The sequence below is a fragment of the Bos indicus genome, chromosome 21 (assembly GCF_029378745.1).
Source record: "Bos indicus isolate NIAB-ARS_2022 breed Sahiwal x Tharparkar chromosome 21, NIAB-ARS_B.indTharparkar_mat_pri_1.0, whole genome shotgun sequence".
NCBI classification, from domain to species: Eukaryota; Metazoa; Chordata; class Mammalia; order Artiodactyla; family Bovidae; genus Bos; species Bos indicus.
Window position 1 is genome coordinate 21,359,500 of NC_091780.1, and position 109,925 is coordinate 21,469,424.

The 109,925-nt window shown below is 46.9% G+C and overlaps 4 protein-coding genes, 1 long non-coding RNA gene and 1 other non-coding gene across 14 annotated transcripts; 2 read left to right on the plus strand and 4 right to left on the minus strand.

Annotated features, from left to right (window-relative positions):
* Positions 1–940: 940 nt before the first annotated feature.
* On the minus strand, positions 941–28,856 carry PLIN1 (perilipin 1). 5 transcript variants are annotated; one of them, XM_070775119.1, is made up of 12 exons: positions 28,724–28,856; positions 16,896–20,334; positions 15,361–15,569; positions 14,845–14,948; positions 14,135–14,193; positions 11,252–11,456; positions 9,350–9,432; positions 7,218–7,482; positions 6,505–6,677; positions 4,581–4,772; positions 3,946–4,191; positions 941–2,929 (listed from the first exon to the last, which is right to left on the minus strand). In XM_070775119.1, the coding sequence occupies exons 5-12, from the start codon at positions 14,177–14,179 to the stop codon at positions 2,588–2,590; spliced, it is 1,551 nt and encodes a 516-aa protein (XP_070631220.1). In that variant the 5' UTR covers positions 14,180–14,193; positions 14,845–14,948; positions 15,361–15,569; positions 16,896–20,334; positions 28,724–28,856; the 3' UTR covers positions 941–2,587. The 5 variants fall into 5 exon arrangements, with proteins under 5 accessions (XP_070631220.1, XP_070631224.1, XP_070631223.1 ...); XM_070775123.1 differs by having other exon boundaries at positions 14,135–14,299; XM_070775122.1 differs by having other exon boundaries at positions 14,812–14,948.
* Positions 21,794–28,877, minus strand: PEX11A (peroxisomal biogenesis factor 11 alpha). 2 transcript variants are annotated; one of them, XM_019983684.2, is made up of 3 exons: positions 28,724–28,877; positions 26,458–26,573; positions 21,794–24,183 (listed from the first exon to the last, which is right to left on the minus strand). In XM_019983684.2, exons 1-3 carry the CDS (start codon positions 28,777–28,779, stop codon positions 23,612–23,614), a joined length of 744 nt encoding a protein of 247 aa, XP_019839243.1. In that variant the 5' UTR covers positions 28,780–28,877; the 3' UTR covers positions 21,794–23,611. The 2 variants fall into 2 exon arrangements, with proteins under 2 accessions (XP_019839243.1, XP_019839244.1); XM_019983685.2 differs by lacking the exon at positions 26,458–26,573 and having other exon boundaries at positions 28,724–28,862.
* Positions 28,878–28,891: 14 nt separating this feature from the next.
* On the plus strand, positions 28,892–81,269 carry WDR93 (WD repeat domain 93). 4 transcript variants are annotated; one of them, XM_070775116.1, is made up of 18 exons: positions 28,892–28,995; positions 38,543–38,887; positions 40,181–40,373; positions 42,616–42,680; positions 50,530–50,608; positions 52,707–52,825; positions 54,704–54,742; positions 58,882–58,966; positions 65,184–65,355; positions 66,515–66,585; positions 67,548–67,634; positions 68,870–68,989; positions 69,552–69,765; positions 72,415–72,478; positions 72,856–73,012; positions 73,370–73,571; positions 76,620–76,704; positions 80,908–81,269. In XM_070775116.1, exons 2-17 carry the CDS (start codon positions 38,570–38,572, stop codon positions 76,675–76,677), a joined length of 2,043 nt encoding a protein of 680 aa, XP_070631217.1. In that variant the 5' UTR covers positions 28,892–28,995; positions 38,543–38,569; the 3' UTR covers positions 76,678–76,704; positions 80,908–81,269. The 4 variants fall into 4 exon arrangements, with proteins under 4 accessions (XP_070631217.1, XP_070631216.1, XP_070631218.1 ...); XM_070775115.1 differs by lacking the exon at positions 76,620–76,704; XM_070775118.1 differs by lacking the exons at positions 28,892–28,995; positions 76,620–76,704 and adding an exon at positions 39,099–39,181 and having other exon boundaries at positions 38,785–38,887.
* Positions 65,680–65,751, minus strand: TRNAE-UUC (transfer RNA glutamic acid (anticodon UUC)). The gene has a single exon. It is a non-coding gene; the product is annotated as a tRNA-Glu (tRNA).
* Positions 81,270–87,507: 6,238 nt separating the features above from the next.
* Positions 87,508–88,934, minus strand: MESP1 (mesoderm posterior bHLH transcription factor 1). The gene is made up of 2 exons (XM_070775125.1): positions 88,176–88,934; positions 87,508–87,869 (listed from the first exon to the last, which is right to left on the minus strand). Exons 1-2 carry the CDS (start codon positions 88,869–88,871, stop codon positions 87,795–87,797), a joined length of 771 nt encoding a protein of 256 aa, XP_070631226.1. The 5' UTR covers positions 88,872–88,934; the 3' UTR covers positions 87,508–87,794.
* On the plus strand, positions 88,688–89,618 carry LOC139178181 (uncharacterized). The gene is made up of 2 exons (XR_011562568.1): positions 88,688–88,824; positions 89,417–89,618. It is a non-coding gene; the product is annotated as an uncharacterized lncRNA (long non-coding RNA).
* The last annotated feature ends 20,307 nt before the right edge of the window (positions 89,619–109,925 follow it).

Sequence of the window (109,925 nt, forward strand, 5' to 3'; positions counted from 1 at the left end):
TGAGGCCAGGTCTCCAAAAGCTGCCCATGGGGGCCCTGCCAGAGCTAGGCTGGACCCAGGAAACTGCTGAGTGTGGTGTGGATTGTGAGCGTGAGGTAGGGGGAGAGGGTGAGGTGGGGGTTGAGGTGGGTGAGCTTGATCCCAAAGCTAATTCAAGGTTCTGACCATGTCCACCTGTGTATGTCCATCAACACTCCCCTTTTCTCATTCTGGACATCCCCAGGTTCCAAAACCATGGATCAAGGCCAATGACTCATTACACCAAAGATCTGCTAGGGTCTAGAGTCAGTGTCAGGGAGAGTCAGGGAGCTGGACTCTAGGTGTGTGACAGAGTGGAGGCCAAGAGGGCACTCATGGGTGAGGGGATGAGCGCGTGTATACAGATGTCAAAAAGGATGGACAGAAATATCAGAATTACCTGTGCAGGTGCAGATGACAATAACAAGGAAAACCGAGTTAAGTTTGGAAAGCTATTTGGCATTATCTATCAGTATTTTCTCTTATTGAGAATTTATTTATTTTTGGTTGTTTTGGGTCTTTTGCCGCACAGGCTTTCTCTAGTTGCGGTGAGGGGGCTACTCTTTCTTGAGTGCTTGGGGTCCTCACTGTGGTGGCTTCTCTTGTTGTGAAGCAGGGGCTCTAGGGGCACAGGCTTCAGTAGTCGCAGCACTTGGGCGGCAGGGGTTTAGGGCACGAGCTCAGTAATTGTGGCACATGAACTTGTTGGACTAAGTCCATGTGCCACACACATGGCCCACATCCCACGGCATGTGGGATCTTCCCGCACCGGAAATCGAACCCATGTCCCCTGCGTTGGCAGGCAGATTCTTATCCACTGTACCACCTATCAATATCTTTAAGTGAATGTGCTTTCACTCAACATGTCATGGTTTTGAGTTATAAATGTACCCTATAGATATAGGCACACATCTACATGAAACATTGTTGTATAAATATATTTATTGCAGCCCTGTTCCTGGGAGCAAAAAAAAAAAACAACAACTGGAAATAACAGAAAAGTTCATGATTAAGGAACTGGTTTAATCAAATATAGCATGTCTATATTATGAAGCACTTACTATGTGGCTGTTAAAAACAGCAAGGAGGATTTATGATACTGCTTACAAAATACTTCTAAGATGTACTGCTGAGTGAAAAAGCAGTGAGTATAACACCCCACAGCTTGTATGAAGAGTGGGGAGGGTGCACATGTGTGCTTGTGCGCCCTCAGTCTGTAGTGGAAAGGGTACACAAGACTGCTGCCAAGACTGCTCTGGGAAAGGGGAACCAGGGAATGCAGGGAGGAAAGCACACACCCTTTTGCAATGTTTGAATTTTAAATTATATGTATGCATTTCTAAAGGTACCAAATGTTAACGTTTTCAAAAATGGGTTTGGAATGAACTGTGGCTATAGGGTCTATGCTGTTGTTGTTCAGTCCCTCAGTCATGTCTGACTGTTTGCGACCCCATGGACTGTAGCCCACCAGGCTCCTCTGTCTAAGGGATTCCCAAGCAAGAATACTGGAGTGGGTTGCCATTTCCTACTCTAAGGGATTTCCCAACCAAGGACCAAACCTGTATCTCCTGCATTGCAGGTGGATTCCTTATCGCTGAGCCACCAAGGGACGCCCCATGGATTCTATATATATATTGTTTATATAACTAACGTTCTCTATTGTCTCCTAGGACTGGGGGCGCCAGCACTCAAAACGTGGAAGAAAGAGTGAACTTAGGTGTAAAACTGGAACGGTGCAAATGGCAATGTAGCCGGGAACAGAAAGGTGGCGCTACAGAGCGCAGGCGAGGACTCAGCCTGTGAAGAGGGCAGGGTTCTCAGAAAATGATGCTAATATGTATCCCAGGTGGCACTAGTGGTAAAGAACCCGCTTGCCAATGCAGGAGACATAAGGGACACTGGTTCAATCCTGGGTCCGGAAGATTCCCCTGGAGGAGAGGGCATGGCAACCCACTCCAGTATTCTTGCCTGGAGAATCACATGGACAGAGGAGCCTAGCGGGCTACAGACTATGGGGTCCCGAAGAGTCAGACACGACTGAAGCGACTTACGCACGCTGTTCCCTTCAAAGGAGTCAGCTGAGAGCCTGTGTACTCACAGGAATCTCTGCATTCGGGGCTTGAACATGTGTCAGGATCGCCTGCTTGAACCCTTGGCGTGGTGACACGTTACTCGCTGGTAGCAAATATTTGTCTACAGAGGATGGATATAAATATTGGAAACAGTTCAATGTCAGCGGGCCACAAATTTGGTGAAAGAAGTGAGAGATAAGTTAGGCAATTAATCTTGTGGTAAAAAAAAAAAATAATAAAAAAAACCAAGGCCTAGAATCAAAGCAGACTGCTACTCTGATGTTTCTCAAAAATGGGTTCTGATAGCTAAGCCCAAAGAGGATGCTCAAAAGATGTGTGCCTTGGCAGCATCCTTGGAAGGAGGCTCGGGACCCAACGGGACTACTTTGAGGAAGCCAACGCTCACTTCTTCGTAGGTTCTGTCTGTCTGCTCGCGACAGCGGCCCGGCCCGGGGTGGGGGAAAAGCGCCGGGCCGGGAGGGCGGTAGGTAGGCGGCTCAGCTCTTCTTGCGCAGCTGGCTGTACTGCGCTCGGCCCAGGATGGGCTCCATGACGCTGGGCCGGAAGAAGCTGTCGCTGACCCGGCGCGTGGGCTTCTCGCGGGGCACGGCCGGGAAGGCGGCGCGCGGCAAGGCGGTTGCGTCCACGCGTTCCTCCGCGCCCAGGCCCCGAGCGCTCCGCAGGCTGCCGCGGGGAGGCGCAGGGCGCGGGGCGGGCTCTGGGCAAGCGGGCGGTGCCCCGGACCCTCTGCGTTCCGCCTCCCGGCGCTCGGCCTCGGCTGGAGGGTTGTCGATGTCCCGGAATTCGCTCTCGGGTTCCATCAGCGACAGCCTGGGGAGCTGAGGGCCCGGCAGCCACGTTAGGGCCCTCGGCTTGGCCCTTGTCCCTGCACCTCCCACCGCCGCCTTGTCTGCGGCCCGGCGGTCACGCGCGATCCGGAGAGCACAGGCTGGGGTGGGACGGGGATGGAAGATGCAGGGGAACCTGCTGAGGACGGCCACCCCTGCCGGGCCTGCAAGTGCGGACCCACAAGGCAAGGCACGCAGCCACCCTCTAGTTTCCGGACCCTGGGGTCCCCCTCAGAGGTCCCTCAGTGGGAGGTCAGGGGCTTTCCTGACTCTTCCTTGGCCCAATTCCGTGAGCTAAGGACAGCTAAGACAGTCCCTGCCTGGGTCAGAGCACCCACATCTGGCTCCATTTTGGGTCCAAAGTGAAGGGAGCTCTCTGCCAAGACCCCTGTTTAAGTCTCTTGGTGAGAATGAGTGACTAGTAACCCATTCCCCACCCCTACCCTCCCAGCCCTCTCACCCTTAGCTTGAAGGGGCCTCCTGCTCTGACCTGCTCTCTAGTGCCTGCATGACCTGTTAACTTGCTCTGGGAAGGGACCCAGGGACCCCCAAAGTGATAGTAGACACCCCCTGGGGTTTTCCTGCTGGGAACAGGTATTGGAATTGGGATGCGGGCAGCTTCTGTCCCCTGGAACACAGCCCACCCCCCAAGGGGTCCTGGAAGCCTCCCTCCAACACTTCCCCAGGGAGCAGCATGCAAACCTGCCAGGCCCCTCGGTTGGGAGCTGAGGGGTGAGGGCTGATCCAGTGGGGGCCCCAGATGGATGACTGGTGACCTCTCCAGCAGCAGGTAGGAAGGATGGATGTGGGGGAAGGTATCAGGCCAAGGACACCAGTCTCTATATTCTAGGGGCTGCAAAGGCCCCCAGTCAAAGCCACAGTATGTCAGAATGTTTTTGGGGCACCGAGGATCAGAGACTGTGTAAGGGAGAGCCGCTGTCGCCCCTTCAGTCTAATCTGCTTTTTTGGTGGGGTGGGCATTAGCCAGAAGGGTGGGGGGCGCTCACCGGCACGTAGTTCACCACTGTGTCCACCACGTTGTCAGTAACACCCTTCAGGGCGTCGGACAGGGACATGGCCCTGCCCTTGGTTGAGGAGGTGGCCTGGGCTGGCGTGAGGTGCAGCATCCTCCCCGCCGTGCCCAGCACAGCCGCCGGTGCCCACATCACGACTGAGACGGTGCTCTGGAGGGCCTTCTGCAGGGTGTGTGCCACGCTGCCCAGGAGGCCCTGTGAGCCTGGCAAGGCTGCCCCCTGGTGACCAGAGCAGGGTCAGTGGCTCCACAGCAACTCCCCTGACCCGTCCCCTCCTCACCAGCCCCGGAGCTAGAGGCAAAAGAATCTGGACACTAAATCGGAAAAAAAAAAAAGAAACTACAGGCCTGGCTCTTGGGCAGGTCACTTCTGTGCTCTGAACCTCAGTTTCTTCATCTGCAAAATGGGGATGACAGTCTCTGTCCTATTTTATGGGGTTGTTGTGAGGATCTGCTGAGAGAACTATTCTCTGGGTGCTCAGGGGTGGCGGGAAGAGTGCTGCACCCACGTGCACGTCCCTGGGCCTGGGGGCAGAGACCCTTGTGTCACCCTGTGCCTCTGCTCCTCACCCCCTCAGGGGGCCCCCTCGGCTGGCACTCTCCCCTCACCTCGCTGAGCTTGCTCTCCTCGGTCTCTGAGTCCTCCTCCTCCCCGGTCTCCTCCCCGTCAGTGTCCGTGTGCTCCTCGTGGTCCTCCTCCTGGGTGGCCGTGAGGCTGTGCAGCCAGGGCACCCGCACCTCGCTCCGCCGCCGCGACACCACCTGCATGGCCGCCGATGTGCCCCACTGGGCCAGGCTGCTCTGAGGGCGGGAAGGCGGCGGTCCGCTGGCTTAACCGCCCCTGCCAGAGGCCAGGCAGCCCCAGCAGGCAAAGCCCGGCATCCCCAGGGTCAGGGTAGGGAGAGGCAAGCAGGTCCTGGCCCCAGCGGACTGTTCCAACTTTTTATGGACTGATAACTTACACCCACTGAGGTGCTCACGGCTTTAGTGTACAGCTCTGGGAATTTTTAGAAACACATGCAAGTGTGACCAGCACAGATCAAGACAGAGACCATTTTCAATACCCCAGAAAACTCTGTGCCCCTCACCCAGTCAGTACTGGCTAAGGGGACCACATACTGGCCTCTATCACCAAGCATTAATTCTGCCCATTTGTGAATGGGCTCACACGTGTTTTCTTTCATGCATAGCTTTTGTTCAATGGTTATGTTGTAAGATTCACCCACATTACTGAGTAGTTTCTCCTTCTTCATTTCTGTGTCACACTCCACTGAATAAATATACCAAAATTTACCTATTCTACCGCTGATGGACATTTGTGTTGTTCCCATTTCTTAGCTAAGGATAAAGCTGATAGTAACATTTCCAACATGTCTTTGGGGGATATAAGCTCTCCTCTCTGTTGGGTAGAGTTGCTGAGTCATAGATAATGTGTATGTTTAGCTTTCAGAGGTACTCCTTGTCGTTCTTTAAAAAGTGAAAAAAATCAAGTGGGCCAGAGGGTCCCATGGGAGGAAACTGACCTGGGCAGGTGGGCAGGTGTCCGCTGAGGCACAGCCCAGCTCATTTCAAACCCCTAGGGGGCCCCACAAACAGAGTCTCCTTGTTATACAACCTTAGGGGACACCATTATTTTCTATGTAAATGGTGGTATCTGAGGTTGCGCCATAGAGTGGCCTCCATCCGCTATGGGCTAGGCTAGGGCGCAGGAGTTAGCCTAGCCCCCGTGGGGAAGTGACCCCCAGTGCAGGGGACTGTAGTTCCCTACAGGACCAGGCATGTGGTGGGCTCTCAGCAAACATTTGCTTGAATGAATGAGCCAGGTTTGACAGTGCTTTTAAAAGTGCCACCCTCATGATGGCTGAAAAGTGGTTATCTAGTATACTGACCTTTATGCTGTAACATTTTTATTTCCTTTTTTAGTTGGGGCAGGGGGCTTAGTTTCTTATTAAAGTTCCTGTGAGAAAAATCCAGGCTATCCCTGCTAAAATACACAGAGTGTGTGGTGTTGGGGGGAATAAGCCCTATCTGGGGCTAGAAAAGACAACTCTATCAGAGGTGCAGTGGGATGCCAATTAGAAGCCTCTAGAAGGGAAACCAGAAGCCTGGGGGCAGTCAGGGATATGGCCCAGCTAGGGCTCTCTGCCCCAGAGGAGGGGTTTGGTGCCTTGCACCTTGCTTATTCAGGGGTGACACTCCCAAGTGCCTACAGAGAAGATGGGTGGGGGGAGGTCTCTGCTTTCTCCCAAGAAGGTTGGGGATAGAGTAGAACCTAGAGGGAGAGTGGGAGAGACAGAAGGGCGGGGCAGGATGACCCTAACAAGCAGGCCTGCCCTCTTCTCCCCTTGCATCCTAGAGGGTTAGCCCTCCACCCCTTCTAAGGTCTCTTATCCTTAGACCTAATGTTCCACCCCCGACTCCTGGCTGGAAGACAGGAGGTTCTCAGGACAGGAGGTGAAGTTGGATAGGGGATGGGAGGGACCAGGAGGTCCACAGGGTTCCCAGGCCATGGCAACTCAGGGCAGATACTCACCAGAGGTGCCACACCTGGGATCCACATGGCCAAGGCATGGCCCTGTTTCAGTGCCCGGGCTGTGGTCTGGAAGGTGTGTCTAGAGAGAGTGTTGGCCAGGGCCCCAACCCTGCTCACGAGGCTCGGCTTGGCCTTGGGAGGTTTCTGGGCATCCTGGAGTCCTGGGGCAGCGGCTAGGTGGGAGTTGCAGGTGGGGGCGGGAAGGAGAGGAAAGCAGATCAGAGAGGGGCTGGACAAAGCTGGGTTGTGTCTAGAGTTGGAAAGGGATCACCCTACTCCAACACAAGCTCACTGGAGATTTGGGGAAGTCACTTTCTCCACTTAAAAATGGGGAGAGGGGCCAAATGAAAATGGAGCCCTCTGGAAATCTTGCTGGGCCTTCCTTGCTCCACAGCAGTGGCTGTGTGCTCAGTCGCTTCGGTCGTGTCCGACTCTTTGTGACCCTAAGGAGTATACCCAGCCAGGCTCCTCTGTACATGGGATTCTCCAAGCAAGAATACTGTCGTGGGTTGCCATGCCCTCCTCCAGGGGATCTTCCCAACCCAGGAATAGAACCTGTGTCTCCTGCATTGCAGGCAGATTCTTTAACCTCTGAGCCACCAGGGAGAGCACTGGCTAGATGAGCCCTGGCTGCCTCTTCCTAATCCACAAGCAGCAGGACAAGGGTGGGGGTGGGGATCTCCCTTTCCAGCAACCCCCACAATGGCAGATACCTGACTCTTCGTTGGCTGGAGGGAGGAGGAACTCTACCATCTTCTCGACACCACCCAAGGCCAAGTCGGCCCCTCCAGAGGCCAGCCGGCCAGCTCGGGTGTTGGCAGCATACTCGGCAGTGTCTCTCGCCATCCCCCAGGCGAGCTCACAGCCGGCCAGAGCGGCCCCTAGGATTTTGTCTGAAGTGCTGGCAATGGGCACACTGATGCTGTTCCTGGCGCTGCGAAGGCGGGTGGAGATGGTGTCCTTCAGCTCAGAGGCGATCTGGTGAAAGCAAGGATGGGGAGTCAGGCATGAGGCTCTGGCAGGGCCTACATCCCGCTTCAGGAAAGTCTCATTTAAAGGCCCAGGGGACTGGCGCCAGTATTGGGGCACCTTGATTAAGCTGAACTTTAAAGGGAAAGGGCTCCAGTCCTTTCTGCGCCAACCACTTAGATCTCCTGGCTTCTCTGCACCCCATTTCTGCCTGTTGAGATGCTAATCATCCTTCAAGAATCACCCCCAGTGACCACCTTCTTGATAACACTTGTCCTCATCTCCATGCACCTCCTCCACAGTCTCTTCTGTCCTCAGAGCACTTCTTACATTCCCATCTGTGCTTAGGTGATCGTACGGATGTGGCTGGCCTTCACACAGGTTCTGCACTAAAGTAATGTCTTTCTCTCCTTTGACTTTTTGCTTTTTAATACTGTTCCTTGGGTTCCTGAATATTCCTTGGAAGGACAGGTGCTGACGCTAAAGCTCCACTACTTTGGCCACCTGATGCAAAGAACCAACTCATTGGAAAAGACCCTGATGCTGGGAAAGATTGAAGGCAGGAGGAGAAGGGGACGACAGAGGATGAGATGGTTGGATGGCATCAATGACTCATGCCAAACTCATGGACATGAGTTTGAGAAAACTCCAGGAGAAAGTGAAGACAGGGAAGCCTGGTGTGCTACAGTCCATGGGTCTCAAAGAGTCAGACACAACTGAGCTACTGAACAACAACTCCTTTGACTTGGGAGCTTCTTTATGACAAAGGCATTGCCCTTTATCTAGAAAAATAAGTGAAGAGCAAGGCCTCAGAGCTGAACAGCCCTGCTCTCCTGTGTCCTCCACTTCAGGCTGTGTGGTCAGGAGGAAGTCACTAATTTTCTCTGTCAAATGGGGATACCACCCCATCCCAGAAGGTTGAAAGTGTTAGTTGCTCGGTTGTGTCCGATTCTTTGTGACCCCATGGACTGTAGCCTGCCAGGCTCCTCTGTCCGTGGGATCCGCCAGGCAGGAACACTGGGGTGGGGTGCCATTCCCTCCTCCAGGGGGTCTTGCCGACCCAGGGATCAAACCTGGGTCTCCTGTATTACAGGCAGATTCTTTACCATCTGAGCCACCAGGGGGAAAGAGGATTAAAGGAGAGGACTCTATAAATCACGTGTCATGACTCCTGGCATAGGATAGGGCTCACTCAGTAAATGTGAGATGAGTGGTACTTTATCAGTGAGATGGATGAGGTCTGAGAGTGAAATGTATTCCCCTAAAGCACCAGACCTGGCCCTTACCACAGCAAATACCCAATGAATAGGTATCCAGGTGAAACGACTTTTTCAGTCTCATGGTTCATAAGGTGTTGGATTGTGAAGACATGGGACTGCAATCCTGAGATCTGGTTGAGTGTGACCCATGATCTTAGGCATCTGTAGTCACCAAATGGGAGAAGGCGATGGCACCCCACTCCAGTCCTCTTGCCTGGAGAATCCCAGGGATGGGGGAGCCTGTTGGGCTGCTGTCTATGGGGTTGCACAGAGTCAGACATGACTGAAGCGACATAGCAGCAGCAGCAGTCACCAAATGGTATGATGTAGGCCCATGGGGTATCTCATAGAGGGGGGATCAGAAGCAGTGGCCCCCACCCCAAGCTCCTGTCCAGAGTCTGCCTCTGGGCTGTGCCTGCTGGTTTCAGAAAGCCTGCCTTCATCTGGTCCCACAGGGAGAGGAAGAAGCCGGTTATGCAGTTTTAGGGGCAGGCAGTGGCCACCAGCCTGGGAAGGCATATGCCATGCCATCCTGCATCATGGGCTCATGCCTGTTCTTCCACTGAGAGGCAGTGACAACAGAAGGTGGACGTGCGGAGAAGAGGGGAAGGGCTCACCTTTTCAGGAGGATACTGGAGGGCGGGGATCTTTTCCTCCAGGTGGTCCAGGCCTCGGCAGGCCAGCTCATTGGCAGCTACGACTGGAAGCAAAAGGCCGTGGTGGGGTGAGCCCTGCCTTCACTGTGAGGACCTAGCAGGGGCCTCTGTGCCGAGGAAGGCACCTTGGAGCCCTCAAAATCCCCAGCCCTGCCACCTCCAAAGCGCCGGGCAGCCCAAGGCCCTCTGCCACCATTGGCCCCCATCCACTGTGACTCCTTGAGACCGGGATGTCTCCCTTCTGGGTAGCTCTGCAGTCATGCAGACCTGCTCTCAGAGCTCGGCGCCTGCATCTGCGGTGTGACTTCAGGCAGGTCACAACCTGGCTGAGCCTCAAGTTCCTTGTTTGTCAAGTGCAGGGTTGTCAGGAGGAAGTGACAGAACCTATGGGAATCGCCAACGGATCTTGGTCTCTTGACCTCCTATGACCCCCGTCTGGGTGAGCGCTGGGTGAACACAACAGGGGAAAGCAGAAGTGGCAGCGGGGCAGGAAAGGCAGTCAGGCCTTAAGGGAAGACCTTGCTGGGAGCTGGCCTGGCACCGCTTAGGTCCAGAGATGACAGGCTGGTCTAGAGTGCCAGATGGTCCGTGAGCCTTTGTTTTAACCTTGAGGAGTGAGATGGTCAACAGTGGGAAGAGGGTCACAGGGAAGAGAAAGGGGCAAGTGACAGAGGATGCCAATGCTCTTGGAAGACATGGCCCAGGGGCTACTGAGGACGTCAGCTCTGCGCCCATGATCATGGAGATCACAGTTTCAAAGGATACCTACGTCTTCTCTTTCACATATTCTTTCTCCAGATATCTTAGGTTTTCACAAAATTCTCAAGCAGCAGAGAGAGCCCAGATGACTCAGCTGACTTCTGATATTGGGCCAAATGAGACCCAGGGAGATTACTTAAGGAGCTTTCAGGCAGGGAGGTGGGCCCAGGCCCAGGTCTTCTTTGTATCTGTCCTCTCCTATTTGCTATGCCAAATCCACAGGTACCCATAACTCTCTTCAGGATGGTGGAAGGTCCTAGACTTCTGGAATTTCCCTCAGTCCTGTCAAGAGCTGTGCCAGGGAGACCATATTTTCAAATGAGGCAGAACAAATTGAACAGGGGCAGGCCTGGTAAGCTGTCCTCCACCTTCAGGGCCCCGGCTGGCAGCTCTCTTCTGCTGCTGCCTGTTATGGGGCCAGTAGCATCAGCTGCAGGACCCAGAGGGCTTCCCCTCTCCCTCTACTCCCCCCAGTCCTGCCAGGCCAGCCCTCCTGCCCACTGGCTCTGTGCCAGACTCTGCCAGTTTCTGCTGCTGCTGGATCTGGAGCTAAACTGTGTGTCTGGTCTGCCGTATGCCCCACATCCCCCACTGCCCACCCCATAACTCTGTCCACCCTTCTCCTGCCAATTATCATCCTAGGAAAATGCCAACTGGATCAGAGATGAGGCATTATAGATGAGATGAGACCTATGTCTATATCTATCTCTCATCTCTCACTTAGTAACGTACTTGCACACTAGGTCTGTTCAGTCGTGTCCGACTCTTTGCGACCCCATGGACCCCATGGCTCCTCTGGCCATGGGATTCTCCAGGCAAGAATACTGGAGTGGGTTGCCATGCCCTCCTCCAGGGGATCTTCCAGACCGAGGGACTGAACCTGCGTCTCCTGTATTGGCAGGCAGTCTCTTTACCATTAGTGTCATATATCTACATCTAAAGCATCTGTATCTATAAATAAAACAACTATGTAATGGGATGTAGAGAGTTAGGAAGGTAGTCAGATACAAACAAAAAGGCAAACAGACAAGCTGGTATCAGACAGACTGGCAGACAGGTAAAAGACTGGCAGGCAGTCAGCCTCCGAGTGCCACGAGGACTCACACTGGGTGGACAGCCTGCGGACCACGGGCTCCATGCTCCAGGCCGCCAGGCTGCTGGCGCCCTGCACGCCCTTCTCGTAGGCATTGCATACAGAGGCCACCAAGGGGTGGGCTTCCTTGGTGCTGGCGTAGGTCTTCTGGAAGCACTCACAGGTGCCGCTCACCACCGGCAGCTGCAGGACCCGCTGCAGCACATTCTCCTGCTCCTGGCATGGAAGGAAAGCAGCGAAAGAAATCAGCCCAACTCCTTCTCCTACCTCCTGGGGAGGCGGTCTCAGAGCCTCGGTGCTCACTAGGGCTGGCCTGGGTCCAGATGACTCAGGAGGAATCCAGAATAGAGAGGCCTCTACAGGCCTCACAGGAAACATAAGAGCCGGGTGGCCGCGCTCTCCTGGTCACAGTCCTGGCTCTGGAAAGCTCCTGAGGCAGCCTCCATCCTCCAGGGGCCACCCCACCCTTTAGCCACTCAACTTGAACTTCATGGCCAGGAGTGAGTGTGCCGGTGCACCTGTCTAGAGCTTTAGTCCACCGTGGATTGGGAGCTTCACCTGAACATCTTTTGGGTCTTTCTGGGACACACCTCCCTGCCTCCAGTGCTGGTCCCACTGCCCTGGGTGCTCCCCTTCCCTCCCACAGCCCTTTCTGTCTGGCAGAAGACACAGCTTGAGCATCGTTTCTTCTGAGAAACTTCCTGACTCTCCCTCATATCAGAAGTCACCATCTCCCTCCCAGGGATGTGTCCGGACTCACACATGGTGCTGCGCTTGTGCTGGTCACCTGTGTACTTGGCTCCATCCCAGGAGACTCTCACCAATGTATTTCCAGGGCCTCACCTAAAGCCTGCACAGTCATGTTAGCTAATAGGTGACAGGGCTGCACCTAAGGTGTTTAGACCTGGCCAACTGGACAGAATGATAGAATCCTAGGCCTCCAGGGGCCTCTGAAGCAAGAGTGCTTCCCATATCCCTCTGGGAGTCTTGCATTTGGAATTCTCCTCGAATGGATCTCACTCCTCGTAGAGTGGCCTATGCCCCTCGTTGGACAGCGTGGCTGAACTGGAATCCACCTCCACCCACTGCTCCACCCGATGCCCTGTGGAGCACATCTATTTCATCATTCATTGGCTGGCCTTTCACGCACTTGAAGATAAGCATCTCTGCCTTTAGCAGTTCCTTCTGTATTCTAAACAGCTCTAGTTCCTAACTTAGCTTATAAACGACTCAGTGCCCTGATCTACTAATTCCATCCTCTGCACACACTACATTTTGACAGAGCCTTTATAGCACTCAAGCTTAAAGACAGCATTCCAGGTGTGATCTGAATGTGTGGGGTCCAGTGAGACCATCATCTCTCATTACTGGGATGCTGGGCTCTTATTAATGCATTCTAACTTTGGCAGCAGGCACATAATTAAACTTTGGATCACCTAGGAATTTTGGTTAAAATTTAAAAAGTGGTCTTTGAGTGAAAAAAATGCAGATTTTAATTTTGCAGAGACAGACAATATTTACTCAGTGACATTATGCTCCAGGCACTGATTGAGGTGCTTCGGTAACATAACCTCAAGTAACTCTAACAGCAACCCTCTGAGGTCAGCATTGTCACCGGCACTTTGCCAATGAGGAGACAAAGACGCAGCGATATGAAGTGACTTACCCAACAACACACAGCTAGTAAGTGGCAGAGCCAGGCTTCCAACTCAGGCCTGAAGTGGCAAGTTTGTGATTTGCTTCAAAATAACATAAGATTGGTGAAAGGATGGGCGAGGAGAAGGCAGTATGTCCATGGGATTCGGTTGCTGGGGCTAGTGAAGGGTATTGTATTTTCTGTCTATTCTTAGGAATATCAGGAATTCTCCACATAAACATCCCAAGTCTGGCTCAGATGTTCAGGTTCTTTTTGTAGTTTTGAATTTGCACTGCTACATAGTTTTTCTCCAGAGGGGAGGACCTAGCTTCTTCTGTTTGTAGGAGACTTGCATGTACACCAGACCGTAGGCTACAATATTTCAGGTTTTGGTCTTGCAGATGAGTTTGACAATTTGAACTAGAAAAAGGTTATGACTGTAAACAAGAAAATTTTTCTTTAACATTTTGGACAAAGCTTTCGGGAACTGATTTAGGCAAAGCCAAAGAGGAAGAGAGGTCCTGGGATGGAAATACACTACCATGTGTTAGGATGGCTTAATTATGCACGTGACCATTTTATGCCTCTCTGTGTTCTATGATCAAATACAACACATGGCGATTCCTAGTGCAAAGGTTAGTTAAAGCCTAACTCGGGACAAGATGGATATTATTTAGGCTCACAATTTTTCAGTTTCATTATTTGAACTGTGCCTAAGTTGTAGAGGCCTTGCCAGGAGGCATCAATACACCTAAACATGTTAAACCTCTCTGAGTCATACTGAAGACCAGGCTACACAAACAGTACTGGACACACTGCCCCTGTAATCCCTTCTCACATACATAACGTGTGCTGTGTAGCTCCAAGAGGTGCCATTTACATAGACTAACATATCCAAGATGGCTCTGGAGTTACAGAATGCAGTCTCAGTCCTGAGAATTTAGTTTTGCCTGGATGGACAAAGCATGGACTTCTGTGCCAGGCTTTAGAAAACAGTAGTTCCCTTCCTCTCCTTGTCCCCCACCAGCCAATTTTTTCTCCAAGGTGCTCAGTTTTTAATAGGCATCATTCCCCCCTCCCCGCCACCCTTCAGATTCTCTAACAGCCTTCTGCAAAAGCAAGAATAATGAAGATGTAATGCTCAATGAATTATGAATATAACCTAGACATATTTTGCTCTAAGCCCCCTGAGCCCTTCCTCCCAGCTCCTCCCTCCCCCAGAGTTGTCTACTGCTTCATATAAGCCCAAGTTACTTACAGGGAGGTCTCCATCCAGCAAGGTGGGGCCCTTGTTGACTGCCATTGGAGCTCTTCAAGCTGCAAAGCAGAAGGTTTTAGGTCCATGAGAAAGTCCTCAGCCTGAGATCCACAGGGTCAGTCCCTATCCGTCAAGGACATCAAGGGGACCCAGACTTCAAGTTCCCTGAAGAGAAGGCATTTGGAGGATGAATGTCACAGACAAGTGGCTAGTCCTTAGAGTCCTACAAGGATGAGACCTGGCAGTCTACTTGTCGAGACCAAAGTTTCTTATAAGTATTCAGGGTAAGAAACAAAAAATGAAAGTAGCTTCTAAGAGATAAGAGGTTTTAGATGAAGTTTAGGAGCTCTTAGATGAGGGTCCAAGAGACTAAAAGAATGAGTTTCAGGTTTAGTCTTTTTTTTTTTTTAATAAAAAAGTTCTGCATTAATTTCTCTCTTTTTAATCAAGCATAGCAGCCAGTCTTTCCTCTGCTCAGCCAGATAAGAAAGTAGCCATTTGTAAAACCAGCCATTTCAGTTGTGGTCTGGAAAAGCCAGTGGCTGCAGAGTATTTACATTCTTGGTCATTCACCCTCAATAACCTCTCCCTCAGGGGTTTCCCTGCAGGCCTCTTCATCCTCAGTAAAATTCCCAGAAGACCCTCACCCTCAACTTTTTTACTTCTCAGAAACCAACCAGGTAAGGTCGTCTCGGAAGCCCCACACTCACTCCAGCTGATGTTGTCTCAGTGCCACAGAGCCCAGGCTGCCGAATGTCTCGTCCGGAGGAAACAAATCCAATTGCTCTTGAGCAAAGCTATTAACACTTTCCAGCTAGAGGAGGGCAGAGAGGAAGAGAACGTCTGGTCAGCCTGTTGTCATGGTTATTTGACCCAGGGTCCCCTGGGCATATCCTGACTTCTGTAAGGAGATTTAGCCAACTAGGGGGTAGAGAGCAGGGCTGAGGGAAAACCAGACTCAGAGGAGTTATTATTCCTGAGCAATGAAATATCTGCTCTGTGACCCATTTCTGACCCTCACTTCTCAAAAAAGCTGTTTTCCAGAAAGAAGATGTTGGGTTATATGTCATTAAACTCATAACCTCTAAAGTTTTATAATCTTTGACTCCTTTTCCATAGAGGGTCCTGTGGAATGGTTTTCAATCCATTTCCCTCATCCTTATTTTTTACTATCAAGAATGACTTTTGAACAGTAAGATTTAAACCCACACAGGAATACAGTTTACCTGAACGTGTTAGTCTTTTGATTATGAAGATAAATTACTCTCAGTGAAGAAGAGAACCAGAGCTGGGGTAGATTCCTTGACAATCTAGGCTTTAATGGAGTTATTTCAATCTCTGTAAATCCCAGATTTCCAGAAAGTTTATTGAACTCTGCCTGATTTAAGATGCCACCAGAATATGCAGTGAGAAAGCCAACTGGATTTTGTCAAGTCTGGAAAAGACAATGTTGACCAAGATTCAGTTACTGATCAACAGCATCCAGACAGCCACTGATCACCTCTCCTCCCGTCCTTAGTAATGAATCAGACAGGACCCCAAGTGCTAGTTTCTGGCTTCAGAGATGATGGAGGGTTGTGATATAAGCCATAGTTTTCAGATTATCTAAGAAGGGCTTTTTAATTAACATAGGTAATAGGACAAAACTTATTTCCCTTATATTTTGCAAAATCGTACCTACTGTTGGCTCTCTGCTAAGCTGTATACTGTGGGCAATCAGAGAAAGAGGCAGCAAGTGGAGAGGAATGGAGATGTGTAATAGATCCTCTGTAATCAATTGTATGTCTAGGATATGATAAGGCAGGAAACTAGAAGTCAGGAAGGGGAGGAAAGAGTCAAATGGAGTCTCCAAAAAGAATAATAAATATGTGATACCACCTATTTATGATAAAAACTCTTCAGAAAGTGGGCCTAGAAGGAACCTACCTCAACATAATAAAGGATACGACACATAATAAACATATGACACACCTACAGCTAACGTCAAACTCAATGGTGAAAAGGTGAAAGTATTTCCTCTAAGGTAAGGAACAAGATAAGGATGTCCACTCTAGACACTTTTATTCAACACAGTTTTGGAAGTTCTAGCTATGGCTATCAGAGAAGAAAAAGAAACAAAAGGAATCCAAAAGATTCCAAACAAAAGGAATCCAAATTGGAAAAGAAGTAAAACTGATACGATACCTAAGAAATCCTAAAGATGCTGCCAGAAAACTACTAGAGCTCATCAGTGAATCTGGTAAAGTTGAAAGATACAAAATTAATACATAAACATTTCTTGCAATTCTATATACTAACAATGAAAGACCAGAATTATAGATTACAGAAACAATCTCATTTACCATCACATCAAAAAAAATAAAATACCCAAGGAGGCAAAACTATAGGATACTGATGAAAAAAATAAAAGATGACACAAATGGAAAGCTATACCATGTTCTTGGATTGACAGAATCAATATTGTGAAAATTACTATACTACCCAAAGCAATCTACAAATTCAGTGCAATCCCGATCAGATTACCAAGGGCATTTTTCACAGAATTAGAACAAAACATTTTACACCTTGTATGGAAACACAGAAGACCCTGAATAGTAAAAGCAATGTTGAGAAAGAAGAACAGAGCTGCAGGAATGAGGCACCCTGACTTCAGACTATACTGAAAAGTTACAGTAATCAGAACAGTATGGTACAGGCACAAAACCAGAAATATAGATCAGATCAGGAAACAAGATAGAAGTCCAGCGATAAACCCACGTACCTGCACCTATGACCACCTCAGTTCAGTTCAGTTGCTCAGTCATGTCCAACTCTTTGCAGCCCCATGGACTGAAGCATGTCAGGCCTCCCTGTACATCACCAAGTCCTGGAGTTTACTCAAACTCATGTCCATTGAGTCAGTGATGTCATCCAACCATCTCATCCTCTGTCATCCCCTCTCCTCCTGCCTTCAATTTTTCCCAGCATCAGGCTGTTTTCAAATGACTCCATTCTTTGCATCAGGTGGCCAAAATATTGGAGTTTCAGCTTCAGCATCAGTCTTCCAACAAATATTCAGGACTGATTTCCTTTAGGATGGACTGGTTGGATCTCCTTGCAGTTCAAGGGACTCTCAAGAGTCTTCTCCAACACCACAGTTCAAAAGCATCAATTCTTTGGCACTCAGCTTTCTTTTTAAAGTCCAACTCTCACATCCATACATGACTACTGGGAAAACCATACCTTTGACTAGATGGACCTTTGTTGGCAAAGTAATGCCTCTGCTTTTTAATATGCTGTCTAGGTTGGTCATAACTTTTCTTCCAAGGAGCAAGTGTCTTAATTTTATGGCTGCAGTCACCATCTGCAGTGATTTTGGATCAAAAAAATAAAAAAAATATAGTCTCTTACTGTTTACACATCTATTTGCCATGAAGTGATGGGACCAGATGCCATGATCTTTTTCTGAATGTTGAGTTTTAAGCCAACTTTTTCAGTCTCCTCTTTCATCAAGAGGCTCTTTAGTTGCTCTTCACTTTCTGCCATAAGGGTGGTGTCATCTGCATATCTGAGGTTATTGATATTTCTCCCGGCAATCTTGATTCCAGTTTGTGCTTCTTCCAGTCCAGCGTTTCTCATGATGTACTCTGCATATAAGTTAAATAAGCAGGGTGACAATATACAGCCTTGAGATACTCCTTTCCCTATTTGGAACCAGTCTATTGTTCCATATCTAGTTCTAACTGTTGCTTCTTGACCTGCATACAGATTTCTCAGGAGACAGATCAGGTGGTCTGGTATTCCCATCTCTTGAAGAATTTTCCACAGTTTGTTGTGATCCACACAGTCAAAGGTATAGTCAATGAGGCAGATGTTTTTCTGGAACTCTCTTGCTTTTTCAATGTTCCAATGGATGTTGGCAATTTGATCTCTGGTTCCTCTGCCTTTTCTAAATCCAGCTTGAACATCTGGAAGTTCATGGTTCACATACTGTTGAAGCCTGGCTTGGAGAATTTTGAGCATTTTCTATGACAAGGGAGGCAAGAATATACAGTGAAGAAAAGATAGTCTCTTCAATAAGTGGTACTGCAAAAACTGGACAGTTACATGTACAAAAATGAAATCAGAACATTCCCTAACACCATACACAAAAACAAAATAGATTAAAGACCTAAATGTAAGGCTAGGTACTATAAAACTCTTAGAGGAAAATATATGCAGAACATTCTCTGATATAAATCACAGCAAGATCTCTTTCAATCCACTGCTTAGAATAATGAAAATAAAAACAAAAATTAAAAAATGGGACCTAAGCTTAAAAGCTTTTGCACAGCAAAGCAAACCCTAAACAAAACGAAATGACAACTCTCAGAATGGGAGAAAATATTTGTAAATGAAGCAACTAACAAGGGATTAATCTCCAAAACACACAAATAGCTCATGCAGCTCAATATCAAAAACAAACAAATAACCCAATCAAAAAACAGGTGGAAGACCTAAATAGACATTTCTCTAAAGAAGATATAGAAATGGCCAACAAACATCTGAAAATATTCTCAACATTGCTAATTATTAGAGAAATGCAAATCAAAACTACAATGAGATATCACCTCACATCAGTTAGAATGGCCATCATCAAACAGGCTATAAACAAGAAACGCTGGAGAGAGTGTGGAGAAAAGGGAACCCTCTTGTACTGTCAGTGGGAATGTAAACTGTATAATAATTATGGAGAACAGTATGGAGGTTCCTTAAAAAACTAAAAATAGAACTACCATATGACCCAGAAGCCCCACTCCTAAGCATATATCTAGAGAAAACCATAATTCTAAAGAATTCACACACCCTGTTCACTGAAGGACTATTTACAGTAGCCAGGACACAAAAGCAAGGTAAAAGTACATAGAGAGAGGAAAGGATAAAAAAGATGTGGTACATATATATATAATGGAATATTACACAGCCATAAAAAGAAATGACATTTGCAGAGATGTAGATAGACCTAGAGGCTATCATACAAAGTAGAGTTATGTCAGAAAGAGAAAAACATTGTATAATATCATTTATATGTGGAATCTAGAAAAATAGTAGAGATGAACTTGCCTGCAAAGCAAAAATATGTATAGAGTCACAAATGTAGAGAAGAAACTTATGGTTATCAAAGAGGGAGGGGGTAAAATGAGTTGGGAGATTGGGACTGACATATATTTATAATTGATACAATGTATAAAATAAGTAAATAATGAGAGCCTACAGTTTAGCACAGGGAACTCAGTGCTCTGTGGTGATCTAAATAGAAAGAAAATCTAAAAATGAGTGGATATATGTATAACTGATTCACTTTGCTGTACAGCAAGAAACAAATACAGCATTGCAAAGCAACTACATTCCAATAAAAATTACTAAAAAGTTTAAAATATGTGATACATTTAATACTTATTGATCCAACCTGGGCTTTGAAAATATAAGGCAGCAATAGAGAGAAAGGGAAGTACCTAAAGAAGTGGCCTCTGCCTTCACCTCACTTCAATGTTCAGGTCAAATTATCTATGTGTCAAGAGAGCAACCTGGGCCAAAGGGCAGTGTTAAGACTTTGAAGTCATGGCTTTGGGCCAGAGGGAGTACAGGGCTCTGTGGCTGAAAGCTCTGTTGACAAAGCTGGCTCTTTGGCCGTGTCAGCTGGGCATCCAGGATGTGGGTGAGAAGTGAGAAGTGGTGAAAAGGGTCTAACAGAGTCCCATGGGAAGAGTCCACTTTCCAGCAGCAGCTTGAAGGATGTAGTTATTTCCTTTTATTCCCCATCCCTATATGCCCTGCCCCCAACCCTGTCCAACTACCCCATGAGCACAGGGACCCTGGTCATCCGGTATACAAATGGATCCCAGATCTAAGCATGGCACTCAAACATTTGTTGTTGAAATTCAACAAATTCTAGGCAACAATGTTCAGCTGTGAATGTGCTGGTCTATACATCTAAGAAATGTCTTTGGACAAATATTATACGGTATCACTTAGTGGTAAAGAACCTGCCTGCTAATGCAGGAGACATAAATGATGTGGGTTCAATCCCTGGGTTGAGAGGATCCCCTGGAGGGCACAGCAACCCACTCCGTATTCTTGCCTGAAGAATTCCTTGGACAGAGGAGCCTGGCAGGCTACAGTCCATAGAGTCCAAAGTCGGACATGATTGAAGTGACTTAGCACGCACGCACATATGGAATCTAAAAAATAATACAAATGAATTTATATACAAAAGAGAAACAGACTCACAGACATAGAAATCAAACTAATTGTTAGCAAAGGGGAACAGGGGTAGGGATAAATTAGGAGTATGGGATTAACAAACTACTATACATAAAACACATAAATAAGGATTTTTTGTATAGCACAGGGAACTATATTCAATATCTTATAATAACCTATAATGGAAAATAATCTAAAAAATACATATGTATCACTGATTCACTTTGTTGTACGCCTGAAACTAACATTATTGTAAACCAGCTATACTTCAATTTTTTTTAAAAGAAAAAACAGAAATACAGTTATTAAGAATACTTACCATTTGATGTAAGGGTATGGGGTAAAAGAGCAAATAGGTGAGGGAGATTAACAAACTTCTTACAGTTATAAAATAAATGTGTCACAGGTATGGAATGTACAACGTGGAAAATTTAATCAATAAATATATAATACCTTTGTCTGGTGACAGATAACTAGATTTATTGTGGTGATCATTTTGAAATGTGTAGAAATATCAAATTACTATGTTCTGTACCAGGAAATAAGACTGTGCTGTAGGTCACTTTTACTTCAAAACCAAACTCATAGAAAAAAGAAATCAGATTTGTGGTTATCAGAGGCAGGAGATGGGGAGAGGGGTAACTGGAAGAAGGCAGTCAAAAAGTACAAACTTCCAGTTATAAAACAAATAAGTACTAGGGATGTATGCACAACATGATAAATATAATTAATACTGTTGTATGTTATTTATGGAAGTTCTTTAGTGAGTAAACCCTAAGGGTTCTAAATGTAAGGAAAAATTTTTTTTATTTCTTTAATTTTGTATCTATATGAGATGATGGATATTTACTAAGATTACTGTAGTAATCATTTCCTGATGTATGTAAGTCAAATCATTATGCTGTACACCTTATACAGTACTGTGTCAATTATATCTCAGTAAAACTTGAGGAGAAAAAAAATATCTTTGGTTTTCAGAATCCCTCCTGAATGAATATGGTGGATTGAAGGTGGGGATGGTTAGTTAGAAAGGAGAAAAGTGCACAGGGATGGAGATACCATTAAGGTTTTCACAAATTCTAGAAGAGGTGGCTTTTTCCAAGCTCCCCATCACCCACTCTAACTTGCAGAGGACAAAACTACCAAGATGGACACACTGTTAAAATGCCATTAGAGTCAAGCTTTTCCAGGCAGAAGAAACCACCACTGACGGGGATAATATATGGGACCCTCAGCAGTCTGGACAAGATTGTCTTAGAGGTCTCTTTCAACCAGGATGTTCCATATTTAAATCTTTCTTCATCCTTCTCCTGCACTTGGACCTTCCAGCCAAGAGCTTATTTTACCAGAACTCACTCTATCGACTGTGTAGACTGCTTATCTTAGGACCACCTTTAACTCTTGTCCATTCCCAGAACACATTCACAGATACATGCGTAAATTCTGTCTACAGATTTATTAGACATAATTTATTACAGTAGAAGATATGGACAAAGTATAGTTAATATTTTTTATTTGCCCCGATCTAGCAGTTTTCATTTCTCCTCAAATTCCCAAAATGTTCTTTGTCAAATCCTGTATCTTGATTGGTTACTCAGACAGCCAAGTACCTGAATCTATTTTTTAAGAATCTCAATCACATTTATGGAAAATTTACTGAGTGTACGTTTCTCATTGCTCTTCAGATAAATGTGATGGCTTTACTGGTAAGGCTGACCCTGGCCTCTTATCTGATGCTACCCTATTTCTCTACCTCACTTGCCTCAAATTAAGAGGATCCACAATCATAAGAAAGAACCCAGCACCCTGCATGAGCAAGTGGCATCCACTCAGTATTCTGGTGTCTTCCTCACTCATAGCTCACTGCCCTTTTCCACTTTTCCCAACCACTCCACAAATATGAAGTCTGACTTACAGAATGTTATGATCCTTCTACTTTATAGTATTCATGAAGTTTCTTAACTTCATAAATTTCAATGAAAATTAATGTATAAATGCCCATACTGTTATATGGCTTTAAATAAAACAATCCAGTTGGTGGATCTAGGTATCTGTAGAACAGAATATAAACCACTGGCCAACAAATGTTCTTAAAAAAAAAAAAATGCTTTTTGTACGGGATTCTGGAGAGTCTCACACTTCTACCCAATCAGGAAGACAGTGACACATGAAAAGAGCACTGGATTGGGAGTCAGAGAAACGAGGTCTGGCCTTTGTTTTTTGGCTGTGCTAGGTCTTAGTTGTGGCGTGGAGGATCTTAAATTGCAGCATGTGGGATCCAGTTCCCTGACCAGGAATTGAACCCTGGGCCCCCTGCATTGGGAGCACAGAGTCCCAGCCATGGACCACTAGGGAAGTCCCTGTCCTCAGTTTTAACCTCAGTCTCCTCATCCGTCACAAGCTGACCAACAGGCACCAACTGTGACTTTCCACATTATTTTTACTTCATGTCCTTTCTATCTGCTTTTTATTTGTTTTTCCTCAGTGCATTACCTAAAGACACAATTTAAACCATAAAGACACCTGATGCATTTCTGGTTTTACTCCTGGACAGAGGAAGGACAGGAGTGCAGCGACGTGAAAGGTAAGTTAAGAGGCTAGAAGGCCAGCTCTGCTCCATCCTGGCACTGACAGCTATGGAGGAAGTGGGATAAGTGACCGGATCAGGGGCCTCTACTAGATCTGAGAGAGGGCTGTGCATCAGACCTACTGGAGTTCTGCAAAAGTAGCCAGGCACACGGACTCAGTCATGTCCAACTCTGTGCGACCCCATGGACTGTAGCCCACCAGGCTCCTCTGTCCATGGGATTCTCTAGGCAAGAATACTGGAGTGGGTTACCATGCCCTTCTCCAGGGATCGTCCCTACCCAGGGGTCAAACCCAGGTCTCCCGAATTGCAGTCACTATATATTAGTGTCCACTTGTTAGTTTAGATCTTTTCAATTTTTCTCTTTCAATTTTTATTCACTTAGCAAACACTGAGCTCCTAATATGCACATAAGAGATGCTCAATAAATGTGAGATGAAGGAAAAATACACAGAAATTTAGAAGTCACTCCTGCATTCTAGAAAACATAAACCTTCAAGCTCTCCCCTTCACCATCCTTGGCCCCACCTCTGTTCATGTCACAGTCACTAAATGTTCATGTGAATAAGTCCTCAAGCACAGTATGACACGGCTGTGCCTAGTGCAGATGTCCATCTCACTTACAGCTTGTCTTCAAAGCAGATACTTGTCTTCAGCCTGAAACCATGTCACTGGGTCTTCAGTTTCATCTGCGGATACGCCACAGTGATGATGCCTGCTACAGAGGACACGAGGCCTCCGAGGCCTATGATGCCAGGATTGGACTTATAGATCCCCAACTGGTCCAAGGGGTTCAGGATGTCACAGAAGTTCTTCACTGTGTCCAGAAACAAGGGAGGATGCCTCTTCAGAGAGTGGAATAAGAGAAGAAGAAGGGACTGGAGCCACTCTGTCTCCTCGTCAGCCACACTGTACCCGAGGGTATCCTGGGATGGTGACTTCTCCCTCTTTGCCCTGTCGTGTGCAACCTGTTTCATCTGCAGGGAGACTTCGTACAGATCTCTGACCAGGCTCAGCAGAAGAGAATAGTAGTAATAGCGGGCAGCCCACCTTCGCCATTTCTCTTTGTTAACACCAGAGGCGAGCCCTGTACTCCTCACGAAGAGGACGGTGTCACAGATGAAATAAATCACACGGTTCAAGCTGGCTAATGTTAGGCATATGCGGGGCACCAGGTCAGTGGCACGAACGCTCTGCTGTGTCGCCTGGAGAGCATGCACCACATTGCCTAGTCTGAACCCTGCAAGAAGAACCCACAAGAATTAACAGTTATTTAATCAGATGTAACAAGATTTTACAGGCAGAAGCCCTGTATCAGGGTGAGAGGTCAGCACTGCTTTCTTTAACAACTGACTGGCATCTGTGGCTCAGTCTTTGCTCAGGAAAGGAAAAGCACTTTACAGTAGGTTAAGGACACCTAAGATGATCCTGGAAGGCAAAAAAAAGTGACCCTTTAAACTTATTGCCTCCATTTGAATGACCACATTAACAAATGACAACATACTTTAGGCCAGGTCAATCGTAAGTGTGGGTTGTTACAATTTGCATATTACCAGCTATACTTCTTTAGAAGGAAGGTACTGCGGTAACATGAACTCCAGAATACAACATTCTTTTGGAGAGTCTGATGCCTTACATTTTGCTGCTGCTGCTGCTGCTAAGTCGCGTCAGTCGTGTCTGACTCTGTGCGACCCCAGAGACGGCAGCCCACCAGGCTCCCCCGTCCCCGGGATCCTCCAGGCAAGAACACTGGAGTGGGTTGCCATTTCCTTCTCCAATGCATGAAAGTGAAAAGTGAAAGTGAAGTCGCTCAGTTGTGTCCAACTCTTATCGACCCCATGGACTGTAGCCTACCAGGCTCCTCCATCCATGGGATTCTCCAGGCAAGATAACTGGAGTGGGGTGCCATTGCCTTCTCCAGCCTTACACTTTACTTTCCAGTTAAAAGACTTGCAGTTAAAAGACTGCTTTTTAAAAAAACACTTTCCTTGGTGGCTCAGCAGTAAAGAATCCACCTGCCAGTTCAGGAGACATGGGTTTAATCCCTGGATTGGGAAGATCCCCTGGAGAAGGAAATGGCAACTTATGCCAGTATTCTTGCCTGGGAAACCCCATGGACAGAGGAGCCTTGAGGGCTATAGTCCATGAGGTTACAAACAGTTGGACACAACTTAGTGACTTAACAAAATATCATCCTGCAATTTCTCTGGTCCAAAGCCCCTACGGCTCCCTACTGTCAAAAAGCCAAAGTAGAGATAACAGGATTTAGTGGGTAGCACAACTAATAATACTGTCATATGTGACGCCTACTTCAATTAAATCAACCATTGCCAGGGCATTTCCTTTATCAGAGCACATAACTCGATCAGTGATGCACCAATCAATAAATATTTGTATATATTACAATCTGAAACATTATGGAGGATACAAAAGAAGTATTTTCCATACATGAATGTATCTTAGACTCAGTAAATTCTCAGAAGTAGCTATCCTGAGCTCAGAAAAATGTTTGGTATTGTTTTATCAAAAATAACACAAAATATGTAATGAATAATCCAGGTTTCCAGTTCTAGCTATTGCACTAAGTAACTTAGTGACCTTGGGTAAGTCCTTTCTAAACTTCAAAGACCAGTGATTTTTAAAGGGCCTTTGAGCCCCAACATTCCGAAGAGGGAGAACTTCTAATCTTGGCTTTCCAGTCCACCCAGAAGAGCTCCTTCCCATCCCTCTGCGTGACAAAGTAAGTCTTCTGCTCATCAAACTAGTTTCCTCATTGATCTTCCAACACAATGGTTTAATCAGAGCAGTCCTGAGCCTCCACTAGACGAAACTACCCTTCAAGAATGCTCTCCTAATCCTTCTCTCTCTCGCCACACCTCAAGTTCCACCTCCTCAAAACACCTTTCTTTTTCTCAACCAACATATTTGGTACTAAATCTTATATCATTAGACCATGTGATTTTAGTTCTTCCATAAAGCTCAGAACTATACCTACATGAAGCAGATACTCAAAATGAATTAAATGAGTACAAAACACTGACTGCTTTTTTGCCTTTGACATGAAAACAACCCCACAAATGACTTAAGAAAAAGTATCCATCCATTTCCTCTAGCAATCCCTCAAGAAAAAGGAAAAGGGAAGGGGGTCAAGGATATAGCTACTGTATTCTCTCAGGGCTCCCAGGAGCCAGAAGTTCATGTTGGAGATTGCCAGAACATTTTGTGATTCTAAGAACTAAAGGTGAACTAACACACTGTATGTCCCACTGGTTACGATGAAGCAGAAAGACAAGACGCTGCACCAAATGTGAACAGAGGAGAGTGTTTGTGAACCGTCTGCAGCAAAATATTCCGTCTTTAAGGCCTATCATTCCACGAGGGCAGCCCTACTAGTGATCTTCATCAGTAAGCTTGACTGACTAGAAATTCATGACCTAGGAAGTATTTTTGTGAATTACAAGGTCTGAGGATTCTAAACCAGGAGCCACTGTCCCTCAAGGGACAGGGTACTTACATTTACGGCCAGTGCTCACACTGGATTCCAGTTTCTTGAGCTTCATTACAACCTTCTCATTGTCAGCTTTAGGCTCTAACAAATATCTAAGCAACATGCATGTGTACTGAGTGGCTCTGAAATGGAAAAGAAAAATGAGGAGAATGATTTACAAGCCAAATAAAATGTGATTCGTGAAGTAAGGGAAAGAGAAACATGTCTTGCCGAAAACAAAGTTTCCAAAACAATTTCTCATGCAGCAGCTCTCACAAGAGCAAAATTCTGCAACACTCATTTCACAGGGCCAAAGGGTAGAACATGTGATGAAAATGAAACACAAAGGTAATGAAAGAGAAATCTGCAAAAATAGAGTGAACAGTTTCTCAGAACGCCCGTTGCTGGCACAGACAAATGGATATAATCAAAAGAGTAAACTGCAGAAAAGTCTACCTCACGTTAAGTCTGCAAAGATCCATATTCTTTATTTTCTCCAGTGTAAATTTCTAAAAGATTTTCAGGTTTCTAAAAGGAAATTTTTACCAAATACTTAATGTGACAGGTCACACACTCAAACCAGAACCAATGAAAAGTCCACCGCTGGCATACTGTTTAACTTTTTATAAAAGAACCAAATACAGACCAACACATAAATAAGTATAGATTTGTCTTTCAAACTAATTAGCATCTTATATAAAATACAGACTCCTGTTTAATACTACTAAATATTCAATAAAATGATTACTGTTGTGAGTACAAAGAGCAATGCCTTACTGACAGAAACATAACAAATGAAATATTTTATATCATATAACCAAACATCTAAATGCATTTGGCTTCTAGTAAATAAAGTAGGTAGATGCCTGTTTCCTACTCTCCTGTAACTGCATCTGAATCCCCTTGTGCTATAAATATTATTCTCAATAAAAATGTTGAATGTGTTACTATGCCTGAAGTAATAAGAAACAATCTCTCTTTCTCTTGTATGTTTCCTGGCTAAAGGGCTCAAGTTGGTCAGGTCAATGAATCCCTTTTTCTCAGATCTGGCCTAATAATAGGAATACGTCCAAAAACAAGACATTATTTTCTGAATGCCAGTGTATTCACAAAAGCTGTAGACCACCAAGAGGATTAGGAAATGAATACTAGAAATCTCAGATCTTGAGATAAGTATATACTAAGTACATATAATAAGTATATACTAAGCAATTATTTATTAACCAACCTCACCGATAAAATTTGCAGAGTATATTCTAAGCACACTGGAACTGGAGGCTTCTGTTTTAATGAAGTTTGTACATAATGTGACCATTTTGAAAATCTACCAAATTAGTTAGAAAGATAGTATGGCTTGATGGTTAAAGAACTGGGTTCTGAAGTCAACTGTGTGGTTTTCTCAGTTCAGTCACTTAGTCCCTATTAAACTCCTTCTGCTTCAGTTTCCCCATTTCTGTGAAATGGGAATGATTTCAAGAATTTAACCTAATAGGGTTGTGTTGACAGTTAAGTGGGTTGTAACACTGAGAAAGTGGGTTGTAACACTGAGTGTTAGTTGTAACACTGAGAAAACATCTGGCATAAAGCCCGGTTCCAAAAGTCTCATAATTGTTGGGGTTACTATTCATCTGTATGTATCAGCATTGTACACTCAGAAGAAGAAAAACCTGTTAAATAAAACTGCAATTGTGACTAATTTCTTTTTATTAAGCACGACTCAACCAAATCCCTAAAAGAAACGTTAGGAGCTAATATTAAAGCCACAAGCTCTAATATTTTCAGCAGCACGGCGTGTACCTCGAAGGGTGGTCAGTTCTGAGGCTCTCCACACTGCATTTTACGGTTCACAAAACTATTTCACAGGCGGTATCTCGCTGAGATACGGATGACAAACACAGTTCCTCCCCATAAGTATTTCATGGAGCTTTTCAAGATACTAACAAGTGCTCAGATGTCAACCCCGAGTTTGTCTGAAATAATTCCTTGGAGGAATATTGAGCGGAGAAAACCCACTCTTCCTGGGGTCAGGAGAGGAGGGTTCGTTGGCTGGTTTACCGCAGCCGGCGGCCTGGAGGCGCGGGACCGGACGGGAAGGGAAATGTGTTCGGCCCAACCTCATTGAAGTTGGGGTGAGGAGGGGCTCCCGGGCCACGCTACCGCCGGGAGCCGGAAGCGGCTTTCCCGATTTCGTCCACTGGGCTACTACCGCCCTCTCCGGGTGTGGAGAACTGGGAACCGTCGACCCGAGTGAGGACACCCGGGAAGGGGTAGAGGCCGCGGGCACCTAACTCACCTGAAGAGTCGGTCCCGGCCCTGGGTCTGGTTGGTGAAGCGGATGAAGGCGTCCATGGCACCCAGCCCAAGGACACGCGTCACACCAGGCTCTGTCACTAGTCCTCAGGGGCGGCCAACTATTCCCCGCGGGAGCGTCAGTCTCTCCACACCCGAGGGACCAAGTCTCCCCGCCCCCACGGGGGCGTGTACCCCTTCCAAAGAGGACTTAGTAGACGTCCGGTTGGGACCGGAAGTTGTGGTTACTACGGCGACGCCACGCTGCTGGTCCAGGTGAGAGAAATATCGGCTTCTGATCCGGGTGCCGCGGCTCCTCACATGTGCCAGGACTCCCCTCTATCTCTAGGATCTCCGAGCGGGGGATCTGAGGGGACCTGTCCCCTCAACCTCAGGCGTCCCTAGGACGCCCTGCGCCTCCCCGCAGATCCCGGGTACCCAGGGACCTCCACAGCGGAGTCCCGAATGGAGGTTTCCCTGAACTTTTTGCTTGGGGACTGAGGTGCCTAATCATTTCCCAGCTCTGTATCTCTGTTTTCCCTTGAGCAACACCAGTTCCAGATCTGGGGAAGAAAATGGTTAGAGCAGAGATAAGCCAATTCATGGGGTGTATTTTAGCATGAGAGCTAGGTAGAGTGAGAGAATTTTCTGTTAGGATTATTGAATGAACACTGAAAGAAGATTGCTCCTTGAGGGAATTCTGAAAAAGGGTTAATATGAAGGAAGTGGGGGCTAAAAGAGATTACAATAAAACTACACCACTGAACTTTCCTTTTTGAGGCTTGAAGACATGAAGCCCCACTCTTCCATAAACAATAATTTTATAGAATTCTCCAGTATTCTTGGACTTCCCTTGTGGTTCAACTGGTAAAGAATCTGCCTGCAATGCAGGAGACCTGGGTTCAATCCCTGGGTTGGGAAGATCCCTTGGAGAAGGGAACAGCTACCCACTCCAGTATTCTGGCCTGGAGAATTCCGTGGACTGTATAGTCCATGGGGTCACAAAGAGCTGGACACGACTGAGCGACTTACTACTCACTTATTGTCACAAAGTAAGGGCGTCAATTTTTTTAAACTTTATTCCCATGATCAGGTCTGCCCCTCACATTTGTAGGCCCTGGGTAAAAGTACAAATAGAGCCCCACAAACCATGTTTAAATATTTAAATTTTAAATCAAGGTAACAATTGTTGTATAAGACATGTTCTTTTCTCCTACCTTGACAACATACCATCATAATGATCTAGAAGACCAGTTTCACATTCAGGATTCTTGGACTCCTTGGAGTACCTGGAAACCCAGCTAGAATATGGCACTGTGGAGAAAGCTGATCTCTAGTTCTTTACCAGCTGTAACAGAGCAGGATGAGCACAGCCCTTCAGTTCAGCTCAGTTCAGTCGCACAGTCATGTCCAAAGCTTTGTGACACCATGGACTGCAGCACACCAGGCTTCCCTGTCCATCACCAACTCCTGGAGCTTGTTCAACCTCATGTCCATCAAGTCAGTGATCCCATCCAACCATCTCATTCTCTGTCATCCCTTTCTCCTCTGGCCTTCAATCTTTCCCAGCATCAGGGTCTTTTCCAATGAGTCAGTTCTTCACATCTGGTGGCCAAACTATTAGAGTTTCAGCTTCAGCATCAGTCCTTCCAATGAATATTCAGGACTGATCTCCTTCAGAATGGACTGGTTGGATCTCCTTGCAGTCCAAGGGACTCCAAGAGTCTTCTCCAACACCACAGTTCAAAAGCATCAATTCTTTGGTGCTCAGCTTTCTTTATGGTCCAGCTCTCACATCCATACATGACTACTGGAAAAACCATAGCTTTGACTAGACGGATTTTGTTGGCAAAATAATGTCCCTGCTTTTTAATATGCTGTCTAGGTTGGTCATAGCTTTTCTTCCAAGGACCTGCAGTCCTTAATTTCATGGCTACAGTCACCATCCTCAGTGATTTTGGAGCCTAAGAAAATAAAGTTTCTCACTGTTTCCATTGTTTCTCCAATCTATTTCCCATGAAGTGATGGGACCAGATGTCGTGAATGTTGAGTTTTAAGCCAGCTTTTTCACGCTCCTCTTTCACTTTCATCAAGAGGCTCTTTAATTCTTCACTTTCTGCCATAAGGGTGGTGTCATCTGCATATCTGAGGTTATTGATATTTCTCCCGCAATCTTGATTCCAACTTGTGCTTCATCCAGCCAGGCATTTCGCATGATGTACTCTGCATATAAGTTAAATAAGCAGGGTAACAATATACAGCCTTGAGGCACTTATTTCCCAATTGCTGTGCCTCATTTACTCTGTACCCTGTTATTAGGCAACAGGTCTTGCTCAGCCATTGGTCGGTGCCTCAGTGGGCCTTGCCCACAAGCAACCAACTGTCAATGAGCCACAATTAGTGTTCCTGCCCAGCTATTGGTCAGCACTGCAGTGGGCCCTGCCCACTGGTAACTGTCAAGAGGGACCATTGGAGAAGAGATTGAGTCAGGGGTTGGTGGTGTGGTGGTCATCAGGTGGAGAGTGAGGTAAGAGGCAGATTCAGGCTTTCTCTTGGAGGCCCTCCAGCTTACCACCTTGTGCTAGTGGGTGAGCTGGAAGGCCCAGGGAACAGATTGGGGACTGTGTCCTGAGGGCTCCAGAGCCCTCACTAAGGCCCTCCACTAGCACTGGCCCAAGGAGGAGCAGTGAACCTCTCCCCCTTCCCTGTCTCTGTGACCCTCTAGCAGTGGCCATCTGTCTGGCTCACAGTCTATGAGACCTGGCTTCCCCATTTGGGCGGCCTGAGGAGCCTGAGAGCTAGTTGCCTTGGATGCCTGGCTTCCTCGGGGATGACAGCTGGGCAGGATGTGAGAACCTGGCCCCGAAGCAACTGAACTGTACCACCCACTGTGCTAAGCTCTAGGCCTATGGCAATAGAGTTAATGAGGCATACAAGAAAAGAGGAAAGTACAGTGCAGTGATATGTCAGATGATAGAGATGAGCATAGAGTGCTGCTAAACACAGATTTGTATAGTTTGTTTTGCTATACCTACAATTCTGCCTTTTCCACAGTATCATAAATTGAATCATTCAGTATGTAGCCTTTATTTTTTTTTTTTAGGCCACTCTGTGAAGCATGTGGTACATCCAAAATCAAGGATCAAACCCATGCCCCTGCATTGGAAGTGCAGAGTGTTAATCTCTGGACCAAAAAAGTCCAGTATGTAGCTTTTCTATTTGATTTCTTTCACTTAGCATAATGCATTTGAGTTTCACCCATGTTGTCTATATCAGTAGTTTGTAAATTTTTAATCACTGAGTAGTATTCCATTGTATGGATGTGCTATAGTTTATTGTCTCTTTATCCACTGAAGTACATTTGCATTGTTTCCAGTTGGAGGCAGTTATAAATAGAGCTGCTATAAATATTTAAGTACAGATTTTCATATGAAACACTTTAATTTTTCTTGCATACAGATGTAGAGATGGCATTGCTAAATCCTGTTAGTGTGTTTTCAACTTTGTAAGAAACTGCCAAGCTGTTTTCCAAAGAGGCTCTACTATTCCGTGTTCCCACTGATGTGAATGGGATGTGAATGTGTAGGAGTTTGTCTGTTCACCTGTTGATAAACATTTAGGTTGCTTTCAGTTTGAGACTCCCGGAAGTGAAACTGTAATGAATGTTCATTTACAAGTCTGTGTATGGACATATGATTTCAGTTCCCTTATTTCACACCTAGGAGTAGAATGAATGGATATTGTGGTAGATGTAAATTTAACTTTTTAAGAAAATGCTAAACTGTTTTCTAAACTGTAGTGTTTTACTTTCCCAGCAACAACTGGAAGAGTTCCAGTTTTCCTCATCTTCAACAACATTTGTTATGTCTATCTTTCTAACTTCAGGCATTCTAATACATGGGTAGTACTGTCTCACTGTAATTATAATTTGCATTTCCCTAATGATTAACCATGAAGAACATCTTTAATATGCCTGTTTTCCATCTGTATATCTTCTTTTGTTAAGTGTTGATGCAAATCTTTTGCCCATTTGAAAAAAAATGTATCATTTTCTTATTATTGAGTTTTAAGAATTTTCAAAATATTTTGAATACAAACATTTTGCCTACAAGTATTTTCTCCTAGTCTTTGGGCTACCTTTTATTTTCTTAAATGTCTTTTGAGGAGCATAAGTTTGTTTTTGAAAGGTATAAATTATCAGTTTGTTCTTATGGAGTGTGTGCTTTAATGTCATAGCTAAGAAATCTTTGTTTAACTGAAGATTGCATAGATTTTTCCCTATGTTTTCTTCTAGAAGTTTTATAGTTTTACATTTAGGCCTATGGTCTACTTTGAATTCTTGCCTGGGAAATCCAATGGACAGAGGAACCTGGCAGGCTATAGTCCTTGGAGTTGCAAAAGAGTCGGACACGACTTAGTGACTAAACAACAACTACTTTGAATTAATTTTTGTATATAGTGCAAGGTATGGATCAGAGTTCTTTTTTCCCCATATGGATATTTAACCGATGCAACATTATTTATTGAAAGGATTGTACTTTCTTCACTGAATTATCTTTGTCAAAAACAAACTGTCCATATATGTGTGAATCTAATTCTGTCTTCTCTAGTTTCATTGATATATTTGTCTTTTTTTTTTGTACCTCTCCATCTCCCTGACCTATTTTACATATCTCTCCATCCCCTACTGCTTCTGGCAGCCACCTCTTTGTTTTCTGTATCTATGACTATTTTGTTTTGTTTGTTCACTTGTATTTTTTTAAGTATTTTTAATTTAATTTGTTTGGCTGCACCGGGTCTTAGCTGCAGAGTGTGAACTCTTAGTTGTGGCATCTGGGCTCTAGTTCCCTGACCAGGGATCAAACCTAGGCCCCCTGCATTGGGAGCATGGAGTTTTAGCCCCTGAATCACCAGGGAAGTCCCTGTATTATTTTTTTAGATTCCATATATAAGTGAAATCATATGGTACTTGTCTTTCTTGTCTGACTTATTTCACTTAGCATAGTTCACTTTAAGTCTGGTGTTAGTCACTCAGTCGTGCCCAACTCTTTGCGACCCCATGGACTACAACCCACCAGGCTCCTCTGTCCATGGGATTTTCCAGGCAAGGATCCTAGAGTGGGTTGCCATTTCCTTCTCCAGGGTATTTTCCTGACCCAGGGATTGAACCCGAGTCTCCTGCACTGCAGGCAGATTCTTTACTGACTGAGCTACCGGAGAAGCCCCTAGGTCTATCCATGTTGTTGCAAATGCAAGGTTTTATTCTTTTTTACAGCTGAATAATATTCCATTATCTATATCACATCTTCTTTTTCCATTCATCTATCGATAGGATGCTTAGGTTGCTTCCATATTTTGGCTATTGTGAATTATGCTGCAATGAACCTAGGGATACACATATCTTTTCAAAATAGTTTTGTTTGTTTGTTTGTTTTCTTTGGAAAAATGCCCCAAAGTGGAATTGCTGGATCATATGTTAGTTCTTTGGGACTGGACCGAAAACTGACCTTTTCCAGTCCTGTGGCCACTGTTGAGTTTTCAAAATCTGCAGACATATTGAGTGCAGCACTTTAACAGCATCGTCTTTCAGGATTTTAAGTAGCTCAGCTAGAATTGCATCACCTCTACTAGCTTTGTTCCTAGTAATGCTTCCTAAGACCCACTTGACTTCCAGGATGTCTGGCTCTGCGTGAGTGACCTCACCATCCTGTTTATCCAGGTCATTAAGACCTTTTCTGTGTAGTTCTGCAGTCTGTGGTGTTGCAGAGTCAGACTCGACTTAGCAACCGAAAAACAACAACAGTGGTAATTCTACTTTTATTTTTTTGAGGAACTTCCATACTATTTTCTGTAATGACTTCACTAATTTATATTCCCACCAGCAGTGTATGAGGGTTCCCTTTTCTGCACATCCTCACCAACACTTGTTATTTGTTGTCTTTTTGTCTTTTTTTTTTAAGTGCCAATATCATACTGCCTTGATTACTGTGGCTTTTTAAGTCTTGAAGTAGGTAATGTTAATTTTCTAATTCTTTCTTTTTCTAAGTAATTTTGGCTATTCTAGGTACTTTGCATTTCCATATGAAATGTAACATCAACTTCTTAATTTCTAAAAAATAATGCCAACAGGGATTATCATAGGGATTATTTTAATTTTTTATAAATCAATTTGGAGAGAATTGACACCCTAAAAACATTGTCTTCCAGCCCATGAATAAGATCTGTCTCTCTCCATTTATTTAGGTCTTCTTTCAGTGATATTTTATGGGCTTCCCTGGCGGCTCAGACAGTTAAGAATCTGCCTGCAATGCAGGAGACCTGGGTTTGATCCCTGGGTCAGGAAAGTCCCCTAGAGAAGAGAATGGTTACCCACTCCAGTATTCTTACCTGCAGAACTCCATGAATAGAGGAGCTGGGCTGGCTACAGTCCATGGGGTCACAAAGAGTCAGACATGACTGAGCGACTAACACATGCACACTCAGTGGTATTTTATAGCTGTCAGGGCACAGGTCTTGTACATCTTTTGTCAGATTTAACCCTAAGTATTTCATATTTTTATACTATTAACAATAGCATTTTTAATTTTAATTTTTGATTGTTTGTTGTCATTATATAGAAATAGAGTATATTTTTGTATATTGAACTTTTATTCTGCAACCTTGCTAACTTTATTAGCTCTTGTAAAATTTTTTTTAAAAGATTCCATCAGCTTTTCTCCATAGATAATCAGGTTTTCTCTATAGATAATCATATTGTCTCTGCAGAGCTCTTTACAATCTGAATGAAAGAGTCTCACTACCCCCAAAATTCCTTCATGCTCTTCTTTTTAAAATAACATCACCCCCCACCTATAACTCCTGACAACTACTGTTCTGATCCCCATTTTCGTTTTGATTTTCAAGAATGCCTTATAGATGGAGTCACTGCACATAGGTTTTTAGACTGGTTTCTTTCATTCAGCATATTGCCTTTGAGGTTCATCCATGTTTTTGTGTTTATCAGTAGTTTTTTGATTTTTATTACTGAGTAGTAATGCATTGGAGAAGGAAATGGCAACCCACTCCAGTGTTCTTGCCTGGAGAATCCCAGGGACGGGGGAACCTGGTGGGCTGCCGTCTATGGGGTCGCACAGAGTCGGACACGACTGAAGTGACTTAGCAGCAGCAGCAGCAGTATCCCGTAACAAAGAAGGCGATGGCACCCCACTCCAGTACTCTTGCTTGGAAAATCTCATGGGCGGAGGAGCCTGTAGGCTGCAGTCCATGGGGTTGTGAAGAGTCGGACACGACTGAGTGACTTCAGTTTCACTTTTCACTTTCATACATTGGAGAAGGAAATGGCAACCAGTGTTCTTGCCTGGAGAATCCCAGGGACGGGGGAGCCTGGTGGGCTGCCATCTATGGGTTCACACAGAGTTGGACACGACTGAAGCGACTTAGCAGCAGCAGCAGCAGTAGTATCCCATAATGTAGATATACCACAGTCATTTTTTAATTGGATCTTAGACATTGTGAATTTTACTCCATTGGATGCTGATTATTTTTGTAACTGAGCAAGGGCTCATGTGTCCATGACACAGAAAGCCAAATTTTGACAGCAAGTGTTTACAGCAAAGAAAAGCAGAGACAACTTTGCCAACAAAGGTCCGTCTAGTCAAGGCTATGGTTTTTCCGGTGGTCATGTATGGATGTGAGAGTTGGACTGTGAAGAAGGCTGAGCGCTGAAGAATTGATGCTTTTGAACTGTGGTGTTGGAGAAGACTCTTGAGAGTTCCTTGGACTGCAAGGAGATCCAACCAGTCCATTCTGAAGGAGATCAGCCCTGGGATTTCTTTGGAAGGAATGATGCTAAAGCTGAAACTCCAGTACTTTGGCCACCTCATGCGAAGAGTTGACTCATTGGAAAAGACTCTGATGCTGGGAGGGACTGGGGGCAGGAGGAGAAGGGGACAATAGAGGATGTGATGGCTGGATGGCATCACTGACTCAATGGACATGAGTCTGAATGAACTCCAAGAGTTGGTGATGGACAGGGAGGCCTGGTGTGCTGCGATTTATGGGGTCTCAAAGAGTCGGACACGACGGAGCGACTGAACTGAACTGAACTGAAGGGTTTATTGCAGGGCACAAAGCAAGGGAGTGGGAAATGAGTCTTGGATCCACTCCTTCTTGGTTTTTGGGTTAGGGATATTTCAAAGTGGAAAAGAAATTGGGATTATTGTTGTCTTGTGACATTTCTGTGACATGTCTTAGTCATAGTTTTGGGAGCTATGGATGACCCAGTTCGTGATTCTCTGGCCAGGTAGTCCGTGACTTGGGGATCTAAGAGCTTAATCTTGCCCTAGATAAACAACCTGAGTTTGTACGTTAATGATGATGTCTATAACAGCAATCTTAGTACATTTACGATGTTATCGGCAACTGCAATCTTAGTCATCTGATTCTGGTTGACTGGTGTTCAGGATTGAGGTCAGAGGGCAGAAGAAATGGAGTGAAGTCAAAGGAGAGAGGCAAGGGAGTAAAGTTTTAGATAGAGAGATTAATCACAAACTCAGTAAGGGAACTTAGTTTTATCTGGGCTTGGTTTCATATTTGTATTCCTATAAATATTTGTTCTATAAATATTTGTAGTCAAGTTACTTCATTAAGTTTGATCTTCTGACTTCCAAGTTTTGTTGGGCAATACCAGAACAGTATTTGAATAGGATTAATTTTTCCCACTACTTGGCTAGATTCTCCTGAGTACTCTACCTGATGTTTGTAAATAATGAGGTTTTCTGTTCTTGCTGGTGGAAACAGGCATTATTCCTAGCCCTGTGTGAGCTCAGTTTAGTGTTCCTACTGATGATTTCAGATGGTTCTTTCCTTTCAGACTCAGACCCAGATAGTCTCTTCTCACTTTGCACGGAAATATCACAGATGTACTCTCACACGAGAGAAAAGATGATGGTACCAGGGCCTTTATAAGGCTTCCAGGGCCCCAAGGCACTCCAACAGTGCAAGACCCTACTCCACTACCTATTAAACATCTTAAAATGTACCCCGTGTGCCACATTAAATGCCTTTTATTAACTGTAACATTTGAAAACCTTCTTATAAGTGTACAGTTTTGAGTTTTATAAAATACAGATTACTTGTTCTTTTCTTATAGACTTAGATATTATGTACACACAGTGGAGTTGATATGCTGTCAGTGTTTTCATAAGTATTTATTTTGATTTTGTGGGATTTTCTTTTTTAGTCCATTTCTTTTCAGGTCTCAGATATTTCTGTAAGCCCTTGAGAAATCTCATAGGCTCTGGGCACTGTGCCTACAGAGCTGGATGGCAGCAGGGGGAATAGAGAGGAAGGAGTAAACTTGACAGCAAGGAATGGAAGTGTTTGCACTGTACCTGACTGGAGGTGAAAGGAAAACAAGCAGAGAATCATGGCCCCCTACCCAGCTGGCTTCAGCACAGCCATTTGCAGAGATGGAAGAGCCAGGAGAAGGCCTAAGTTGCAGAGAAAGGGTGTATTCAATTTGGGACAGAAAGCCACTCTCTTATCAGGAGGTGAAGAAAGGCAGCAAGAAGTCAAACTCCTTTCCTTTCATCATAGCACATGTCATCTTGGGGTGGCCTGAAAGATATGAATAGTCAAAACCTGTCTCTGCTGATATCCTTATTAAAATGAAGAGCATATATTAATGATGTGGTAATGAGGGAGGTGCCAGGCTCTAGAATAAATAGTGCCCATAACCTAATACTCTAAGGAGGATGATGTGCTGTCTTCTGATAACTTCCCCCTTTTATCTCTAAGTACCTTGGCTTACTTCTTTGACCAGCTTTTCAGAATTTCATAGACATTTCCAATGCTATCTTCTGTGATGGCAAGTCCCAAAGGAAGTCGAAGTCAGAAGATGAAGCTCCCCATCTTTACCCGAAAGGGGACACTGGAGGTGCCGTCCCCGACAGAGAAGGACTGGTCTAAGGACGATGAAGATGATTGGGTCTTCAAGGATCCAGATCAAGAGCAAGATTCCCTACCCCAGCCATATCGAATGATCAACAAGATGGTGAACTCACTGTTTGACCGTTCATGGGAAATTATTGAGGCGAGGGACACCTCAAAGAAAGCTGAGCTCCGCCGGACCCTGCCCACCATCTACCATCCACTTAGAGAAAGTAAGGTATGGAGCAGCTGCCAAGGTGGCCTTGTTTCTCAACTGAGTGGTGGTTTTAACATTTATTTTATTAATTATTTATTTATTTGGCTGTGTTGGGTCTCAGTTGCACCACGTGGGATCTTCATTTTGTCATGTGGGTTCTTTTGTTATAGCACAGGGGCTCAAGAGCACATGGGCTCACTAACTGGGGCATGTGGGCTCTCTCTCTGACCAGGGATCGAACCCGTGTCCCCTGAATTTCAAGGCAGAGTCTTAACCACTGAACCACCAGGGAAGTCTCCTCAACTGAGTGTTAAGGTAATAAATGAAAACACCTGCTCCTGGGAAGGAATTCCTGCCAGGAATCTTCATTTACCTGTAGGACAGGTGCATGTTGGAAAGATTACAGGCATGCTGATGCTGATTAAAACGGATCTAGTCATTGCCTGCGGAGAAGGCGATGGCACCCCACTCCAGTACTCTTGCCTGGAAGATCCCATGGATGGAGGAGCCTGGTGGGCTGCAGTCCATGGGGTCGCGAAGAGTCAGACACGACTGAGCGACTTCACTTTCACTTTTCACTTTCATGCATTGGAGAAGGAAATGGCAACCCACTCCAATGTTCTTGCCTGGAGAATCCCAGGGATGGGGGAGCCTGGTGGGCTGCCATCTATGGGGTCATACAGAGTTGGACACGACTGAAGTGACTTAGCAGCAGCAGCAGTCATTGCCTGGGTAAATGGGTGTTCTGGTTAACTGAAGATTATGCACATCTACCTTTTACATCCTATTGTTATTTGAAAATCTTTTGGAGTGTATCAATCGCTGTCTTGCTTGGTGGTTGAGAATCTGCCCAGGTGTCAGCTACAACTCTTTCCACAGTGTTCTAGAAGAACAAAGTACAGGGAATGGGGCCACTGGTCCACTTATCGCAGGGCTGTGGCCACGCTTGGTGTTGTGAACGAGCATTTCTTCTCAACTTCCTTGCTTTCTCTTGCCCCTTTCCCCTAAATGTAGAATACTATGACTTTCTTGATATCTGGGCAAGATATTTAGATGGGCACTGCATTTGGGTGGGATACCATAACTAGGAAGGACCTGCATCCCTTTTTGAAGAGTTAACTCAGGACTTCCCTAGTGGTCCAGTGGTTAAGGCTCCACACTCCCCTTGCAGGGGGCAGAAGTTCCATTCTGGCTGGAGAACTGAGAATCCTACAAGCTGCACACTGCTGCCAAAAAAAGAAAAGTTAGCTCATATTACTTTCAGATGGCAGTAACTGAAAACTGTTCCCTTTCTCTTTGTTTTGCTTTTTCCAGCTCAACACAATGCCAAACTGCATGGATGTTTCCCAAGACTATGTGTTTATTGGAGGAAGCAAAGGATTCTCTATCTATAATCTGCATAACGCTAAACAATTATATGTTTGGGAGAAACTTAAGGTGGATGTCATTTCCATCTGGGCCACAGATTTGGGGAGTGAAATACTTATTGCTCCTGTGGATGAAATGGGTACATGTTCCTCTCTTTCCTTTTTAGCCTAATTTACAGGTACCTGTAGACTGTTGTTCAGTTTAATCTTCTTTCCAGGCATGGGAGGGACCAGACATGGAGAGTTCTCCCTGGTCATGTAGTAGCAGCCAACATCTGCAGGACAGTGTGGTGTGCCAGGCACTGTTCTAACGTTTCACATAGGTTGGTCCATTTCACCCTCACAATAGCCTAGGAGATAGGTATAGTTTATTATTCTTGTTTTTCAGAAGAGGTAATGCAGAAAGCGGGCTTCCTGGGTGACTCAGTGGTAGAGAATCTGCCTGCCAATATAGGAGATGCGGGTTTGATCCCTGAGTTGGGAAGATCCCCTGGAGGAGGAAATGGCAACCCACTCCAGTATTCTTGCCTGGAGAATTCCATGGACAGAGGAGCCTGGCAGGCTACAGTCCATGGGTTTGCAAAGAGTCAGACATGACTTAGCCACTAAATAACAACAGAGAAAGTGGCACAGGCAGGATTTGAACCAGGCAGTGTAGCCCCAGAGTCCACACCCTTTCCAGCACTCAGCAGTCCTGCTGCTCACATACACGAGGCTTGCTTTCCCCACTCAGCCTGAGGATGAACCAGGCAGAGGAACCTTTGTGCAGAGAACTATGGACAGTGTCCTGGAGGATACTCTTTCTGTAGGAGAATGACCTGATGCCATTGATGTTTTAGGAAGAGCACCCAGATAGGAGTTTGAAAAACCCAAATGGAAAGGTAGGGAGACCAGGAAGAGCTAGTGCATCCATTGAAGAGAGAAATTATGAAGGTCTGAACTAAGGCAGGAGCGGTTTAAATGAAAAGTGCACTATGGTTCTGTAAGATGTTAACACTAGGGGAAGTGAGGTGAGGGGTATAAGGGAATGCTTTGTAGTATTTTTGCAGTTTTTCTATATGTCTAAAATTAGTTCAAAACAAAAAGCTTAAAAAATGAAAAGGAAAATATGATGGAAAAACTTGGTGAGAGACGGAACATATGTGTGGAGTTGGGGAGTGGTGGGTGTGAAGAAAAATGACTCCTTTCTGCCTTTAGATAATGGGGTAGAAGATGATACCATTCCTTGAAAAGCAGTTATAGGAGAGTAAGGTTCCAGGGGACTGTGAGTTGAAAGCTTCCATTTGCACATGTACATGTTTGAGGCACCTGGAGTAGGAATGTTGATATTCAGGAGGAGTTTGGTCTGACGATAGGATTGCATTTATCACACTGCATTATATCCAGTTGGTTTCATGTCTCTGTGATTCTGAATGTGATAAACGGGAAGGCGGAGACTGCCTTGGTTGTCCTTCGAGCCTTTGCGGTCTTGGAGCAGATATCCATGAATATTTATTGGGTTGAGTTAGACTTTTACCCACAGCGGGCCAGGTGCCTCTTCAAAGTCTGTATTATGGCAATAGAGGTAGGTTATGAGTGTCTGGGAGGCACCTCAAGAAAGTGGTGTTTTTTTGAAGTTTGTGGGTGATGATCATATACTAGAACCCTTAGGTTAAACGGGAATTAGAATGACTGAATTACTTACTGAATTGACAAAATTAACTTCATGGGGAGCTTGCTGGGGGTTGAGAGATGAGGCACATAGAAGAGGAAGAAACTATCCTTTCCCTCAGAGAATCCATACACTCGCAAGTGGAATAATGAACACTCACAGGAAGTGAGGGCTTCTCTCGTAGCTCAGTCAGTAAAGAATCTGCCTGCAATGCAGGAGACCCGGGTTTGATTCCTGGGTCTGGAAGATCCCCTGGAGAAGGAAATGCAACTCACTCCAGTAGTCTTGCCTGGAAAATCCCATCGACAAAGGAGCCTGGTGGGCTACAGTCCATGGGGTCGCAAGAGCCAGACAGGACTTAGCAACTAAACCACCGCTGCCATAGGAAGTGATTGGGTGACAGTGTGAAACGCTGGGGTGATGTGCTAAAACAGGTGGGCAGAAATCAAGGAGTGGATCAGTGTAGCTGAAGTGCTTACAAACAGATTCTAAAATAAGAAGGTAGGGCCAGTGTAGCTAGAGATGACCTAAGAGCGAAAATAGCTTGAACATTTCAAGTGAGGGGTGGAAGAAGGCCAGGAAACCAAGATGATCACAGGCAGTGGAGGGGCTAGGGAGGAATCCTAATAATGGACGAGCTTATGATATTTCAGAAAGTCAAATATATAAAATTCCAATTTGTCTTCAGCTCACTTGTCTGTCTCTCAATCTTCCTTATTTTTCTGTTTCAGGTATTGTTCGACTGTTTTATTTTTATAAGGATGGTCTTTACCTCATCAAAGCCATCAATGAATTGGTAAGCTCCTGTTCTTTCATTGATAGCTGGGCCAAAAGCTGTAGCAAATCAAGTTTACTTTTAACATGGAGGCAATGACAGCTATCCTAGAGTAGAGAGAAGTAGAGACCTCCCTGGCCAGGGAGCTTCCTCCAGAATATCCAACTGAAAGCTCCCTCACCATCAGAGTACATACTGAATGCCTTGAATTTATTTACCCTCTTGTCAAGAGAAGAAAATTGCTAAGGAATTCCAGTCCAAATTGAGCACCAGATCAATGTATCTCTTAACGACTTTGTTGTTGTTGAGTTGCTATGTTGTGTCTGACTCTTTTGCAACCCCATGGACTATAACCCACCAGGCTCCTCTGTCCATGGAATTGTCCAGGCAAGAATACTGCAGTGGATAGCCATTTCCTTCTTCAGAGGATCTTCCCAACCCAGGCATCAAACCAATGTCTCCTGCATTGGCAGGTGGATTCTTTACCATTGAGCCACCAGGGAAGCCCTAATAACTACTAACAAGTCCCTAAATTTTCCAGGCTGCTTCACATCCTGTTCTCTTATCCATACTCTTCCCCTCCGCCTAGAAAGCTCTCCTTGTTTTCCTGCCTACTATGTGTGCCTCGTAAATTGCTCTCATTCCTCAAGACCAGCTCAGACATCCTCCTCTCTGAGCTACTTTCCCAAGAGAAGTTGACCTTTCCCTCCTGTGTCACAACCATATAGGACAGGATTTCTATCACAGTGTTTCTCCACCCTCCATACTTATTTGTTTATGACTGTTTCTTCTCCTGGAGGTAAGTTCCTCGAGAGCACAGGACATGGACCCATATATTTCTTATTCCTAGTACCTTGCCTGCATGCTGTAGGTTTCTGAAAGTGTTTTTTAAATTAACAAACCTAAAAAGGAGGAGGTATTGCTAAGATTATATTTTTAATTGCAGTTTATTTTATAAAAAATATTACTGATGAGCCCAAAGCAATTCAGTTTGTGTGGGGGATGCTGGAATGATGCTGGAATGCTGGATAAACATATTGGGGGAAGGAATGAAGCTCAACCCTACATCACATCATATATAAAAATTAGAGATGAATTATAGACTTAACTTTAAAGGGCAAAGACATTATCCTTTTTAAAAAAAATACAGGAAATGGTTTTTGCAACCTTGGGGCAAGCAAAGATTTCTTAGGACACAAAAGGCACTAATTGTAAGAGAAAAAAACTGAAATGGGACTTCATCAAAGAAACTTCTCATGCCTCATGTGAGTGAATGAAAGTCTCTCAGTTGCATCCGACTCTTTGTGACCCCATGGACTACACAGTCCATGGAATTCTCCAGGCCAGAATACTAGAGTGGGTAGCTGTTCCCTTATCCAGGGGATCTTCCCAACCCAGGAATCAAACCCAGGTCTCCCGAATTGTGGGCAGATTCTTTACCAGCTGAGCTACCAGGGAAGCCCAAGAATACTGGAGTGGGTAGCCTATCCTTTCTCCATTGGATCTTCCCAACCCAGGAATTGAACTGGGGTCTCTTGCATTGCAGGCAGATTTTTTACCAACCAAGCTATTAGGAATCTCTCAGGCCTCATGTGATATGCAAAAATTAACTCAAAATGGATCATTTGAGCTATATGAAAACTCAAAAACTATAAAACCTCTAGAAGAAAACAGGAGCAAGTCTTTGTGATCTTTGTTAGGCAAAGTTTTTTTTTTAATTTTATTTTATTTTTAAACTTTACATAATTGTATTAGTTTTGCCAAATATCAAAATGAATCCGCCACAGGTATACATGTGTTCCCCATCCTGAACCCTCCTCCCTCCTCCCTCCCCATACCATCCCTCTGGGTCGTCCCAGTGCACTAGCCCCAAGCGTCCAGTATCGTGCATCGAACCTGGACTGGCAACTCGTTTCTTACATGATATTTTACATGTTTCAATGTCATTCTCCCAAATCTTCCCACCCTCTCCCTCTGCAACAGAGTCCATAAGACTGTTCTATACATCAGTGTCTCTTTTGCTGTCTCGTACACAGGGTTATTGTTACCATCTTTCTAAATTCCATATATATGCGTTAGTATACTGTATTTATGTTTTTAAACTACAATACCGAAATTGTATTTCATACAAGAAAAAAAAACTGATAAGTCAGACTTCATCAAAACTAAAACCTTCTGTTCTACAAAAGACACTGTTAAAAGAATACAAAGGCAAGTTATAGACTAGGAGCAAATAATTGCAAATCACATATCTGATAAAAGACTTGTATCTAGAAGATATAAAGAACTCTCAAACTCAAAAATAAGAAAAACAACACAGGTTTTTAAAATGAGCAAATATCTTGATTAAAAAAAAAAAAAAGACAGTTCACCAAAGAATATATAGAAGATAAATAAGATGTTCACTACCATTAGTCATTAGAGAAAATACAAATTAAAATCATGATCTGTCCCTGCATGTGTACTAGAATGCCTAAAATTGAAAAGACAGACCATACCAAGTGTTAGCAGACTATGAAACAGCCGGGACTCTCATACACTGCTGGCGGTGAGGACTAGTACCACAACCACTTTGGCAATTATTTTTAAAAAAGACGTTAAACGTACACCCGCCATATGATGTGGCCATTCCACTCCCAGATATTTGCCTGGGAGAAATGAAAGTATATTTCCATATGAAGATTTGTACATGGACATTCCTAGCAGCTTTCTTGGTCTTAGCCAGAAACCAGAAACCACTCCGCACCCATCAACAGGTAAATGGCTAAATCGATCTTGGCACATACTGCTCAGCAGTAAAAAGGGATACATATAACAACATGGCTACATCTCAGAATAATTAGGCTGAGTGAAAGAAGTCTGACAAAAAAGAATACATATATACTGTATGATTCCATTTCTATAAAATTCAAGAAGATACAAAACTAATCTAGGGACAGAGAATGCCAGTTTTTGCCTGGGTAGGTTGGGAGAGGGGTGGAAGGAAGGCTTACAAAGGGGCGGGAAGAATGGATATGTTCCTTATCTTGATTGTGGTGCTGGTTTCAAGGGATCTATATATGTCTAAACTAATCAAACTGTACAGTTTAAATATGCACAGTTTATTATGTTATTATCATATCCCTAATAAAACGAATTTAAAACTTATGCTCATCAAAAGATGCTGTTGGGGACTTCCTTGGTAGTACAGTAGATTGGAATCTGCCTGCCAGGGGACACAGGTTAGCTCCTTCGTCCAGGAAGATCCCATATGCCGCGGAGCAGCTAAGCCCGTGCACCACAACCACTGAGCTGGAGCTCGGGAGCCCACGAGCAACTACCGCAATGACTGAGGCACTAGAGCCCATGTTCCGCAACAAAGGAAGCCACCACAATGAGAAGCCCACGCTCTGCGACAGGGTAACCCCCGCTTGCCCAGCTGGATAAAGCCCGTGCATAGCAATGCAGACCCAGCACAGTCAAAATAGATAATTAAAAGATGTTATAAGAGTTTAATCGGAGAAGGCAATGGCACCCCACTCCAGTACTCTTGCCTGGAGAATCCCATGGACGGAGGAGCCTGGTAGGCTACAGTCCATGGGGTCGCTAAGAGTTGGACACGACTGAGCGACTTCATTTTCACTTTTCACTTTCATGCATTGGAGAAGGAAATGGCAACCCACTCCACTGTTCTTGCCTGGAGAATCCCAGGGATGGGGGAGCCTGGTAGGCTACTGTCTATGGGGTCGCACAGAGTCGGACACTACTGAAGCCACTTAGCATAGCATAGCATAAGAGTTTAATCAGTATTAGGGGCAGAGTGGACCCCAGAGAGCTCCGAGAAACCCCACTGCCCCCCTGACTGGTGACCCTTTAATATAAAATGTCCAAACTCATCATTTAAATATGTCCAAGCTCATCAAGTTGTACCTTTAATATCTGTGCCTTTGTGAAGTTGCTGAGTCATGTCCGACTCTTTGTGATCCCATGGACTGTAGCCTACCAGGCTCCTCCATCCATGGAATTTTCCAGACAAGAGTACTGGAGTGGGTTGCCATTTCCTTCTCCAGGGGATATTCCTGACCTAGGGATCGAACCCAGGTCTCTCACATTGCAGGCAGACACTTTACCATCTGAACCACCAGGGAAAACTGTTTTTAAATTTATGTAAAAAGAAATCTCTTTAAAAAAAGATACAAGGAATACTCATCAACTCATTTCAGAACTGTGACCAGCAGAACTGTGATATCTAAACTTGACAGGGACATTATACACAAAATAATGTTAGTGAATTACAACACACCAATAGCGTTTAGGAGACAGGGATTGTCTCCTAAACATTGTACAGGAGACAGGGATCAAGACCATCCCCATGGAAAAGAAATGCAAAAAAGCAAAATGGCTGTCTGGGGAAGCCTTACAAATAGCTGTGAAAAGAAGAGAAGCAAAAAGCAAAGGAGAAAAGGAAAGATATAAGCGTCTGAATGCAGAGTTCCAAAGAATAGCAAGGAGAGATAAGAAAGCCTTCCTCAGCGATCAATGCAAAGAAATAGAGGAAAACAACAGAAAGGGAAAGACTAGAGATCTCTCCAAGAAAATTAGAGATACCAAGGGAACATTTCATGCAAAGATGGGCTCAATAAAGGACAGAAATGGTATGGACTTAACAGAAGCAGAAGATATTAAGAAGAGGTGGCAAGAATACACAGAAGAACTGTACAAAAAAGATCTTCACAACCCAGATAATCACGATGCTGTGATCACTCACCTAGAGCCAGACATCTTGGAATGTGAAGTCAAGTGGGCCTTAGAAAGCATCACCATGAACAAAGCTAGTGGAGGTGATGGAATTCCAGTTGAGCTATTTCAAATCCTGAAAGACGATGCTGTGAAAGTGCTGCACTCAATATGCCAGCAAATTTGGAAAACTCAGCAGTGGCCACAGGACTGGAAAAGGTCAGTTTTCATTGCAATCCCAAAGAAAGGCAATGCCAAAGAATGCTCAAACTACTGCACAATTGCACTCATCTCACACGCTAGCAAAGTAATGCTCAAAATTCTCCAGGCCAGGCTTCAGCAATATGTGAACCGTGAACTTCCTGATGTTCCAGCTGGATTTAGAAAAGGCAGAGGAACCAGAGATCAAATGGCCAACATCCGCTGGATCGTGGAAAAAGCAAGAGAGTTCCAGAGAAACATCTATTTCTGCTTTATTGACTATGCCAAAGCCTTTGACTGTGTGGATCACAATAGACTGTGGAAAATTCTGAAAGAGATGGGAATACCAGACCACCTGACCTGCCTCTTGAGAAACCTATATGCAGGTCAGGAAGCAACAGTTAGAGCTGGACATGGAACAACAGACTGGTTCCAAATAGGAAAAGGAGTACGTCAAGGCTGTATATTGTCACCCTGCTTATTTAACTTACATGTGGAGTACATCATGAGAAACGCTGGGCTGGAAGAAGCACAAACTGGAATCAAGATTGCTGGGAGAAATATCAATAACCTCAGATATGCAGATGACACCACCCTTATGGCAGAAAGTGAAGAGCAACTAAAAAGCCTCTTGATGAAAGTGAAAGAGGATAGTGAAAACGTTGGCTTAAAGCTCGACATTCAGAAAACTAAGATCATGGCATCTGGTCCCATCCCTTCATGGGAAATAGATGGGGAAACAGTGGAAACAGTGTCAGACTTTATGTTTTGGGGCTCCAAAATCATTGCAGATGGTGATTGCAGCCATGAAATTAAAAGACGCTTACTCCTTGGAAGGAAAGTTATGACCAACCTAGATAGCATATTCAAAGGCAGAGACATTACTTTGCCCACAAAGGTCCGTCTAGTCAAGGCCATGGTTTTTCCAGTGGTCATGTATGGATGTGAGAGTTGGACTGTGAAGAAGGCTGAGCGCCGAAGAATTGATGCTTTTGAACTGTGGTGTTGGAGAAGACTCTTGAGAGTCCCTTGGACTGCAAGGAGATCCAACCAGTCCATTCTGAAGGAGATCAGTCCTGGGGTTTCTCTGGAAGGAATGATGCTAAAGCTGAAACTCCAGTACTTTGGCCACCTCATGCGAAGAGTTGACTCATTGGAAAAGACTCTGATGATGGGAGGGATCGGGGGCAGGAGGAGAAGGGGACGACAGAGGATGAGATGGCTGGAAGGCATCACTGACTCGATGGACATGAGTTTGAGTGAACTCCAGGAGTTGGTGATGGACAGGGAGGCCTGGTGTGCTGCGATTCGTGGGGTCGCAAAGAGTCAGACAGGACTGAGCGACTGAACTGAGGCTAAGTGAAAAAAGACAAATATTGTATGATATCACTTTTATGTGGAATCTAAAAAATATAGCAAACTAGCTAATATGACAAAAAAGAAAAAACCAAGAAACAGACAGATATAGAGAAGAAACTAGTACTTACAAGGGGTATGGAGAAGTAGAGAGGAGTAATATAGGATTACGGAATTAAGAGATACAAACTATTATGTGTAAAATGAGCTACAAGGATATTTTGAACAATATGGGGAATATAGCCAATATTTTATAATAACTATAAATGGAATGTACACTTTAAAAATTGTGAATCACTATACTGTACATCGGGCTTCCCTAGTAGTTCAGATGGTAAAGCATCTGTCTGCAACACAGGAGACCTGGGTTCGATCCCTGGGTTGGGAAGATCCCCTGGAGAAGGAAATGGCAGCCCACTCCAGTATTCTTGCCTGGAAAATCCCATGGGTTGCAGAGCCTGGTAGGCTACTGTCCATGGGGTCGCAAAGAGTCGGACACGAGTGAGTGACTTCCCTTTCACTTTTCACTTTCATGCATTGGAGAAGGAAATGGCAACCCACTCCAGTATTCTTACCTGGAGAATCCCGGGGACGGGGGAGCTTGGTGGGCTTCCGTCTATGGGGTCACACAGAGTCGGACATGACTAAGCGACTTCAGTTTCAGATTTCACTTTCATATTGTACATCAAATATACTTCCATTTTTAAACAAGAAAGTGAAAGAAAAACTAAATGTTTAAAACTCCCTCTCCTTAAATAACTTAGGGGGCTTACTAGCCTAATTCTTCTAGGCACCTAATTTTGCTAGTCTTAGAGCTCCTGAAAGGTACAGCACATCTGTATACATTGAGTCTTTTTCACCTTGCTGAAAATTCAAGCAGGTTTCATACTAGGGTTCCATTCAGTCTCCACTCGATATGGACTGAATATTTTTGTGCCTCTAAAATTCATGTTGAAATTCTGATCCCCAGTGTGGGAGGCGATTAGGTCATGAGGGCAGAGTTCTCATGAGTGGAATTACCGCCCAAGAGAGCTCCCTCAACCCTTCCACCACATGACACAGAGGTGGCAGGCGGTCCATGAGCCAGGAAGCTAGGTCTTAGCAGACACTGAATCTGCCAGAAATCCTTGGAAACCTTGGATCGTGAGAAATAGATGTTGTTTATGAGCCAAATCAGACTATGGCAGTACTATAGCCTAGACAGAGCCTTTTTTTCAAGCAACTGACCAGAGTTTTCATTGTCATGTAGAACTCTTTTCAACACATTTTGAAAAGAGCTAATCATAGGTCTGAGGGTTTGCAACCTGAGCAGGAGATCAGATAGTATGAAATCACTGCAAATGATCAGGAGTATTTATGAAACCAGGAAATAAGTCCAAAATTCTTTAGATGGAAAATTGAGTTCTACTGCTTTACATGCAATCTTGTCCAATTCCTATACAAAAATGGAAAGTCTGAAGCAATTTGAGGCATCTTTTTATGCCTCAATCTTTAGAAGGATTTTTTTTTTCCTGATGTGAACTACGAAAGGCCCTGAAATACACTCTCCTCTATCATCAGGCTGAACTTATTCTATCAGCTTCTCTCTTCTTTTTAGGAGGATGCCAGCAAGCAAACCACCTGTATAAAGATGGAAATTTCTAAAGGAGGGAACTTTGCAGCCTTGCTCCTACAAGGTAAGACTGACCAAAGGCTCTTTAGAGTTCCAGTATCTTCCAGATAATCACTTTCCCCAAAAAACATTTTACTTTTAAAAATAATTTTATTTATTTATTTTTGGATGTGCTGGGGTTTTGCTACTGCATGTGCTTTTCCATAGTTTTGAAGAGCAGGGCCTACCCTCTAGTTGCAGTGCGTGGTCTTCTTACTGTGGTGGGTTCTCTTGTTGCTGAGCACGGACTCTAGGATGTGCTGGCCTCGGCAGTTGCAGGATGTGGGCTCGGTAGCTGCAGCTCCCAGGCTCTGGAGTGCAGGCTCAGTGGTGTGGTGCTCCTTACCACAGGGGCTTAGTTGCTCCTTACCACGTGGGATCTTCCCAGACCAGGGATCAAACTCGTGTCCCTTGCATTGGCAGGCAGATTCTTTATCACTGAGCCAAGGGAAGCCCTCCAACCCTTTTATTTAGAAATAATTTACAGAAGAGTTGCAAAGATATGACTGAGTTCCCTTATATCCTTCACCCAGTGTCCCTAATACCAACATTTAATATAACCATGGTACATTTGTCAAAATTAAGCAAATAATGTTGGTATAATACAATAAACTACAGATTTTTTTTTTCAGATTTTGCCAGTTTTTCCTAGATACTTTTTTTTTTTGGCTCCAAGGTACAATCCAGGATATCATATTGCATTCGGTCATCATCTTTTCACACTGTACCTATATGTGTGATGTCTTGGTCTTACCTTGTCTTTCATGACCTCGACATGTTTGAGGAGTACCAGTCAGGTATTTTGTGCAATGGCCCTGATTTTCAGTTTGAATTTTTCCTCATGATTCAAACTGGGGTTAAGGATTTGGAGGAAGATCTCACAGAGGTGAAATGCTCTTTTCATTGAATTATATTGGGGGGTATGTGATAGCACCACTGCTGATGTTAACCCTGATCACTTAAAGTGATCTGCCAGCTTTCTCCACGGTTGAGCGACTGTTTTCCCCCTTCCATGCTCTAGGTCCAGACCACACTGGAAGGGGAGAGAATGTAAACACCATTTTCTGGATGTAGGATGATCAGAGAATTTTGAGACCTATGTTGAAACCTCCACAGTGACTGATAAACATTTAGGGGGAGATACTTGGAGATTATGCAAATATCCTGTTTGTCATTAAAGTTTTGCCCACCAGTTTTAGCATTCAACATTGGATCTTGCTTGTTGCAATTATTCCTGTGGTAATAGAATATATTTTATCCAAATGATTATTAGCTTGACTTTTAACTTTTAAATAATTAGACATTTGGCGTCTCGGCCTCTATTTAGATTCTTGCCCCAGGTCCCTCAGATGTTAGGTGCTGGAGAAAGATACCTATTTTGTAATGCTTTATGCACCAAAGGAAACTTTTATACTATCTGTAGTAGTTTGTTAGGGCTGTTATAGCAAAGTACCACAAACTAGCTGGCTTAAAATTACAGACATGTACTCCCCAACAGCTCTGGAGTCCAAAAGTCTGAAAACAAGATGTCTATATGATTACTTTTTTAAGGAAACATTTAGCCAGAATCCCATTCTAGGAAAGTAACTTTTCCTGGGTTGGCAGGTATTCAGTACAGAAGCTGAGCATGTTTCTTTGACAAGATAAAGTGCTCACAGCCACCCCATGGGTTGTCATCTCCTCAAATATTGGTCAGAAGAATTCTCCTGAGGCATCTCTCAGAGTTCGATTCTAGCCCGTTGTCAGCCATACCCCTCTCGGTTACTGCTTCTGTATATGCCACTTTCCTCCCCAGGTGGGAACAGCTGTAACACAAAACGTCAGTGGAATTTATCATTTGGAACCTAGAAAGCGTGGGGACCAGGCAGCGTGGACAGTCAGGTTAAAACTGTTACACTGGTGCTGTGAGGGTGAGAAGCCCATCTCCAGTTAGAGGCAGCGGCCTGGGGAGAGGAGTTCAGGGCTCTCTGTGAGTGAGGACTGGCAACAACCGCTACAGAACCACATCTCCTTCCGTTTGTCAAAGTTGCCTCTGTGCCAGTGGTTCTGAGATGGGCCGTTTCTCTGAGGAAACTCATTGCCTGTTTGCGGTTGCTCAACGGTTCCTCGGTTTCCCAATGCAGGAGCTGGGGACATTTGGCTGGATGTGTATAAGCTGCCCAAGGAGTCTTGGATCAAGGAAGTGCAGTACCCCCAACTTGCCGTAAATACAAAGAAGAAAATCAGACAGCAGCTGCAATTGGTAGGTAACACCTGTCTTCAACTGATATGTTCCTCCCTGCCCACATCTAGCGCACCTCCTTCTTGCAATTTCAAGATGAAGGAGCCTGTCTGGAGGCTGTAAGACAGGACAAGAGGTACCCTGGCCTGTGTCTCTTAAGTCAGTTTGCTTTGGTTAAAATAAGATGGTTAAAAAGCCGAGGGGTCTTAAACGGTGGTATCTCTCTCCTCTGGGAGTTGCCTCTCTACCAAGACCACTCCCAGGCATTTCTCTGGGAGAGTGTTTTTTTTTTTTTGACTCTGACTAATAGATATATTTTTTCCCCTCCTGGGCTGAAATAATCCTTCCATGTCTCTCCACTACACTCTCCACTACACTCTCCAGATTATGGTATAAAGGAGTTGTTCTAAATATATGGGAATATATGTATTCTTCATATTATTCTTAGAAGGTAGGTAGAAATCTATTTCAGTTTAATTATATGTGATCCCTGGGACTCATGCCATCTCTTCAAAATACAATATTTAAACAAAAAAGATTTTAAGACAATTTTCTCATCTATCTGATGTGCAGTTATTATATATATTGGCTGTATTGTGTGTGGCATGTAGGACCTGAGCTCCCCGACCAGGGATTGAATCCATGCCCTCCCCAGTGGAAGTGCACAGTCCTAACCACTGGACCACCAGGGAATTCCCAAAGTGTACTTATTATTTTTTTTAATCAATGACAACAAATATCAGTTGAGGATGCCTTTAAAACATATTGTGCTATGTGCTATAAAGTGTTAGTGAAATTAATCTACGAGACCAAGATTGAGACTCACATTCAATGCCATGTACATTGAGTGGCTTTGAATAAATGCCCTTTTTCTCCAGTGAATGTCTTTGTAGCAAGGTGTGATTTTTTGTATCTCTGGGAGAGTTACTGGCCCAGAGACATTCCTCCTCTAAACTCTTACAGAATCTATTCTTTGTACCTCTCTTTGACACTTCTCATATACTATCCTATTGTGCAATGGCACCCCACTCCAGTACTCTTGCCTGGAAAATCCCATGGACGGAGGAGCCTGGTAGGCTGCAGTCCATGGGGTCGCTAAGAGTCGGACACGACTGAGCGACTTCACTTTCACTTTCACTTTCATGCATTGGAGAAGGAAATGGCAACCCACTCCAGTGTTTTTGCCTGGAGAATCCCAGGGACAGAGGAGCCTAGTGGGCTGCCGTCTATGGGGTCGCACAGGGTCGGACACGACTGAAGCGACTTAGCAGCAGCAGTAGCGGTTCTTTTCTCCTAACTAGATGGTAAATTTCTAGGTTGTTGTACCTTCTGCTTCTTTTTGTCACCATCCCCATGGCATCCTACTCAGTGCCCAACAGATACATTTTTTGAGGGATTAATTTATTATCCAAGTGGGAAAAGCACCTTGGAATGGGGGTGATTTGTCACCATAATTCACTGTTTTTATACACTGAGAAGCAATCAACTTATGCCAGTTACAGTGGTAGCTCTTGTACTATGAATTATATTTAGAGTTACTTATAAATAATAATTGTCAACATCACTGATAAATTTTGTCAATCAGAAATATTCACTTTAACTTAGATTTTTGTAATAGTCTCCTAGCTGACCCCCTCCCTTTCACTCATATTCTCTCTTAACGTCATTGATGATTTCTTGTTTCCCCAAATAGGTTTTAAGATCCTAGAGAATGGGTATCATGTATTAAAATCCTACAGGCCAGAGGACTGCACAAATACTGGCCCTCCATGTCTATGGGGATGAGTTCACATCTCACAAGAGTGATTGAGGGGAAGAAGGAGCAATGCGAAAAATTAAAGGAAGAAGGGGAGCATATACCAAACCCATCATGAATTAATTTCTCATTTTTCTCCCCAGAACACTCCTGATTCTGTGACTGCAGATAGTTTAGATACGGTAAGAAACTTTAAAGAATATCTCCAAAGAGATTTAACTTGAATGTTAGAAATTTTTATTTTGATTTTAAAGGTACCTTAAATGTCAAATATATTAATAAAATATTCTTACCAGGGCACTGTTTTCAGATTCTCTGTGATTTGATCTTGTGCCTCATTCTTGAGGAGAACTGACCCAAGTCATTTGTTCAGGGGTGGGTTTCCCTGAGACAGGGGCCCTGCCAGTGTTTTCACATGGCCACAGACTTTTGTAAAATTGGAAAAAGTAACATGTTTTAACCATAATCACTTAAGACCACCACCATCTCTTCTCACTCAAACTTCCCCTCTGTCACAATAGCCCCCGAACTGAGTTGTATTAGGTGGTCATTGGCACTCTGTATTCTCTTTCTTACAGAGACCCCTAAACCATATATACTTCAGGCCCCATAGAATCCAGCTTGCCTCTGCCAATGTAAGCAGCCCAATCCACCAAACTCACGTTTGGGGTTTTTTGTTCTACTTTGGTGTTGGAGGTCACGTTTGTATTGGGATACGGCAGAGCACAGACTGGGTTCCCTGGAGCTTCCTGACTCTGCCTCTGAGGCAAAGAGCACACCATGCTTTCCAGAGGCTTAGCTCTTGGGATTCAAGCCTATCAGAAGAGAAATGGTGAACTTCCAAATGGAAGTCTCTCTCCAGAGGCCTTTCCTTTATCCCTTTTAAAATTACGTTTTGTCTCAAATTATACAAATGCTATGTGAACACATCACTTTGGGAAGAACCAAGTAATGCAGACTCAGCAGCCCTCTCCAGAGATCATCACCATTATTAGCTTGGTGTGTGTTTTCTATAGGCCTTTAGTATACAGTTTGATTCAGATATCAGTTTATTTTGAAAAATATACTTTCATTTTATGGGAATTTTCTTCTATATAAGTGGCATCATACTATACAGATTTTCTTATGATCTTGCATTTTTATACTAATCAACTTATTGGCAAAGTTTTGCAATGTCAGACAAACCTACCTTGTTCTTTTCCTCTGTTCTATTCCTACTAAAGATGTACCGTAGTTTATTTGGTTGTTCATCCATTGGTGTTATTGAAGGTTTTCCTAATTTGTGGCTTTTATATAACGCAGTGAAAATCTTTCTAAACTCTTCTTTGTGTACCTGAGTGCTCCTGAAGGATGTGTGCAATTTTAGTTTTAATATAGATCCTATTAAATTGTCCTCCAAAAATGACATGACAATTTACATTCAATCAATTTCTCCACAGCCTGGTTAACCTTGATATTATTAATTTTTGTGCAAATTGATGAAACAAAATATTGTCTCATGTTAATTTTCATTAATCTCCTCATATTTTTACTGGCTATTGAGGTTTTGTCTTCTGTGAATTGCCTGTGAATTTTTTGCCAATTACATATTTTCTTCCAATCTGTTGTTTCCCTTTTTTACTTCATGTGCTTTTCTGTTGTAAAGACATTTTAGATTCTGTTATAGTCAGAATTTTTAACCTTTTCTTTACAGCCATTGCACTTAAGAAGGTTTTCTCTATCTCAAGATTATAAATAAATTCTCCTGTGCTTTCTTCTAATACTTCGTAGTGTATTTGTTTTTTGTTTGTGTGTTTTTTTGCACATTTCACTCTTTTATACACGTGGTAGTTTTTTCTGTGAATGGAACAAGGAAGAGATCCACGTTGATCTGTCTTTTAAAAATAGCAATTGCAACACAAGTACCATTCCTATGTATATTTCTACACTTTTGATCCTGTTCCATTAAAATATTTGTGTGCCTGTACCAAGCATCAGCCTCTTGAGAAACCTATATGCAGGTCAGGAAGCAACAGTTAGAACTGGACATGGAACAACAGACTGGTTCCAAATAGGAAAAGGAGTACGTCAAGGCTGTATATTGTCACCCTGCTTATTTAACTTCTATGCAGAGTACATCATGAGAAACGCTGGACTGGAAGAAGCACAGCTGGAATCAAGATTGCTGGGAGAAATATCAATAATCTCAGACATGCAGATGATACCACCCTTATGGCAGAAAGTGAAAAGCAACTAAAAAGCCTCTTGATGAAAGTGAAAGAGGAGAGTGAAAAAGTTGGCTTAAAGCTCAACATTCAGAAAACGAAGATCATAGCATCTGGTCCCATCCCTTCATGGGAAATAGATGGGGAAACAGTGGAAACAGTGTCAGACTTTATTTTTTGGGACTCCAAAATCACTGCAGATGGTGACTGCAGCCATGAAATTAAAAGATGCTTACTCCTTGGAAGGAAAGTTATGACCAACCTAGATAGCATATTCAAAAGCAGAGATATTACTTTGCCAACAAAGGTCTGTTTAGTCAAGGCTATGGTTTTTCCAGTGGTCATGTATGGATGTGAGAGTTGGACTGTGAAGAAAGCTGAGCGCCAAAGGATTGATCCTTTTGAACTGTGGTACTGGAGAAGACTCTTGAGAGTCCCTTGGACTGCAAGGACATCCAACCAGTCCATCCTAAAGGAGACCAGTCCTGGGTGTTCACTGGAAGGACTGAAGCTGAGGCTGAAACTCCAGTACTTTGGCCACCTCATGCGAAGAGCTGACTCATTGGAAAAGACCCTGATGCTGTGAGGGATTGGGGGCAGGAGGAGAAGGGGATGACAGAGGATGAGATGGCTGGATGGCATCACCAACTCGATGCACATGAGTTTGGGTGAATTCCGGGAGTTGGTGATAGACAGGGAGGCCTGGCGTGCTGTGATTCATGGGGTTGCAAAGAGTCAGACACAATTGAGGAACTGAACTGAACTGAACCAAGCACCAAGACCTTAGGAATTTCACCGAATAATATAGGCATTTAGTGCTGCTGCTGCTGCTAAGTCGCTTCAGTCGTGTCTGACTCTGTGCGACCCCATAGACGGCAGCCCAACAGGCTCCCCCATCCCTGGGATTCTCCAGGCAAGAACACTGGAGTGGGTTGCCCTTTCCTTCTCCAATGCATGAAAGTGAAAAGTGAAAGTGAAGTCGCTCAGTCGTGTACGACTCTTAGTGACCCAATGGACTGCAGCCTACCAGGCTCCTCCGTCCACGGGATTTTCCAGGCAAGAGTACTGGAGTGGGGTGCCATTGCCTTCTCCGATTTAGTGCTATAAACTTGCATCTAACTAATGCTTTAGTTGCTTCCTTCGAATTTTGATATTTTCATTTTTGAAAATACTTCCTAATTTGCGTTTTTTAACTTCTTTTTTGAAACCAGTGGATTATTTTTTGAAGCATGTTATTTAGTGTCCAAATACTTGAGATGTTCTAGATATCTTTCTTTTTTTTTTCTGGTTTCTAACTGAATTCTGTTGTGATCAGAGAACATACTTCATATAATTTGAAACCTTTCAAATTTATTAAGACTTGTTTTATGCCCCACATATGGTTAATTCTGTTAAGTATCCTATGCGCACTTGAAAAGAACATGCAGTCGGTTGTCATTGGTCCAAGTTATTCGAGTCTTCTATATCCTTACTGCTTTCCCCTCTATATTCTTACTGATTTTCTGTCTGCTTATCCTATCAGTTACTGAGGGAAGACTGTTGAAATCTACGAGATTATAGATTTATTTCTGCTTTCACACTAAGAATTTTTGCTTCATGTATTTTGAAGCCCTGTTATTAGGTGCAAGAAACATTTAGAATTTTATATCCCCTTGAGAATTGACTGTTTTATCTTTATTCAAAGACGCTTTGATCTCTGGTAACATTTTTTGCTCAGAAATCTATATTGTCAGATATTAATATAGCCACCTCAGCTTTCTTTTGATTAGTTTATAAGATATACTTTTTATATACTTTTAAGAATCCTTACATTTAAGATAAGTTTCTTTTTGATAGCATATCATTAGGTCTTGCCTTTTTAATCCAATCTGTCAAACTCTACCTTTTAACTGGGGTGTTTAGGCCATTTATGCCATTATATTTAAAGTGATTTTTGCTATATTTAAAGTGATTTTTGCTGTATTTATGTCTAAATCTACCACTTTGCTGTTTCTATTTTTCCCGCCTGTTTTTCTTTCTTTTTTTTCTTTTTTCACCTTCTTTTGAAATGAGTGTTTCTAAGGATCCTGTTTTATCTCCTTTGTTGGCTTATTATCTGTGCTTTTTCCTTATTGTAGGATATGAACATTTCTTTTAGAGGAGATGTTAAGTTGAGTCTTCCAGTTCAAATAATGAAAATCAAACCACCCAAACCAATTACAGGTACGTATAAGTCCATGAATACTGTCTTTCCTTTTGCCATTGATTTCTTAGTTTTTCCTTTCTCTTTCTCCACATTTTTCATTTATTAGCAGCAATATCTGATTTACAAGTCATAGGCTCTGGGACTAAAGATTAAAAATATAAATGTTACAAGGATATAATTAACTAAAAGAATTGGGACATCAGGAGACACCTTTCCCCTAGTGCTGGTGGGGTTCACGCATTCCTACATTCCTGTGTTACTTCATTCACCAGTATTTGCTGAGGGCCGATAATGCACCAGGCACAAAGATGAGTCAGACACATGTCCCGTGCTCCAGAAGCTGCAGGTGAAAAAGGAAACCATCACAGTAGGATTTGATTAGGTGCAGCAGTGGGGGCCATCCAGGACCAGACAAACATAGAGGAAGGAGTAACTAACTCTGCCTAGGGAATAGGCAGAGGCTCTTTCAGAAGAAGGAACATTTGAGAAGGTTTTAAGAATTAAGTGGGAGTTGGCTAAGAGGACCAGAGGGTAAGTCCACACTTTAGACAGAGGACATACAGTCTATCCTCTCAATATTCACACATGACCTTAGAGATATACCTACAAGGGTGTTTACTGCAGTGCTATTTATAGAGGCATAAGACTAGTGAGGTAAATCTGGTACACTCCGAGTACTTTGCAGCCATTAAAAACAAAGAGACAAATGCAAAAGACCAAGAATAGACAATTCACTCTCATAGAAGAACATGGTGATATGATTTCTCCATCAAGATTTATTACAAAGTCACAGTAGTTAAAACAAGGTAGAAAAAGAGATGAGTGAATAATAGATGGAAAGATATATATAAAATATAGAAATAGTTGATAGAATATAGTAGATTTAAAGATTAGATGAAAAACACAGGACTGAGAAGACAGGACAGAGTTAGGCCGAAATGGACCCTTGATATCTGATGAAGGTGGTGCTACGGAGCAGTGAATGGTCACTTCAGTAAGTGGTGCTGGTTGTCCATATGGCCCCTGCCTCACATGATATACGAAATTAAATTCCAGATGAATCATAAAAGTTAATATGAAAGACAAAGCAATAAAACTTTTAGAAAATAATATAAGGCAATATCTTTATGACCTTTGGGTAGGGAAAGACTTTTTAGACCAAAGACAAAAAGTACTTATTTATAAGAAAAGTTGGTAAGTCTGACTATATTAAAATTAAAGACTTCTAATCATCCAAGTACATCATTAACAGCATGAATGGGCAAATTATGTATTGGGAGAAGGCATTTTCAAAACACACAAGACTTATGAATGGTCCATATCTAGACTCTATTAAGAATTCCCACAGATTGTTAGGAAAACGACAGGTAATTTGGTATAAAATAGGTAAGAGATTATTCAAATGGCCAATAAACATATGAAAAGATGTTCAGCATAGTTAGTTATCAGGGAAAGGCAAATTAAAACCACAATGAGAAAAAAAACCAAACCATAATGAGATACCACTTAACACCTACCAGAATGGCTAAAATTAAAAGATATTGATTATACACAGATCTGCACACACACTGCAGGGTGTTTTTCTAACAAAAGGAGTAAGGAATAATGCTGCTAATATAAAACAATGATGATATTGTTTTAAAATAAATAAATAAAAGATATTAATCATACCAAGTTGGTGAGGATGTGAAACAATCAAACCTCCCATACATAGATAGCAATGAAAATCAGTACAACCACCCTGGAAAACAATTTAGTGTTAGTGTTAAAGAAAAGTTACATTCTCTGACCCAGCATTTACACTGGGTAATCAACCATATCAGTTTGTCTGGGACTAAGGGATTTCCCTGGACATGGGGCTTTTGGTGCTAAAACTAGGAAACTGCTAGACAAACCAGAATGAGTTAGTCACCCCGCTTCTAGATGTATACCTGATTGGCTTGAAAGTAAAGGTATTTCAGGAAGAATGTACAGGAATAATAATAATGGCATGATTTCCAATAACCGCAAACCATGAAACAACTGAAAATCCATCAACAAAAGAACATGTAAATAAACCTTAATATATGTATATATTTTCCACCCAATGGAATACTATACAGCAGTGAAAAGGAAAAACCACAAATATACACAACAAAATGGATAAATCTCACAATATTAAGCAAAAGAGGGCACATATAGAATTGACACTGTACAATTCCACTGTGTACAGCTCAAAAACCAGGCAAAACAAAGCTGTGGTGTTTAGATGCATATTTAGGTAGCATAAAAGTAACATAAATGTCATGAAGTGATTACCTAAAAGCCAAGAGAATGGCTGCTGCTTTTCTCAGGGGGTTATGACCGGAGCCGGAGAAGGCAATGGCACCCCACTCCAGTATTCTTGCCTGGAAAATCCCATGGATGGAGGAGCCTGGTAGGCTGCAGTCCATGGGGTCGATAAGAGTCAGACACGACTGAGCGACTTCACTTTCACTTTTCACTTTCATGCATTGGAGAAGGAAATGGCAACCCACTCCAGTGTTCTTGCCTGGAGAATCCCAGGGACAGGGGAGCCTGGTAGGCTTCCGTCTATGGGGTCACACAGAGTTGGACACGACTGAAGTGACTTAGCATAGCATAGCATAGCATATGACCGGAGCAGGGCCCTTGGGAAGCTTTTAGCAGGGAGATGTGATAATCTGTTTCTTGACCTCAGAAGAGACAGATGTTTTCTTTAGCATAATTTATTAAGATGCATTTAAAGGAAAAGATACATTTTTATGCTCCTTTCTGAATGTGTTATAGTTCACAACAAGGAAAGGGTTTAATAAATGCAAATAAGCAACAAACAAGAAGATCTATAGTACTGAAATAAAGAGATCTCCCAAGATATGTCATCAAATCAAAATGCAAAACAAACCAAAAAACAAAATGCCAGACGTGCAGGGTATGACAGCAATTCTCAAACTTTAGCTGGATCAGACTCATTTGGAGGATTTATAAAAACCCAAATTGCTGGGCCCTGCAGATGGTGATTGCAGCCATGAAATTAAAAGACACTTACTCCTTGGAAGGAAAGTTATGACCAACCTAGACAGCATATTAAAAGCAGAGACATTACTTTGTCCACAAAGGTCCATCTAGTCAAGGCTATGGTTTTTCCAGTAGTAATGTATAGATGTCAGAGTTGGACTATAAAGAAAGCTGAGCCCCAAAGAATTGATGCTTTTGAACGTTAGTGTTGGAGAAGACTCTTGAGAGTCCCTTGGACTGTAAGGAGATCCAACCAGTCCATCCTAAAGCAGATCACTGGAAGGACTGATGTTGAAGCTGAAACTCCAATACTTTGGCCACCTTATGCAAAGAGCTGACTCATTTGAAAAGACCCTGATGCTGGGAAAGTTTGAGGGCAGGAGGAGAGGGGGATGACAGAGGATGAGATGGTTGGATGGCATCACCAACTCAATGGACATGGGTTTGGGTAGACTCTGGGAGTTGGTGATGGACAGAGAGGCCTGGCGTGCTGCGATTCGTGAGGTCGCAAAGAGTCAGACACGACTGAGTGACTGAACTGAACTGACCCACAGCATTTCTGTTTCATTTCTAACTCTGATGATCTGGGACCACATTTCAAGAACTGCTAGTTAATATATGGTAACAGGACTGGAAAAGGTCAGTGTTCATTCCAATCCCAAAGAAAGGCAATGCCAAAGAATGCTCAAACTACTGCACAGTTGCACTCATCTCACACACTAGCAAAGTAATGCTCAAAATTCTCCAAGCCAGGCTTCAGCAGTACGTGAACTGTGAACTTCCTGATGTTCAAGCTGGTTTTAGAAAAGGCAGAGGAACCAGAGATCAAATGGCCAACATCTGCTGGATCATGGAAAAAGCAAGAGAGTTCCAGAGAAACATCTATTTCTGCTTTATTGACTATGCCAAAGCCTTTGACTGTGTGGATCACAATAGACTGTGGAAAATTCTGAAAGAGATGGGAATACCAGACCACCTGACCTGCCTCTTGAGAAACCTATATGCAGGTCAGGAAGCAACAGTTAGAGCTGGACATGGAACAACAGACTGGTTCCAAATAGGAAAAGGAGTACGTCAAGGCTGTATATTGTCAGCCTGCTTATTTAACTTCTATGCAGAGTACATCATGAGAAACGCTGGACTGGAAGAAGCACAAGCTGGAATCAAGACTGCCGGCAGAAATATCAATAAGCTCAGATATGCAGAGGGCACTACCCTTATGGCAGAAAGTGAAGAGGAACTAAAAAGCCTCTTGATGAAAGTGAAAGTGGAGAGTGAAAAAGTTGGCTTAAAGCTCAACATTCAGAAAACTAAGATCATGGCATCTGGTCCCATCACTTCATGGGAAATAGACAGGGAAACAGTGGAAACAGTGTCAGACTTTATTTTGGGGGGCTCCAAAATCACTGCAGATGGTGACTGCAGCCATGAAATTAAAAGACGCTTACTCCTTGGAAGGAAAGTTATGACCAACCTAGATAGCATATTCAAAAACAGAGACATACTTTGCCCACAAAGGTCCGTCTAGTCAAGGCTATGGTTTTTCCGGTGGTCATGTATGGATGTGAGAGTTGGACTGTGAAGAAGGCTGAGCGCCGAAGAATTGATGCTTTTGAACTGTGGTGTTGGAGAAGACTCTTGAGAGTCCCTTGGACTGCAAGGAGATCCAACCAGTCCATTCTGAAGGAGATCAGCCCTGGGATTTCTTTGGAAGGAATGATGCTAAAGCTGAAACTCCAGTACTTTGGCCACCTCGTGCGAAGAGTTGACTCATTGGAAAAGACTCTGATGCTGGGAGGGACTGGGGGCAGGAGGAGAAGGGGACGACAGAGGATGAGATGGCTGGATGGCATCACTGACTCGATGGACGTGAGTCTGAGTGAACTCCAGGAGTTGGTTATGGACAGGGAGGCCTGGCGTGCTGGGATTCATGGGGTTGCAAAGAGTCGGACACGACTGAGCAACTGAACTGAACTGAACATTTGTTTTAGAAAATATATACAAATGTACATATAATACATATAATAATATATACTATACTATATACATTATATAATGTAGTAATATGCTGCCATCTGGGGCTTCTCTGAAGGCTCAGACAGTAAAGAGTCTAACTGCAGTGCAGGAGACCTGGATTTGATTCCCTGGGTCAGGAAGATTCCTTGGAGAAGGAAATGGCAACCCACTCCAGTATTCTTGCCTGGAGAATCCCATGGACAGAAGAGTTTGGTGGGCTACAGTCCAGGAGGTCGCAAAAGAGTTGGACACAACTGAGCAAGTAACACACACTTGCTGCCATCTAGAAGGGGTCTGTTTCTAGAAAGTTGTACAAGAAACTGGTAACAATGGTTGCCTCTGGAGAAAGGGACTTGGGGCCCTGTGGGACCTCCTGGGCACCTTCCAAAGAGTAAGAGTTCTGAAAATTAGGTTCATGCCCAGAAAATAGATTGCTTAGGTTTACTGTGGGTGTGCATGCTCAGTTGCTCAGTCATGTTTGACTCTTTGCAACCCCATGGACTGTAGCCCACCAGGCTCCTCTGTCCAGAAGATTTCCCAGGAAAGAATACTGGAGTGGGTTGTCATTTCCTCCTCCAGGGAATTTTCCCAACCCAGGGATTGAACCCATGGCTCCTGCATTGGCAGGTGGATTCTTTACCACTTGAGCCACCTGGGAAGTCCCCACTGTGGACTTAGGAGCAGATGAGAAAGAAGGAAATGAAAGGTTATTGGGAAGGAGAATGATAAAAATGATTGGCAGAGAAAGGAGAATTTCTAAAGGAAGGCAGTTGGATCAGTGTAAGCCTCCCGGAGGAGGCTGGGATTGTGTATTGAGGGTCCTCAGCCATAGCTGCATAGTGCGAGTGACTGGAAGGTTTGGGGCCTTGCTGGGCTGGAGAGACAGCAATGGTGATCTAAGGTCTCTAGTGACATTGTGAACATTTCCCTGGCCTCTGGAGATTCTGTAGTCTGGAAACAGGAAACGACAGCAGGATGGAGATGGAGGAGTGGGAGGAGGGAGGGCAGCTGCCCTTCACCTGTGCTCCGTGAGCCAGTGGAGTAGGAGGGAGGCCAGGGAGAAGGCTGATCACCTGGGCAGAGCAAGAACAGACTTCTGAGGAAGAGGGATTCTGCAGGAAACCGGGAAGCATAGAGGAGGAGGGAGAAACAGGAAGGAGGACATCAGATGGTTTAACCCATGCTGGGATATTTTCAACCTAGGTACCACATTTAAGAGCCCCCTGGAAGCCTTTGCAAAGATAGCGGGCTGCCGCGGGCTGGGCTCTGGGCAGAATCACTACATCAAGGCGAGCCAGTGGGAGAAGCGGGAGGCAATCTTAAGAGCCACCTACAAGAAGTTCCTGGATGGGGAATGGGAGCCTGAGCCAATCAGGTGAGCCTGGAGGTCAGGGGTGCGGGGGTGAGGCCAGAACAACCCCTCCCTGGGAGCTTCTCCTCTGTGAGTACAGGCAGAAATCAACCCAAAGTCCTGAATTAATTCAGAGTCTCAAAGCTCTTGATGGTTTGGGTGACTTCTCTGAGAACTTCAGCAAAATCTTTTGAAAAGTTGGATGGGTTGTTTATAATTAGAACAAAGGATGATAACATAGATTTAAAAGAAGGAATAGGCATCTATGGAGATGAAAAGTAGAGTTTTAGAGGTTTTTTTGGGGGGTGGGGGGTGGGGGGCCATGCAGTACTACTTACAGGATCTCAGTTCCCTGACCAGGGCTTGAACCCAGATCATGGCAGTGAAAGCGCCAAATCCTAACCACTAGACCACCAGGGACTCCCTATTTTATAATTTTTTTGCATGATAGCATCTCCTTAAAAAAAATTGTTTTCCTGCTTATCTAGACAACACAGATGATCCTAGAGAGGAAAACTGACCACTAATAACACTTTCCTCCACTTCCATCCAGTCTTCCTAAATGTAATATATTAATGTGTAATTCTTAAAACACGCTACTTTCTAATTTCAGTGAGCAGGTAGGCCTCAGTGATTGTAAAACCTGAGCCTGAGTCCTTGAAGTATCTGGTGGAGCAGGTTCAGCAGCTAGCTCTCCTCACAACTATTGCAGGTCTCAGAAATGTTCTTGCTTCACATGGGGAGTGAAACCTCTCATCTTGCCATCATGTGGACCTGAATTTTGTCACTTTACACAATGTCCCAGGGCTAGCTAGGCCCTAACAGAAACTAAAAAAAAAAAAAAGTACCAACTTAGTACACCCGGGATAGGAACATTTACGTACTTCACCGAAGTCTGATCGTGAAGGGGTCCTCCTCCAGGACAGGAATGGCTCTGCCCATACTGGGTGCTCTTCCTGGCATGGGCGTAACTCACATCACTCTGCCTGTTAACCCTCACCAAACTCCAAGGGCCCACACACACCAGGACCAGCACATAGAATATAATTTGCTCCGTGGCCCTGAACGCCCTGGAAGATCCTTCTGAACTACTCACTTCTGGTCTTAATACCAAGATGCTGACAGCACTTCTCTTTGCCAAGGAGTCCACCACGGCTCTGACTAGTGTCTCTTTCTTTCCCAGTATGGCTACGTTCTACTTCCTCCTTCCCAGTCGCGTAATCCCAATGCCCGCGGGAGTCAAGAGATCCCCAGGTAAAGGAAGGGGAAGCAGGTGGTCATCCGGGGGAATGCCCAGCAAGCCCTCCTAGAGAAGCTCTGCTCAGCACACCCTGCCTGCTGGGAGGGAATGAGGTGGAAAGTGGGTTGCCAGCTGCAGCTTAACGGTTTCTAGTTGCACCTGTGACCCCTGAGACCAGATTCCTTGATGATGGACGCTGGCACCGTCTTCAGGGTGTGAGCTGCCACAGAGGATGGTGTGCACACATCCCGCCAGGCTGCTTCCGGATTTTTGTTGTTGTTCAGACTTTTAAGTCATGTCCGCCTATTTGCAACCCTAGGAACTGCAGCATGCCAGGCTTCCCTGTCCTTCACCGTCTCCCAGAGTTTGCTCAAACTCACGTCCATTAAGTCAATGATGCCATCCAACCATCTCATCCTCTGTCACCCCCTTCTCCTGCCCTCAACCTTTCCCAGCATCAGGATCTTTTCCAATGATCGGTTCTTCACATCAGGTGGCCAAAGTTTGGAGCTTCAGCTTTCGCATCAGTCCTTCCAATGAATATTCAGGGTTGATTTCCTTTAGGATTGACTGGTTTGATCTCCTTGCAGTCCAAGGAACTCTCATGAGTCTTCTCCAGCATCAATTCTTTGGCACTCAGCCTTTTTTATGGTCCACCTCTCTGGATATGAATTCCTTTCTGTAGAAAATGTTAGTTAGAACACTGACAGCCCAGTGGGCAGGAATTTATCTAGAAGATGTGAAAGCAGCCGATGGGTAGTAGTGACCATCATTCCTGCACAGGAAGATGAGTTGGCCCCAGCAGCAGCCCTCCTGGGGGTGCCCAGCCCCTCAGCTGGTAGCTCACCCCTCAGTTGGGTGCTGCCCATTGGCACAAACCATTTCAAACTGACCTCCTCCTGGGCAAACCCCTCCACCCAAATCAAAGTCCACCCACACTCCTTCCGTGACACCCCTTTCCTCTCTTCTTTCCCAGGGCTAGCCTGTGTCCTTGGTGTACACTGGACCGATCATCACAACTTCTTCTTCTATTCACTTAACCGGACGCTGAAGGATAAAGTTGGTACTTTACTGCCGGGATGGGAGTCACCTAAGCTCAGGGCTCTCGTGTCCTTCTTCAGCTTAGCCAAGAGCACGTGACTGACAGTTGCGTGGCTTTTAGGGGACCAGAGCTGTGCAGACAGAGTGGGTGGCTTGCTAGCTGTGGTGTGACCCCAAGGCTGTGTCTCTGAACTGTCGTGTTTCTTAAAGATGATGTCCATGGGGACAGAGCCCGTCTGGTTTACAGGGCTCCTTAGGCAATGAAGGTAAAAAAGGAGGGGCTTGGTTCCAGCACGTGTCTGCAATCAGTGTGGTTTCAGGCCAGTCACTTGATGCCCTAATCCCCTGTTTTCTCCTCCAAAGCAGAAAACCCCTCAGTTACACCATCCTTATGTACTCTACGCATTAGTCGTGAATAGCAAAATCCAGTTTCTCTACATGAAGGCTCTTTTGAAGTTGAAAGGCACTTAAGAAATATGAGTGGTGGTGGTTTGTTTTTGACAAACTCAGGGAGGCAGTTCCACGAACAAATTCACTCTGTGTGAATTCTTTGAGCTAACACTATGCTGTCCAGAGTTATACTCAGAAGTAATGTTTAAAACTCACAAAGGAAGAATTTCTTTCCTTCCATCCCTCTCCCAGGAAACCTGGCTTCTAATCTCCACTTCTGTACTGACTGGCTCTTGTGACTTTGGGCAAGTCACTTGTTTCTCTGCCTCATTCTGCTCATCTGTAAAATGCGGGTTCTAATAGGACCCACCTCATAGGATCCCTGTGAGAATTAAATGAAATGAAGCCCATAAAGTGCCAGCTCTGGTGCTTAGCACCTAGTAAGTCCTCACTCAGTGTTCCTACTCATGCTCAGTCGCTCAGTCCTGTGGTACTCTTTTGCAATCCCATGGACTGTAGCCCTCCAGGCTCCTCTGTCCATGGGATTCTGCAGGAGAATACGGAGGTGGATTGCCATTTCCTTCTCCAGGGAATCTTTCCAATGCAGGGGTCAAACCCATGTCTCCTGCTTGGCAGGCGGATTCCTTACCACTGACCCACCAGGGAAGCCCCAATCCCTGTTAACTGTAGTATAATAATCATATAACTTGTTATATTATCCTGAGGAAGGAGACAGCATGGCACAGAGAGGAGAGAGATGGTGAGTCCAGACAGGCAGACCAGTCTGGGTCTCAGGTCATCCGGGTGGCGGTGATGGGTGGGAGCGGGGGTCCGGGGGCGGCCTGGTGAGTGGCATCTCCCCTCTAGACCCCGAGGGCGTGTGGCCGTGCGCCGCGCCCATCGTGGTATCTCAGCTCAGTCCCTGCTCTTCCTACCTGGTGCTGGCCTGCGAGGACGGCGTGCTCTCGCTCTGGGACCTGGCGCAAGGTAAGCCCCGCCCCGCCCCGCCCTCCACCGCTGCGTTACACACCCTGACCTGCCCGGGTTAACACTTCCTTCCGCTCCAGTGCTGACTTGTCCCCTTCCTTGGGTTTGGTTCTTCCACATACTTAGAAGGGTTCCTCCTGAAGGGGGCTCCCTTCTCCCCGTGGGCGTTGGCTATGAATTCCTTTCTGTAGGAAATGTTAGTTAAAACACTGACAGCCTAGTAGACAGGCTGCCTTCACTTCGAAGGATGCTCGCTGCCTGGGTTTTGTTTGGTTTTTCTTCTGGTTCTTCTGGGTCTTTACTGCAGCACACAGGCTTCTCTAGTTGTGGCGCGCGCGCTTAGTTTCCCCGCGGGCTGTGGGATCTTAGTTCCCCAACCAGGGATCAAACCCCGCATCCCCTGCCCTGGAAGGTGGGTTCTTAGCCACTGGACCACCAGGGAAGCCCCTCAGTGCTTGGTTTTGCCTCCTGTCCCTCACACACTCGCTGGTCACAGACCTCGCGCCCATGGCTGCCTCCCTCTGCCCCTTGCCTGACCTACTCGTGCCCTCCCTTCCTCCAGGACTCACTCTTGGAGTTGTTGCTCTTCCTGAAAAGTGCTTCTGCCAAAGCATCCACTTCCTGAAATACTTCCTAGTCCACAAAGGACAGAATGTGTATCCGGAGGGCTCAGTGAAATGCCACATGAAATGCGTGGTGCTGTGTACAGACGCGTCTCTCCATCTGGTGACGGCCTCGGGGATCCAGAACTCCACCATCAGTCTGCTGGTGGAGAGGTGGGTGGTTGGGGGGAGGGCGGGGTACATGATCTGCCAGACATACCGCCCTGTTTAACAGTAAGAAACTGAAACAACCTCTCAGACTAGAGTTCACTTTCCCTCTGGTCATCACTGTCTCAGTGAGCTTCTCAGAATTACTAAAGTCTTTTATTGGGTTGGCTGAAAAGTTCGTTTGGGTTTATTTTCTGTATTTTATGGAAAAACCCAAATGAACTTTTTGGCCAACCCTATACATTCAGAGTGGAGAAGGAAATGGCAACCCACTCCAGTATTCTTGTCTGGAGAATCCCAGGGACAGAGGAGCCTAGTGGGCTGCTGCCTATGGGGTTGCACGGAGTCGGACACGACTGAAGTGACTTAGCAGCAGCAGCATACATTCAGATAAGACAATAGCAACCCACTCCAGTATTCTTGCCTGGAAAATCCCATGGGCGGAGGAGCCTGGTGGGCTGCAGTCCATGGAGTCGCTAAGAGTCGGACACGACTGAGCAACTTCACTTTCACTTTTCACTTTCATGCATTAGAGAAGGAAATGGCAGCCCACTCCAGTGTTCTTGCCTGGAGAATCTCAGGGATGGGGGGGCCTGGTGGGCTGCCATCTATTGGGTCGCACACAGTTGGACATGACTGAAGCAACTTAGCAGCAGAAGCAGCATACGTGTGGAGATATATATATGAGTTCTATGTATATAAATTGTGTGTTGGCACAAATGACATCTTTCCTATCCCATGTGACCAAGAAGAGGGTTGTTTTTGCCAAAATATTGTTTGTAGTCAGTTTCTTCAAAGGCCTCTTTTAAATTGTGAAATATTTTATGCATGCAAATAACCTGTATAGTATGTGTGAGGGTGTGTATTTAGCGTACATATGGGGCGGGGGTGGGAACTCCACTGTCCCCATCACCAAGCTTAAGAAATAGATCATTTCCAATTCAGTTAAGGCTCTCTGTATGCCTCTCCTGGATCACATCCTTCTCTCCTCCACTTCAAAAGTGGTTGTTGTTCAGTCACTAAATTGTGTCTAACTCTCTACAACCCCACGGACTGCAGCGTACCAGGCTTCTCTGTCCTTCACCATCTCTCAGAGTTTGCTCAAAGTCATGTCCATTGAGTCCATGATGCCATCCAACCGTCTCATCCTCTGTTGTCCCCTTCTCCTCCTGCCCTCAATCTTTTCCAGCATCAGGGTCTTTTCCAGTGAGTCAGCTTTTCACATTAGGTGGCCAAAGTATTGGAGCTTCGGCCTCAGCATCAGTCCTTCCAATGAATATTCAGGGTTGATTTTAATTATCTATTGCTGCATATAACAAACTACTCCACAATTTAGCGACTTAAGGAAACAGTCACCACTTAACCTCTGATGCTGTAGGTCAGCACTTGGGCTGGGCTCAGTTGGACAATCCCTGCTCTGGGCTTGCCTTGACTCTCACAGATGCCCATGGGTGAGGGGCCGACTAGCGGGCCTTACTCACATACAGGCAGCTGGCAGCTGGTGGCCAAGGCACTCCTCCTTGCAGCCTCTCCTGCAGGCTGTCCCAGGCTCCTCAGTAAACCTCAGGGCTCCCAGCCGCCATCGAGGCTCACTGATGTTTTCCAAGCCCTGTGCACTGCTTGTGTTACACTGGACACAGCATGTCATCTGGCCATGCCCACATTTAAGCAGTGGAAAAGCAGACTCCACATTTTTCCCCTTGATTTATTTATTTTTAATTGAAGGATAATTACAGTATTGTGTTGGTTTCTGCCATACGTCAACGTGGATCAGCCATAGGTATACATATGTCCCCTCCCTCTTGAGCCTCCCTCCCACCTCCCATTCCATCCCACCCCTCTAGGTTGTCAGAGAGCCTCGGTTTGAGTTCCCTGAGTCATACAGCAAACTCCCAGTGGCTATCTATTTTACATACGCTAGTGTATATGTGTCCATGCAAACCTCTCCATTCTCCCGCCCTCTCCTGCCCCAGCCTGTGTCACAAGTCTGTTCTCTTTGTGTCTCCATTGCTGCCCTGTAAATAGGTTCACCAGACCATCTTTTTAATTCCATATATATGCATTAATATACAATATTTGTTTTTCTCTTTCTGACTTACTTCACTCTGTATAATAGACTCCACCTTTTTTAAAATGGGAGTTACTGCTAAATATTATGTCTAATTTTTTTTCGAAAAAAAATATACCCCACTGTTTTCCTAAATTCATCATCTCTTTGTTTTCCTTCAAGAATTAACCACATTCATACGACTGTATCTCCAAGCCATATACACTCCAGCTGTGCATATTTTAGGGAACTTGCTAATGGGATCATATTCTGTGTATTCTCCAATTTGTTTTCTACTGCCATTTATTCTGTGACTTGCTTTGCAGTATTGTTCAGGAGAATGGTACATGTCGTGTGCAGCTCCAGCTCTTTTATTTTCATTGCTATATAGTATCCCATCATATAATGTAACACAATTACCTAAGCACTCTCCTAGCAATGGATATTTAGACGGTTCCCAGTTTTTGCTCCTATGAACATCTCTGACATACATCCTGATGCTTCTAGAGAAGAACTTGTCTGTATTGGATATAGGTATATGCCTAGGAGAGGACGGCAAAACTTGAAAACTCCCACAGTCTGGATGTCTGTGTGTCTGTTTAATACAGGCCAGTGAAGTACCTGGATGAAGCCATCTGTGCCGTGGCCCCGGTCCAAGCCTTACCTGGCATGGTAGGTTCCTCAGGCCCCTCATTCTTCTTTAGTGAATGTGTTCATTATTCCTTCCCAAAAATCTCTGCTGAAGGCCTGTTGTGTGCTGGGCACAGATTGGGAGGAGAAAGCCCTTGCCCTCGTGGAGCTCCCAGTTCAGTGGGGAAGACAGGTGAGCCCCGGCAGGCGGCTTCTTTACCGCTGCTGCCGGCAGCTCCACAGGAGCAGACGCCGCTTTCCTGCTGCCCGCCGAACAGCTCCAGCTGGATCCAGAGGCTGGGTGCCCAAGGGTGAATAAATTCCCCCTTTGTTTTTTATTTCTAGCTGCTTTTCTTATTTCACACTGGGATGAGTGACAGACTGGAGAAGTCCCCACTCACCATCTCTTTGCTCCCCAGGTGCTGACCTTTTCCAGAGATGGCTCTGTGTTCCTCATGGACGTGGCCAAGTCGCAGATCATCTGCTCCTTTGCTCTCCCCAGATCCTACTCCCTGGCAGCCCCCTGGAACCCAGTGTTTGTCGTGTCTTTACACCACCCGTGTTTCCTGCTCCGAGGTACGGAGGGGGCCCGTGAGGGCTGCCGCCCAGACCTGTGGCCTGCTGACCACCTCCAACTCTCTCAGTCCTTGCATAGAGCACAGGGTGACCCTGTCCAGTCTCCTCCCCACTCCTTATCCCAGCCCCCGCAGACCAGGACACTGCCGCTCAGTCCTCACTGGCGCTTAGATAAAATGCTGGGCAAGTCTCCCGTCTGGACTCCTGCTCCTCCAGATCAAGTGATCCCCTCTTAGCCCAAACCCAGTGATCCAGGCTTTGTAAGCAGAGAGCAGCCCCTTCGCACCCACCCTGACCGCAAAGCGCACAGAAAAGGTAATCACTAGAACAGAACACCACATTCCTGTTTCATCCCAGGAGACCATCCAGATGAAATTGGATCTGCCAGCAAAGCAGAAGACATCCCAAATTCTATTTTCTATTTTAATTTTGAGGACTACCCACTCCTAAAAAACTTCTCAAGAAACTGCACCATTCCTCAAGCTAGCATATTGGCCCACCCAACATTTGCCCAGGCGCTGCCCCTGGAGGAGAGATGCGAGAAATTCTTCCAAAAGAGGTGAAGTTCTGGGTCTCTGTACCGGGGGTAGTCTCTGGACCATGGAATAAGTGGTTTGCTTGATCATAAGATCCTTTTCGGCATTTAAATCCCACTCAGGTTGGAAGAAAAGGAGGAAAGAATTCAGGCCGGTAGAAAAGAAAGGCTTCAAGTTGGTGTTTTCTTCCTGTCAAGGCTGTCTTTTTCTTGTTGCTTTTTCAATTCTTTTTTTTTTTAAGTATATTTGGATTATCAGACACAGTCATCTAAGACAGGGGTTGGCAAACTACAGCCAAATTTGGCCTACTGCCTGTTTTTGTGAATAGAGTTTCACCGGAAGACACCACACCCACCGCTTTATGTCTCATCTGCGTATGTAAGAGTTACAGAGGCGCTGAGCAGCTGCAGCAGAGACGCTCTGACCCACAAAGCCTAAATCATTTCCTAGCTGGCCTTGTAGAGAAAATGTTTGCCAGCCCCTTGTCTGAGCCCCCTTTCCTTTCTCCATCATCCATATAAACAATTACGTGATACACCTCTCCTCTTTCCCTGTCTGTAACCCCCAGCCCCAAGGGGACTCTGCTTGTGTTCCTTCCTGCTATAAAAGCATCATTAATGGTACTCAGTCCATTCTGAGAAAGCAGGGGTCTCTCTTTTTTTTTTAATTTCATTTATTTACTTATTTATGTTTGGCTGCACTGGGTCTTCATTGCTACACACGGGACTTTCTCTAGTTGCAGTGTGAGGGTGTTTCATTGCCGCGGCTTCTCTCGAGGTGGAGCCCGGGCTCCAAGCGCATGGGCTTCAGTAGCTGCAATCCCGGGCTCTAGAGTGAGTGCTCAGTAGTTGAAGCCCGCGGGCTTAGTTGCTCTGAGGCATGTGGAATCTCCCCTGACCAGGGATCAAATCTGTGTCCCCTGCATTGGCAGGCAGATTCTTAACCACTGGATCTCTGGAGAAGTCCAGCTGGGGTCTCTTCTAATCCATCCACAACATTATATTGGATAATGAAGCATGTGTGATGTTTTTTCTTTGTATTTTTCCTATTTGCAACTTTTCTACCCAACATACGGATGTTTTTGGAAAATTTCAAACAATGGCTTAAAAAAAGTCGAGAGAATGAGGTCAGGTCATGGCTGTAGTGGGGCCATTCTCCTGGGTTGAGAGTCATGCTGTGGAGCTTCCTGGTGCTCTTGCTTGATAAGGCTCAGAGAAGTTGTTTAATGAGCATGTTCCCCTTTCTGTCCTCTCTAACTCCCTTCTTTCACTAGCCTAGGAAGGGTGTGCCTTCCTACTTCACCCAAAAGCCAACTGACTGCCCTCCCAGTGGGAAGGGACCAGAGGCCAGTGGCTCCAGCTCCGGGCAGCTCACCTCCTGCCTGACAGCCGAGGACCTGAGCAACTCAGGATGCCTTAGTCCCTGACCATTTCCTCCCTCAGTCAGGGCGCAGGTGGACATTACCACTCAGACATCGCTTAACTAACCCTGCTTAGCCTGATAAGTTTGCTTCTCATGTAGCTCTACTACCATAACAGAGTAATTACCCACTGAAAAAATGTTACTCGTTATTTCTCAGTTTTATGTTGTTCAGATGCTCAGTCGTGTCTGACTCTTTGCAACCCCTTGGACTGCAGCACACAGGCTTCCCTGCCTTCACCATCTCCCAGAGTTTGTTCAAACTCATGTCCATTGAGTTGGTGATGCCATCTCATCCTCTGTTGCTCCCTTCGCCTTCTGGCCTCAATCTTTCCCAGCATCAGATTCTTTTCCAGTGAGTCAGTTCTTTGCATCAGGTGGCCAAAGTATTGACGCTTCAGCTTCAGCATCAGTCCTTCCAATGAATATTCAGGGCTGATTTCCTTTAGGATTGACTGGTTGGATCTCCTTGTAGTCCAAGGAACTCTCCAGAGTCTTCTCCAGCACCACAGTTTGAAAGCATCAATTCTTCAGTGCTCAGTCTTCTAAGCTATATATATATATATATATATATGCACTTATAGAAATTTGGGAAACAGGACAATAAAGAAAATTTAATTTATTTATTAAATTAAATAATAATTTAATTATTATTTAAATTAATATCACCCCCAGATCCCAGTGCTGCCATTAATGCATCAGTAAATTTCCTTAAGATTTTATCATTAGCATTTTTACTATGTTGAGATCATGTTCACTTTTTTCATCTGGCTTTATGTCACTCCAGAATACAACTTAATGACTTTTTAAGAAAAACTTCCTTGTTGCTCTGGTTTTTAATGTCTATGTACATAAATTTCCACGGGAAGTGTGTCTATAATATCCTTCCCCACTCCTCCATGGCTGGGTCTGCTCTCTTAAGAAGGCAGTCCCTTCTGCCCTGACCCCCTCCAGTCTCCAGAGACCCATCCTGGCCCCCATCGGGTATAGAAGGCGTTCCTCTATCTCCCCTTCCCAACCGTGTCTCTTCCTTTATCAACACATCTTAGCTCCTAGGTCCCACACCCCAGCCCCTCCCCAGGAGCAACTGCAGAAGCCGGGTGGGGTGGAAGGGCCCGCCTCCCAGGGAACCTTCTGCTGGGAAGTGGGCTGGAGTCAGCATGGCTGACCAGGTGGGGGGCTGAGGGGCCAGGTGCAGGGCTCAGGGCTGAAAGAGCAGTGGGAGCTTGGGGAAGGGAAAAGCTCAGGGAGGTGCTCCCTCGGTCCAAGGACCCAGCAGGAGCCAGGAGGGGTTGCATGGTGTGGTTGGGGCAGCTCAGCTTGAAGGGACATTTACTTGGGCCTGATCACAGGATTCAATCATTTCCCTCGAGGTCCCAGAGATAAATTAGGAAACACTGATTTAGTCAAGGCATTTCCTGCTCCCTGGTGGCTCAGACAGTAAAGAATCTGCCTGCAGTGCAGGAGACCCAGGTTCGATCCCTGGGTTGGGAAGGTCCCCTGAAGAAGGGAATGGCAAACCCACTCCAGTACCCTTGCCTGAAAAATCCCGTGGACAGAGGAGCCTGACCGGCTACATCCATAGGGTCGCAAAGAGTCAGACATGACTGAGTGACTAACACCTCCACTTTCCCCCTTCTGCTTGCTCTGAGGTCTGACGTCTGGGGCTTTTCCAAAGAGTATCCTGCCTCCAATACTTTATTATGTTAAATAGACCTCAGTTCCGAAAAAAAGTCGGTAAGCATTTATATTCCCATAACCTAGATTCTGTCATTAACATTTTATTCTCATTTTCTTGGACATAAATATGTCCAAGGATTTTAATCATTTTTTTGGTCTCTGTTTACTCCTTGTGACTGAAACAGTTTCCCTTGGCCCTAAAACTAGGTGAAACTTTAAGGCAATGGATCTATGCGGCAATAGACTCAGAGTTCAAACTTAAGACAGTCTGTCCAAAGTGTTTTTGCAAAATGTGCACTTGGGACTTTTATAAATAGCCAGTGTGAAACTGAAGCATGCCTTTTGGACTTGGGAAGAAGGCCAGTTAGCACCCAGTACGCCACCCCAGCCCCCTCCACAGGCCTGGCTTCTGTTCCCCATCCCTCCTGGGCCTCCAGGGCACCATTCCCATCTGGTTCCACTCCCTGATGGCAGGTCTGCTGTCTCGGCTGGGTCAGACTTTTGATCACAAGACAGAAATTTTAGGACACAGGAAGCTGCTAGAAACAACTCCTCACCCCTCTTTCTTCCTTCCATGCCCCCTTTATTCCCTGTAGCCAAGCAGAAGGTGGGCTTCTGGGCTGACCCAACAGTCTCACTTCCACAGGGCACACACCGGCTTGGCGAAGGGTTGGGCAGATCCCATGTGGACCCCAGATGAGATTTCCCTTTAGGGTGGAGGAAGAATACTCCCACTGCCCCGTCTTCACTGTCCCTAGGAGGGAAATTGTGGGCCTGTCCTAACCTTCCTTTGCCTTTCTTTTATTATTATTAATTGATTAATTAATATATTTGTTTTACTTTGGCTGTGCTGGGTCTTTGTTGCTGTACTCAGGCTTTCTTTAGTTGTAGCGAGTAGGGGCTTCTCTCCAGCTGCAGTGCTAGCCTCCAGGGCACACAGGCTTCAGTAGCTGTGGCACATGGGCTTTAGCTGCCCGCGGCATGTGGAATCTCCCCAGGCCAGGGATTGAATCCGTGTCCCCTGCATTGGCAGGCAAACTCTTAACTACTGCACCACCAGGGAAGTTCTGCTTTTCTCGAGAAACAGAGGGACAAACTTCTGGAAAATTATTTATAGACCCATAGATCCCACGTGTGCAGGCTGTAAGGCTACTGGAATTCAGAGGTCTTGCCTGAGGCCTTACAGATGTTCCATCTGCTCTCCCACTTTGCAGATGGACAGCCCATCTTTTTGGAAGTTGGATGCACACACATTGCTTCAAAACAATAGAATGCAGTCATATTTGTTATGCCATCATGGGGAAGGAAAACCCTTTCTTTGCCTGATGGTGGAGGGAGGGTGTCTGGAGCTCCAGGGAGGGCTGTCCCCAGGGACAGTCAGTACCTAGCCTCAGAGGGGCAGGCATCCTCCCGGGTCCCTCCTCACTGCTGAGCGCCGGTGCTCAGCCAAAGGGAAGGGCACTGGTGCCATGAGAGCCACCCGCCCAGCTTCCACGTGCTCCCCACACCTCTGCGGTGCCCTTGGTGGATAAACTTGCCTCCCACTTCCCAGAGCACCCAGGACCTTGGCTGCCCTCTCACCCAGGTCACCCCCACCCTCACTCCCTGTCTCCCTCCTGATTCAGAGAAAGTGGCCTCCTGCTTATACCCACGGCTATCTCCTCCCCCAGGCACCCAGACCTTCCTGTCCATCGGGTCGGTGACCTCTTCCCTCCAGGGTCTTAATCACAGGCATGTGTCCCCACTGCATTCCCAAGTTAGGAAACAAGCCAGCGCCTTCCCAGTTCTGAGCCGCCTATTCCTCCTCCGCCCAGAGCCACGCTCCCAGTGACTACACCCGACTCCTGAGCCCTCTTCCCCCATCTGCGCCCCAGCCCACAGCAGACTCCACCACGGGGGTCACTCTGGCCCCATTTCCCAGCCAACATCCTCCCACAGTCATTTTTGTGAGTTTTTCCTAGTATTTCTGTGGGATGAATTGGAGGTGGGCTTTCAGAGTTACAGGGGAGGTACGTCTGAAAGGGCAGATTCACCCTGCGTCCTTAGCCCCTCCCCAGACTGGCCAAGAAATGAGGTACAAAACTCATAGTTCATAACTCTTTCAATTTGGAAATTAAGGAGGTTGAGCATCTTTATGTTATATCTATTCTATGTTTCTCTGTCTCCTTCTGTAAATTGATCTGGCTTTCTTTCTCATGGCTGAGTTCTTTTTAATTTATTTATGTATATGGCTCTGCCAGGTCTTAATTGCGGCACGTGGGATCTGGTTCTCTGACCAGGGATCGAACACGGGCCCCCTGCACTTGGTGCGGGAAGTCTTAGCCCCTGGGCCACCAAGGAAGTCCTCATTTTCTTTTGATTTTAAAGAGTTCTTTGTTAATACGTTGTGAATCATTTTGCCTGATTTGTCTTTGGTTAGGAGTAATTTTGGTTGCCTGTTTAGCCAAACAGAAGTTGTGGAGTGGGATGTTTCCCCCTCCCTCCCCCAGGCTTTGCTGACAGGTGGTATGTAACTGAATCACTTTGCTGCTCAGCAGTAATTCACACAACATTGTAAATCAAGTAGTCTTCAATTTTAAAAAATGAAAAGAATTAACCTTTCCTGAGCACCTGCAGTGTACCAGGTACTATGCTCAGTACTTTGAGGCACATCTTGTTTCTTACTAGGGTTAACTTTATCCCCTACAGCCAGGAAGCTAAGGCTGGCAGAGGTCAACTCGCCGGTCCAGGGTCACCAGCTTCTAAGTGAAGGAGCTGGGTCTGCACACGAGCTGCGAGGGGCCAAGGCCTGCACACCCTCTGCCTGTCCCCTGCCCACTGACTCCCACACACACCCCACACACGGGGACTGGAAACTCCAAGGGTCGTCAATAGGGAAAGAGAAAGAGGCAGATCTGAGTGTTGCCAGGAAGCAACCGCCAGGATACATTTTCAGTGAGAAAGGCAGGCAGTGTGTTGCAGTCTTCCTTTTAAGTTTAAAAGGAGAGATGATATGCATGCCTGCACTTGTGTGTCTGAACGGTTTTCAAGGATTTACAAGGAGCCATTCATTACAGTTTCTTCGGGAACAGAAAATAAGGGTCTGAGGTGAGAAGGAGGTTTACTTTTAATTGTATACCCACTTTTGAATCCTTTGATTTTTTTTTTAAGCAAAGCATAGGTTACTTACATTAAAAAAAAAAATGCTTTAATGCACTGAGTACCAGACATCTCGATGTGGCTGTCCGACTGGCAGAGCCGCAGAACATACCCAAACCTGTGGTCCTTGTCTTTCCCCCAGAAGTTTCCCTCTTCCCACTTGCTCTAAGCTTTTAAACGTTGTCCGCTTACTCAGGCGCCCGAGGTAGAAAGCTGGCAGCAGCCCGCACCCCTCCCCAGAAGGAAGGCCACCTCTCTTCTGCCTGCTCCCCATGGCCAGGTCTGCATGCAGCCTGAAGGGTGACCCTGGGCTTCTCTGATTCTGCCACACTGACTGTGCATTTATTTTTTTTTTAAAGACTCAACTCAGAAATCCTATTCTCTGGGGGCATTCCCCAGGCAGGAAGTGCTCTTCTCTAGTTTTATTCTATTGCTTTTAAATGCCTCCTGTTACAAAAGTTCTTTTCCTCTTGTCACCTCACTAAACTGGGCTTCCCAGGTGGTGCTAGTGGTAAAGAATCTGCCTGCCAATGCAGGAGACAGCAAGAGCCAAGAGTTTGATCCCTGGATCAGGAAGATCCCCTGGAATAGGAAATGGCAATCCATTCCAGTATTCTTGCCTGGGAAATTCCATGGACAGAGGAGTCTGGCGGGCTACAGTCCATGGGGTCGCAAAGAGTCGGATATGACTTAGTGACTGATCACCTCACTAAACTGTGGTGGGGGAGAGGGCAGCTGTTTTAGTCACTTTGATCTTGCCAACGCTTCCCCCAGTGCTGGTCACTAGTACGTGCTCACGAGATGTTACACGTAACTGGTGGCATTCGGATGTATTTAATGTTGGTCCTGCAAATAGACTTTTTGTTCATAAATTCACCTTCCGTCACTCCTATTATTCCTTCTGCAAAGCTGATTCAGGTACCTTCTGTGCACCAGGCTGAGTCCTGAGAACACAGACAGGAAGCAGATGTGTCATTTGGGGAGTTTCTCATATCAGCCCAGGGTGGTCAGGGTCTGCCCTGGGGACCTAGGAGCCCTGGGTGGGGGGTTGGGTGGGGGGAATAGAGAATGGGGGGGATGTGGTACAAAGCAAGTTCCCCTCATCAGTGGCCTGTCCCACAGTATTCAGAACCTGGCAAAGTACAAGGTGAAAGAGGAAGAGCACTGGACCCGGCTTCGGAGGTATTCCTTGCTTCTCCAAAAAGAGGACCTTAAGAAGTGACCGGGCTGCGGCCCTAGGCTCTGAAGAGCTTGGCAGCAGGCAGGCTTTGCCCCGGAACGCTCTGAGATCAAGAGACAAGACAAAGGGCTGAAGCTCAGTAGGCTTCAGGGGCCTGGCTTGATGTCTGGGACCTCTGCAAGCCAGCAAGGGGAGACACATGATTTGGGGGTGGGGGGGCCTTCAACCTGTAAGCCACTTGTCAGAATGCTCAGGAGAGCAGATGTCACCTGAATAAACAGAGATATTGTTTCCAGGCTCCAAAGCTGCTGTGGTGTGTGTCCTTCATTCCCACTCAGTCCAGACCCCCAGCAGGGCCCAGGCAATGAGGTCAGCCAGAGTCCCAGGCCTGGTGAGGACCGTTTGCCTCATAGGCCCACAAACAGAGCAGGAGCCACTCTGCTCAAATAAGCAAGACACCCAGTCCACCGGGCTGTGTGTGGCCCCCTTTTCTCTTGGCCCACTTGTTGTGGAATCACTCTGGAGAGGCTGAGGCTCAGAGTAGGTTGACTGACTGCCTGAGGTCACACAGGTGTGAGAGGCAAAGTGGGGGCACGCAGGAATTTTGCCACTGCTGCCTGGGAACCCTAGAGGAGACTGGGGGCTGGGGGCCCAGGAGGGAGGCGCAGAGGTACCTTTTTCTTTTCTAGAAACTGCCCTTCCCAGGAAAATTGGGTGGAGTCAGTCCCCTGCCGCTCAAAGCTTACGCCTGCCTCTCTGAGGACACCGTGTGGTGCCTTTGAGAACTGCAGGTGGTTAGTGCGCCCAGCCTTTCCCAAGACTGAATGCTTGCATGGTTTGTGACCATACCTAGACAGCATATTAAAAAGCAGAGACATTACTTTGTCAACAAAGGTCTGTCTAGTCAAGGCTATGGTTTTTCCAGTATTCATGTATGGATGTGAGAGTTGGAGTATAAAAAAAGTTGAGCGCCAAAGAATTGATGCTTTTAAACTGTGGGGTTGGAGAAGACTCTTGAGAGTCCCTTGGACTGCAAGGAGATCCAACCAGTCAATCCTAAAGGAAATCAGTCCTGAATATTCATTGGAAGGACTGGTGTTGAAGCTGAAACTCCAATACTTTGGCCACCTGATGTGAAGAACTCATTTGAAAAGCCCCTGATGCTGGAAAAGTTTGAAGATGGGAGGGGAAGGGAACAACAGAGGATGACATGGTTGGATGGCATCACTGACTCAATGGACATGAGTTTGAGCAAACTCGGGGAGTTGGTGATGGACAGGGAGGCCTGGCGTGCTGTAGTCGCAGAGTTGGACACAACTAAGTGACTGAACTGAACTGTTTCTGTGTCCTTATCCACTTTCTCCCCTGAGTCATTCACAGTCTTTGTAACCTCATGGCAGGTTACATGACACCTGACTAGTTGAATGCCCCCTGGATGAAGAGATCCCCACCCGAGACACTCTGCCCCTCGCCGTCCTCACCATGAGAATGAAAACACAGCAGGAAAAACAAAAACAGAATGCTCTACAGTATCCTTTTCCTCTACACAGTAGGCATGGTGGCTGGCAGGTCTCTCTGGGATGAGGAAGGAAAATTTAGGATGATCGTCTCGGCTTTACATGCCACCTAAATGTGACGGGGAACTGACATTTACAGGGCATCTACCAGGGTCTCTGTATTTTAGATAAAAGCCTTAAGTCACTTTGTGAAATATAAGTATGATTATCCCCATCTAACAAAGAGGGAAATTGAGACTGCAGTCAAGACTTGGAACAACCTTATCAAATGCTGGTGGACTTTTTCAGTAGCAAAAGTCAGAAACCCAACTCAAACTAACTTCAGCCACAAGGAGAATTTGTTGGCTCATGGAGTGTAAAAGTCTAGACATAATGCTTTCCATGTGGTTGGCCCCAGGTCAAGTTGTTTATTTTTGTTTTGTTTTAGTATCTATTTTTCTTTATTTACTTATTTGGCTACACCAGGTCTTAGTTTCAGCATGCAGGATCTAGTTCCCTGACCAGGGATTGAACCTGGGTCCTCTGCATTGGGAGCATAGAGTCTTAGCTACTGGACCTCCAGGGAAGTCCCCACCCCCCAGTTTTGATTCCCTTTTTTAGGTAGGCCCTTCTGCTTGGGTGGCAAAAAGACCACTAACAGCACCCACGGTGACTGTCCCTTTTTCAGTGGTTCCAGCAAAGTCCTGAGCCTGCTCCTCACTGGCCTGTATGTGGTCACGTCCCTGAACCACTCACTGTGATGACCATTTAAACTTGCACACGTGCCCATCCCTAGAGGGGCATGGAGGCCACCCAAACTAAGGAAGGGAGAGCTGTCTGGAGAAAAGAAAATGACAGGCTGCAAGGGACAAGAGTAGGAGGGGTGCTGAGCAGGCCAAGACAATGGAGGTGCCCTGTCCACCCTTTCTAAAGTCACATGCTGCCAACACCAGGCACCTCCTCACTTCCTAGTGTGGGTGGGGAGAGCAATGGGGGTTGGGGCATTCACAGGGAACCTTACATACTGGACCCACAGAGGGATAAGGGAGAGGGAACCAGGGCTGGCAAAGTACCAGAAGGTGGGCAGAAGAGGCTCAGGTGGCACAAGGCTGGGGAATCCAGGGCTCTAGCCCCACTCCCATGGAGCTGGGGCACTACTGGGGCTGTGGCAGTGGCCCCCAAAGAGGTCCCTGCCCTCTGGGAGAGAGGGCCCCTGAGAAGCACCAAGAACACTGGGTTTTCTTGGGGAGCATTAGGACGCAGGTGGGTGTCCAGGGCACAGAGTTTAGGAGGCACTCACCCTCAGGGTTGTGCAAAGGCAGGGTTTGTACCTGGATGGGGAGGGGGCAGAGGAGGAGAGTGGACAAAGTGGGCCTGGCCTCACCCTGGGACAATCCGGGCCTTGCAGTTAGGATTGGCTTCCCTCCTGAGCCCTGGGCCAGCCTGGTTTTCCAAGCGGGGGTGTTTCAGAATCCTGGGGCATCCATGTGCCCCGCCCCTCAGATGGGCTGGTTCATTTAGCACAGCATGGCCCTCCAACCAGGCACACCACCCACTTGACCAAGTTTGAGCCCAGCTTTCCAGCCCGGCTCCTGGGACAGTCTGCCCTCTGCTGATATAGACCACCAGCCCTCCCCTCCAGCCCTGGGTTCATCTGGTGACCCATGTGGTGTGTCCTTGAAGCAATGTCTTCAGTGTCAACTGATCGCTTAGCTGCCCCTCCTGAAAACACTGACCCGTCCAGCATCAGCATCTACAAAATACGGCTCTCTCACAGGAGCAATACATGTGGTCAGCAGGCAGCGGCAGGTCCCTGCCGGTGATGGCACCGGTGGCCCATGTGCTTTAGGAGCTGTATTTCAGACCCCTCAACACACACACATACTACTTGCTTGACGGGCTACAGCAAAGACCAGAACTGTTGAGTACCGCTCACCAATGTCGCCACCCAATAAACAGGTATACTTTGTCGTTGTTTAGTCGTTCAGTCGTGTCCGACTTTTTGAGACCCCATGGACTATACCCTGCCAGGCTCCTCTGTCCATGGGATTCTCCAGGCAAAGATACTGGAGTGGGTTGCCATGTCCTTCTCCAGGGGATTTTTCCCAGCCCGTGTCTCTTGCATCTCCTGCCTTGGCCGGTGGATTCATCACTGCACCACCTGGGAAGCCCCAACCAGGTATACTGCTGCTGCTGCTGCTGCTAAGCCGCTTCAGTCGTGTCCGACTCTGTGCGACCCCACAGACGGCAGCCCACCAGGCTGCCCCGTCCCTGGGATTCTCCAGGCAAGAACACTAGAGTGGGTTGCCATTTCCTTCTCCAATGCATGAAAGTGAAAAGTGAAAGTGAAGTCGCTCAGTCGTGTCCAACTCTAGCAAACACATGGACTGCAGCCTACCAGGCTCCTCCATCCATGGGATTTTCCAGGCAAGAGTACTGGAGTGGGGTGCCATCACCTTCTCCGAACCAGGTATACTAGCTTTGTGAAAATCTCCTTGTTCTTTTTCTGAGCTCCAGTGTCCTCATCTGTAAAAGAGCTACAGGTGCCCCACCACCTGCCCACCTCACCTGTGCATCTGAGGTTTAAATGACTTGAAATTAGTTGTTGAATTTATTTTCTTTAACATTTTATTTTTTAGCAATATATATATAAATAGCATTCTCCTTTAACCTTTTGACCTTTCCTCAGGGCATGTGGAATTCTATCTTGGTTCCTGACCCCGGATGGGACCCGCATTGGAAGCCTGGAGTCTTAACTACTGGCCAGCCAGGGAAGCGCCCCCAGTTGGTGAAGTTAAAGCCTTAAACACAGCCCCGGCTCGTCCGGTTGCTCCGTATATATGTGCTTCTCCACCATGACGGTTCTGACCCCTGGGGGCTGCGAAGGCGGCCAGCAGCGACCAGAGCCGGGCAGGATCAGCCGCTGATGCCATCCTCCGCCCTCCCCACCACGCCCACGCCCACCCCCACCCCACTTCCAGCAGGCCTGCGCGCAGCCCGCTCCGGACCAGCCCCCCACGGTGAGGGGACGTGCCACCCAGCACCCTCTGTCCCTGCTCAGCTGTCGCAAAGGCGATGCGCCCGCGGTGAAGCACACCGGCCCCAGAGTCACACCCGGGGCCCAGTCTCAACGCGGCCCCTGATCGTCCTCAACTTCCATCCTCCACACGGCCCCGCTAACGGCTTAGCTCAACAGGTTAGCAGAGAACTGACAGCGCGCCCTCGCCCAGGGCTCACCTACCTGGGAGCCGCTCTCGGCCCTCCTCCCGGTGGGTGCCCCCCAGGAAGGGGGTGGGGCGCGGGAGGGGTGGGAGGCGCCCCTTCCCATCTCCAGCCCTCTTATTAGCGGGGACGTGTTAATGGAAATTCACACCCAGGTGCTAATAAACAGTGGGCCGCTCCTAGGCTCGGAGAGCGAGGGGAGGCGCACCCCAGGGGAGGGGGCTGGCCGATGAGCCCCACTTATCTATGAAAAGACTTGCTAATAACTTTAATTCCCCGTCCTAAACCACGGGGCCTTTACCATGCAAATAGATTTTTCTAAACTGGGCAGGGTCCTGGAGAAGACTTCCCGCTCAGCTCCTTAGGGCCCTGGGAGGGAAGAGAGAGTTGGGGGCGGAGGCGCGGGCAAGGGGCGGATCAGTGAAGGTGTGAGGTCCCGCCCCCTGCGGGGCCTCCGCTTTTGGATCCCACTCTCTACAACCAAATGCTGGCCAGGGTGCGCCAGGACTCCTGAATTACACACTGTGACCCCCAGCCCACTCCGAGTTACTGCCCCTCCTGGCCTGGGCCAGAGCATTGGGAATGATCTCTGAAGTAGTTTCAAAACAAATCAATATCAACCTATAAATACATAAACTGTGCTACACCCATGCAATGGAATATTACTGAGCAATAAATATAAATGAAGTACTGATACACGAGAAAATATGCTTTCATTCATATGAAAGTCCAGAATAGGCAAATCTGTAGAGCTAGAAGAAAACAGATGAGTGGGCTGGGGTGGAGAAAAGGGGGATGGAGTAACAGGGAATCACTGCTAAATGGTTACAGGGTCTCTTTTGAGGGGTAGTAAAAATGACCCAAAATAAGACAGTGGTGATGGTTACCTAACTATGAATATACTAAAACCATTGAATTATGTACTTGAAAAGAATGCATTTCATGGTATAAATTATATCTCAATAAAGGTATTTTTTTTAAATGCCAAGGTTAGTATTTCAAAGATGCTTGAGGGGGGCAGGGGGGAAGCATTCATAGATGGCTGAGAGACCCCTTACCCCACCTCACCAACCCCCAGGCTTGACTGCTCACCAGACCCCCTGACTGAACCCAGGTTTCCCCTTCCCGCATACAGCATTTCCCTAATCTGAATCCAAGCCTAGATCCAGGTCAGTTCTGTGGATCTGGATACAATCGATGGACCTCTCATCTTGCCTGAGCCAGGCCTCTGGGAGGTCACAGCTATTTAAAACTGGGACTGATCCACCTGTGTTATGTCCCTAAACATGGGAGAGAAACCAGAGTGAAGGGAGATGGGAGAATGCCAGGGTCCAGGCCTTGATGCTCCAGCACAAGGGCAGTAGACACATGCAGTGAGCCCTCGGAGCTGGCTTCCTGTCAGACCCTAGAAAGAGCGGAGCAGGCAAAACCCAACCAGGGCCGAGAGCTCAGATTCTGGAAGTCATACCTGGGTTTGAGTGCTGATCCTTGGTTTATCCTTCTGCAAAATAACTACTTAGGAATAAAATGTGTAAAGACCCGGTGCACAGTAAGTATGCACTAATGGAAACGCATTTTCTACAGAGATACTTGGTTTTATCCAGGTTCAAAGAAAAGGTGGAGAGACTCAGCTTGCGGCCGCTTTCCTCAAATGAAGCCCCGCCCCCTTCAGGTGGGCCCATCGGGAATAACGGGGTGCTAAGACGGGGCTGGGGGCAAGGAGGAAGGGGTCTGAGGCTGTGTGCTTCGGGGACTCCCAAATCCCTGACGTCCTTTGGAGGAGGGGAGGGAAGCTTTGACCCTGTGGAGGAAGAACTTGCCAACTGACACCAGCACAGAGTTTATTCACAAATAAATAAATACATACTAGGCAGAGCTCCTGCCTGTCTCCCAAGTGTCTACCCTCTGAGCCCCTCCATCGCGGGAGGGGTTGCGGAAGTCCGTCCTAGGTGGGGACCGGCTCTCACTTCCAGCGATGCCCATGCCGGTATCTTCGGTGCCCTCTTTCAGGAAAGGGAGTCTGGAGAGGGACCGCTTCGAAGGCGCGGAGGCCAAAAAGGCGTCGGTGCTCACAGAACTGGGCGCCAGATGTCCGCCGTCACTTCAACTTCTCAGGCCGGCGGCCACTCCAGGGGCAAGAGGGGCATCGAGGTCTCCAGCAGGGCCAGTACGTCGCCGGGAAAGAGCTGGAGGAGACAGGGGACAGCGTGGTCCTCAGCGTGAGGCCGCCGAGCCTGGGTGTCCGCGCTCGCGAGCTCCGCTCTCAGGGGGGTCCCCAGTGTCCCCCTCCCTTCCCTCGCCGCTCAGGCGCCCTGCGCACGCCAACCGTGTCGCTCCAGAGAGCGAGCAGGCGAGGCCGGGCCGCCGGTGGGGGAGCCCCACGGGGGGCTCATCCCCGGAGTGTGAGGTGGGGATATGAGACGGCAGGTAGTGCCACCCCACGACGGCGCTGAGCCGGGAGGGAGTTCCGCGCGAAGGAGGGCGATACTAACCGGGGATGAGGGGCTCGGCTCCATCGCCGGTCCTTGCGGGCACGCCGCCCCGCGGTCGTATAGCACCGGAGGGTCGCGCAGCTCGGGCGCTGCCAGGGCTCCGGAGCAGGCGGGCGGGGACCCCCAGGACACCGCGGCGCCGGCGGCCGAGCCGGAGCAGCAGCCTCGCGTCTGCGCCTCCGCGGGGCCGCCGTCGGGGCACAGCGCGCAGCCCCGAGGGGGCGCCGCGTCGCCGCGTTGCCGGCGCCGGTGCTGCAGGCTATCCTCGCTGAGGCCCAGCACGGCCGACAGGTGTCCGATGTAGCGGATGGCCAGGCGCAGCGTCTCGATCTTGGTCAGGCTCTGGCCGGCGGGCGCCACAGACGGAGGCAGGAAGCGGCGCAGCTCGTGGAGGGCGCGGGCGAGCGTGCGCATGCGCAGCTTCTCGCGCTCGCTGGCGCTCTGCCGCTGCCCGGCGCCCAGGCGGCCTACCCGCGCGCCTCGCCTCCCAGCTGCCCGGGCGCGGAGGGCGACGCGGGTGGCCGGGCTCCCGGGGCTCGGCACGGGGCTGCAGGCCGGGACGCTGCCCCAGGAGTCCGGGGACGAAGCGGGGGAGCAACCGCAGTCCGCGTCGGCGGCCGGCGGCGGCTGAGCTGGGCCCCAGCCTGCCGTGAGCATCCAGGACTCAGAGAGCGGAGGGCACAGGGGCTGGGCCATGGCAGCGGCGGCGTGTCTGGGGGCTGGCGGCCGGCGACCGCTTTATCCCCGAGCCCCGAAGTGTGAAGTGGCCTCTTCCAGGCCGCATCAGCACTTCAAAGGGGGCTCGGGGGCCTATCGGGGGCGGGGCTTGACCCTTTGAACCAATGTCGGGGTGGGGGTTGCGGGGGGCGAAGGTGTCGGCCTGTTGGCTGCGCCAGGTTGGCCCCACCTGGGCCCTCGCATGGACACCTGACCCGGACACTCCGGCCTTCTGCTTGTGCCAGTGGCAGGCGCTGTCCAGGGTGTTGGACCAGCTCAGCAGGCTAAGGGAAGACAGGTCAGGGAACTGCAAATTCTGGTACTTAGGTTTGGGGCTGCCTTCACCTGTCGGAAACCTTATGCAAATTCTTGTTTTATTGAGGGTTTTCCTGGTGGCTCAGTGGTAAAGAATCTTCCTGCCAATGCAGGAGACATGGATTCGATCCCTGGTCCAGGAAGATCCCACACACCTCGGAGTAACTAAGCTCAGTGCACCACATTTATTGAGCCTGTGCCCTAGATAGAGCCCAGGAGCGGCAACTTCTGAAGCCCCCGCGCACCCTAGAGCCGGAGCTCTGCAACAAGAGAAGCCACCGCAATGAGAAGCCCATGCACCACAACCAAAGAGTAGCCCTCGCTTACCCGCAACTAGAGAAGAGCCCACGCAGCAACCAAGATGCAGCAAGCCAGAATTAAATAAATGCTTAAAAAAAAAGTTTTCTTGAACCTTCGTTTCCAGTTTGTATAATGGGGGAGAAGGAAACGGCAACCCACTCCAGTATTCTTTCCTGGAGAAGTCCATGGACAGAGGAGCCTGGCAGGTTCATACAGTCCACGGGGTCGCAAAGAGTCGGACACGACTGAGTGACTAACACAGGCATGCTGTGGCAGCAGGTCCCTGGACTCCTGTAGAGGCCAGGAGGGCGTGGGGCCCTGACTCCATGTTCCTCCTCCAGGGCAGACTGGTCCTGGGGGTACCCTTCCCTGGTGGTGGTGAGTGGGAGAGACGAAGCTATCCGGGGTAAATCCAGAAAGCTGGCAGAATCTGGGCAGGCTGGTGAACCATCTGAGCTGGAGGAGAGGAGCCCTGCTGCCCTCCAGGACACCCTCAGCCTGGCAGGGTCAAGGGATTGGCCTGTTGCCACAGCTGCCACCTCTGGCCTTTAGCTGGTATCCCACCACTTTGGGGCAGGAATAACGGGCTTTGCTAATGAAATGTGAGTGACAATGACACAGAAAAAGCACTTCAGAAAATTCAGAGTAATTCCCTGGTGGTCCAGTGGTTAGGACTCCGCGCTCTTACTGCAGGGGCCCCAGGTTCTATCCCTGGTCAGGAAATAAGATCCCACAAGCCACAGCATGGCAAAAAACAACAACAACAACAAACAAACACCCCATCATGATAAAAATTCTCAGCAAATTTAGGCTAAAGGAGAACTTTCTCAGTCTGATGAAAGGCATCCTCAGGGAACCTACAGCTCACAGCATACTAAATAGGGAAAGACTGAAAGATTTCCTTCAATACTCAGAGCAAGGCGAGGATGTTGGCTTCTACCCACACCTTGTCAATGTTGGGAGGTGGGGGTCTCACCTTTGGAATAAGGAAAGAGAAATAAAAGGCATATGGATTGGAAAGGAAGAAATAAAACTGTCTCCATTTATGGACAACATGATTGTCCACATGGAAAAGCTCAGAGTGTCTGCAATCGCCTGCCTGACCCTTTGGGTCTGAGTTTACATGTCACAATAGCTCCTTCATGCATGGAGGTCTGCTCTCCAGCTGAACTGTGAAGTGTTTGGAGTTTGGTCTCATGTCTTCCAAAGAAGTGGTGTCTAGGGTTTCTTTCAGAGGTCTGCTGTCTTGCGTCCCCCAGGCTTCCAGTTCTGTGAGACTCATGGGTGAGCTGGTTTGTAGCAAAGAAAGCCAAGTGACTTGGTACCTTCTTCCTGAGCATCTTTGCTCACTACCACCCCTCTCCCCTTGTCTCCTTTCTCTTCTACTGCCCTTGGCCTCTCTTTACCCCCTACTCTGCAGTCTGTCTCAGCAGCCCCAGATGCTTATGCCCATGATCACATATAGGAGAGACAGTGCCAACCCACCCCTGGAGAGAAGGGCTAGAGTCCATCCCATGGACACATGCCACAGGGCCCATTGGCTCCCTAGGAGAGCCTGGCCTACGAGGCCCCTCCCAGGCATGCAGCTGTCAATATGGTCTGCCCTGTCTGGATCCTGGACAATGGATGGAGTTCTAGATCCACGCCAAGAATCTGGCATTAGACCCCCCTTTAATCACACTTGACTGGAGCTAACAAACAGTGGAAACAGGTTGTACATTCAAGTACGAGGAGGTGCAGAGGCAAAGCTGGTCAGGCAGGAGGGATGGGATTCCAGGGGGCTCTGGGCGTGCTGTTGCCAACCTTTGAATGTCAACAAATTCCTCCAATTCCCATACAATTCTGATTTCCACTTTGTAGCTGATAACTGAGAAAACTCAGAATGACCAGGCTTCCCTGGTGGCTCAGACGGTAAAGAATCCACTTGCAATGCAGGAGACCCAGGGTTTGATCCCTGGGTTGGGAAGATATCCTAGAAAAGGGAATGGCTACCCGATCCAGTATTCTTGCCTGGAGACCCCATGGATATAGGAGCCAAGTGGGCTATAGTCCATGGGGTCACACAGAATCAGACACGATTGAGTGCCTAATACTTTCACTTTCAGAATGACCAAAAGCTCCTAGAAAATCAGCCACCCTTTTCTTGTATTGTTATATTATTATTTATTTGAAAATCTAATATATGCACGTGATTAAAAGTTGAATGAGTACAGAGGGCATATCAAATTTCTTTACTCTTCTGCCTCTGAGGTCTCCAATTCCTAGTTCAGGGGAAACCACCATGACTGGTTTGTGGGCAACAATGCTCTTAAAGTAAATTTTTGTTAAGTACAAAATCAACTAGACATTCTTTAAACAAAGGGCCATATGTGCATGGGAGGTAGGCTGTTGATCCTAAAAACACAGCTCTGGCCCCTGAGGATGCTCAAATCTGAGAGCCAACAGTTAACGTTAATTGCTCACTTACGTGGGAACCACTGAAAGCTATGGAGCAAGAGACAGACACCATGCATGGCATGTGATGGGAAGATCTCTGGTGTCAGGGTTGAGAGAGGGTTAAAAGGATTCATGGGTGTCCATGGAGGCCAAGAACTCACAATAAAACGGCATGAGAGAGGCGGGGTGGTTGGGAGGGTTCTGCCCCCAACTCCAGTCTTTCCATCTTCAGCTCCAAGGCTGACAAATTGGAGGTGCCAGCTGGAATCCCTCCCTCTCCTGTGACCCCTCAAGCCCAGTGTGTGCAAGGCTATGGGCCTGATGAAGCCAAGCAGGGACAAAGGAGGGACCCCCAAGCTGGAGCCTGGGCTCTCCGGGCTCCCATCAGCTAGCCTCCCTCTTCCCCGGAGCCCCCATGCCTCTCGCACCTTTGATCTTCTTATCGCCAGCCCCTCCGGTGGGTTCATTAGGGAGCTGCCCCAGTTAATGAGTTCTCCGGGCAGCAGGGCCCACACGCCCTCCCGCTGGGCTAAGGCCTTCACACCTCTGGGGCCTGTGTTTTGACAAGTGCCAGAACCAGTGGCTCCTGCTCCCCCGGCCCGAGCCTGCCTTCGCCTGCCAACGTGTAAGGCTGGGAAATGAGGCCTTGGGGCAGCCCCACTGAGCGGAGGTGAGAGTTCAGGGGGTCCTCGGCCAGGGTGGGGGCAGGCAGGAGAGGGCAGCACCCCCTTGGGCTGGGGCCTGGGTCTCAGCCTTCTTTCTAGGAGCTAGCCGGCTGCCTCAGGTCGACCCTGGATCCTGGGCGCTGCCCCCTCCCACCTCCCAGCCTCAGTGCCCTCATTTCCCCAGCCAGCCCCACTGACAGGAGAGTGCTAATCAAAGGTGCAATGTCAGTCTTCCCCTCGCAGCCCCTAATCCCGACCCCGCCGGAGCCAGAGGCCCCAGGAGAAGGAAGCGGCTCTCCTACCGCCAGCCTGTTTAGCATCAGCAGGGACACCTCCTGGGAGGCTCCTAATTTGGGTGTTCCCTGCTGCCGGGGATCTTCCCGCCACACCTCGGCACCGGTCTGAGAGAAAGGCCCTTTCAAGGAGAGTGATTGTTGTTCATGAAGCCCCATCTTCAGGCAGCTTAGGACACGCCTCGCTTAGAATCGAATCCCTCTTCTGCCACGTACCACCTGTGTCACTTGGATAACTCAGTCTCCACCTCTCCCATGAATCATACCTGCTGTGCTGATGTTGCAAGGGTATCAAATCATCCTGCACAGACCATACTTCCAGCAGCGCCTCATGCGTGTCCCTGCTGTCACTTGGGGCCTGGCCTCCGCCGGATCCCAGCTCACAAGCGTGCTGTGATGTGGATGTCACTGCTTCACCTGGTAGTTAAGGAAATGGAGGCGCAGGGGGTGGTCCTATGTCACATGGCCAGGAGGCGCAGAGCGGGGGTCCGTCTGGTGCTGTTTGGGACCAAAGCGAGTGTCCTGTCCTCCCACCAGCTCCCCCGTCTCCTCTGGAAACCTCCAGTGGCTCCTTTCCTCCTGCAGGGCTGCCTCAAGAGTGAGGGTGCAGGAAGAGGGGGCGATGCCCCCTAGTCCTCAAGGCCCCCTGAAACCTCACTACGAGTCACCTGGATCTGTTGACATGTTAAAAATGTAAAGCATTTCCAGATCCACCCTGGACCTGTTTGAGCCAGAATCCCTGGAGGAGATTCCGGGTATGTAAAGTGAAATGTCCTGAGAACGGTGAAGCTCAACCACTTTTGAGAAGCCGTGCGCTACAGTGAGCCCCTTCCAATCCGGAGAGTGGAAGAGGCATGGGGAGTGCCCAGCCTCCACCATGGAGCCTACACTCCACTGTGTCATGGACAGATGAGGCCGTGCCTGTGTTGGAGGTGGGGCTGCAGCCTCCTGGAGCCCAGAGCCATCAGAGGGCCCAGCAGGAAGGCTCCCAGCTTCCCCTCCACCTCCCTCCTTCCCCATCAGCTCCCAGTGAAGGCCCCCGAGGCTCCCAGGAAGCCCCTTCCAACTGAGATCACCACCCTCCCCTCACACCTTTAGCTCCCGGAGCCACTGGCTTGGCAAGCCATATGGAATAGATTATTCTGGACCCATGATAATCTGATTATCTTGGTCATGGATCAGCTGGAATGCACAGCCAGTGAAAGTCACAGGAAGGAGGCAGAGGGGTGATGAGGAGGGAGGGGGTGGGAAGAAAGGAGAGAGATCTGTCAGATTCCTGGTAAGGCTGGGGAGGAAGTGCCAGTTCTGGGAGCCGGGCCAGGCCGAGAAGGCAGGGAAAGTAGATCGTGTCTCTCCCCTTAGAGGTGTCACATCTATGCTTCTTCACTTCATCTGGGTAAGTGGAGAAGGGTCTGAGCCTTATAGTGAAACATGGGGAAATCAGGCATGAAAAGGGTGACGTAAGTAGCTGAACCAGCCCAAAGCAAAGATGCAGACATGTGAATACAGGGAAACTTGTCACACGGCCCCTCAGTCAGTATAGCTGTAAAATGGAGCAAGGACTCCCAACTACCTGCTGAGATGTCCTGGGAGACTGCATGCCTTGGTTGCAAAACATGGTCTCAGGCCAGAGAGCTGCCCCTGGGTGTCCAGTATCCTTGCATTCCCAGCCACAGACAGCAGAGGGCGCTGCCTACCTACCTGGGATCTTGGGATCTGGGCTGGGCGGACCTCCTGCCATTGTCAGAGGACTTTATTTATGTTTCTGGGGCCAGGGCCAGTGCTGGGTGGAGGTGGTGGGCACTGGAAGCTAAGCAGATATGTCAGAGACGCTGAGGCTGGCTTAAGAAATGGGTGAGGCTGACTTCGTGCCAGTGTGATGGGCTATGTGACCCCAAACAGTCCATTTGTTCTCTCTGGACCCCAATTAGCTCATCTGTCCACTGGGAAAAACATACACCTGTGTGCAGAAAGGTAAAGCAAGATGGAACCCAGAGGAATGAAAAGAAGGCAGACGGGCTCAGGTCTCCCTCCCTTCCCTACATACCCCTGGAAGCAGAGGTTGAAAGCAATCAGACCACGAGCTGACCAAAACTCTAGGCTCGCCAGCTCCCCCTAAGGATTTACAGGCCCAACTCAGCGGCCAACTTTGGGCACATCCAGCACCAGTACCTGCAGAAAGCACAGGATGGTGCTTCCCCCGGGCAGGATACACAGGTTTCTGGCTTCTTCTAACCCCATGCCTGCCCTGGCTGACTGAACAGAACAGTGAGGAGCCAGGACAATGGCGAGGCTCCAGCCAAGTCACTGGGTGGCTCCGGGCCTCAGTCAGCTCCAGGCTGTCCTTCCCAAGGGCTGGGGAAGGAGCACATCACCTCCCTTCTCCTGTGGTATCTAACTTCAGACCTAATATAGAGCAGAATGGGGGCTCCTGGGAGTGGGCTGGAATGTCTGGGTAGGGTCTGGGGAAGTGAAGAGCTTCTGAGCATAGGATCCTTTGTCAGAGACTGGGAAACAGCCCTGAACAGAGTGGAAAACATGTAGGGGGCAAGGATAAAGCTTAAGTTGCATGCATGCATGCCAAGTCGCTTCAGTCAGGTCTCTTTGCAACCCTATGGACTGTAGCCCTCCAAACTCCTCAATCCATGGGATTTTTAAGGCAAGAATACTGGAGTGGGTTGCCAGGCCCTCCTCCAGGGGATCTTCCCAACCCAGGGATAGCACTTGCATCTCTACTGCTAGCACCACGTGGGAATCCAGGGCTTAAATTGACCAGATTATAAACAGAAGGGTCTTACATGGTCAGTACTGATTATGGGCCTACTGAGGGTAGGATAAACCCACCAAGAGAAAGCCAAGTCTAGCCCTCGGCAGAGCCCAGGAAGTTCCTTCACCCTTGGAGATCATGCCTCACCCCAGGCCCTGGGAGTGCACAGTCAGCACCCAGCATGGGCGGCCCGTCTGGCAGAGGCCCCCAGGAGTGCTGACACCTGCTGCTTGCCTCCCACAACCAGGTTGGCCTTGACAACCCCCGCCTCTGCCCCCACCCCGCTGGCCCTCCCCAAGGCTGGCCTCAGGCTTCAGAACAGCCTCAGCATGCCCTTTGCCCAGCGATTTCCCTGATGGGGAATTCATCCTGATAAGAAAAGATTAAAGGTGCAAGTGAAGCCTTGCTCCTGACAGATCCAAACCTCAGAAAAACCCCTTCCGTGTGACTTGATTGATATAAGCAAAAGCAAAAAAGAACAAAAATCTAAAAACCAAACCCCTGCTGTGCATTTTGTAAGGATCCACAGCATGTGTGTGCATAAATGCATACTCACCAAGGCTAAGATCTAGGACTTATCTGGTGTGCGGGTGGGGCAGGGCTGGGTTCTGAGGGCTGATATAAAGAGATGTTAATCATATCTACAAGGTTTAAAATTTTTACAAGGAGTTTGCATTCACAGGTGACATGTGCAGTTTAAAAGTATGCTGCTGCTAAGTCACTTCAGTTGTGTCCGACTCTGTGCGACCCCATAGACGGCAGCCCACCAGGCTCCCCCGTCCCTGGGATTCTCCAGGCAAGAACACTGGAGTGGGTTGCCATTTCCTTCTCCGATGCATGCAAGTGAAAAGTGAAAGTGAAGTCGCTCAGTCGTGTCTGACTCTTCGAGACCCCATGGACTGCAGCCCTCTAGGCTCCTTCATTCATGGGATTTTCCAGGCAAGAGTACTGGAGTGGGGTGCCATCGCCTTCTCCATAGTTTAAAAGCATAGGTATACGGATATATACCTATGTGCAAAATTTCGAGGCATCTCCGTATATACTAGAAAATGTGTCACCTAAACAGTTACTGTCACACCAGGGAGTACTTTAAAATCTCATTGCAGAAATAAATCTAGTGATCTGGAAAAGGTTATTCATACACTGTGTAGCACAGGAAGCCCAGCTCAGCGCTCTGTGATGGCCTGGATGGGTGGGATGAGGGGGCGGGAGGGCGGCCCACGAGGGAGGGGTATCTGTATATATGTGCCTACTCACTTCGTTGTACCGCAGAAACTAACACAACATAGTAAAGCAATTATACTCCAATTTTTTTGAGAGTTATGAATACATTAGTGAGAGAAGTTGGTCACAAAACAACATACACTTTATACAGCCAAAGGAACTGAAAGCAGAGGCTAAAATAGATGTTTGTCTGCCAACGTTCATAACAGCATTGTTCATAACACCTGAAAGGTGGAAATAGCCCAAATGTCTATCAAGTGATGAGTGAACAAAATGTGGTATGAACGTAAAATGGGCTGTTATTTGACCGTAAGAAGGAATGAAGCTTGGGCACGTGCTACCCTGCAGATGAACCTTGATGACATTGTGAAATAAGCCAGACACACCAAAGGACAATACTGTATGGTTATACTTACACGAGATACCTAAAACAGATAAATTTATAGAGACAGGAAGCAGATGAGAGGTGACCAGGGGCTGAGGGGCTGGTGGGAAAGGGGAGTTTTTGCTTAATGGGTTCAGTTTCTGCTTGAGATGATGAAAAAGTTTTGGAAATAGAAATGGTGATGGTTGAACAACATTGCAAATGCAATTAATGCCACTGAGCACAATTAATGCCACCAAACTGCATACTTAACAATGGTTAAGATGGCAAATCTTATGTTATACCAAATATATTTACTGCAATTTAAAGGAATTTTAAATGTAATATACAGAAACTGAATTCTACCAGTTTAAACAGGTGAATGTATGGCATGTGAATTACATCTCAATAAAGCTGTTTTAAAAGAGAGAATATCTATTACCAGAAGCTTCAAAAACAATGGGCAAAAGAACTCAGTACGTGTATGTGCTCAGTTGTGTCCAACTCTATGTGACCCCATGGACTATAGGCCGCCAGGCTCCTCTGTCCATGGAATTCTCCAGGCAAGAATCCTGGAGTGAGTTGCCATTTCCTACTCCAGGGGATCTTCCCACGCAGGGATTGAACCCACATCTCTTGGGTCTCCTGCATTGGCAGGTGGGTTCTTTACCACTGTGCTACTTGGGAAGCCCAAAGAACTCAGTATGCTCCCTTAATGCTTCCATCTCCATGTTCTGTGTTTGTAGGGATGCTTAGAAAAGGTTAGGATGCAGAGATATAGACTAAGTGTGACCCTGGTCCTCTCTGGGTGGATGGAAGTGGGGGCTTTAAAATTCCCTTCATTTTGATTGTCTATACTTTTTTGATGTTTAGTAGCTAAGTCATGTCTGACTCTTTGAGACCCCATGGACTGTAGCCCACCAGGCTCCTCTTTCCATGGGATTCTCCAGGCAAGAATACTGGACTGGGTTGCCATTTCCTTCTCCAGGGGACCTTCCTGACCCAGGGATTGAACCCTTGCCTCCTAAATTGGCAGGCAAGTTCTTTACCACTGAGCCACCAGGGAAGCCCAAGTCTTACTTCTGTGTAATGATTATTATTGGTTTGATAAATTAGAAAAGAAAGAAAAGGAAGGGAGGGAAGGAAGAAAAGACTTCGCAACCCGCTTGCCTCTGTTGTTTGCACTCCGGTAGCAGAGATGGTGGACCCAGGCCCCCCTAAGGCTTTCGGTAATCAGGCTGGGGCGGCTGGCTCTCCCCTTGCAGAGCCTGAACAAGTTAGTGCCTCTCCTTCTCCCACTTTGTCCCTCCCAAGAGCTGCAAGACCACAGATGGCCTCTCCTCTCCAGCAGGACAGGCAGGCAATACTCTTGGAGTCCCCCATGATGAACATATGATGCTATATCTAATCCTCCCAGCAAGGACATCCACTTCATAGATGAGGAGACTGAGGCTAAAAGGTGGGCACTGAGCCCAGGCGTGGCTGGCCCTAGGCTTGAGCTGTCTCTGCTGAGACTTGTTGCCCCAGGAGCTGGACCAGGCCACCCTGGGGCCTCTGCAGGCCCTTCCACACCAGCCTCCTTGGCCTACCCTTCTTGTTGGAGGAAGAACATGGCGTGCACCTCCCTGCCCTCAGCCTGCTGGGCACTCCCTGGATGCCTGTGGCCCCAGCCTCTCGCATGCACCCCCATCCATCTTTTCCCACATTACCTCCTATGGTATCCTTGGCCCACTCCCAGGGCCCCTGCCTGTACCCTATTTAGACAGCCTTTGCCCTGATGTGACCGCAGTCTCCTGTTTCCTACCTCCATCTCTTTACCTTCCGACACCTCCCCCTCCTCAGAATTTCTGTGGGATCTCACTGCCTCCTCAAGAGTCCAAACTCCTCACTCAGCAGGACTTTCCAACCCCACCCAGCTCCCACTTTCTTGTCCACACCCCTCCCACCCTCCCCACCTCTGTCCCAGGGCTCCAGACGGCTTGGCATCGCCCCAATTACCCCTGAGTCCCTGCTTCCAGACAGGCTCACACCTTTCCCCTCAGCCAGGAAGACCCCACCCCAACTTGGAGAAAATCCACAATTTCAGGGCCCTCCCTTCCTCCCAGGACCCGCCCTGATCACCTGGCCAGGTAGCACCTCTCTGTCGCCCATGGCCTCCCAGCACATCAGGCCCCCACAGAATCTTGGAGCCAACTTGTCTTTCTCCTCCTCAAACTCTCAGCTCCCAGAGAGCAGCAGAGACTCCACCACCTCCCCCAACCCCCGCCACCCCGAGTCTCAGCCCCCTGGTCAGGAATGATGTTTCCTCATGGGGGTGTGCATGGCCTTTATGGGTTTGAATTCTGGTTCTGGGGGGCCCTAAAGCAAAGGAAGGGGCCTCTCTGGGCCCAATTTCCCCACTCAGCAAGACAGGGAATAGCAGGCTGTCAGGCCTGGGGTTTGAGCGCTGAACAGACTTATGTGGGCAATGCTGGGCACCGTGGGGTGTGGAAGTGCTCAGAGCCGGGCCCGTCTGAGGCCCAGTCAGGGTGGGTACAGTGCCCAGGGCTGCTCCATGCCCTTCCCAGATGGCTGTCAGCCTCTGGGCACCCCCAGTGACACTGATGGTGCTCTGCTGGCAGGGCCTGGTCATTGGGCTTCCCTGGCTATGCCCAGAGTCACACGCCCATCCCTGGAGCCACGGGAGGAGAGTGTCCAGGGTTCTGGGCTGGATACTCAGGGCTCCTGGAGTGAGCAAGGGGCACATGCAGGCCCCTGGGTATCACCGCACCACCCCCACCAACACAGGGACACAGGCTCTGCCTTTACCCTGAGCCTCCCACAAGGGGGGCCTGCAGCCTCCCGCCCCTACCCCGAAGTGCTTTCTGGGGTTTCTAAGGGGACCTGCTGCCGGGCTGTTTTGGAGGCCCCTGCACACCCTGGTTCCCAAGTCGACACCTTCTGCCCTGGAGGAGGCGGCCTTGTGTCAACAGGCAACAGGAGGTGTGAAGGCAGCCACCGTGGCCAAGGGGGAGGCCGGGCTGGCCCTCGCGCTGGCTGGTAATGAGAATACCACACGGCGGCCCTGCAGCCCCCAGTGGCCCGTCTCCCTGCCCCACACACCCACGTTCCCACCACCCAACCACCCCGGGGCCGGGAAGGGACGCAGGAGGAAAGAAGACCTGTGGGGCAGAGGCCAGCCCTGCAACCAGCTCCAGGACCCAGGCCTGTTCCCCAGGGCCCTGCACCGCCTGCCCAGGAGGAAGGAGCAGGTGGAGAACTTCTGGGAGCAGGGCTGGGGTTAAAGAAACGCTGAGGTCTGCTCTGAGCCACTGAGTGAGCACAGGCTGACCAGAGGAACGGCCTGCCCTCCCTCGCAGGGCCGGAGCTAAAAGCACACTCTGACTCCAACCTGGGCCTCTCTGCGCTTCTCCTCTGACCGGGGTCTGGGGCATCAATCAGGGGATGATGGACAGGGGCCTCAGGTGCCGCTAGTGGTAAGGAACCCGCCTGCCAATGCAGCAGACATAAGAGACGCAGGTTCGATCCCTGGGTCAGGAAGATCACCTGGAGGAGGGCATGGGAACCCACTCCAGTATTCTTGCCTGGAGAATCGCCTGCACAGAGGAGCCTGGCAGGCTGCAGTCAGTGGGGTCACAAAGAGTCAGACACGACTGAACGACTAACACTCATAATCTGAGTATTGACGGGAACGTGGCCCGCCCCTCTGTGCCCAGCTGACTGGTGCTACACAAGTGAGCAAAGCTGACTCAGGGCCTTGTGGTTCCGGCCCGAGAGCAGGCCCAGCTGAGCCCAAGCCGCAGGCACAGAGAAGAGCAGGGGTAGGAGTGTCACAAGTGCTGAAACGCTTGTGAGGCCTCGTTCTGCCCTCCCCCCGCCCAAGGTGTCCTGAAGCCAGGTCTCCCGTGGCTCCCAGGCCGAGACTGCCCAGGGCCCTGAGGGGACAGCTGCTGATTCTTGCCCTCAGCTCTCAAAGGTCCTCAGGGATCATCAGGTCCAAGCACCTCGTTTTATGGTACTTTAGGTCAGTGTTGGCAGAAGCAGCAGCAGCCATCCCCTCCAGCTCCTATGTGTACTCTTCCAGCCTCTTTAAGAATACACACATGCACACGCACACACATATATAATTTACTTATTTGGCTGCACCAGGTCTTAGTTGCGGCACACAGGGTCTTCAGCTGTGGTATGTGAACTCTTAGTTGCATCATATGGGATCTGCTTCCCCGACCAGAGATTGAACCTGCGCCCCCTGCTTTGGGAGCATAGAGTTTTAGCCACTGGACCACCAGGGAAGTGCCTTCATCTGGCCTCTTCTTGATTACCTCCAGGAATAGGCCACTCACTCCCCCACAAGACAGCCCCTGTGATCTCCTTCAGACTCTCCCTGGAGTATTTCCCCAGCACCTGGAGATGACGCTCACATTCCTGTGTCTTTTCCTTTTTGCATGAAACATTCCTGAGTCCTTCAGCTATTTCTCTGGTGAGCCAGCGTCACGTCCCCTCACTAACCCCCTCCCCTAAGCCAGGTTTGTCCCATGCCCTCATAAACTGTGGCCCCCAGGTTTGGCCACTTACCCCACACAGGCAATAAGAGCCCACTGCCTCCTTGATCTGTTGTCGTTGTTCAGTCACTAAGTCATATCTGACTCTTTGTGACCCTATGGACAGCCGCATGCCAGGCTTCCCTTCCCTTCCCTTTCCTTCACTATCTCCCAGAGTTTGCTCAGATTCATGTCCATTGAGTTCGCGATGCTATCTAACCATCTCAGTCTCCTTGATTAAAGATCCCCTTTTTCTTGAAAACGGGAACGGAATCACATTTTTCATACCCTTGGTGCCTGGAAGGCAATGACCACCATGCCTGTCCCACAGTTGCTGCTGGTTACACGATGCCTCCTGACCCTGAACTTAGAAGGAGGGTACACAGGGCTCTGTTGATTCTACCTTCTTAGTAATTAGATCTCATGAGTCATTCCAGCCTAACAGAATCTCTTCCAGTTCAGTTTCAGTCGCTCAGGCGTGTCCGACTCTTTGTGACCCCCATGGACTGCAGCACGCCAGGCTTCCCTGTCCATCACCAACTCCCAGAGCTTACTCAGACTCATGTCCATTGAGTCGGTGATGCCATCCAACCATCTCATCCTCTGTCATCCCCTTCTTCAATCTTTGAATTGTCATCCCCTCCTGCCTTTATCTTTCCCAGCATCAAGGTCTCTTCAAATGACTCAGTTCTTCGCATCAGGTGGCCCGAGTATTAGAGTTTCAGCTTCAGCATCAGTCCTTCCAATGAATATTCGGGACAGATTTCCTTTAGGATGGACTGGTTGGATCTCCTTGCAGTCCAAGGGACTCTCAAGGGTCTTCAACACCACACTCCAAAAGCATCAATTCTTTGACTCTCAGCTTTCTTTATAGTCCAACTCTCACATCCATACATGACTACTGGAAAAACCATAGCCTGGACTAGATGGACCTTTGTTGGCAAAGTAATGTCTCTGCTTTTGAATATGCTATCTAGGTTGGTCATAACTTTCCTTCCAAGGAGCAAATGTCTTTTAATTTCATAGCTGCAGTCACCATCTGCAGTGATTTTGGAGCCAAAAAAAAAAAAAAGTCTGTCACTGTTTCCATTGTTTCCCTATGTATTTGCCATGAAGTGATGGGACTGGATACCATGATCTTAGTTTTCTGAATGTTGAGTTTTGAGCTAACTTTTTCACTCTCCTCTTTCACTTTCATCAAGAGGTTCTTTAGTTCTTCTTCTAGACATGATGGTGTCATCTGCATATCTAAGGTTACTGATATTTTTCCTAGCAATCTTGATTCCAGCTTGTGCTTCATCCAGCCCAGCATTTTGCATGATGCACTCTGCATATGTTAAATAAGCAGGGTGACAATATGTAGCCTTGACTTACTCCTTTCTTGATTTGGAACCAGTCTGTTGTTCCATGTCCAGTTCTAATTGTTGCTTCTTGACCTGCATACAGATTTCTTAGGAGGCAAGTCAGGTGGTCTGGTATTCCCATCTCATGAAGAATTTCCCACAGATTGTTGTGATCCACACAGTTAAAGGCTTTGGTGTAGTCAGTAAAGCAGAAGTAGATGTTTTTCTGGAACTCTCTTGCTTTTTTGATGATCCAACAGATGTTGGCAATTTGATCTCTGGTTCCTCTGCCTTTTCTTAAACCAGCTTGAATATCTGGAAGTTCACAGTTCACATATTGCTGAAGCCTGGCTTGGAGAATTTTGAGCATTACTTTAGCATGTAAGATGAGTGCAATTGTGCAGTAGTTTGAGCATTCTTTGGCATTGCCTTTCTTTGGGATTGGAATGAAAACTGACCTTTTCCACTGACCTTTGCCACTGCTGAGTTTTCCAAATTTGCTGGCATATTGGGTGCAGCACTTCCACAGCATCATCTTTTAGGATTTGAAATAGCTCAACTGGAATTCCATCACCTCCACTAGCTTTGCTCATGGTGATGTTTCCTAAGGCCCACTTGATTTCGAATTCCAGGATATCTGACTCTAGGTGAGTGATCACACTATCGTGGTTATCTGGGTCATGACAATCTTTTTTATATAATTCTTCTGTGTATTCTTGCCACCTCCTCTTAATATCTTCTGCTTCTGTTAGGTCCATACCATTTCTGTCCTTTATTGTGTCCATCTTTGCATGAAATGTTCCCTTGGTAGCTCTAATTTTCTTGAAGACATCTCTAGCTTTCCCCATTCTATTGTTTTCCTCTATTTCTTTGCACTGATCACTGAGGAAGGCTTTCCTTAGATGTGACTTTTATCCTTGAGATTGCTTGAGGGTCACAAAAAAGCTGCTGAAGCTCCAGCCATCACTTAAGTTTTCCAGGATGACAATATAAGAGAGTAAGAGTCAGAGGAGTGTACCTCTCTGCTTTAAAAAGCTTTCCTAGAAACCCCATACAATATTTCTCCTAACATTTCATTGATGATTCCATCTGCGAGTGAGGCTAGGAAATGTAGTTTTCAGTTGGGCACATCACGTTCCGTAATACAGAGCCCTGTTATTAAAGAAGAAAGAAGAATAGAGGCAATAACAGACACTGTGTGGACAACCAGAAGAGTCTGCCACACTAGTGAACATTCTACTGACCATGGTTCCCTGATCTAGAGACCACCTCCTCCTATCATAGGAAGGAAGGGGGTGAAACTGGTGTCACTATCATGCTGAGGCTCAAAAGTTAATCACCTTATCTAACAGCACACAGCCATAGATGTCCCTCCTTTCACCAGGCAAGTCAAATGAATGAGAAATGGAGACTGCCCAGCTGGAAGCCCCTGGGGGATGGGGGCCAGACCTCACTTGTTCATGCAGCACCTGGGGCTGCTTCAAGCACACGAGGAGGAATGCTTGAGTCTCAGGGCCAGAGAGCAAGTGGGAAAAGCACCTGGGCCAGGACCCAGTCCACCAGGAGAAGCTGATTCAGATTCTCCGCTTTCTGGCCTTGGTTGGCTCCAACCAAGCTCCAACTCCAGCTCCAACAGCTAGAACTCTTCCATTGCCTCTGCCCTGGAGCACTGGTGAGCCCTGCCACGGGCCAGGAGCTGGAGTGCCCTGCTGAGAACAAACCCCATGCTGGGTCCATGGAGAAGACAGGCTGAAGTTGGAGGAGGGGGTTAGGGCAGGATGCCCAAGGCCTGGTGCTAGAGTGAGGGAGGAAGGAACCATCTTCTGGGGTCACGGATGAAGCTGTCAGCCGTCTTACCACAATGCAATCTTGTCCTTAACCCACTTCATTCTGCTGCCCCGAACTTGCTATAAGAAAGACTTATAAACAAAGGCTCTATGACATGGTGGTGATGACATACATTATCTTTTCCTTTTAAGGAGTCCTGTCACTTCACGGCAAATAGATGGGGAAAAAATGAAAACAGTGAGAGACTATTTTCTTGGGCTCCAAAATCACTGCAGACAGTGATTGCAGCCATGGAATTAAAAGACAGTGATTCCTTGGAAGAAAAGCTATGACAAACCTAGTGAAGGGAAGTGAAGTTGCTAGGTCGTGTCTGACTCTTTGCGACCCCATGGACTGTAGCCTAGCAGGCTCCTCCGTCCATGGGATTTTCCAGGCAAGAGTACTGGACAGCATATTAAAAAGCAGAGGCATCGCTTTGCCCACAAAGGTCCGTATAACCGAAGCTATGGTTTTCCCAGTAGTCATTTACAGACGTGAGTTGGACCATAAAGAAGGCTGAGTGTCGAAGAATTGATGCTTTTGAAGTGTAGTGTTGGAGAAGACTCTTGAGAGTCTCTTGGACTGCAAGGAGATCAAACCAGTCAATCCTAAAGGAAAACAGTCCTGAATATTCATTGGAAGGACTGATGCTTAAGCTGAAGCTTCAATACTCTGGCTACCCCATGCGAAGAGCTGACTCATTGGAAAAGACCCTGATGCTGGGAAAGATTGAGGGCAAGAGGAGAAGGGGACGGCAGAGGATGAGATGGTTGGACGGCATTGCTGACTCAAAGGATATGAATTTGAGCAAACTCTGGGAGATGGTGAAGGACAGGAAAGCCTGGTACCCTGCAGTCCAGGGGATCACAAAGAGTCACACACGACTGAGTGACTGAATAGATTTATTTTTTAAACAAGTTTATTATTTTTTATTTATTTTTTGGCCACACCGGGTGGCATGCTGGATCGTACTTCCCCGACCAGGGACTGAACCCATGCCTGTGATGTTAGAAGCACAGTGTCCTAACCACTGGATCTCTAGGAAAGTCCCCAGACATGCGTTATCTTGCTTTTGCACTAACAATTGCCCTGGAAATGAGAATCCCCACTTAATAGACAAGAAAACTGAGGTTAAGTTGCTCAAGTTCTGACTGCTGAGAAAGGATGAAGCCTGGACTCTAAACCCAGGTCTATCTGATTCTATAGTCCAGGCTCCTAATCATTAAACCACACTGCCTCCCAATGCTGAGTGGGGCCAGCAGTGTGCCCCTGGGCTCCCGGAGCCTGGCTGAGGGGCCCAGTGAAGAGCCAGGGGCCACAACAGACCAGCTCCAGGGCCTCACCTCCCAGAACTTGTGCTCTGCCATCCCACAGTCAGCCTGAGGCCTGGGCTCTAGGACTAACCCAAACTAAGACAGAAGGAAGCCAGGCTATCCTAGAGAGGAAAGGACAGTATGCAGGGCTCCGTCAATGGTGAATTCCCCTAATTCACCAAGTGCTTTCACAGGAGGTCTCTCCGGCTTGTTCCCTCCTGGGAATCACAAGGCCACTCCACTACTCCATACCTAGTTGCCTGTGCACAAAGCAGCACTCTTTGGCAAAAACTAAAAACACGCCAAAGGTGCATTAAAGAGAGACTGACTATGGTGTGAGCATGCTATGAATACTATATTGCAGTGAAAAGAGGTGAGTTGGAGCACTCAATATCAACAGCACCTCAATTTGACACTCCAGAATCCAGATCAATATACATGAAACCTGATGAATCCTGTTTATAACTGTGAGTTACATCTACATAAATTTCCTATAGTATATGTCAAGATCTTTAAAGTATTGTGCAGCCTTGGATAAATAATGATTTGCCATTATTTTAATCCTTAAAAGTGTCAGTTCAATTCAGTCGTTCAGTCGCGTCCGACTCTGTGACCACATGAATTGCAGCAACGCCAGGCTTCCCTGTCCATCACTAACTCCTGGAGTTCACTCAGACTCACATCCATCGAGTCAGTGATGCCATCCAGCTATCTCATTCTCTCTCGTCCCCTTCTCCTCCTGCCCCCAATCCCTCCCAGCATCAGAGTCTTTTCCAACGAGTCAACTCTTTGCATGAGGTGGCCAAAGTACTGGAGTTTCAGCTTTAGCATCATTCCTTCCAAAGAAATCCCAGGGCTGATCTCCTTCAGAATGGACTGGTTGGATCTCCTTGCAGTCCAAGGGACTCTCAAGAGTCTTCTCCAACACCACAGTTCAAAAGCATCAATTCTTAGGTGCTCAGCCTTCTTCACAGTCCAATTCTCACATCCATACATGACCACAGGAAAAACCATAGCCTTGACTAGACGGACCTTTGTTGGCAAAGTAATATCTCTGCTTTTCAATATGCTATCTAGGTTGGACATAACTTTCCTTCCAAGGAGTAAGCGTCTTTTAATTTCATGGCTGCAGTCACCATCTGCAGTGATTTTGGAGCCCCCAAAAATAAAGTGTGACACTGTTTCCCCTGTTTCCCCATCTATTTCCCATGAAGTGATGGGACCAGATGCCATGATCTTTGTTTTCTGAATGTTGAGCTTTAAGCCAACTTTTTCACTCTCCACTTTCACTTTCATCAAGAAGCTTTTGAGTTCCTCTTCACTTTCTGCCATAAGGGTGGTGTCATCTGCATATCTGAGGTTATTAATATTTCTCCCGGCAGTCTTGATTCCAGCTTGTGTTTCTTCCAGTCCAGCGTTTCTCATGATGTACTCTGCATATAAGTTAAATAAGCAGGCTGACAATATACAACCTTGACAGACTCCTTTTCCTATTTGGAACCAGTCTGTTGTTCCGTGTCCAGTTCTAACTGTTGCTTCCTGACCTGCATATAGGTTTCTCAAGAGGCGGTCAGGTGGTCTGGTATTCCCATCTCTTTCAGAATTTTCCACAGTTTATTGTGATCCACACAGTCAAAGGCTTTGGCATAGTCAATAAAGCAGACATAGATGTTTTTCTGGAACTCTCTTGCTTTTTCCATGATCCAGGGGATGTTGGCAATTTGATCTCTGGCCCCTCTGCCTTTTCTAAAACCAGCTTGAACATCTGGAAGTTCATGGTTTACGTATTGCTGAAGCCTGGCTTGGAGAATTTTAAGCATTACTTTACTAATGTGTGAAATGAGTACAATTGTGCGGTAGTTTGAGCATTCTTTGGCATTGCCTTTCTTTGGGATTGGAATGAGAACTGACCTTTTCTGGTCCTGTGGCCACTGCTGAGTTTTCCAAATTTGCTGGCATATTGAGTGCAGCACTTTCACAGCATCATCTTTCAGGATTTGGAAAAGCTCAACTGGAATTCTATCACCTCCACTAGCTTTGTTCCTAGTGATGCTTTCTAAGGCCCACTTGACTTCACATTCCAGGACATCCACAATCCTTAAAAGTGTAGGTAGGATTGACTATTTTCTAAGTCTCCCTCCCCTTAGAAAAAAGGATTATTATTTTTAAAATTATTTGGCTGTGCCATGCAGCATGTGAGATCTTAGCTCCTCAACCAGGGATTGAACTCATGCCCCCTGCCTTGGAAACAAGGGGTCATAACCACTGGACCACCAGGGAGGTACCCAGGATTATTATTTTTTTTAACCTTGGTTTAAACCCTTTTAAATCATTAAATATTACATAATTGCTTCTTTCCTGTTTGAAATCAAGGCCATTGTTGATTGATTCCACCTTCTTTTTGTGTGATGGACAAATTAAATATGTGTGCCCTTATTATTTATAGTAAACTAAAAACAGGTGCCCTGACCAGTCTTATTCGATGTCAGTTATTATTTCATCATAGAGTAGTAACTTGGACATATTTTCTCCAATATTTAAAGAATTAAGTTCTGAGGAGAAAGTGATATAATTTCATCATTGAAGGTTCATCTGCACCTCCTACCATTATTTTTTTTTTCCAGTTAAAATTACACAGTAAGATTTAAACAGATGACTATGCATCAGCTAAACAGGTCCTGACATGGAAGGCTCTCAGATACACTGCTGAATGAGAAAAAGCAAATTACAGACAACTTGCCATAATGTTATCTCATTTATACCACGTGCTTTCTAAGGATACAAATGTTTCTGGGAGAGCACAGGGACCAAGCCTGGAAGGACACATGACCCCTGGGGAGCCATTACAGGAACTCCAGCTCTATGTTTCCATTTCTTATAAAGAGAACGTACTGTTATATAATTAATGTAACTAAAAGTTAATTTTTAAACAGTCTCAAAAATACCACAAGGCCATTTATAACTTTAGGCTGGTGCGGGTTAACCCACTCTTGAAACATAGTTAACTTTTAGTTATTGAATGCTGAGGTTTTTTTTTTTTTTTTGTCACACTTCTGCTCAAAAGTCACTTGGCTCCCCCTTGCCTTAGGAGTAAAATCCACCTTCTTAGCCTAGCCCCAGTCAAGGTAGGCTTGTGCTCTTCACATCATCTTGGCACACGGAAGCACGTTGGGAAGTCCCCCTGCCAGGCCTCTGCTTATGCAGCTTCCATATTCAGAATGCTCTCTACCTGTCTGCCTCTCTCCCTACGCAGGTTCTAATCATGGTTCAAGGCCCAGCTGTGACCTCTCTGCCTCTGTGGCCAGACCTCAACCATTCCTGCTCCTCACTTGGCCTTTAGCTTTGGATTTCAGCCTTTTTTCTGAAGATATGAAGAACACTGACGCCTCCTTTAAACTGCAATTATTGCTGAGGAGTGGGCACTTTTAAACTTTACTGGGTCAAAGGTTATACTATAAGACTGTAAAAATAGTCCTGTGAGCAGATACTATAATTATTACTCCCGTTTTAAGAGCTCAGGCTCAGAGCTGCCCAAGGACACACAGCGAGCTAGCAGTGGGGCTGCTAATTATATGTTGACATATCTCCCCGTAAGACTGAAATTCCACGAGAGCAGAGACAACTATCTTGTTCACTCTGGCATGC

Coding starts and splice junctions, on each gene's coding strand:
- PEX11A (XM_019983684.2), bottom strand. CDS start 28,779: ATGGACGCCTTCATCCGCTTCACCAACCAGACCCAGGGCCGGGACCGA. Junction 26,574..28,723: donor GGCCGGGACCGACTCTTCAG/GTGAGTTAGGTG, acceptor TTTCCATTTCAG/AGCCACTCAGTACACATGCA. Junction 24,184..26,457: donor TGTGAGCACTGGCCGTAAAT/GTAAGTACCCTG, acceptor TTCTTCTTGCAG/GGTTCAGACTAGGCAATGTG.
- PLIN1 (XM_070775120.1), bottom strand. CDS start 14,179: ATGGCAGTCAACAAGGGCCCCACCTTGCTGGATGGAGACCTCCCT. Junction 7,483..9,349: donor TCCAGTATCCTCCTGAAAAG/GTGAGCCCTTCC, acceptor TGCTTTCACCAG/ATCGCCTCTGAGCTGAAGGA. Junction 6,678..7,217: donor TCCAGCCAACGAAGAGTCAG/GTATCTGCCATT, acceptor ACTCCCACCTAG/CCGCTGCCCCAGGACTCCAG.
- WDR93 (XM_070775115.1), top strand. CDS start 38,570: ATGCTATCTTCTGTGATGGCAAGTCCCAAAGGAAGTCGAAGTCAGAAG. Junction 72,479..72,855: donor TCCAAGCCTTACCTGGCATG/GTAGGTTCCTCA, acceptor TTTGCTCCCCAG/GTGCTGACCTTTTCCAGAGA. Junction 73,013..73,369: donor CCCGTGTTTCCTGCTCCGAG/GTACGGAGGGGG, acceptor GTTTCATCCCAG/GAGACCATCCAGATGAAATT.
- MESP1 (XM_070775125.1), bottom strand. CDS start 88,871: ATGGCCCAGCCCCTGTGCCCTCCGCTCTCTGAGTCCTGGATGCTCACG. Junction 87,870..88,175: donor AGCCGAGCCCCTCATCCCCG/GTTAGTATCGCC, acceptor TGTCTCCTCCAG/CTCTTTCCCGGCGACGTACT.